The sequence below is a fragment of the Salmo salar genome, chromosome ssa21 (assembly GCF_905237065.1).
Source record: "Salmo salar chromosome ssa21, Ssal_v3.1, whole genome shotgun sequence".
Classification (NCBI taxonomy): Eukaryota; Metazoa; Chordata; class Actinopteri; order Salmoniformes; family Salmonidae; genus Salmo; species Salmo salar.
In genome coordinates this window covers 19,755,030-19,890,133 of record NC_059462.1, presented here as the reverse complement: position 1 = coordinate 19,890,133, position 135,104 = coordinate 19,755,030, and the positions used below count along the sequence as shown (strand labels likewise).

Here is a 135,104-nt window from a genome sequence, read left to right as displayed (position 1 = left end):
TGACATTTCAGTTATTTTCTTTTTTGAAATTTGCACCAAAAAAAAACAGCCTGTTTTTGCTTTGTCATTATGGGATATTGTGTGTAGATTGATCAGAAAAAAAATAAACAATTTCATCAATTTTAGAATAAGGCTGTAATGTAACAAAATGTAGAAAAGTCAAAGGGTCTGAATACTTTCCAAATGCACTGTATATGGGACGACAACTTTATGTGATAACGTTGGGTGTGTATTATAGCCATCAATAATAAGCACAAGTGGTCTTAGCCGCCATATTTTCAAATGGAGACGTTGACCTTGTCGATTTTACTAAATGGAGGGAATTTAAAATAGTGTGAACCATAAAACAGTAATAACTGAATTTGAAAGCAGGGTTTACCATCGCACCTTCTCAATTTGATTAGTACAATACCAATTGTATGTTAGTAGAGCAATACCGACTAGCTGTTGTTTAGGAACCCAGTGCAAATGTCTAGTTGTCCCAGTTTTGGGGATCTTGTTCACTGTACAGTTGTTTTATTTCTTGTTGACTAGCGTTAGCCATAGTCCTAGGTAACCCCGGCCCACACCCATCCTCAAGATGACTGTAACAGATATGCACTATTGTTTGATTCTAAAATGCATCGTATGTTTTTAAAATTTCCGTCAAGTATTTTTCACATTTCTGATAGTCTCCCATGAATGATGTGCTGTACATGTTTGTATAGCAACGTTTGAGTAATGTAGTCAATGACATGCATTTCTGGGGTACTGGGGTCCTCTATTAATGTCACTTTAGATCAGGCAATTTTAGAGCCACCATCATATGAAGTCATTTTTCAGGTTTCCCTCTCAAATTCATATTTTAGTCACGTACCAGTTCAGCTGTCTCACTAATTGTATTGATGTTTAAAATGATTACCTCTTCTTTCAGTTACACTGATAGATTGTGTTCTCTATTCTCATGCAATAGTTAAAGGGAGAATTCACTAAAAATAGAAATTGTATGATTTACCACTTATTGTGTTTCATGTTTTTAGAGTACAGTATTCGATAACAATGCCTACGATGGTGTGGTTAGCTTTTGGTCAGGGGAGGCTATCCAAAGCATACTGACACATACACAATAACCAGGATAAGCCCTGAACAACTGTCGGGTTGATCATTGCAACACCATGGAGTAAAAAAAAAAACGTGAATTTTTATATTTAGTGAAGAACCAAAATGTGAGGATAAAATATACATTTTTATAATCTATTAGATGGATGTATTTTTGTTCAGAACACAAATCATTTTTAGCATGCAAATCTTTGTTCATTTACCTAAGTGGGGATTGTTATTTAATGGCCATTTTGAACACCGTATTATTAAGTCATTTGAATGCTTCAATAGATACCCCCTACGTCATGGAAATATTTTGGCAGTATGATTTATTCAGAAATGTTTACCTAATTCTACCTAATTCTGTACATGACTGTTTCTGTATTCAAAATAGCAATCTCTAAATAAGGTAAAGCAACCACAAGTTGGCTCCAACAGAAACAGATCAGCACCCAGGCTGCCACCAACCAGCTTCACAAAAGGAGGTTATCTGAACCACCTTAGCTCCCTGTGAGTTCCTGTTCCTCTCTAACACCTACCTTTGTTCTTACACTCTGTTGAACTTGTAACGGCTTTGTATTATACAGTAGAATTATACATTTATAACTGTGGGATGAAACTGTGTTTGTTGTCGATAGAAGTTGTTCTTATCACTGTTGTTGTTGGTAAAAACATAATTAGGTTATGCATTGTCATGCACCCAATTGTTTTGTAAACACTAATATATTTACTTTGTTATACAGCACATGAACATTAAACTTTATTTTTTTAGATCTGATGGTGGATTACTTTTCATGCAGCTGTCCTTTTTCCTAGAAAAATTATTGATGTGCTTTATATTGAACTACGTTGAACATAAATCGAGTTCTTTGTGGAGAGCCCAGAGTTCTGTGAAGTTCTTAGCTTGACAAACCAAAACAACTTCTGAGAACTAATTTGAGGTAAAAGTGAGGTAAATATCCTCTCCTCTGTGATAGGGTTGCAGATCCTCTCTCTGAATCGAGATAACAACCTGAGTAGATGAGGTTTGGGCAACTTTTTGTGTCCTCAGCAAATACTGTGCTAGTTTTGCGTTCAGAAAACCCCAACGAGGTGGATGTAAAAGCGTCTACGAGGGTGTACATAGTGAAAAGGCAATTCAGCCTGCACAATTCTCCATCTCTTTCAAGTCCAAAAAACAACCCACATTTGCATACAAGATTTGGAAATTCTGCCGCTGTAGTGCTTCTGAACAGAGTGATACTGATTCTCCAGCATACAGCATATTCCAGCTCAAACTCGCAAACCTTTGACTCTCAACACCATCTTAGTGTCCTTATTCATGCGTAGCCATTTAAACTCGGTTAGCATTTGGATGTTTTTGGAAAAACTTCAGAGAGGAAAGTTTCAAGTCACTGCTATGTGCTATGTTCTAAGAAACAAACAGTTATACACAGCATGTATATAGGTCAGATAGGTCCTATCAGATGCCTGGGTGTGGCTGTGTTACACATAAATATAGAACCCTGATATATTGTATATACAGTGCCTTGCAAAAGTATTCAGACCCCTTGGATTTCGTCAAATTTTATTGTGTTACGAAGTGGTACTAAAATTGATTTAATTGTCATTTTCTTGGTCAACATCTACACAAAATACTCTGTAATGTGAAAGTGGAAGGAACATGAAATGTTATTTTAAGAGAAATAAAAATGGTATAACTAAACTATAGTTGTCGTATAAGTTTTCAGCCCCTTTGTTTAGGCAAGCCTAAATTAATTCAGGAGTATAATTTTCCTTAACAAATCACAGAATAAGTTATATGGACTCCCTCTGTGTGAAATAATACTGGTTGACCAGATTTTTTAATGACTACCCCTTCCTCTGTCCCCCATACATACAACATCTATAAGGTCCCTCAGACAAGTATTGAATTTCAAGCACAGATTCAACTACAAAGACCAGGGAGCTTTTCAAAAGCCTCATAAAGAAGGGCAGTGATTGGTAGATGGGTAACAATAACAAATCAGACATTGAATATCTCTTTAAGCATGGTCAAGTTAATAATTATGCTGTGGATTATGTATTAAACCACCCAAACACATCAAAGATAAAGATGTCCTTCTGAACTGAGCTGCAGGACAGGAATGGAACTGTTCATGGATGTTACCATGAGGCCAAAGGTGATTTAAAAACAGCTACAGAGTTCAATGGCTGTGATGGGAGAAAACTGAGAATGGATCAACAACATTGTAGTGACTCTACAATACAGACCTCCACAATACTGACAGAGTGAAAAGAAGAATACAAATATACAGAATACAAATATTACAAAACATGCATCTTGTATGCAACAAGGCACTAAAATAATACTGGGGGGGGACACACAGCAAAGGAATACACTTTCTGGCCTAAATGTAAAGCCTTATCTTTGGGGCAAATCCAACACATCACTGAGTAACTGCCTCCTTATTTTCAAGCATGGTGGTGGCTGCATCATGGTATGGGTACGCTTAACATCGGCAAATACTGGGGAGTTTTTCAGGAAAAAATAAGTTGAGCTAAGCACAGGCAAAATTCTAGAGGAAAACCTGTTTCAGTCTGCTTTACACCAGAGACTGGGAGAGAAATCCACCTTTCAGCAGGACAATAACCTACAACACATTCCAACTCTACACTGGAGTTGCTTACCAAGAAGACAGTGAATGTTTCTGAGTGGCCAAGTTACAGTTTTGACTTAAATCTGCTTGAAAATCTATGGCAAGACTGGTAAATTGCTGTCTAAGCATGAATCCCAACATCTTGACACAGCTTGAAGAATTTTGAAAGGAATAATGGGCAAATATTGCACAATCCAGGTGTGCAAAGCTCTCATAGACTTATCTAAGACTCACAGCTGTAATCAATACCAAAGGTGTTTCTAACATGTATTGACTCAGAGAGCTGAATATTTATGCAACATACAATATTTTAGTTATTACATATTTATTAATATTTGTTTTATTTTTATGACTTTTTCTTCCACTTTGACGTTACAGAGTATTTTGTGTAGATTTTTTACAAAAAATTACAATTATCAACATTTTAATCCCACTTTGTAACACAATAAAATGCGAAGAAATCCTAGGGGTCTGAATAGGATTGCAAGGCGCTGTAGTGTTACACAGATGTCTAGTAAAGATACATCTGTCTGTTTGTCTTCCTAAAGTCTTATCAGTCTATCACTTTCTATTCAGGGAGTAATGGTGGACTCTATATGTCCAAATTGCATGAAACTTCTATCCTCTGACACATACAGTGGCTTGCGAAAGCATTCACCCCCTTAGCATTTTGTTGCCTTATGACCTGGAATTAAAATGGATTTTTGGGGGGTTTGTATCATTTGGTTAACACAACATATCACTTTGGAGATGCAAAATATGTTTTATTGTAAAACAAACAAGAACTAAGACAAAAACACTGAAAACTTGAACGTGCATAACAATTCACCCCCCAAAGTCAATACTTTGTAGAACCACCTTTTGCAGCAATTACAGCTGCAAGTCTCGAGGGTTGCTTTAGCAGTATGCTTAGGGTCATTGTCCTGCTGGAAGATGAATCTCCGTCCCAGTCTCAAATCTCTGGAAGACTGAAACAGGTTTCCCTCAAGAATTTCCCTGTATTTAGCACTATCATTCCTTCAATTCTGACCAGTTTCCCAGTCCCTGCCGATGGAAAAACATCCCCAAAGCATGATGCTGCCACCACCATGCTTCAATGTGGGGATGGTATTCTCGGGGTGATGAGAGGTGCTGGGTTTGCGCCAGACAGTTTTAGTCTCATCTGATCAGAGTTCCTTCTTCCATATGTTTGGGGAGTCTCCCACATGCCTTTTGGCAAACACCAAATGTGTTGCTTATTTTTTTCTGACCACTCTTCCGTAAAGCCCAGCTCTGTGGAGTGTACGGATTAAAGTGGTCCTATGGACAGACACTCCAATCTCCGCTGTGGAGCTTTGCAGCTCCTTCAGGGTTCTCTTTGGTCTCTTTGTTGCCTCTCTGATTAATGCCCTCCTTGCCTGGTCCGTGAGTTTTGGTGGGCGGCCCTCTCTTGGCAGGTTTGTTGTGGTGCCATATTCTTTTCATTTTTTAATAACGGATTTAATGGTTCTCCGTGGTATGTTGAAATTTTCTGATATTTTTTTAATAACCAACCCTGATCTGTACCTCTCCACAACTTTGTCCCTGTCCTGTTTGGAGAGCTACTTGGTCTTCATAGTGCTGCTTGCTTGGTGGTGCCCCTTGCTTAGTGGTGTTGTAGACTCTGGGGCCTTTCAGAACAGGTGTATATATACTGAGATCATGTGACACTTAGATTGCACACAGGTGGACGTTATTTAACTAATTATGTAACTTCTGAAGGTAATTGGTTGGACCAGATCTTATTTAGGGGCTTCATAGCAAAGGGGGTGAATACATATGCACGCACCACTTTTCCATTTATTATATATATTTTTTTTTTCCAGGCACCAATTTGGACTATTGAAATCCCCCCCAAAATCCATTTCAATTACAGGTTGTAATGCAACAAAATAGGAAAGACACCAAGGGGGTGAATACTTTTGCAAGGCACTGTACATTTGACCAAGTCTTCTTAATGCTTCTTAATGTACAACAGCCTCTGTTATTGATAAGGCTATATGGAACGGCATTCACATAAAAGGGTCACTGGGCAAAAGCTTGAGTCTTTGTTGTCCTTTGACATGTCACATCATATCAACACATTATGAAACTTCAAAATGACTCATCTCTGACGCACTGCCTGTCTCCCTACGCTTCACATGCGCTTGGACTGATAATAGAATAGTCCCCTCCGCCCACTGCAACCCACAGCCATGTGTCTACATACACACACACACAAGCCACTATGGCGTGACTCGGGGACACACCGTCGAGCCTAGCAGGACTGAAAAAAAGCGGGCACGTCGTCATGCTCATTTAGAAGGCGTTAAACTGACATTCGAGAAAGTATGGGCGGTGGTATATTATCCTGTCTTCTTTAGAGGACTTTTTTTAAAACTAATCTGTTACAGATAAACCTGAGCAGTGCAGTTGATAATTGCTCATTAAAAACCTCCACAACCTTTAAATCTTACAAATGTGCAGGCAGGCATCTGCAATGTAGTCAGCCTGAAACACAGCCATTGTGTTTGCCATGTGTTATTTTCCACAAGAGAGCTATTTTTGATCTAAATTTGGAGAATTTTAGTGCATAATTTTCCCCTCTCTTTTCTCACAATAGGCTATGTTGGCAGCTGTGTTTTTATTTTCTGTTGGGGTGTGGTAGCGAGAATGGAGTCAGAATGAAGCTTGTCTGTGCACATTCAAAAGCTCTTTCATTATGGCTGTTGAAATTGATGTGAATGCATTTCAAGTGTCAGAGTTTACAATTTCACAAGCAATGTTATAACTTGGTGTAATAGCCATCTAGTGGAAAGACTGCTGTCATTACACTAATGGATGCACCCTATATGGTTTTGTTTCCCCCCAAATGCTTCCATAAATGTTATTTTCTCTGAAAGAATCTGAGCTCCAGTCTTATGGTCTTGTTCACAATTATGGTGATAACTTGAATTACTATTGAGGACCAATCAGATACAACCCCGGAAACGATTTTCTTTATTCTTTTAGGAAGTTTCAGATAAGGTGATCTAATTCTGACATGTACACATTATTGAGATGTTTTTATTATTTAAAAAGGTATACAAATGTACTATACTAATGCCCCCATTGTCCTGGATTACTATCACTTTGTTTTGTGCTGTCATTCAAATGTGTATTTATCATCAATCATCAATACCGCGTCTGTAATTTGCTGTTGTGGGAAAAGATGAATAGCAAGGTTGAAGTAATGGGTTTGGATGTAATTCAATATATTTGATACTTGAATATTAATCCCCTTGTCCTAAAACGGACATATGTTTTCAAACTCTCTTCTGTACATCGCATGTATTTGTTCATGAGTCACAGCACAGGTTCAGCATGAATGACAAAGCTGACTGACAGAAAATATACAACATAATTAGCAGTATAGAATCAACCACCAGATGGCAGTATAGACTTGTGGACCAAAAATCAATTTTGCCCTCTGAAATGGCTAATAACTTTTATCCAGTTTAAAACAGTTTTTTCATGACCTTTTTTCCAGTTAGAATATTATAATGCCTAACGCTTCTCTTAACTCTTTGCAGAAAGGAAAGACATTGCCGAAAATAGAAAAGCCTAATAAATAATTAACATATTCCCACATGAATTAAGTTCGGGACCAAGGATTTAGGCGACTTTGACGATGTTATTCCAGTTACAAATAAAACTACTGTATGTACACAGGAGAAGTATGTCCACATTGTATCACATAGCATCATAGCATAGCTCAACCATAAAGGACATTGGGGTGAATCCTCAGTTGAAATACATATCCAGTTTAGGATTTCTCACATACTGACTAAGAGAAATAACCTGGATGCCACAGTCCTGGGAATTTGCTTGGGGCGAAACTTTAGTCTAAAAGAAATGTAGTGAATAACAACTGCCATCTGCAGTACCAACATCTGATACATGTGTTTGTGACATACTTGAGTTGGGCCATGATGACTAATGTGTGAGACTCTAGTCAGCATGTGGCATGTGGAACCTCTTATCTCTGGACGAAGGAAGTGATTGATTCGTTCTGATTATGAGGAACTGTGTAGGAAAGATCATCAGTCTGTAAGTCTGGGGTCTGTCACGTCTCAGATGATAAATGACAGACTCCAGGTCTGTTACCGTGTGGATCACCAGGTTAGAATCCAATAAAATGCTGGTTAGATTACAAATGATTTACCTTTAAGGGAGATTGGGGTAAATTGAGCAAAAGGGGTAAGTTGAGCCACCCTTGTTTCTAGGAAACCATACACTAAATGAATAATTTGACCAAATATTTAGGAAGAGGTGATCATTTCATGTAGTCTGTGAAGGAAGAAACCATATGGAAATATGAATTTATTGTGTTAGAGGCTTCATATTGATTTTATCTAAACCAAAGTATATATTTGTAAGATTATTCTATACATCAGTCGGGGTCTTTATAAGCTTCAATATGAGGTCCTAAATTTAGCATGAAAGTGCATCCTTGTAGCTGTGTGGGCTAATATAGTCCCAATGTTTGCCTTGGTGTAAGTTGAGCCAATGGCCATAGGGTAATTTGAGCCAATGGTTGAGCCAATGGAAAGTTAAGCAAATTGAAGTGTTTTTTTCCCAGGCGTAATGCAAGGCAGGTAACAACAGGGTCTGGCCTATGTTAAAAGTGTAAAAAAAAAAGTACAAAGTGTTTGTTAGGTTTTAAGCATGGGTTAAAATATGCTTAAAACTATTAAAAGACAAAAAATCTAGTGTGATTGTGTTGAATTGTGTTTGGAAAATAAAGTTAGATGTGGTTTTAAAAAGGTAGTGGTAATATTTCATTCAGTACAGGCTGTTTAACTGATTCCCCTTCTCACCCATCTGCACACAATACCCCAAAACGACAAAGTGAAAACATGTTTTTAGAATTTTTGGAAAATGTAGTTATAATTAAATACCAAAAGATCAATACTTTGCCCCATACTATTTGCCGAGAGCCCTTTTTTTGGACAAGCTATGTTATCAAAACTGCAATGTTAACATGAATTCTGAATATTTCCAGAGATGCACCACATCCTGAAATATACTGTATGTGCAAATCTTTGTTAGAGAGAATACAATATTTCCCTTGAAGGAGTGATGCTGAATGTAAAGAATGGCTCAACATACCCCACTCTCCCCTAGAGTCGTTATTGGACGACTTTACAATCTCATAGACTTGTTGCTGTAATGGCAGTTTGCATTGTGTTATTTAGATCAAGTGATTTTAGACAGGAGTTGTGCAACCCTTTAACTTTATCATCTTGAGTGTTTTCAGTTTTTCTAGCAGGTTGCCGTACATAGGCCTTAATCTAAATAATACAGACATTACACAGATGGATGCAGTGATATTTTTGTGAAAATTGATTATTCGTTTAAAAATGTGCATTTTCCTTGGTCTGGGATCTTAGACTAGGCTGTAGATACACTGCAACCAACAAGCTCCCACAGACTCCAAAACATTCACTACTCAATGTTCTCACTATTTAATTGTGCAGTTGCTAACAGATAACTAGTGTAGCTGCTTGCCCCTGTGAAACACTGTCACATAACATATCATTGATCTGTTAGAAAGGACTACTTTGTCAGGTTGCCTCTGCCCATGGCCATCTTTGCCAAGTTAAAGGGTACAACAGTAATGTATTCAGTGTGTGTTTGTTTAAAAACTAGGCCAATCTTTGGGCTTGCCTGAGCAAGCTACCCTCGCTACTCTTGATTGTCTTTCTGGTTCTGATCCATACTCATTTGGCCGGCATATTTTGTTCCAGCGAATGTCTAAGTTGTGTATCAGTACCTCGGCATACCTCCTATGTCAGAGTTGATTGCTTGATTTTATTTTGGGAAAAACAATTTGTACAGTTTAAAAACAGTTTCACAAGAAATCCAGAGGATGACACATGAACATGTAAAACCACTTCTTTACAATGTGATCCTCTGTGTAGGACAAAAACAGGACACAACACACAGAAAAATACAGTTGTCCTACTTTTCATTTTGACTAGCCTGGTGAGGACATAGCACCAGAAGGACAGTCGTCCTCTATGAGGACTCTACTATACTAGATAAATGCCTCCTTTATTCTGCGTCTCCTCCAATGTCAGCTAGTGAGGTTGGTAGAGTTGCAGTGACCCAATTATCTTTGGAAGCAGAGTCACAAGGGTCCGCTTAGATGCTCTTTGTTTTCCACTTCTCAAAACAAGGCTGTCTGATTTCGTAGAATCTGGCCGCGCCGAGGCTCTTTCTGCCACAAATCAGGGGCAGCAGATGCGACAGGACTTACCGCTCGGCTCTTCTCTATTTGAATATGTCTGTCTTTCTCTTTATATTTGTCAAAATGTACAGATAGCAACAAATAACAGTAAAGAACAAATACATTGTATTTGTTGTTGGCCTCTATAGGTCTAACAGATACCCAAGCAGCCAAAGAAACAATGATTTCCATCATATTCTCACAGTTTGCAGGCCTACTTTTTCTCTTCACAGCATATTGCTCCTTTTCATCCCTGGGGTTCATAACAAAGGTTTCTTTGCTCTCCCCTTCTGTTCCATGGGCCCTCGAAGAGATAGTTGTAGATATGACTTCCACCTCCCTTCCCTAGCCCCCAACAGTTGAGCTGTTTTCTGAGTGCCCTCTCCCTGGGGCCATAGGGGTGATAAATTACATGAGCTCAGTTCAACACACACATTGGCCACATCCACTGACATTCCTGAGTAGGTCGCCACAGCCGCACGGCCCTCCCCCTCACAACTGTCTGTTTTGATGTTAATGGCAAGGCCGTCTGTTGCGTAGCGATCCGCAATGTAGTGTCCCTCTGTACCCTGTTAAATAAATTACAGAAAACATTCAAATATTCATGCTATTTTATCTTTCTTCTCACATCCCTGACTTATTTTTTACATCTGTATGGCAACTTTGCATGGTGAATCTTTTTTCCTCCGTGTTACTGTGCGTGATGTGTAGTGTCTCGTGATTGAGATGAATCACTCTAGTCATTTGTAAGAATATCAAAATGAACATCAGAGGAATCCTTGTTTGGCTGAGGTTGACTACCCATTGCTGCCTCTCCCGGGTCCTAAACTAAATCGCATTACCCCAGTGAACCAATGTGGTCTGCTGTTCTATGTGTTCCCGTGGCCTGGTGGACCTCTCCTGGTGGTCTGATTGTCCTCTGGTTGATCCTCAACCAATCTCTATGTAAGCTACATGGTCCCTATGAAGGTCCAGTGAGGTCCAGTACAGACCATAATCATGTATCTTACACTCTTGTTCCACGCAAAGCAGACGGAGACAGTTGACAGACGGACTCTAAAGCTTGATGTTCAGTGAAGCATAAAGACATTTAAATGGAAATTGTTTTAACTATTTTGTCATGTAAGAGGTAAATACTGTAGGATTAACTGATGCTTGAGTACAGCAGAGAACAGCTAGTCAAATTCCACAATGCCTGAAGTAGACACACAGCCATGCAGGCAACAGATGTTGTCCTTTGTTTTTATGTCTCATCCTAGTGCAAAATGTAGTTGTACAGGCATTCTTTAAAGGGATAACCAACATGGCAAATTCTTTTGATAGGCGTCTTGTGGTCCGTGGTAAACAATATGGTTCCTATATATCTGGTTTCAGATGGGAATGAAACCTCCAATTCTATAATGTTAAAACAGACGTCAGTGTTCCATGACTATACCTCATGTTGTTGACTTCAAAAACTAGGTCAAAGGTTTTTGCAGTGACATTTCTGTTGGAATGCAAAATGAACCAACTAATAGTTGTATCTCTATATTTCACCATAATTATTCCAACCCTTCTTAATTTTCTATTGAATTATTATTATTATTATTATTTTTATCCAGATAAGCATTCATTGCCCTTATTGAATTTCAGATTACAATTAATTTCATTCTTCATAAAATACTGGATTGAAGTGATGTAGCATACATTGGAATGAGCTACCCAGGGCAGGTCATTTAACCCCAAATTGAAACTTGTTCCAGAGTGAAAAAGCTGGCTGCTATAGTATGCTGTACATGTACTGGGACGATATCATGGTGTAGAACCATTCTAGAGAAGAATGTAAATCATTCCAGTGAAGGTCACCTAAGTCATATGTTGGGATTTCTGCTGGATTCACGACATGACAGTCCAGTTTAGTACTAGTTTTCTCTTTGTTCTCCCTTGGTCAAGCCAGCCTTCTTTCCAGATGATCCAACTCAGGGAAAAACAGCGAGTGAAAAAAATGTGCGTATAGAATTTATTGTTGTGGAAGTATGATATGGCAGCTGAATACGTCAGACTTTGAAGCAATTTTGCACTTACTTCATCATAAACCCTGACTCATTGCAGCACAAAGGGTGTGCAAATGAGAACTAATTGGATCTGTCATATGGTTCATGTTGCAACATCAGCGCCTGTGGGTACAGCCAAGAAATTCACAAAAAGATCGAAAACATTTAAAAAGAATGAAATTGAAATCCATTGCATTAGAGTCAGAGATTAGCACACATATTTTCAGCCTTTGATAATGGAAAGGGAGAGCATCTGTTTGAGTTTACAGTTTTTCTGTAATGTCATGTTATTATCATACCCTTGTCAGAGTCCATAAGCAAATTCATTTTCTTTTTCCTCAATCACTTTTTCACATTTGATGTCCAAACTATTAAGTTATGCACTGTCAAGTCTGACTCCAAGGCAAGTAAAATGTGCATCATTAACACCCCCCCCCCCCCCCCCGGAATACTTTAATTTGTTTATTTTGGAGGAATAATACGGGAGGATACAGTGAAAAGTTTTGAAAATGATTCACTAACCAGGTTTCCATTCAACCTTTTTATGTGAGTAAAGTGCCTTTGGGATAAAAAAAATGTCATGTCAGGCCCGATAGAAACAGAACATTTCGACAAAACACTAGACACTAGACACTAGATGTTCTGTTATAATCTCCACCCGACACAGCCAGAAGAGGACTGGCCAACCCTCATAGCCTGGTTCCTCTCTAGGTTTCTTCCTAGGTTCTGGCCTTTCTAGGGAGTTTTTCCTAGCCACCGTGCTTCTACACCTGCATTGCTTGCTGTTTGGGGTTTTAGGCTGGGTTTCTGTACAGCACTTTGAGATATCATCTGATGTAAAAATGGGCTTTATAAATACATTTGATTTGATTTGATTTGAAGGTGGGATCTCTGTGTTGGTAAAATGTATTTAATGTTAACTTGTATTCATTATATGGTACATGGGAATTTAACTGCAAAAGGTATTTTTATGTGCACTACGTCATCACGCACAGCTTTTTATATTCAACAAGTCAATTTGATGGAAACACATCTCTGTTGGGACAATGCATATATTGTTTTTATGTGGAGTTTTGAATATTCGCATGAAAATCCATCGCCAATTGGATGGAAAACTTGCTATTGACAGACATTGGTAGCAGCATTACGTTTCATAGTTCCTCATAGGAAGGGAGTTAGAATGGTTATTCTATGGTTTTGGTCTCTATTGACGTCTCAACAAATTGTATTATTATTTTGGTCTACTTGTGAATATAAATGGATGTCATTTTTTTAATGATATCTACTGTAGCAACAAAGAGACTTCTGTACAGATGATTTGCATGGATCACCAACTTGGTGAATGAGAAAAGTGTTTAAATGGCAACTTGGTCCTTGGCCCCTTCCTTTCAGAAGGTGTGCTGGCCGGCATACTAAGTAGCCTGGATTCATTTATTGTTCATGGAGACGTTTGACAAATGTCTTATTGATGTTGTCCAGGAGCCGTCGCTCTATTTTTGAATGGGAAATCAATTAGAGGTGGCAGAGTCTGTGTCCTGAAAACCTCTAGATAACTTGGAGCTTTCCGACCTGCCATCTCTCCTTTATATCACCCAAATCCAGAGATTTAGACCTTACACTGTAAACCCCAAGGCATTGTTTTGTGCAAGCGATTAGTATTTTTTGAGGCCGGTTCAATTTTCGATATCGGTTTCGAATATTTTTCATTTGATTACTTCATTATTTCATTCCAAGTCATCATCTCATCTACATTGAGCTGCTGCCTATGCTGTCTGACAAGATCACTGTTTTAATAGTTCTTCAAGGTAAATAAGGCATACTTTTATGACTGCTGAAAACCAATTGTCAATCACTTAGATCATGTATTTTCACGTAGAGATGTAGTACCTCGCGAAGGAACAGCTTTCTATCCCTCTTGATCACGCATTCTTCGTGTCGATCCTCTCTGTGTCAACCGGTTGGAAACTACAACTCCCTAGTACATCGCACAGTTAGGCCTGATTGATTTATCTCTAGAGAAACTACACAATATGTGCCAATTGAGCTCACAGAAAAACCTAGAAGGAAATAGAATTCAAGTAATTGAACCTATGTCCATCAATTAGTTGTTTAATTTCGGTTAATCGCTCAGCACTAGAATTTGTAAAACAAATAATTTTAGTAAGTTGAAGTCAAAGTAATTCAAAAGTAATTATTACTTAAAATGTTTATGTGGTACTGACTACAAAACTAAATGAGAAGTGACAGCAACTACATTTTTGGGATTTATGTTAACAAATCAACTTTTTACCCAGCATGCTCTAATGCGGGTTAGTTTTTTGGATTTTTTTTTTAATATCTGTGTTTTTGTATGTACATTTCTATGTTTATTTAACCTGGCAAGTCAGTTAAGAACAAATTCTTATTTACAATGTCTGCCTTGTTAAGGGGCAGAATTACAGATTTTTACCTTGTCAGCTCGGGGATTCGATCCAGCAACCTTTTGGTTGTTTTGTTAATCTGCCGGCCCCAGCCTCGAACTCAGGCCCTGTGTGTAGTTAGCCGACCTTCTCTGCCCATTCATCACCATTTTATCTGTTGTTATCTTAGCTGATTAGCTGTTGTTGTCTTACCCGTTGTTGTCTTAGCTAGCTCTCCCAATCAACACCTGTAATTGAATTATGCCTCGCTTTATGTCTCTCTCTAATGTCAATATGGATTGTATACTGTTGTTCAGGATAGTTATCATTGTTTTAGTTTACTGCAGAGCCCCTAGTCCCACTCTACATGCCTCAGATACCTTTTTTGTCCCACTTCCCACACATGCGTTGACCTCACCCAGCATAACTAGTGCGTCCAGAGATGCAACCTCTCTTATCGTCACTCAATGCCTAGGTTTACCTGCACTGTACCCGCACCCTACCATACCTCTGTCTGTACATTATGCCCTGAAACTATCCTAACACGCCCAGAAATCTGTTCCTTTTATTCTCTGTCCCCAACACACTAGACGACCAGTTTTGATAGCCTTTAGCTGTACCCTCATCCTAATCCTCCTCTGTTCCTCGGGTGATGTAGAGGTTAACCCAGGCCCTGTGCATCCCAAGACGCTCTCATTTGTTGACTTCTGTAACCGTAAAAGCCTCGGTTTCATGCATGTTAACATCAGAAGCCTCCTCCCTAAGTTTGTTTTACTCACTGCTTTAGCACACTCCGTCAACCCTGATGCCCTTGCCGTGTCTGAATCCTGGCTTAGGAAGGCCACCAAAAATTCGGAGATTTCCATCCCCAACTACAACATTTTCCGTCAAGATAGAACTGCCAAAGGGGGAGGAGTTGCAATCTACTGCAGAGATAGCCTGCAAAGTTTTGTCATACTTTCCAGGTCTATGCCCAAACATTTCGAGCTTCTAATTTTAAAAATTAATCTCTCCAGAAATAAGTATCTCACTGTTGCCGCCTGTTATAGACCCCCTTCAGCTCCCAGCTGTGCCCTGGACACCATATGTGAATTGATTGCCCCCAATATATCTTCAGAGTTCATTCTGTTAGGTGACCTAAACTGGGATATGCTTAACACCCCAGCAGTCCTACAATCTAATCTAGATGCCCTAAATCTCACACAAATAATCAAGGAACCCACCAGGTACAATCCTAAATCCGTAAACATGGGCACCCTCAGATATTATCCTGACCAACTTGCCCTCCAAATACACCTCTGCTGTTTTCAATCAATCAATCAGGATCACAGCATCCGCTATGGGTCCACGGTTAAACGACCACCCCTCATCACTGTCAAACACTCTCTAAAACATTTCTGCAAACAGGCCTTTCTAATCGACCTGGCCTGGGTATCCTGGAAGGATATTGACCTCATCCCGTCAGTCGAGGATGCCTGGTCATTCTTTAAAAGTAATTTCCTCGCCATCTTAAATAAGCATGCCCCTTTCAAAAAATGTAGAACTAAGAACAGATATAGCCCTTGGTTCACTCCAGACCTGACTGCCCTTGACCAGAACAAAAACATCCTGTGGCAGACTGCACTAGCATCGAATAACCAATACACGCAGTCAGTTAGGAAAGCAAAGGCAGGCTTTTTCAAACCGACATTTGCATCCTGTAGCTCTAACACCAAAATATTTTGGGACACTATAAAGTCCATGGAGAATAAGAGCACCTCCTCCCAGCTGCCCACTGCACTGAGGCTAGGAAACACTGTCACCACCGATAAATCCACGATAATCGAGAATTTCAATAAGCATTTCTCTACGGCTGTTCATGCTTTCCTTCAGCCTACCCCAACCACAGCCAACAGCTCCACACCCCCTGCAGCTACTTGTCCAAGCCTCCCCAGCTTTTCCTTCACCCATATCCAGATAGCAGATGTTCTGAAAAAGCTGCAAAAACGGGACCCGTACAAATCAATCTGGACCCTCTCTTTCTAAAATTATGCGCCGCCATTGTTGAAACCCCTATTACCAGTCTGTTCAACTTATCTTTAATATCGTCCGAGATTCCTAAAGATTGGAAAGCTGCCGCGATCATCCCCCTCTTCAAAGGGGGTGACACTCTAGACCCAAACTGTTACAGACCTATATCCATCCTGCCCTTCTAAAGTCTTCGAAAGCCAAGTTAACAAGCAGATACTTCTCAGATAGAGTTCAGTGTGTCAAATCGGAGGGCCTGTTGTCCGGACCTCTGGCAGTCTCTATGGGGGTATCACAGGGTTCATTTCTCGGGCCGACTCTTTTCTCTATATATATCAATGATGTCGCTCTTGCCTTGATCCACCTCTACGCAGACGACATCATTTTGTATACATAGGGCCCTTCTTTGGACACTGTTAACAAACCTCCAAATGAGCTTCAATGCCATACAACACTCCTTCTGTGGCCTCCAAATGCTCTTAAACGCAAAAAAAGACAGTACTGTGCAGCCATCTTCATCGACCTGGCCAAGGCTTTCGACTCTGTCAATCACCTCATTCTTATCGGCAGACTCAATAGCCTTGGTTCCTCAAATGACTGCCTCGCCTGGTTCACCAACTACTTTGCAGACAGAGTTCATTGTGTCAAATCGGAGGGCCTGTTGTCCGGACCTCTGGCAGTCTCTATGGGGTACCACAGTGTTCAATTCTCGGGCCAACTTTTTTCTCTGTATATATCAATGATGTCGCTCTTGCTGCAGGTGATTCCCTGATCCACCTCTACGCAGACGACACCATTCTGTATACATCTGGCCATTCTTTGGACACTGTGTTAACTAACCTCCATATGAGCTTCAATGCCATACAACACTCCTTCCGTGCAACACTCCCTCCAACTGCTCTTAAACGCTAGTAAAACTAAATGCATGCTCTTCAACCGATCGCTGCCCGCACCTGCCCGCCCAACTAGCATCACTACTCTGGACGGTTCTGACTTAGAATATGTGGACAACTACAAATACCTAGGTGTCTGGCTAGACTGTAAACACTCCTTCCAGACTCATATTAAACATCTCCAATCCCAAATTAAATCTAGAATTGGCTTCCTATTTCGCAAAAAAACCTCCTTCACTCACGCCACCAAACTTACCCTCAGAAAACTGACTATCCTACCGGTCCTCGACTTTGGCGATGTCATTTACAAAATAGCTTACAACACTCTACTCAGCAAACTGGATGCAGACTATCACAGTGCCATCCGTTTTGTCACCAAAGCCACATATACCACCCACCACTGCAACCTGTATGCTCTCACCGGCTGGCCCTCGCTACATATTCGTCGCCAGACCCACTGGCTCCAGGTCATCTATAAGTGTATGCTAGATAAAGCTCCGCCTTATCTCAGCTCACTGGTCACCATAACAACACCCACCCGTAGCACGCGGTCCAGCAGATATATTTCTCTGGTCATCCCCAAAGCCAACACCTGCTTTGGCTGCCTTTCCTTCCAGTTTTCTGCTGCCAATGACGGGAACAAATTGCAAAAATCGCTGAAGTTGGAGACTTATATCTCCCTCACTAACTTTAAGCATCAGCTATCTGAGCAGCTTACCGTTCGCTGCAGATGTACACAGCCCATCTGTAAAAAGCCCATCCAACTACCAACCTCATCCCCAAATTGTTTTTAAATGAAAGTCTAACTGTTGGATGTCCTAATTCCAATAGGAATTACACATTGCTTGGCAAGCCAGCATAATGTGACTTGCAGGTAGGGTTGTAAAATTCTGGTAAATTACCCAGGTTTTCCAAAACTCCTGGCGGCTGGAAGATTCCTGGAACCTCCTAACAGGATTTTTTTACTGGAAAGTTATAGAATTTTGCCACCCTAATTGTAGGCCTGATGTGGCCTGTAAACCATGAGTTTCAGTCCACTGTAAGGATAAAGCGTGGCCTCAAAATAAGGACTAAAAGATATGTAGTGTTGTATTGAGTTGAACTCACTTGGTGAAGATCCCAGTCCTGAACAAATTCAACAACCATGTCTCTGTCACTAACTAATACAATCATGGGTGGTAACTGCAGTTCACTTGAAAAGGCATAGCACACTGGGAAATTATATTTGGTGCGTAGCTTTTTGGTGGCGTTCGTCAAAAATGTCAAGCTGATACAACTTAAAACTGGACTCCATACAGGGTCACAGTGACTCTATCGGTTTGAGTAGTGACTACAAAATCACTTTAAGTAACTGTACTCATATATTAAGTGCAACAGGTTTTCTCAAAAGTTTTCAATAATGACAGCACATTAAGGTTTACAGTGATCAAGTGCTCATTTGGCAAATGCCTAGATTCTTGAGATCTGTGCAGTTGTGAAAGGAATGTTTGGCAGAATTGACTCCTTCCTCATTACTCCAGGTTAGGGGAACCACGGCCAACAACAATAGTTCCATTGGGTAAATTGACGATTATGTTTGCTGAAATTTGGAGCATGGTTTTGAACTATTATTTTTGAATTATTCTATGATCTAAATACAGATTTTTGATATGAATAGATTTTTACCAAAGTGTATTTTTTCCATGGTAACATATGCATTTAAAATGGAACATCAGATTTGTAATATAACTTAATAGAAGACCTTCAGCTAAGGGAAGCTAATTGAAAAAGACTCTTCTCATCCCCATAGTGACACTGAAGAGCTAGTCAACTATCCTGCCATGCAAACTGGCTCCCTTAGCTCCCTCTCTCTCTCCTTATTCTCAACAAGCGGCTGATTGTAGTCTTACAAGCCACACAGATTCCCCAATAACACCACCGTCAACAAATGGGTTTTAACAAACAATTCCACAGGAAGTGAAGGTCTAAGCTGCTACTGTTGAGCAAAGGAAATAATTCTGAACAATTAAATGTGTCTGTACCTGTGAAATAGGGCACCCTGCTACCTCTACTCAGTGGTGAACCTCTTATGCAGGCCAAAATTGACATACATAAAAGGAAATATTACCTCAAAGGTCTGGGATTGATTTAAGATAAGTGTTGACTAGCTGTCTATAGACATCACCAGATGAATTTGATGTGTGTGTGTGTGTCCACTGCTTTAACAGTTGTCTATCTGTCTGCTGTCTGTCTGTCAGCTGCTGTTCTACTGTACCAGCAGGCACAGTGCTGGAATGCTCCCCTTCATGACTTAGACACATGTAGTAATGTATACAGACATACAGAATCAGGGTGTTACTCACATACCAGTGTGTTCTAGAAGGTTTGCTCACGATTCATGAACTCTGTAGATATTCTTGTTGATATCGATGGCAAAATATATGACTGAGCCTGATGACAATCCTTTACTCGGAAACAGCAACTACTCCAAAACACAATTCCTTTTTTCATTAAATATAGTAAACAGTAGATTTCCCCTCGCTCTCAGTGATACCAAGAAATTCCCTTTTCTATTGGTTGTCCGTGACCTGTTGGGCGGAAGCCCTGCTTGACCATTAAGCGGCCCATTGAGAGTTGGCCATTTGGCTGACAATGAATAGACTGGGCCTGGAGAGCACTGTGGCCTCCTTGGATACCAGATAGCAATGCACTGGATCGATGGTGAATGGCATTGTGTGTTTCCCCACAGTGGCCCCACTTTATTTTTTATAATTTTTTATTTCACCTTTATTTAACCAGGTAGGCCAGTTGAGAACAAGTTCTCATTTACAACTGCGACCTGGCCAAGTTAAAGCAAAGCAGTGCGACACAGACATCAACACAGAGTTACACATGGAATAAACAAACGTACAGTCAATAACACAATAGAAAAATCTATATACAGTGTGTGCAAATGTAGTAAGACTAGGGAGGTTAGGCAATAAATAGGCCATAGTGGCAAAATAATTAGAATTAGCAATTAAAAACTGGAGGGATAGATGTGCAGAAGATGAGTGTGCAAGTAGAGATACTGGGGTAAAAAGGAGCAAAGAAAGGCATAACAATATGGGGATGAGGTAGTTGGGTGGGCTATTTACAGATGGGCTGTGTACAGGTGCAATGATCGGTAAGCTGTTCTGACACCTGATGCTTATTTAATAAAAAATTAAAATACTTCACCTTTTTTTAACCAGGTAAGCTAGTTGAGAACAAGTTCTCATTTACAACTGCGACCTGGCCAAGATAAAGCAAAGCAGTGCGACACAAACAACAACACAGAGTTACACATGGAATAAACAAGCAACAGTCAATAACACAATAGAAAAAAAGAGTCTATATACAGTGTGTGCAAATGGCGTGAGGGGGTAGGCAATAAATAGGCCATAGTAGCGAAGTAATTACAATTTAGCAGATTAACACTGGAGTGATAAATGAGCAGATGATGTGCAAGTAGAGATACTGGAGTGCAAAAGAGCAGAAAAGCAAATAAAAACAATATGGGGATGAGGTAGGTAGATTGGGTGGGCTATTTACAGATGGACTATGTACAGCTGCAGCAATTGGTTAGCTGCTCAGATAGCTGAGGTTTAACGTTTGTGAGGGAAATATAAGTCTCCAGCTTCAGCGATTTTTGCAATTTGTTCCAGTCACTGGCAGCAAACAACTGGAAGGAAAGGCGGCCATAGGGTGTGTTGGCTTTGTTGATGACCAGAGACATATACCTGCTGGAGCGCGTGCTATGGGTGGGTGTTGTTATGGTGACCAGTGAGCTGAGATAAGGCAGAGTTTTACCTAGCATACACTTATAGATGACCTGGAGCCAGTGGGTCTGGCGACGAATATGTAGCGAGGGCCAGCCGGTGAAAGCATACAGGTCGCAGTGGTGGGTGGTAAATGGGGCTTTGGTAACAAAACGGATGGCACTGTGATAGACTGCATCCAGTTTGGTGAGTAGAGTGTTGGAAGCTATTTTGTAGATGACATCGCCGAAGTCAAGGATCAGTAGGATAGTCAGTTTTACGAGGGTAAGTTTGGCGGCGTGAGTGAAGGAGGATTTGTTGCGAAATAGGAAGCTGATTCTAGATTTAATTTTGGATTGGAGATGTTTAATATGAGTCTGGAAGGAGAGCTTACAGTCTAGCCAGACACCTAGGTATTTGTAGTTGTCCACATATTCTAAGTCAGAACCGTCCAGGGTAGTGATGCTAGTCGGGCGGGCGGGTGTGCGGGCAGCGAACGGTTGGTGAACCAGGCGAGGCAGTCATTTGAGGAACCAAGGCTATTGAGTCTGCCGATAAGAATGAGGTGATTGACAGAGTCGAAAGCCTTGGCCAGGTCGATGAAGATGGCTGCACAGTACTGTCTTTTATCGATGGCGGTTATGATATTGTTTAGTACCTTGAATGTGGCTGAGGTGCACCCGTGACCAGCTCAGAAACCGGATTGCACAGCGGAGAAGGTACGGTGGGATTCTAAATGGTCAGTGATCTGTTTGTTAACTTGGCTTTCGAAGACTTTAGAGAGGCAGGGCCGGATGGATATAGGTCTATACCAGTTTGGGTCTAGAGTGTCACCTCCTTTGAAGAGGGGGATGACCACGGCAGCTTTCCAATCTTTAGGAATCTCGGACGATATGAAAGAGAGGTTGAACAGACTGGTAATAGGGGTTGCAACAATGGCGGCGCATAATTTTAGAAAGAGAGGGTCCAGATTGTCTAGCCCAGCTGATTTGTACGGGTCCAGATTTTGCAGCTCTTTCAGAACATCTGCTATCTGGATTTGGGTGAAGGAGAAGCTGCGGAGGCTCGGGGAAAGTAGCTGCGGGGGGGACGGGCGGGGGGGGACTGTTGGCCGGGGTTGGGGTAGCAAGGAGGAAAGCATGGCCAGACGTAGGGAAATGCTTATTGAAATTTTTGATTAACATGGATTTATCGGTGGTGACCGTGTTACCTAGCCTCAGTGTAGTGGGCAGCTGGGAGGAGGTGCTCTTGTTCTCTATGGACTTTACAGTGTCCCAAAACTTTTTGGAGTTAGAGCTACATGATGCAAATTTCTGTTTGAAAAGCTAGCCTTTGCTTTCCTGACTGACTGAGTATATTGTTTCTTGAATTCCCTGTACAGTTGCATATCGCGGGGACTATTCGATGCTATTGCAGTCCGCCACAGGATGTTTTCGTGCTGATCAAGGGCAGTCAGGTCTGGAGTGAACCAAGGGCTATATCTGTTCTTAGTTCTACATTTTTTGAAAGGGCCATGCTTATTTAAGATGGTGAGGAAATTACTTTTGAAGAATGACCAGGCATCCTCGACTGACGGAATGAGGTCAATATCCTTCCAGGATACCCGAGCCAGGTCGATTAGAAAGGCCTGCTCGCAGAAGTGTTTTAGGGAGCATTTGACAGTGATGAGGGGTGGTCGTTTGACTGCGGACCCATAGCGGATGCAGGCAATGAGGCAGTGATCGCTGTGATCCTGGTTGAAAACAGCAGAGGTGTATTTGGAGGGCAAGTTGGTCAGGATAATATCTATATGGGTGCCCATCTTTACGGATTTAGGGTTGTACCTGGTGGGTTCCTTGATTATTTGTGTGAGATTGAGGGCATCTAGCTAGGATTGTAGGACTGTCGGGGTGTTAAGCATATCCCAGTTTAGGTCACCTAACAGAACGAACTCTGAAGATAGATTGGGGGCAATCAATTCACATATGGTGTCCAGGGCACAGCTGGGAGCTGAGGGGGGTCTATAACAGGCGGCAACAGTGAGAGACATATTTCTGGAGAGATTCATTTTTAAAATTAGAAGCTCGAAATGTTTGGGCATTGACCTGGAAAGTATGACAAAACTTTGCAAGCTATCTCTGCAGTAGATTGCCACTCCTCCCCCTTTGGCAGTTCTATCTTGACGGAAAATGTTGTAGTTGGGGATGGAAATCTCAGAATTTTTGGGGGCCTTCCTAAGCCAGGATTCAGACATGGGAAGGACATCAGGGTTGGCGGAGTGTGCTAAAGCAGTGAATAAAACAAACTTAGGGAGGAGGTTTCTGATGTTAACATGCATGAAACCGAGGCTTTTTCGATTACAGAAGTCAACAAATGAGACTGCCTGGGTTAACCTCCACATCACTAGAGGAACAGGGGAGGAGTAGGATGAGGGTACAGCTAAAGGCTATCAAAACTGGTTGTCTAGTGTGTTGGGGCAGAGAATAAAAGGAGCAGATTTCTGGCCGTGGTAGAATAGATTCAGGGCATAATGTGCAGACAGGGGTATGGTGGGGTGCGGGTACAGTGGAGGTAAGCCCAGGCGCTGAGTGATGATAAAAGAGGTTGCATCTCTGGACGTGCTGGTTATACTGGGTGAGGTCACTGCATGTGTGGGGGGTGGGACAAAGGAGGAATCTGAGGCATGTAGAGTGGGACTAGGAGCTCCACTGTAAACTTAAACATTGATAACTATCCTAAACAACAGTATTCAAGCCATATTGACATTTGAGAGAGACATAAAGCGAGGCATAAAGCAATCACAGGTGTTTATTGGGAGAGCTAGCTAAGACAACAACGGGTAAGACAACAACAGCAAATCAGCTAAGACAACAACAACAGGCAAAACAGCGATGAATAGGCAGAGAGGGTCGGTTAACTACACACAGGGCCTGAGTTCGAGGCTAGGGCCGACAGATAAATAAACAAAATAAACAAAATGGAGAACCGTGATAAATGAACAGTCCAGCAGGCATCAGCTATGTAGCCAAGTGATCATAGGGTCCAGTGAACAGCAATAGATGGAACAGGGAAGCCGCGGGGTAGTCATTACTACGCTAGCACGTGGGAGACACGCCGTTTAAAGTTAGCAGGCTGGGGTAAGTAGAAGCGTCTGCTCCGACGTCTGGCAATGGCCGGTTGAGGGCACAGTGGATGGAATTACGTCTGCGGACCAGTCGTGGTGGTATGGCGGGGCGCCATGTCGACAAAGGGTCCGGGCCAGATGGCAAAAGAGGTATTGTAGTTGTAGTAATTTAATTTGCTAGCCGGGAGATGAGCCTGGCTCACGGCTAACTGGTGCTAGCTCCGGGGCAGGGGCATTAGCCACTATAGGCACTCGGTAGCAGCTAGCTAGCAGCGATGATCCGCTGCAAAGGTCCAGAGCTTACGGCAAGTATCCGGTGGAGTAGTGGATTCTAGCCGTGTCCGGGAGGTATCGGCTGGGTAGCCGGGTGATCACAGAGTAGGCCGGGTGGTGGGCCTGGCTCAGGGATAGCTTCGGGGCTGGGTCACTCGGTGGCAGCTAGCTAGCTGTGATGATCAGGAGTAATGGTCCAGGTTTTACGGCAGGAATCCGGCGTTGTAGTGGAGAAAAACAGTCCGAGGCTGGTAGGTATTATCCAGGTAAAAAAAAACGGTTGGTGCTGTGCAGAAGGTAAAGGTCGCTAGCAGTGGCTAACAATGACTAAATAGCTAGTAGCTAATTAGCTGGTTAGCCTCTGATGGCTAGCTTCCGATGGAGGCTCTGGCTATAAGGTCTAAAAAAAATTGTGGATCCGTGTCACACTGAGTGGGGCGGGTTACCGGAAGGTATATTTAATTTAAAAATAGAAAAGAGATTGAAAATGAATTGAAATATATACAAAAAAGACGAGAAATACAAAAAGTAAACGAGAGGACGACAAACCACGCCTGCACTGCTACGCCATCTTGGGGAGAAAAAAGATTGAAGTTAGTGAGGGAGATATAAGACTCCAGTTTCAGTGAATTTTGCAATTCGTTCCAGTCATTGGCAGCAGAGAACTGGAAGGAAAGGCGGCCAAAGGGGGAGTTGGCTTTGGGGATGACCAGTGAAATATACCTGCTGTAGCGCGTGGTACGGGCTCCAGAAACAGAGGGACTGGAATTTACGCCAGTGGACAGCAGGTTGGATTCACTGACACTGCAAGTCTGGGGCTAACCTAATTTAGCAGGAAAGAAAAGAAAAGCCTGAGCGGAGTTCCCACTTTGTGTTTTCAGCAGAAAAGGAAGCTAGGTTGAAGATAGCCTGTATCCCTGAAAACCGGAACGATCCGGTTGGTGGCAATTCCGCTAAGGGTGGTCTGGGGCTAACCTCTAATCTGTCATTGGTTCCTTGTCCTTGTTGTCTTTCTTGCACAGGACAGCCCAGCTGACCTGACAATTTAACACTTTATCCAAAACATTGGATTACTGGGAGCTTCAGGGGTACATCACAGGATACTGCAGCATTGAGAATAAGCCTTGGCTTACCCTGCAGTGATTAACCTGTCTCACCAGACAAATATAATTTTTGTGGTATAACTTGTTGTGTTATTTCACTGGAATTACACGTTTATTACATTCCCTCAAAACATCTCAGCTAAGGCATTATGTGGATAATTTAACCCAGGTATCGTCTTTACCCAGGCAATGGCACATTTTCATTGATCTAAATTTAGACCAGTGGTCTTTTATCTGGACCACCATAAGAATTTTCTGCATGCTGCATAACAGGGCTGAACAAAGATAAAGTATCTGGGGTTGAATGAGCAACAAACTTTTCACAGTTGTCCTCTGAAGAGGGGCGAGTTGAGGGACCTAAGCACTACGCTGTCCTGTCCTACCCAGACCTACACACTAATCCTCCGGTGGTGACGTCACTCAGCCTGTCTCCAAACGGGACGCGGTGCAGCAACAAATTTGTGGACTAGTTAGGCGTTCGTTGTGCATCTCCGGACGCAACATCACCCGTTAGCTGAACTTTTAACAGACTCCTCAACTTCGGAAACTCTGGGAAACTAAAAATGGGTAGGTTTCAAATTAAATATAAATAAATGTTTTTGTTTGACCTAACGTTTTAGATTGACCACTTTTCCCGTGATTGTTGATTATTTTGGTCCTTCAATGAGATCTCTCCGCGCAAATCACATCTAAAGTGTCATGTTTACAATACTTTCCACCCAATTTATTTTTATCTGACCCGGTTTAGTAGGCTATCGGCATTAGAGTAGTTGACCAACTCGACACAAGACGATTATAGGGAGATAAGTCTGAAAGGATTTCCCTACTACCAGGCGCAACTCGGCATGGGCTGAGAAGTTCCAACTGGTGTTGATAACCCACATCACTATCAGCAGTCTGAGGAAGTACATTCCTCATATTGCTCTTTGGTTTCTCGACCACTAACTAAATGAGTTATTGATCACAAATACATGTTTATAATGCCATCTTGTATGAGTCATTTTCCAGTGTAGATTGGTTTTGATTGAAGAGATCATAATGTTTTGACAAGATCATTTAGTTGATGGATTGGAAATGCATTCTCCAATAGCTTATATAGAGATGTTTCAGATTGTTATTGAATAATTGGTGGTGTAATATCCGTAGAGCTTGTGGAGCTTTAGTTGCAACATGCAATATATTGAGCTGTTACTAACGAGTTTGAGAGTTGTGTGGGCGGACAGTGGATGAGTTGTAGTTTATAAACAAAAAGCTATATTATGCTATATCTTTTGGGTATCAAAACCAACGTAGAGTCCATAGACTATACACCCTCCATCAAGTTTCGCACGGTCTCAGGCAGGCTAGGCAAGTGATGCAGTGCCGTGCCAGTGAGGGGCTGGGAGTTGTACTGGGGTGTAATTCCTGTGTCCTACTTGACTCTCTGACTCAGTCCCAAGTGTTGACCATCTGTGTTTCGACCCAGGGGATGCCTGCCTGGCAATAGGGAGCTAGGCGCCAATGCTATGGATATTCAGGAACTTCTTAAAGGCTCCCAGCGGACTTATGGGCTTTGGGGCTCTAAGAGGCTGTCGGCCAGATGGGACAGACAGTATAGATTGAGAAAGAGCACTCTCATTTACCCCCAAATTGTCTATGAGACTGTTAAGCTATAGTCAGTGTCTTTTATGTTCTTAATATCATATCACACGGTCCTTCATTAATAGGAGCAGAATAATTCTCATTAATGAAGAAATAGATTGTTGATGTTCTCCAAGGCAGGCCTAAATGTTGCTTTTTTATTGGGGGAACTGAGCCTTCCCTCTCACAGGATAGATGGATTCTAAGAAAACAAATGGAATAGCGCTCTCACATAAGCCTGTTTGCAATGGTGCAGCTGAGGCTATCGGGGGACTGGGAGGAGAGAACACTGTCAGTGTGAGAATGTGTATCAGCATTCATTAATTCCCTATGAAGCTCCCACAGTGGCCTCTTTGTGTTCCTAATTTGGCCCTGCTCCTTTGTGTGCGACTTTAGTGGCTGTTGATGCCGAGGGAAGTTCACTGAATTGCAAGTTGCAGAGTAGACGGACTCCCTGTGAAATAACACATTGAGGCCCCTCATCCTGTATCTCTCTCTTTCTTTCTCTCTCTCTTTCTCTCTCTCTCTCTCTCTCTCTCTCTCAGAGGATATTGCCTTGCATTGCAATTGACCATTGTCCACTGCCTCAAGGCTCTGTTCACATTCATATGTCTCTCAGTAGGACATTAAGACAATAGGTCCCCTAGGAGGGATAGGAATGAGAAGTTAGAAGTGTATTCATTTCAACCTACCATTGAGTATAGTAGTGCTGGTGAGCTTCTTATAATGAGGTATTGGCTGGCGCTGTTGTTGAACTTTTCCCTAAGATGTTATCCATAACTCACGAGAAAGACTAATAAGACGTGATCTAGCAGCCTGTAATGACTATATTATCACTGTGGAAAAGTGGCAAACAAGCACGAGGATCTTTCCAGTGGTTCTGATGGTTGACCTGTTTTGCATAATGAAATGAATGTCTTACAGCTGTTTAGGGATATTTTTCGTTCGCCATGCTTCATAGGAATACACAGAGAAGACTCTTCTGTAGATTACATCAGGAATGCAGGCATGGACTGGTGACTACATCCCAAAAAATACAGGATGCCTTGAAGACATGGAGAATAGATGATGCCCATCAGACATTAGCCTGTAGGTTACTGGCAACTGTCTAAATGGATTCCCTGGTGTCTTTCTCTTGGAGGTGGTGTCACAATTAAAACATTCCCCACTGTTTCTCCCATGCCTCTATGGTGTTAAAGAGGCATTATAACAGTGGATATATGGACAATGTGGGAGGATGCTTGGCTCTGACTGGGACCTCCGAAGTCCAAGACTTAATTCAGTGAGGAAGCAGCATGGAGTTAGATGTTCCAGATGTTCTGCCAACGTCTACTCCTCAGCTCTATAGTCATGCGACTCTCACCTGTTTACTCAGCATCGGCCTCTGTTGCTATGCACCTCCTCCATGCCAACAGCCCAGAGTAGAGATTGTGGACTCATGCAACACTGTTATGGGATCTAAACTATCACCCCTTGGGAAATTACCATGATATAATTGAGGAAGGATAACTGTTTTATAGTGCTTGTGAGGATCATGCATGTTTATACAGTACAGCAGCTAAGAACTTAAGTTTTTGTTTGCAATACAGGGGCCTAGGAGTGGCTTCTGGCTGTTTCATTAGTCAAAGTACTTTACAGATGGCATCAATATGTTTCTGCCATTTCTTGATCTACTGACGGTTTTTATAAACTCTGAAAGGAGAGAACGGGCAGATGCGAAAAGGGGAAACTTACAAACCTGTCATTTTCCATTTTATAGAGACAATTTAATTATATGCTCCTTCACATTTAGGGCTGTCTTGTGACTGCAGGAGTTAAGGCTAAGCAAATACAGCGAATTATGGACTTACTTGACTCTGAACAATTCCTCTCTGAGCCAGACCTTGATAGCCAAAAAAATATAAATAGTTTTTCCTGCATGGAAACTCTCGAACCCCAAAAACTGTTTTGATCTGTACTTAACATAATTGTTCTCTGGAAAGAGTGATTCACCACTGGCGTCAAACCTCAAGATTTAAACATTGCACCATTGTTTATGACTGTAATCGGAGAAAGAGAGAAAAAAAAATCACTTGATCGCTAACCCAAATCAATAATGTAATTTTGAAAGATTCATTTGATTAAACATCTCATGGGTGCTGTTGTCTGTCATCCGATTGGCTTATCTCTATTACTCATGGTTTACGGGTAGCATTTAGTGGTGACATAAGTCTTGTGCCAAATGTTGTTAATCTCCCTCAATCCCCAACTCAATGTCTCCATTGACTGTCATTTCAGAACGTCATGGTTGACTACATTGACACACCAACAGAGAAAACAGACATATTGTTTATTTCTGCTTCATGGAAATTATCTATCTCAGATGTTGTCCCTCCTTGGGACTTTTTTTTAACTGCCTGTCTGCCTGGTGTTTGTGCAACCATCTGGGATGTCTGGAAGGTGTCAGGTTGTTTTTGTCACACCAAGCAGGGTTACTGTGATAGGGTTATATACACAGTGCACACGACTGTGCAGTGACCCTGCATCCTGAGAGGGACGAGAGGAAAGGAGAGGAAAGGTTCCACATCATGCCACCGGGCGAGTGTTTTTTGCTCTCAGAATCAGCGGCTTGTCAACCGATGCCTGAGCAATAACAGAGGGTGAGATCATTTTTCCCATGCTCTGAGATGATTCAAGGTTATCTCTGTGTGTGGGAGCACAGCTGGTCCAGGCTCTAGATAATGGATACTGGAACAGGGGACAGCTCATCAATAACTTCACATCCATATTTTTGTGAAGTCTGCAGAGACGCAGTTTGGCCTGTTTTCTGATCAAATACCTGGTATTCTCACATGTGACCGCTATCATTTTACCACCTGGAGTGATGAAGTTAGAAAGGATGAAGTAATAACACATTTACTCAGCCACTGATGCAACCACTTGTTTATGTTTCATCAACCACAATTTCACCCCTCCCCCCCCCTCCACATACTGTATGTTTTTGTTGTTATTATTTAGACAATTTCATTTTCAGCATTCACAATTTTTCATTACTCTTTATTATGGGTTTGCGGGCATCAAATATGCTTAATATCCATGTTAATGGGGTATTTGTTGTAATAATTTAATGATTTCTGGGCTTCTCTCCATTTGGCAGAGGATCTTACCGAGCATCTTTGGCAATTAAGCAGGAGATGAGGCCCACATATCCTCTCTGACAATCTGAGCTGCTCTGATGTGAAACCACTTAGTCCAACCAAATAAACTCTGCTATTTAATCCCTTTCTCTTTCGCTCCCCTCCTCTTTCTTCTCCTGTTCCACCTTCCCACCTCTCCTGCTGTCTCTCCCCCTTCTCTTCTTTTCCTTCTCCCCCTCTTCACTGCTCATTCTCTCCACTCGTCCACACCTCTTATCCTCTCTTCTCTGTCTTCACTGTGGATGGTTGATTGCCCAGCACCAACATTGCGGCTCCGTCCCAGCGCTCATGTTAATTTGTTGAGCTTAATAAGTCCTCCTCCTGTCACAAAGAGGGCCATTGTGTATTGTGATATGAAATGATAGGAATAGAAGTTCCTGAGTGGGAATGCTTGCTCAAGCATGGCCCGTCCCCCTCACTTTTATTAAGGGTCTATTCACTGCTCCACAGTGATGTGTGTGGGGGAGGGTGGGGGTGGGGGGTAGATTCACTCTGCTAACCTCCAGAGTTCACCCTTGTTAGAGAGTTGTCACATTGGTGCTGGAAACAGGATGGAATCTCAATGCCTAAAAATATCCAGGATATGTAAATGAGTACATCCTTCCTCCTCCAGAACACTTGTTCTGTTTGACATGGTCGGTCATAGTAAAGACATTGACTGTGCGATTTTTTGTTGAGCTTGTTTTTTTGTTTTTTTAACTGTGGGTTTTTGTTATTGAACATTACCGCCAGAGTAACAAAAACTTTTTTTTTTACAATAGCCTATTTATTAATAAAAAAATACATGCATTCTGATAGTATGAAGTACCTTATAACATGAACAAACCCATGATGGACAAAGTGTCTTCAGATACTCTGTATGCTGGCAGTGGCCCGAGCCCAGCAGAGGGGATAGGGGATATTTGCAATCTCTGTCTGTGGAAAAACAGTCTGTATCAGTGTTTTTTGTACAGCACAGAATGTGTGGTCCACACAAACATTTCCAGAAGGCCTGGGTGAAAGCCGACAGTGGGCCACAGACCGACACAAAAGCAGGCAGTTAGCCACAGACCGACACAAAAGCAGACAGTGGGCCACAGACCGACACAAAAGCAGACAGTGGGCCACAGACCGACACAAAATCAGACAGTCAGCCACAAACCGACACAAAAGCAGACAGTGGGCCACAGACCGACACAAAAGCAGACATTGGGGTACAGATAGACAAAAGGCAGACAGTGGGCCACAGACCGACACAAAAGCAGACATTGGGGCACAGATAGACAAAAGGCAGACAGTAGCCACAGACAGACATAAAAGCAGACAGTGGACCACAGACCGACACAAAGCAGACCGTGGGCCACAGATGGACACAAAAGTAGACAGTCGGCCACAGATGGACACAAAAGCAGACAGTAGCCATAGACCGACATAAAAGCAGACAGTGGACCACAGACCGACACAAAGCAGACAGTGGGCCACAGACCGACACAAAAGCAGACAGTGGGCCACAGACCGACACAAAAGCAGACAGTGGGCCACAGACCGACACAAAAGCAGACAGTGGGCCACAGACCGACACAAAAGCAGACAGTGGGCCACAGACCGATACAGTACTGATGTGCATTTACATCCTCATTGAACAAGCCACTGTAGTGCATCATGCACTGCTGCATGCTGCCCAAATCAAAGTACACAACACTGGAGAGAGAGAGAGAGAGAGAGAGAGAGAGAGAGAGAGAGAGAGAGAGACACACACACATTTTCCATGACACCAACACACCATTTACTTTCTGATACACTCTCCTCTGTCCAGCCTACGCTTGGGGACTGTATCGATGCGACGGAAATCAATAACCATTTCCAACATGACCCAGAACTATTGCCAAGCTTCGGTTAAACAAATAGCCTACACAGATCATAAAGTATATAGGCTAGGGCAAAACAGTCACTTTGTTTCAGGGTCAGGAATAGTGGCTTGACATAATTGGTATATAGTGATAGACAGCATCATGCCTAGCTACTGATAACAGGGGGCAGAGGTATCTGTAGGTTGTGACACCATTTCCTATCCTAGTAACCCAGAGGCCCCAACCCTGCTGTACTAGATCAGGATCTGGGCCAGTGAATTAGCTAGTAGGTCAGAGGGCCAGATGGGGGTTAGTGATAGTGTAGTCAAAGATGCAATTAACAAGACAGACTACTTCCTTTGGATTTGTTGGATCTTAATTTTGTGGGAGCAATAGTATTTTAATGATACGAGTACGACATCTTACTGTATCTCTGCAGAGAAAGCAAAATAACGAAATAAAATCCAATAGGACCAAAGGAGCCCCAATAATCTTTGACCTTCCATTTTATAATGTGCCTGAAACAGACAACTGGCAGACACTTTGTGGTGATTTTGCTGTCAACAGTGAGAGCTCAAGTGAAATATTGGAGCCATTCAACACACTTCAACATACTGCGGTCAGTATCTCTCATTGTCTTCTGACCTTGTTCAAAACCACCGCCTGAACTTCTCATGTTGTAGCCTTGATCTGTTTTGTTTGTATTTTAGTTCAGTTCAGTCTTTGCTTTTTATGGATACATAAAAAAATGAATAAAGAACTGTTTGACTGTGGATGGCAGTTAGGGTAGCAGCAACAGAGTTAAAGTGAGTCCAAATGATTTGGAGATTCCAGCTAATTCTCTCCAGGGTCATCTGCAGAGAGCCAGAGAGAAAATATCCCCAGAATACATTACGCCGTGGGAGACTGGGAATGTATTGTGGTGGTGGAGGACTGTTATATACCTAGACGTTTTTCCGCTTACTTTATCATGCCACCAACTTTTTGACACCTTTTCTTTATTGCAACAAAACCTGTACTTTTATTACTGCCAACCAACCAAGCCATGATTGTGGTCCCGCCAACCCCACGCCTTTCATCTTACCGTCTTTGGCACACATTGAATTATGAACATTCTATTGTTGTCTGACATCAAACTTGTCCTTGTCGGCCACAGAAATGCTTTTAATGCATTTTCTCTCTCCATTTAAATGTATGTAGTTCTGTCCATGAGCTGTTCTTGTCTATTGTCGCAGAAATGCTTTGTAATTTAGCCTGGGGGAAATGCACACTGCCATTTCATATTTTTTGATGGGTTTTTTGATGGGTAAATATTTAAAGGCAAGTTTGTGGTCATACGCACATCCTTAAAAACATAGGTGCTGGGCTAATAAAGAATACTAGTACAGAACAAGAAGGCCCGCACACTGTTAAAGCTCCCAATTCACCGCTTTTCGATTTGAAACGGATCTTCAGATCTTCGTCAGGTATTTAAAGGCTTCATCTCCAGCAACACCCCAACATCAACATACTGTTGTGAAAATGGCGCGTTGCTATGTTTTGTAGTAAAAAACATAGAGAAAGATAAGCGTTTCCAATGACATCATTAACCAAATTACTAGGCAATGCCTACTCATAATTGTTTAGAATCATACGATGCACACCAATGATGTCATTGGAAACACTTATCTTTCTCTATTTTGTTTTACTACAAAACATAGAAGCGCACCATCGCTCCGCCATTTCCTGGTTGCAAAAATGTGAATAAATCGGCTAATTTCAGTAACACATGTTGTGACAAAACAAGCAAGTATAGTGTAGATAATCATTGTACCATCTAAACTGCTGTGAAATATGTTTTCCATAACCAAAAAATAGCATTTTCAAGTTTGAGGCTGATGTACAAAACTGGAAGTAAAAGATGCAAAAACGAAACAAAGAACGGGAAGCATAGAAATAGCGCACATAGAACAGATCTACCACTTCTTAGACTTGCTTTCACAGAGAAAGACAGATCTATAGCACACATTTCTATGTGAATTTGGTTGGGTTGCCCAAAAAGTTACATATTGCAGTTTAAATACTTAATATGCATACATTTCTAACTTAAACTACAAATCGCTAGTAAGCTATCTGTCATCAGCCAGATAGCTGTTGGGGAATTTGAAAGCAAAGAAGGTGTGCGATTTTGTGATCACATCCAACATGGATCAAAAAAGCTACTTTCTGAAATCATCCTACAGAGTTTCATCCAGGTCAGATTTTTTTATTCTGTACATGATCGAACAGAGCAGATTCTAATGCGGTTCCAAATATTATTTCAATTTTATTCTGTTATATTCCTTTATATTAATTCTTACAATAAAATATAGGCCATATGTGTGTTGATTGTGATCAGGGCAGTGGAATGTAGGCTAAGTGTGTCTCTTGTCTGTTTAAAAAACATAACTATTGATTTAATTTGCATGGTGCAGCAGACCAGTAACATAAACTCAAAATATGCTATTCTATTATTTTGAAAATACATTTGATTAGTCTTATAATGTTTTTTAGGACCTGCATGAACAAATTAATAATGGATTTCTTTGTCTAGCCTGCTCATATAATTACCAGAACGTAGCATGTTTTGAGTAGCCAACTTTTTATTCACCATAACAGGAAAATGCAAGGTCATTAATTACTAATTATTTACAAGTAGGCTATGACAAGCTGCTAACTTACCGTTGTGAATGTGAAGAAATGAAAGCAGTGGAACGTCAGAATTTAAATAGGGGAATAGAAACTACAGCTCTCAGGTTACCATGACAAGGATCACAACAACAGGGTCAAAGTTGAATGTCTCTTGCTCCTTCCCTGCTAAATCAATGACTATATAAAAAGAGAATGTCCAGAAGAAAGAGGTAAAAATAGGGCTGTTTAAAAGAAACATTGACCAATTGTTTTTACAGGCAACATACTGTGAATCCTATGTGAAAGCAAAATTACAGAAGGAGGCTGTAGGACCAGCCTGTTGGCCAGGTGCCCATGGAGAATATTCAACAACTTCACAGATAGCTCTTTGTGCTCGGCTCCTTTAGCGCTGCTGCTAAACAACCGTAAGACAAAGGCATCTGGGGTTCCCCCAGTGCAGCGTTAAGAAGTGTTCACCATATGAAGAGGCATACTGGCCTGCCCTGGGCCATTCACATGCAGCCAAAAGGGTACGCTGTATCGAGCAGACTTTTAAATGCAAACTAAAGTAACCCTCTCATACTTCCTCTGGGCCTCTTCAGGACAACATGAAAAATAATACTTTTGTGAGATCTGGTTTAACACCCAAGTATCTGGTGGTGTTTACCTGTTGCATAGCTGTGGATGGATACTGCTTCTGGCATTCTGATGGAATTTGCTAATTGCCCAATAGAGTGATATCTTATTCATTTGACTCGTTTTATGTGAATAAAGAGAACTCCGTTTAATATTTATCAAGTCCAATCAAGCAAGTTCCAACCCCCAAACACTGTACAAATGTTCAATGTTTACGAAAAGATGTCAAATGAAAAGACACGAGTTCGACCAACGTCCTTATAATCCAATCATAATTGATCACTGCTATTCAAAGACACATTCAAGAGATAAATCAGTTGAACTATTCCAAAAGGTCATCATGTACACACATTGCCTAACTCCTTTTAATTGAATAATATTCTTGGATGTTACAGAATGTACACATGATGATCCCCCCCAGTCAGCTCACTGTGATTCTAATGCATGTGACTATGGAACCAGTGTCTCAGAGCGTTGACCGTGTTAGCCAAATTCTTCCGCTAGGAATGCTTTTCCTGTGGAATGAATGAAGGCTCTGAGTCAAGCTCACATTGTCCACCTGTCATCCTCCTAGGATTATCTTGATAGACATAGAAGACACCTATGCCCAGCAGATGAAAATATCCGGAATAGCTGAGCATTCTGTCTGGATAAAGCGACAGCTGCAGGAAACCCATTAGCTTGTGTATCCAGGGATCACATTTGCCGCTAAGACTGTTTGGGGATTGAAAAATTGGAATAAAGAATGTAGTTTACAGTATCTAGACGCATGACTGAGCCTCATATTCTCTCAACACAAATATGAGAGATGTAGAAAGATATCTGGTGTGTTGGCTGGTAAAGAATTATCAATATTATTGGTAACATTTATATCTTTACCAAACTATACCGGAAGCATTTTTGCTGGTGTCTAGCTAGCATCGCTATGGTTCTTTGGTTTATGGGTGTCACGCCCTGACCATAGAGAGCCTTTTATTCTCTATGTTGGTTAGGTCGGGGTGTGACTAGGGTGGGTAATCTAGGTTATTCTATTTCTATGTTGGCCTGGTATGGTTCCCAATCAGAGGCAGCTGTTTATCGTTGTCTCTGATTGGGGATCATATTTAGGCAGCCATTTCCCCACTGTGTTTTGTGGGATCTTTTTTTGTGAGCACTCCAGAACGTCACGTTTCGATTGTTCGTTTATTGTTTTGTATTTGCTGAGGTTTCACTTATAATAAAGATGTGGAACGCTACGTACGCTGCGCCTTGGTCCAGTTCTTACGACGATCGTGACAATGGGACAGTATTTAAGCTGAGAGGATTTTGTATCCTTCTAGTTCATTTATGAGGAAATGAGAAGTGAAAGCATTGAGAGCAGTGTGAGAGCTGCAAAGCCCTGGACTAAGAGAATGTCAATGGGAATGGAGCTTCAGGGCCTGGGAGAGGAAATCCCAGATGTTCCTGTCTGAAAAACAACTTGACCCCGTAACTGTGTTCAGTGAGCAACACAGACCAAGGGAGACCAGGGGAGAGGAGTTAGCGGTGCTGTATGATATTTAAACTGCTGCTATGTCTCATAATTCATTTTAATGTCGGACATCTGCTCTATAAGAAACTAATGCTGTAACAATAGAGAGGCCACAGCTGAGATGAAAAAATAAGGCAGTGAAGGAGAGAGAACATCTGGAACAGAGGGAGCGACCAGCTTCCTGGTTTACTGTTACCCAAACAGGGTTGGGACCAATTAAAGAGCTTTGTAGAACCGTATTGGGAATAGTGGACCTTATTAACCAGATGTACATGAGAAGTAGGATTCAGTGTTTCCTCTCTCCTCGTGCCATACTCACTGCTTTATGAACAGGGTGAGACGTCAGTGTGTGTGTGTGTGTGTGTGTGTGTGTGTGTGTGTGTGTGTGTGTGTGTGTGTGTGTGTGTGTGTGTGTGTGTGTGTGTGTGTGTGTGTGTGTGTGTGTGTGTGTGTGTGTGTGTGTGTGTGTGTGTGTGTGTGTGTGTGCGTCATCTATTTGACTTGACCAAGTTCAAAGCTGCTGGTTTCATTTAGGCTTAACGAAATCTGTTCAAGTTGCCTGGCTGGCTTTTCAGCTATGGTCAGTTTTTTTCTGAACATAAAAAAATGGGACGAAAATTTGCTATGTTTTTAGATCTGATGTTTGGCTATTGGCACTAGAATTGAGGGACGTCTGTGTTTGTCGTCTGTGGTTCACAATTGGACGGGTGAATCTAATGAGGAATAACATGGCTTCAGAACATATTAAAGTATGCACTGTCAGATGCATGAGCCGAGCAGTTGGAGATTGGAATTCAGCTTGCAGTCTATAGTGTCTATAAAATGATGTCTATTATTTTTCACATGAAGATATACCAAACAGTTGGTTGAAACTGTGTTTTGTCCTTCAGGATGGTTTAATGTACACATTCAGCTACAGCTGAGAGCAGGAGACATTTAGAAGTACAGTACAGAGGCTGATGCTGGCATAAATGGGTCATCCACAGTCTGTGTTTTCACTGCTCCCTCTACTCTACCTCTCCTTAGGCATACCAATTGGCCCGGAAATTATCCAGTGTAAAAACAAAATAAAACGTGGGAATTTTGGGACCCTACTTGCAGTCCTGTATGAACTGGGGCACAATTATGCACTTATAACTAAAGGTACAAAGGATGACCTTACAGGGTACCACTACAGTGATAAGTGAATGGGTGAATGCAACAACCATGCTGTCACTAACAAATACAGTCATAGGTGTTAACTCTACAATTTACTCGAAAGGCAGGGCACTCCGGGAAATATTTGAATAAGGCTTTACTCTAAGCAGTGTGTTCACTTAACACGGAGTATTTTGGTCCACATACTCAACACTTTCAGTGTTGATTTAACACTTTCAGTGTTCATTACTTTAAAAAAATAACACTGGAGAATTTTCTGTGTAGAGTAATGGAATGACCCACTCCCTTACAGGTCAATGTTAATGCCCAATACTATTACTAAAATAGATTAGTTTCCATCTTCATCTTACAACACTTGTGACCCTATATTCACTTAGTCAGAATTGAATAAAGGATAACTGGTCAACACATCTCCTGGTTGGTGCCTGAGGCCAGCAGCTGGGTGGAAATGCCAAGTTCAGGTTGCAGCATGTCTTTGTCCTTCCAGGATCCAGCTCCAGGACGCAGATCATAGCTCACATAGCCGGGTTAGGAGGGTTAGGAGTGCTGCGTGGCAGAACAAAGGCATTAAAGCGAGCTGCCTCATCCATTCCTCTGTTGTCATAGCGCTGCTGATGAATCCTGACACTCCTTTAGATGCCTGGCCTGTGGAGATAGAGCGAGAGAGAGAGAGGGGGGAGCTCTGGCTGGGCTGAATGGAGAAGGAGGTCCCCGTGTTAAAGATGTCTGGGAGCCTCGAGCCCTGGAGTTAGAGTAGGGTAAACTGTTGGGTCAGGGGTGAGAGGTTGGCAGCGTGATGCTGGAGACAATAGGTATGCCGATACGGAGACCGCTGGAAGAGAAAGAGCTCCCAGCAGCTGTGAGAGAAGGAGGGAGGAGGAGGGAGTAGGGGGTGGTCATGGGAAACCCCCAAGATTAGCCTGAGAGTTTTGTCTCTGTGTTTCATTATGTCTCCATTGTGTGTGTGTGTGTGTGTGTGTGTGTGTGTGTGTGTGTGTGTGTGTGTGTGTGTGTGTGTGTGTGTGTGTGTGTGTGTGTGTGTGTGCGTGCTTGAGCGTGTACTCTCGTGCATGTCCCTATCCCCTGTGTGACAAGTAGCAAAATTAAAGACCTGATCATAGATAATGTCATGCACAATCATAGCAGCTGCAGCATGGGAACTTCTGGAAAGTGATTATAGTCTCATTAGAAACTGTTGGGACACAAGTAAAGCACTTTTCTTTGAGATAGTATCTGAACAATAAGCATATTTTTGCCCTTAATCGAATACAGGCTTATATGAAATTTAGAGTATGAGCAACCTCATGCTTTCATACATGCAAGGAATATTACATGCATTATAATTCCTTGGCCACAGGCAATGGCCAAACTGTATGATCCATACTAACCTTCTCATAGATAGCGAGGTAGGCCTACTTATCCATTCAATTCCAGCACTTTTATATTGAATTCTATAGGAGCAGCTGTTGTTACTAATGAATATTCATGTACACTGTTGATTTCTCAAGTCTGAGGTTATTCACATGGCTGGCTAACAATGTCAAGTTTGTGTGCCTCTCGTTGCCTGAAGGACATGTTCAGATGTACTGAGACGTGAGAAAGTAGCATAAAGAGGGCAAGAAAACAGTATTCAAGAGTCAAGTAACACAGTATTCTCATGATGGAGATACAGCAGATGGCTGGTAATATTAGTGTTTACTGCTGAGTAATTACAGCAATGAGTTTTTGAATTATTTATGATACAAGTAGCAGTACCATGAACCTTGTGCTGGGTTAAATTTAAAAGGCTTATGATGATGAACATTGTATTTAGGAGATTAAGTTCACAGAGGTGAGGTTCTGTTCCATGCTGTGTACGGTCCAGCGCCAATGAACAGCACACACTTCAGATCTGAGCGTATTGAGTCTTCTCTGTCTTCTTTGAAATTATAGATCAGCAGAACAAGTGGGTGCAATTTCAGTTCCATTATCGTTTGTCATCACGGAGACTTAGAGCTTTATTAGCAGGGCTGTGATGTGTCAATGTGTCCCTCTCTTCCCCTTGGAGGGAGGGAGGGAGGGAGGGAGGGAGGGAGGGAGGGATAGGCAGGCAGGCAGGCAGGCAGGCAGGCAGGCACAGTGAGGAATGGAGGGGACAGATTGACTCAGATTAGAGGGATTTCATCCACCTGTGCGGCTGCCTGACTAATGCCCATACCAAATGAGTTTTCAGACACACAGAGAGCATACACCTGGAAACAGTTTCTCTAAAAGGGTTGATCTAGCCTGGTGATCAGCCTGTTTGTATTTTAGTCAAAGACAATGATAGAAGACTTGGCTACTGTACAGTATAGTACCAGGCTAGGATAGAGCTGTTATTCTAAAAGCAGAATTGTAGCACCATTTTTTTTTCTGTACTGCTCAATGTCAAATACAGTTTGTTATTGTCACTTGGGAACAAAGAGGGTTGTGCCAATTGCTTTTTAAGAGTTCTGTTCATGACCTGTTCATGACCTTTTCTCTGAGAAGAGCCTCCCTCCCTCTCCGGTTTAAATAACTCTCAGACCTTTCTGGAGAAGATGGAATGGTTGCTGAGCAGAGAAAGGAACCCATGGCTCGCCTGTGGAGTGGAAAATGTCATTCCAAATGCTGCTATTAGTGGTTTCTTTTATTCCAGAATAATTATTGAATGAGCTGTGTTTACCCCTGTGAGCCATAGTGATGTGTTTTGTTTTGATTTACAACCCACATTTTTCTAGTGGCCCATATTTTCTGGGGTAACGAGAGAGTCTTACTGGTTCGTATTCTTTCAAAACTATAAACATACAGTACATATAGGCCAACGGGACATATCTATAAGTAGTATGGTCCGTCCATGTCATCTGGACCTGATCTTGGAGAGCTACATGTATACCTCGCTACTTGCTAATTGACTTGATAAGCGTCGCTTTTACCACAAAGAGCCTTGTCCAGGCCAGAGGCACAAGTCAAGGATCCCTTGTCTTTTCACTTTGAGTAGAGAACAGTCTTCTACACTCCATTGAAGAATGTCAACAGGCCCATTTACTTAGAAAAGGAGCCAAACGAGATGGTTTCATTCTACTTGGAAACAACTGCATTACCAAAGCGCTGTAAACTGCGTCTCATAATTTTTTTTAAATATATATATATATATATATATATATATATATATATATATATATATATATATATATACAGTTGAAGTTTACATACACTTAGGTTGGAGTCATTAAAACTCGTTTTTTCAACTACTCCACAAATTTCTTGTTAACGAACTATAGTTTTGGCAAGTTGGTTAGGACATCTACTTTGTGTATGACACAAGTCATTTTTCCAACAATTGTTTACAGACAGATTATTTCACTTATAATTCACTGTATCACAATTCCGGTGGGTCAGAAGTTTACATACACTAAGTTGACTGTGCCTTTAAACAGCTTGGAAAATTACAGAAAATGATGGCGTTAGAAGCTTCTGATAGGCTAATTGACATAATTTGATTCAATTGGAGGTATACCTGTGGATTTATTTCAAGGCCTACCTTCAAACTCAGTGCCTCTTTGCTTGACATCATGGGAAAATCAAAAGAAATCAGCCAAGACCTCAGAAAAAAAATTGTAGACCTCCACAAGTCTGGTTCAGCCTTGGGAGCAATTTCCAAATGCCTGAAGGTACCACATTCATCTGTACAAACAATAGTACGCAAGTATAAACACCATGGGACCACGCAGCCATCATACCGCTCAGGAAGGAGACGCATTCTGTCTCATAGAGATGAACGTACTTTGGTGTGAAAAGTGCAAATCGATCCCAGAACAACAGCAAAGGACCTTGTGAAAATGCTGGAGGAAACAGGTACAAAAGTATCTATATCCACAGTAAAACGAGTCCTATATCGACATAACCTGAAAGGCCGTTGAGCAAGGAAGAAGCCACTGCTCCAAAACCGCCATAAAAAAGCCAGACTACGGTTTGCAACTGCACATGGGGACAAAGTTTGTACTTTTTGGAGAAATGTCCTTTGGTCTGATGAAACAAAAATAGAACTGTTTGGCCATAATGACCATCGTTATGTTTGGAGGAAAAAGGGGGAGACTTGCAAGCCGAAGAACACCATCCCAACAGTGAAGCACGGGGATGGCAGAATCATGTTGTGGGGGTGCTTTGCTGCAGGAGGGACTGGTGGATATATTGAAGCAACATCTCAAGACATCAGTCAGGAAGTTAAAGCTTGGTAGCAAATGGGTCTTCCTAATGGACAATGACCCCAAGCATACTTCAAAAGTTGTGGCAAAATGACTTAAGGACAACAAAGTCAACGTATTGGAGTGGCCATCACAAAGCCCTGACCTCAATCCTATAGAAAATTGAAAAAGCATGTGTGAGCAAGGAGGCCTACAAGCCTGACTCAGTTACACCAGCTCGGTCAGGAGGAATGGGCCAAAATTCACCCAATTTATTGTGGGAAGCTTTTGGAAGGCTACCCGAAATGTTTGACCCAAGTTAAACAATTTAAAGGCAATGCTACCAAATACTAATTGAGTGTATGTAAACTTCTGACCCACTGGGAATGTGATGAAAGAAATAAAAGCTGAAATAAATCATTTTCTCTACTATTATTCTGACATTTCACATTCTTAAAATAAAGTGGTGATCCTAACTGACCTAAGACATGAAATTCTTACTTGATTAAATGTCAGGAATTGTGATAAACTGAGTTTAAATGTATTTGGCAAAGGTGTATGTAAACTTCCGACTTCAACTGTATATGTACGCAGTTATAACCCAGCCTTGTCCTGGTGGCAGCGTTAAAATGAAGACAACGTCTTGAGGCTTTCATTCTCTTCGCTATCTGCATTCTGCCCAGCCAATGGCTCTTCAAGCCTGATGGCAGTTTCCAAGGTGGAACAGACAGGAAGCACGGGTAATATGAAACATCTGGTGCTGCTCACCACAGCCAATCCCAAAGGCCCGCTGGAGGTGCCAGCTCTGGGAGTGTAAAGTCACATGAGAGGCGAAACATGGCTGCCAGGCATCCCCCAGTGTGGCTTCTCCCCTTCTCTTCTTCCTTCTCCCAGACCTAAAACGACAGCAACGCAAACATGCAATTTGAGAAGCACTGAGTCAGAGGTCCGGGGGATTATTTAGTCAAACACTAGCTAGCAATTACACCAGGCAGAGAATGTCTCCTAGACCAGAGAGAACAACACAATGAGTAGTGTGTCAAACATCAAACTAACTTCAGTAGATATGGGTTTCTAAAGAGAAGCATAGTATCTATGAAGAAGATAGCTAAGGTTAGCTAAGGTGATGAACTTTCAAACACAGCCAACATGTTGACATGGTGTCAACAACGCCTGTCAGGCTACTGGAGTTTTAAAGCACAAAATGCCTAATGTGTTGGTATGCATGAAGAGACTTGTGATGCACCACACAATGACCCTGTGGTTTGTTTGCAAGAGGTTAACAATATATCAAACTGTGGCCCCTGAAGTGTCCCCTCAAGCAGTTGAAGGAGTTTGGACATATTCCATGTGTTTTTGATCAGCATTCAAAGGCTACCACCTTGAGGTGTAAACAACATGGTGTTGTGTGAAGGGAATTTATTTCCCCAGTCCTTTAGTTGTGGATTTGTGTAAGTTTGAACTTTAGAGACCCTCGTTTAAATCTTGTCTGTCCATTTAGCGTCACTTGATTCTAAATTCACTCTGTGAGGTTTTCTTTGCAAATCCTTGTATGCAATACTTTTAGTTTACAAAGTTGACTTGATCAAATCAGTTGTTATAGCTAGCATGTCAGTTTTACTGTAAGCTCAAATATTTTCATAAGTGAAGAGGTAAACAATGTTTTCAAACTATGATTGTATTTCAATTATGTCCATTCAGTTGCGAGTTGTACATTTGTCCTAGCCCGTTGCCTTAATGAGGCTCATTACTGACAGAAAGCCTGTTGTTATATCCTCTTCCCTACATGAATCTCTCTGTAATGAATGAGGACAGTTGTTCTTAAACAGCAGTTTTTCAGCAATAAAAGAGAGGTATTTCCCAGAGGAGGTAGGTTCAAGGGCCTCAGACGGTACATCAGACCATTAGAACAATGACTGGGCAACATTAGCTACACTCCTGGGGTTAATTGGAAGCATACAAGTTGAATAATGCTTTCTTAAAGACCTTAGCAAGGTCTCCTTTACATGGACATTTGGACTGCATTTTGTTATGGGTTTGGTACATACACTGAGTATTTCAAACATTAGGAACACCTTCCTAATATTGAGTGATTTTTTTCCCCCTTTTATCCTCAGAACAGCCTCAATTTGTCGGGGCATAGACTCTGCAAGGAGTCAAAAGCGTTCCACAGGGATGCTGGCCCATGTCGACTACAATATTTCCCACAGTTGTGTCAAGTTTGGTGGATGTCCTTTGGGTGGTGGACCAGTCTTGATACACACGGGAAACATGAGCATGAAAAAAACAGCAGTGTTGTAGTTCTTGACACAAACCCATGCGCCTGGCGCCTACTATCATACCCTGTTCAAAGGCACTTAAAACTTTTGTCTTGCCCATTCACCCGCTGAATGGCACACATCCACAATCCATGTCTCAATTGTCTCAAGGCTTAAAAATCCATCTTTAACCTGTCTCCCCTTCATCTACGTTGACTGTAGTGGGCGGCAGGTAACCTAGTGGTTAGAGCTTTGGACTAGTAACCGAAAGGTTGCAAGATCGAATCCCCGAGCTGACAATGTAAAACTCTGTTGTACTACCCTTGAGCAAGGCAGTTAACCCACTGTTCCAGGCTGTCATTGAAAATAAGAATTTCTTTTTAACTGACTTGCCTAGGTAAATAAATGAATTTAACAAGTGACATCAGTAAGGGATCATAGCTTTCACCTGGTCAGTCTATGCCATGGAAAGAGCGTGTGTTTTTAATGTTTTGTAGACTCAATGTATGTGTGCGCTGCACACTAGGCTAACTATAAGTGGTAGGTTGAGACTTGTTCAGCTAGATAAACTACAGGGCTCAATGTTATATGTGTTGCATTTCAACTGCCTTTGTTCTTGTGGAGCCACTCACATTAAATGGGTCAACAAACAACAGAATGGATATGCATAACAAATCAATGACATAATGGATGGTGCAGCATGCCAACCATGACGTCAGAAATATAGAGCATGTTGACTTAGGAAGTCCTCCCAAAAAGTGACACAGTCTACTGTGGCGTGAAGTTATCTGGGGTTATCGCCAACCGAAGCCTGCTTCATGGTTTCCTGGCATAAAAGTCTACCAAAATGAATATTTCCACGCTGGCCTGCTACACCACATAACTCACAACTCATCAAACTTTATTTTTCCCTGTCCTGTCTGTCATAAACAAGGGACAGGATGTTCACAACTCCCTGCGCCCCGTCCCACCTTCCCTTACCCAGTCTCCAGTCCCAGTAAAAGGAGATAGTATGTTGAGTCTGAGCCTGTTCTGTTGTTAGTGTGTATGAATGAATGGTGTCGAGGCTGAGGCCATAGGCTTAAGGCTTGGGAACTCCTTGGTCCATGAGAACGCCTTCCTCTGTATGGGCCAAGCAGGGCACAGGTCTTCACGGGTGAGTGAGCACTCAGGGAGCATTCAGGGCCAGTCTCACGCCATAATGACTGAGCCACAATGACTGAGCCACAATGACTGAGCCATAATGATTGAGCCACAGTGCAGCTCCCTGCATTCTACTGTGCTTCATCAGCGTTCAGATTGTGCCCTTGACAAGGGGGCTGGTACACACTCTTAACACTGGTACTGAGTACGCAGTGACGTCCTGCTTTGTCAAGTACGGCCGACTGATCTTCTCACAGTCATTCAGGCAGTCAAAGTAGTGTTTGGGGATCTCAATGGCTATCATGTTTCAGCCAGAGATACATATTTGGTAGTGTTGAGATTGTTCTCATGGAAAGCTATCCATGCTTTATGAAGATAAACACACATTAACATTTCAGGCTGATGTTATATTTATATCATATCAACTTGTGCACCGCGATAGTTTGTACCATAATTACTCCAACTGTTCATTTTCTGCCTCTGAAATGTCCTGAAGTCCACAAACATGTTTGTGGTGTTAGAATACAATAAGGATAGAGACATGTGGTTTGAATGTGGAACGTAAAAGGGAGGGAGTTAATGTCTGGAAGCTGGTACTTACAGAAAAGTGCAATATCCTCACAGTCAGGGTTACACAGGCCATTCTTTTGTGTTTTTTTTCTCTTCCAAGATCTGGCCTCTTTTCTCGCTAATGTTTTCTCTGGTGGAAATAGGAATTGATTTGCTGCAGCATACCCTAGGACAATAAACATGAACTTGAGCAAATGATGTTTCCCTGTTCAGATCTTGTCTTGAGTGAAATTGGCAGTTCTTCGGAAAAATAGCATTCTGAAATGTAATTTAGATGCTTTAGAATGCGATCGTTTCAACAGTGGCCAGAGATGTAGCGTTTGTGCATGCAAAAGTAATAAAACAATGACGATCTTTGCTGCATAACATTACATATTTAGGATGATTTATGTTAAAACAACAGTCAACTGCTGATGACCTGATTAAACAAAGCCCTATTTGGCCAGGGGGAGACACACACACAGAGAGAGAGAGAGGGAGAGAGAGAGAGACTGCTTTCACATAGGATTTACGGTGGCTGTGTCCGAATAACCATACTAGTGTACCACATATTAAACTGCATACTATGTACTCATCATCGCATACTATTTAACATGTACCGTTTAGTAAAAAGTATGCTGTATGCCACAGCCGCAACGCAGTATTTGACTTTATTTATTTATTTAACCTTTATTTAACTAGGCAAGTCAGTTAAGAACAAATGTTTATTTACAATGGCGGCCTACACCGGCCAAACCCGGACGACAAGAGAGACAACACAACATAAAGAGAGACCTAAGACAACAACCTAGCAAGGCAGCAACACATGACAACACAGCATGGTAGCAACACAACATGACAACAACATGGTAGAAAAACAACATGGTAGCAGCACAAAACATGGTATTGGGCACAGACAACAGCACAAAGGGCAAGAAGATAGACACAACAATACATCAAGCAAAGCAGCCACAACTGTCAGTAAGAGTGTCCATGATTGAGTCTTTGAATGAAGAGATTGAGATAAAATTGTCCAGTTTGAGTGTTTGTTGCAGCTCGTTCTGGTCGCAAGCTGCAGTGAACTGAAAAGAGGAGCGGCCCAGGGATGTGTGTACTTTGGGGACCTTTAACAGAATGTGACTGGCAGAACGGGTGTTGTATGTGGAGGATGAGGGCTGCAGTAGATATCTCAGATACGGGGGAGTGAGGTCTAAGAGGGTTTTATAAATAAGCATCAACCAGTGGGTCTTGAGACGGGTATAAAGAGATGACCAGTTTACAGAGGAGTATAGAGTGCAGTGATGTGTCCTATAAGGAGCATTGGTGGCAAATCTGATGTCCGAATGGTAAAGAACATCTAGCTGCTCGAGAGCACCCTTACCTGCCGATCTATAAATTATGCCTCCGTAATCTACCATGGGTAGGATGGTCATCTGAATCAGGGTTAGTTTGGCACCTGGGGTGAAAGAGGAGCGATTACGATAGAGGAAACCAAGTCTAGATTTAACTTTAGCCTGCAGCTTTGATATGTGCTGAGAGAAGGACAGTGTACCGTCTAGCCATACTCCCAAGTACTTGTATGAGGTGACTACCTCAAGCTCTAAACCTTTAGAGGTAGTAATCACACCTGTGAGGAGAGGGGCATTCTTCTTAGTAAACCACATGACCTTTGTTTTGGAGGTGTTCAGAACAAGGCTAAGGGTAGAGAAAGTGCTGAAACATATATCAATTAAATTAAGTAGCCTAGTATACACACCAACATTTTTCAAAAGTTCAAATCAAAAGGCTATTGCACAGTCGAGTGCATCGCAAATTCAGAACCGCTGGATAGCAACATAATAAACTAAAGAACTGATCATTGGGAACGAGATCAGAATGACTGCTTAGGCTTGATCCATAAATTACATAATTAAATAGGTAGCTTAGCCTACAAAACTAAAACAATCCACATGTTCAAATAAAATACTATAAAACTATAATTTTTTCGCATACTCAAACGGCCTACTATTTAGGACGTAAGTATGGGTATTTGGACACGGCCGGTATGTTGCCTTTATTTCACACAGACCTATTTTTACCTCATTCTTGTGCCGGGAAGGAGCAAGAGGCATTCAACTTGGACCCTGTGATTGCAACTGTTGTCACGATAACCTGAAAGCTAGCAGCTTGCCATACATAGCCTACTTGTAAATAATTTGTAAATAATGGCCTTGTTTCTTCCTGTTGGCTACTCAAAATGTTGTTGGATAGCCTATGTTATGGTAATTATACGAGCTGGTTAGGCAAATAAATCCATTATTAATTTGTTTATACACTATGCAGGTCTTAAGAAACATTATGACTAATCAAATGTATTTTCAAAAGAACAGAATAGTATATTTTGAGTTTATTATGTTACTGGTCTGCTGCACCATGCAAATGAAATCAATAGTTATTTTTTAAAACAGACAAGAGACACACTTAGCCTACATTCCACTGCCCTGATCACGATCAACACACTTATGGCCTATATTTTATTGTAAGAATTAATATAAAGGAATATAACAGAAGAAAATTGAAATAATATTTATTGAACACATTCTAACTTCAATGTCAAGAACATGTGGAAGCGTGGTCATGTGACAAAAAAAAGTTGTATTTTGAAACAGAGCCCATGTCCTCATTTGTAGGCTGATTTCAGAAAGTTGCTTTTTTGATCCACGTTGGATGTGATCACATCGCACACTGTCTCATCTTTGAAACTCCCCAACAGTTATTTTGGCTGAAGACAGCCTACTGATTTGTAGTTTAAGTTAGAAATGTATGCATATTAACCCATCATGTATTTGCTAAATATAAGGGCCTTTAGATATTTACCTGTCAAAGTAAAAAAAAATTAAAAAAAATTAAATGGCAGTGTGCATTTCCCCAGGCTAAATGCCAAAGCATTTCTGTGACAACTGACGCAAACATTTCAAGGACAGAACTGTACATACATTTAAATGGTGCGAGAGAAAAACATTCTGTGAAGCTTTGTGGTTGACAAGGACAAGTAGAATGTTCATAATTCAATGTGTGCCAAAGACGGTAAGATGAAAGGCGACGTTTATGCTGAGGGGTTGGCAAGACTTTTAAATACATTACCTCAATCATGGCTGGGTCGGTTGGCGGAAAATAAAAGTACAGGCTTTGTTGCTGGCAATTCCTTTCAGATATAAAGAAAAGGTGTCAAACCGTTGGTGGCATGGTAAAGTTGGCGGGAAAAAAACATCTTGGTATGAAAGGTATAAGAGAGAGTGAAGGAGATGAATTCTCATGGGGAGTTCTACTGTATCTCCAAAAGAGAGAACTGAACTCTATCTCTTGGCCAGAGAAAGAAGAGCTGACTGTCGACAGGGAGGGACATGATTGTCATCATCATTCATTTGTTCGCTCTGCAGTTCTCACAATCTATTTAATTGGATAATTACAAGGTTCACCATAATGCCAAGCCTCAAATGAACCACTTATATCAATTAGCATCAAGTCACATCCAAATCACCACAGAGCTAAATCTTTGTCATCCTCACATGTAAAGTGCAAACCTGCATTTCTATCTTATGAGATTTTGCTCATGAAGAATTAGCTTTAGATGTAGTTAGCCATACTCATGTTCTGACAGTTTTTTTCCTTCTTCAAACGATGACGTCAACTCTTTAGGTTTTATAGGGGAGGTAAATGAAAAAGCTTGCAGATCTGTGCAGCCTAGCGTTTGTTGTTGTGAGACCCCTGCTAAGTTCACTTCCCTGACCCCTGAGGCTCCCCTCTCCTCTTCTCTCCCGCTGCTCCCCCTCCTCTCTGTGGTGTGGAATCCGTGAGAAGACCCCACTTTACCAGCACTCCAGCAGCAGGGCTCCACACTCAATGATGACTCTCTCATTAGCATGCCTCAGGACTCTCCCCAGACCCAGACCGATTCAGATAAACAAACACAGCCTCTCACCAAGACTCCTCTCTCTGTCTCTATATGTCCTGGTCATCTCTCTTGTTGTCTCCTTGTCTCTCTATCTCTGTCCCTGTCTGTCTCTGGTCATCTCTCCTGTTGTCTCCTTGTTTCTCTATCTCTGTCCCTGTCTGTCTCTGGCCATCTCTCCTGTTGTCTCCTTGTTTCTCTATCTCTGTCCCTGTCTGTCTCTGGCCATCTCTCTTGTTGTCTCCTTGTCTCTCTATCTCTGTGTCTGGCTGCTGTTTCTCTGTTGTCTCTCTGTTCCTATCTCTAGCTGTCTTTCTGTTTCTATCTCTATCTGTCTTTCTGTTTATATCTCTATCTGTCTTTCTGTTTCTATCTCTATCTGTCTCTCTGTTTTTATCTCTATCTGTCTTTCTGTTTCTATCTCTATCTGTCTTTCTGTTTCTATCTCTATCTGTCTTTCTGTTTCTATCTCTATCTGTCTTTCTGTTTATATCTCTATCTGTCTTTCTGTTTCTATCTCTATCTGTCTCTCTGTTTCTATCTCTATCTGTCTCTCTGTTTCTATCTCTATCTGTCTCTCTGTTTCTATCTCTATCTGTCTCTCTGTTTCTATCTCTATCTGTCTCTCTGTTTCTATCTCTATCTGTTGCTCTGTTTCTATCTCTATCTGTCTCTCTGTTTCTATCTCTATCTGTCTTTCTGTTTCTATCTCTATCTGTCCCTCTGTTTCTATCTCTATCTGTCTTTCTGTTTCTATCTCTATCTGTCTTTCTGTTTCTATCTCTATCTGTCTCTCTGTTTCTATCTCTATCTGTCTCTCTGTTTCTATCTCTATCTGTCTTTCTGTTTCTATCTCTATCTGTCTTTCTGTTTCTATCTCTATCTGTCTTTCTGTTTCTATCTCTATCTGTCTCTCTGTTTCTATCTCTATCTGTCTTTCTGTTTCTATCTCTGTCTGTCTCTCTGTTTCTATCTCTATCTGTCTTTCTGTTTCTATCTCTATCTGTCTCTCTGTTTCTATCTCTATCTGTCTTTCTGTTTCTATCTCTATCTGTCTCTCTGTTTCTATCTCTATCTGTCTTTCTGTTTCTATCTCTATCTGTCTCTCTGTTTCTATCTCTATCTGTCTCTCTGTTTCTATCTCTATCTGTCGCTCTGTTTCTATCTCTGTCTGTCTCTCTGTTTCTATATCTCTGTCTCTGTTTCTATCTCTATCTGTCTCTCTGTTTTTATCTCTATCTGTCTGTTTCCATTGCTATCTGTCTCTGTTTCTACTTCTGTTTCTCTCTGTTTCTATCTCTCTGTATTTCTGTTTTTATCTCTATCTGTCTCTGTTTCTATCTCTAGCTGAGTCTTTTCTTTCCCTCTCTGTTTCTCCCTCTCATAATTTCAGGCATCCTTTCTCAGCCTCTTCTTCACTTCTCTCTCTCTCCTTCTATTTCCTAATGCCTCTACAGTTCCATGTTTTTTTCTTTCTCTTTCGCCCATTTTCTCCCGGGATTTCCTCTTTCACCCGTACAAACACCGGAGATGCTCCTTGTGCTTGTTCGGAGGAGAGGGATCATCCACCTTTTCTTGTGTGCTTTTATGTGGGAGTTAAAAGTTACCAGATGGAGGGGAGACAGCGTTCAGAGGTTGTGAATGTATGCCACGGGAGCAGGGGGCATATGGTGCAAATCAGTGGCCTGCCCCTCTCCCCCAAACTCCCACCCTCCCCCTCCCCCTTTAACTGTGGTCGGATGGGAAAGAGAGGCTGGAGATTGTGTGCTGACATGCATTCTCCCCCATTCTCTCCCAGCAGCACACAAAACAGAGTGGGGCTTTCATCCAGTGGAGCCCCCCAGCAGCCAAGGGAGGGGGTCCCTACTCTCCCACACACATCTACTCCTGTGATGTAACCAGTCCATTCTTACCAGGCAGGCAGGGCGAGCAGCCCCCTAATTGTCATTCATGATGCGCCTCCCTGAGCCCGAGACGCCTCAGAGGAGGGAGTGTCTATGTGGGTTGAGCAGGGGGGGTCGATGTGTGTGTGAGTGAGGTGTATGGTTGATGCGACAAGTAGTTCCATAGCTACACAGACTAAATGACCAAACAGTCAGTGTAAATAAAGCAGACTTCCTGGGAAAGTGGAATCTCAAGAGACGTATGGTGGAGCATTAGGCTAGCTGGCAGCGTTGCTTCTGGACCTCTAAGCTACAACCAAATATCATCCGACAAGACCTCTGCATCTTGGAAAGGAACTGTGATATACTCGGAAGCTGTGCTTCAGTCAGGGCAGCACGAGAGAGAGAGAGAGAGAGAGAGAGCAAGGAGCGAGGGAACGTGCAAGAGAGAGAGAGAGAGAGAGAGAGGGAGGGAGAAAAAAAGAGAGCGCGAGAGTGAGTGGAGGAGAGCAAGCGAGATAGGAGGAGAAAATTCTGCTGAAAGGAAGCATTTTTGGTGGATGGGATAAAAGCAACCATGGAAACTACATCAGAAGAGAACCAAGAGCAGAGCCAGGAGAAAAAAGGTACCAGAATGAACAGTAACAAAAGAGACGTTTAACTCTTCTCACCACCTTGTTTACTGGGGCTTTAGCCGACTTGAGGCTGCTTGGGTTCACTCCACACAATAGCAGGGTAGACTGCTCAGCAGGGGGCTCCATTCACACGCTCGATATCTCATCGCTCCGCTTTAAGCAATTGCAATCGCTCTCCGTTTTCCTTCATTTAGTACAGTCGACGATGTGATGGTTGTGTGTGGCGTTGTATTTCCGTGTGTACGTCTGCTGGACAATCCACAGTAGATGACCCATGCTATATGTAGGATATGAAGAATATGTGAGAGGCTGTTGCAAGTGTATTAGTAAGGCGTTGACTGCTTGGTTTTCTGTGTCGGTGTCTCTGTCTCTCAACGTGTGGTGGATGGTGTATCTTATGTTGCTGTTGTCGTTGGCATTATTGATCCCCTTATGATGGACCTATTTCATGCCTCATCATAAGTGAACATTTATTACTCTACTGCGAGAATTGGATGTTATTGGTGGGTCGATGTTAATTAGGTTGATGAGAGAGAGAGAGAGAGAGAGAGTGTGTGTGAGGGATATGGGGATCAAGACAAAGAGACAAGCACATCATCAGTCCCATACACAGCGCTACAGATTAATCAGTCCTCTGGGGCTGGCTGATCTGTCGACACCACACACACGCACACGCAAACATGCATGCACACAACTTGTAGACATTCTCACACACACACACACACACACACACACACACACACACACACACACACACACACACACACACACACACACACACACACACACACACACACACACACACACACACACACACACACACACAATCACGTCTTCAGGAATCAGTTGCAGGTCAGGGTTATATTGATTTGTCTCCTCTTTCTTCTGGTTCTCCCCCAAGAGAAAAGGCTACCGTTTCATATCAAAGCACACAAATGATGTGTGTTTTTATGTCATTCATGTTAGATGTATCGAACAGTAATCAAATACAACAAAGGTAGATGGGATGTTGATTTATCGGTCATTATAGTCATTATTTGTTGGAATGATTATGTTTTGTTAGTACCGGCTCACATTTTTCTCTGATGAGGTGGACAGTTCTAGCAGGATTGTTGCTTTGTAGCATTGGCTGTTTTCCAGAGTTAAAGCTTTTGACAAGACCAGAGTGGATTTACCAACGCACTCAGTTTGTCACTACCTTTGTTTACAATGCCTTTGGAAAGTATTCAGACCCCTTGCCTTTTTCACATTTTGTTACGTTACAGACTTATTCTAACATTTATAAAAATAAAAATAAATCCTCATCAATACAATACCCCATAATGACAAAGAAAAAACAGTTTTTTAGATGTTTTTGCAAAAACTGAAATATCCCATTTCCATAAGTATTCAGACCCTTTACTCAGTACTTTGTTGAAGCACCTTTGGCAGCGATTACAGCCTCGAGTCTTCTTGGGTATGACGCTACAAGCTTGGCACACCTTTATTAGGTATCTTCTCTGCAGATCCTCACAAGCTTTGTCAGGTTGGATGGGGAGCGTCGCAGCACAGGTATTTTCAGGTCTCTCCAGAGATGTTCGATCCGGTTCAAGTCCAGGCTCTGGCTGGACTACTCAAGGACATTCAGAGACTTGTCCCCAAAGCCACCCCTGCATTGTCTTGGCTGTGTGCTTATGTTCGTTGTCCTGTTGGAAGGTGAACCTTTGCCCCAGTCTGAGGTCCTGAGTTCTCTGGAGCAGGTTTTCATCAAAGATTTCTCTGTACTTTGCTCAGTCTCCCTGTCCCTGCGGCTGAAAAACATCCCTGCAGCATGATGCTGCCACCACCATGCTTCCCAGTAGGGATGGTGCCAAGTTTCCTCCAGATGTGACGCTTGGCATTCAGGCCAAAGAGTTCAATCTTGGTTTCATCAGACCAGAGAATTCTGTTTCTCATGGTCTGAGAGTCCTTTAGGTGCCTTTTGGAAAACACCAAGGGGGCTGTCATGTGCCTTTCACTGAGGAGTGGCTTCCATCTGGCCACTCACCCATAATGGCCTGATTGGTGGAGTGCTGCAGAGATGTTTGTCCTTCTGGAAGATTCTCACATCTCCACAGAGGAACTCTGGAGCTCTGTCAGAGTGATCATCTGTTTCCTGGTCACCTCCCTGACCAAGGCCCTTCTCCCCCGATTGCTCATATTGGCCGGGCAGACAACTCTAGGAAGAGTCTTGGTGGTTCCAAACTTCTTCCATTTAAGAAGGATGGAGGCCACTGCGTTCTTGGGGACCTTCAATGCTGCAAATATTTGTTGGTACTCTTTCCCAGATCTGCCTCGACACAATTCTGTCTCAGAGCTCTACAGACAACTCCTTCAACCTCATGGCTTGGTTTTTACTCTGCCATGCACTGTCAACTGTGGGACCTTATATGGGCAGGTGTGTGCCTTTCCAAATCATGTCCAATCTATTGAATCTACCACAGGTGAACTCCAATCAAGAAACAGGATGCACCTGAGCATAATTTCGAAGTCTCATAGCAAAGGGTCTGAATACTTATATAAATAAGTTATTTCTGTTTTTTTATTTCAAATAAATTAGCAAACATTTCTAAAAACCTGTTTTTGCTTTGTCATTATGTGGTATTGTGTGTAGATTGTTGAGAAATTTGTTTTATTTAATCCATTTTAGAATAAGGCTGTAACGTAACAAAATCTGGAAAAAGGGAAGGGGTCTGAATTCTTTCCGAATGCACTGTATACCTGAAGATGTCATATCACACACACAAACGAACAAACAAACACACACAAATCTCAATCTAACATTATGTCATTATGAATTACAGTCAACAGCAGTCTGAATAGGCAACCCCAGTCATGGGCGAGCGTTAGCCGGCGAAACATTTCTTTGCTCTGCAACACAAGTAAACAATACGATCCTTTGATGTGTGAGCGAAGTTAGACCTCTTCGTCCCTAGAGAATGATCACTGTTGTCTTTCTAACTGCTGATCTACCTCGTGTCTAGGAGTGTGGAAAATCCTTATGCCTCATAAATAGTATTTTGGCCTCGCCTCAGTGAGTGGAGCAACAAGCAACAACACTTAGTCCTCGCAGCAACCAGGGCACATCTGTTAATAATGAAGATAGATGGCAGATTAGGCCGGAGAGCTGTTATTAGCTTCTCAGTGCTGCTCCGTGCTGCCACGCTGACTGGAACTTTGTGTCCCCTTTACGTATTTCGCTAGAGGGCTGTGGTGTGTGTGCTCATATAGAACAGAAGTTCATTTAAGAGTAGAGAAATAGGAGGACGTCCAACATGCTGTGTTTCTGTTTTTATTTTGTCGTTTGTTTTTTCTGTTGGCAGCTTCTACCTGGAGACTTCAGTAGGAAAAAACAACCCAACACATGTCAAATGGCATAACTGTCCTGACTGTAAATCACATCTCTATAGTATTAATAGGGAGCCAGGAAGCTACAAAGCATTTCATATGTACTGAACAAAAATATAAATGCAACATGCAACAATTTCAAATTTCATATAAGGAAATCAGTCAATTTAAATCAATTAATCGGGCCCTAATCTATGGATTTCACATGACTGGGACTACAGATATGCATCTGTTGGTCACAGATACCTTAAAAAAAAAGGTACGGGCGTGGATCAGAAAACCAGTCAGTATCTGGTGTGACCACGATTTGCCTCATGCAGCGCGACACCGTCTCATTTAGAGTTGATCAAGCTGTTGATTGCGGGCTGTGGAATGTTGTCCAACTCCTCTTCAATGGCTGTGCAAAGTTGCTGGATATTAGTGGGAACTGGAACACTCTGTCGTACATGTCGATCAAGAGGATCCCAAACATGCTCAATTGGTGACATGTCTGGGGGGTATGCGGCCTTGGAATAACTGGGACATTTTCAGCTCCTGGGAATGGTTTACAGATCCTTGCGACATAGGGCCGTGCATTGCTGAAACATGTGGCGATGGCACGACAACGGGCCTGAGGATCTCGTGACGGTATCTTTTTGCATTCAAATTGCCATTGATAAAATGCAATTGTGTTCGTTGTCCATAGCTTATGCCTGCCCGTACCATAACCCCACCGCCACCATGGGGCACTCTGTTCATAACGTTGAGATCAGCAAACTGCTCGCCCACACAACGCCATACACATGGTCTGTGGTTGTGAGGCCAGTTTGATGTACTGCCAAATTCTCTATAACAATATTGGAGGCAGCTTATGGTAGAGAAATTAACATTTCATTTTCTGGCAACAGTTCTGGTGGACAGTCATGCAGTCAGCATGCAAATTGCACACTCCCTTAAAACTGCACATTTTAGGGTAGCCTTTTATTGTCCCCATCACAAGGTGCACCTGTGTAATGATCATGCTGTTTAATCAGCTTCTTGATATGCCACACCTGTCAGGTGGATGGATTATCTTGGCAAAGCACAAATTTGTTCACAAAATTTCAGAGAAATAAGCTTTTTGTGCGTGTAGAACATTTCTGGGATCTTTTCAGCTCATAAAACATGGAACCAACACTTTACATGTTGCATTTATATTTTGGTTCAGTGTACAATGGAAGTGTTTTTTGTCATGTAATAGCTACCTGTCTGCAGTTATAGAATCCCCATACAATAATGAGAACAGCTGTTATGATCTGCATTGCTCAGCCTAAAGATTAGAGATTTTTTCTGGTGGGCTTTATTCGGACAGCCTCAGTTCCACGGTTCCCACAGAGGGTCCCAGGCAGCTGTTGGGGATTGAGAGGGTCTGAGTGGGGGCTGTGTGGTGGTGTTGACAGGCTGTGGTGGGTCACGTGACAGCTGGTGTCGAGGGATGGACGGGCATGGGGAAGCAGCCCCAGCTGTGGATGTGGAAGGGAGTGGAGTCCATGGAGGGGTCTGGAGCCAGAAACATGGGGATGAGCTACTGCAGCAGGGTTAGAGGTCAACCCCCTCTCCCACCTTCCATATCACTTTCTCTCTCTTTCGCTCTCTCGCTCTCTTTTACACACAAATGCACATAATTTCTCTCTCCTATTTCTCTATCTATCTCTAATCCTAGTCTCTTTTTCTCGTCTTTGCTCTCTCTCTCTCTCTCTCTCTCTCTCTCTCTCTGGACAGTCTGCTTTCTCCATGTCTCTCCTAATGAGCCATCTGATTGACACAGGGTATGATTCCTGTTTGTCTTGTCAGATGCCCAGATCAACAGGATGCTTCTGGAGTGTGAAGTGGGCTGCCACCCATCTCCTCCACCGCGCTTTGTGGCCAGCGCAATGCATGCTGAGCGGACAGGATGGAGCTCTGTGGTTGGCCTGCCCTGTGCTCCTGTCCAAACTAAGAGGCTGGAAGAGCAGGGCCCTGGACCAGAGCTGCTCTGGATGAGCCTTCTCCATTGAGACTGCAGCTTGGTGAATAGTCTGGGGCTACACACACTGGCTCTTTGTGTCAGGGCTCTTTTGACTGCTGTTCATACGGCAGTCTCTCTCTCTGTCTCTCTGGCTCAATCTCTCTTTGTGTTTCTGACTCAGTCTCTATAGCATGACCAGAGTAATGAGAGACTCAACAGTTTGGCATGGTGTGACTGCAGATGGTCACAGTTGTTCTGTTTTCACTTTTCACATCCCTCCTTGTCTCTCTATTTGTCTGTCTCTCAGAATACTTCTTTCCGTCTCTGTCTCTCGCTCTCTCGCCGACTTAACATCAGCCTCTGTCCCTCTTTCTGCCTCTCTCTCTCTCTCTCTCTCCCTTCTCTCTCTCTCCCTTCCATCTCTCTCTCTCTCCCTCTCTTTCTCTGTCTGTTTCTGCCGCTTTCTCAGTCTCTTTCTCAGTCTCTCTCCCTCTGTCTCTCCCTCCCTCACCCTCTCTGTCTTTTCAATCAGGAGGGAGGAGATGAGTGGAGTGAGAGTTACGGGAGTGGTTTAACCGGGATATCGGTCAGGCTCTATGAGCATGTGAATGTCATCAAAGAGAAGAGGGCCAATTAGATTTTCATTTGGAACAGTTCTCTATTCGGATTATGCCAGGAGGCTCCATCTTGTGTGTGATTACGTGTGTGTGTCACCCAGAGAGAGAGTCAACACATCCCCTTCTCTCTCCCTGAGGAGGACTTTACTACAGAAATCAAGGCCTATAATATCCTGTAATATTTGGTGTACTATAAAGGCCTGGATTTATAGAGAAGAGGTTTATAGAGAATCCTCTGATCTGACTTGTGTGTCAGGTTTAGCCAGCATGAAGGGTTTGTGTGTTGTTTCTGATCTAGTCCCTGGTGCCAGGCGATGGCCAACATGTTCTTACACTGTACATCACTCCTCTCACAACCGTATACCCGTTTACTCTCACCCCTCTACAGAAGCTCTCTGGTGAAAACGTTGTTTCAATATCATCGTTGATAAAGTTGTAATTTGCAAATGGTGAATGGGAGAGCAAATAAGCCTAAGGGCTCCGTTGAATCCATATCGCGGAAATTCTGTGTTGTAGCGCAATTGAAATTTAAAGGCAATGTTCCCGCAGTAGTGGAGGCTTAACTTCCGCTAAACGCTGCCAATGTCAGCTCAATAGGAAATGACCTTGTACATTTTACTGCGCTTTCTGTAACGCTCCAGTAATACAGATTGATTAGAGCCCTGATTGAATAGAGCCCTAGACTGCGATGGCAAAAACAGGGACTGAGTATTGTCTAGTGGCCCTGGAGACCTTAGTTATTGTTCTGACGCTACAGTGTTTCTCACAGTCTGATATTTGGACAAGAATAGCTACAGGGCTAACACTGCTCTTGTCCTATAGTGTACTATCTACACTGACATGGAAAGACTACCACACTATGTATGTGTGTGTGAGAGAGACTGTGCTTACTGCCCATCACTGTGTTAAACCACTTACCCATAGGGGACCTCCTATCTCACATCCATAATCAGTATCGGATATTATTACTCCCCTGCACTGAATGAGTCTCTGCAGAGATGAGAAGAGATAAGAAGAGATTAATACCACATAATGCAAACATGATGCATGATGGTCAATCCAGACAGCCCCTCTCTATGGTCCTTTGTGAAGGACCCATTGAGGATCTGCGTAGGCGATAGATTATGTTCTTTCAATTTCCTCCGACTCATGCACCAAAGAATAAGTCCTTTATAGTGGTTCTATGTAAATAGAGTGGTATTATTGTGGTGGTTAAACGCTAAACCATGTCAGTGGGCCTGTCTTGGTGCCAGTGTTGTTTCAGGGTTAGGGTTAGACGTAACACACAATCCAGCCAACAGCATGGCGAATGTTACTCCAGCTGAGAAAACACCACCTCCGATTTATAGAGTAATTAAACACAGCACCTTAGGAGAGAGGCACAACGCTTCTCCACGGAGAGAGAAGGAGCGTTGTGTGTGTGTGAGGAGTGGTGCTTAACAGCACTCCAAGGTGTAATAGCATCACAGTCAGTGTTGAGGGGACAGAGAGAGGTCGCATGACAGCATACTGTGGTACAGTGGAGTACAGTACAATGGCTTTCCGGTTTAACTAATGTGTTCTGGGAATTGAAAGCAGGCCAGGTCAGGCCATTGTTGTTAAAGGACCTCTTATCAAATGGATGGTAAATTGATTGGATTTGTGGCCTTTAATCACTGATGCCCCCCCCCCCCCTTTCTCGCTCTCTCTGTCTCTCTCTCTCAATTAAATTTCAATTTCAATTCAAGGGGCTTTATTGGCATGGGAAACATATGTTTACATTTTTCCTATTTTGTTGCCATACAACCTGGAATTAAAATAAGATTTTTGGGGGGTTTGTATCATTTCATTTACACAACATGCCTACCACTTTGAAGATGCAAAATATTTTTGATTGTGAAATTAAACAATAAATAAGACAGACAAAAAAAAAACTTGAGTGTGCATAACTATTCACCCCCCAAAGTCAATACTTTAAAGAGCCACCTTCTGCAGAAATTACAGCTGCAAGTCTCTTTGGGTATGTCTCTATAAGCCTGGCACATCTAGCCACTGGGATTTTTGCCCATTCTTCAAGGCAGAACTGCTCCAGCTCCTTCAGGTTGGATGGGTTCCGCTGGTGTACAGCAATATTTAAGTCATACCACAGATTCTCAATTGGATTGAGGTCTGGGCTTTGACTAGGCCATTCCAAGACATTTAAATGTTTCCCCGTAAACCACTCGAGTGTTGCTTTAGCAGTATGCTTAGGGTCATTATCCTGCTGGAAGGTGAATCCCCCTTCCCAGTCTCAAATCTCTGGAAGACTGAAACAGGTATCCCTCAAGAATTTCCCTGTATTTAGCACCATCCATCATTCCTTCAATTCTGACCAGTTTCTCAGCCTCTGCTGATGAAAAACATCCCCATATCATGATCCTGCCACCACCTGTCACGACCGTCGTATGAATAATTGGACCAAGGCGCAGCGTGAGTAGAGTTCCACATTTTAATGATAGTGAAATTTCCAAAACAACAAAGATATAACGATCATGAAATACGTAGCGCACATAGGCACTCATACAAAACAATATCCCCCCTAGCAGGTGGGAAAAAGGACATACTAAGTATTAGAGATAACGATATTCAGCTGCCTCTAATTGGGAACCATACACACACACCAACATAGAAATATAATACCTAGAAACCCCCCTAGTCATGCTCTGACCTAAAACACCATAGAGAACCCCGAGGGCTCTCTATGGTCAGGGCGTGACACCACCATGCTTCACTGTGGGGATGGTGTTCTCATGGTGATGAGAGATGTCGGGTTTGCGCCAGACATAGCGTTTTCCTTGATGGCCAAAAAGCTAAATTTTTGTCTCGTCTGACAAGAGTACCTTCTTCCATATGTGTGGGGAGTCTCCCACATGCCTTTTGGCAAACACCAAACGTGTTTACTTATTTTTATCTTTAAGCAATGGCTTTTTTTCTGGCCACTCTTCCGTAAAGCCCAGCTCTGTGGAGTGTACGGCTTAAAGTGGTCCTATGGACAGATAACCCTGCAAAGCTCCACAGCTGAGATTGGAGTATCTTTGGTCTCTTTGTTTCCTCTCTGATTAATGCCCTCCTTGCCTGGTCCATGAGTTTTGGTGTGTGGCCCTCTCTTGGCAGGTTTGTTGTGGTGCCATGTTCTTTCCATTTTTTAATAATGGATTTAATGGTGCTATGTGGGATGTTGAAAGTTTCAGATATTTTTTTATAACACAACCCTGATCTGTACTTCCCCACAACTTTGTCCCTGACCTGTTTGGAGAGCTCCTTGGTCTTCATGGTGCCACTTGCTTGATGTTGCCCCTTGCTTTGTGGAGTTGCAGAATTTGGGGCCTTTCAGAACAGGTGTATATATACTGAGATTATGTGACAGATCATGTGACACTTATATTGCACACAGGTGGACTTTATTTAACTAATTATGTGACTTCTGAAGGTAATTGGTTTCACCAGATCTTATTTAGGGTCTTCATAGCAAAAAGGGTGAATACATATGCGCGCACCACTTTTAAGTACATTTTTTTTTTTTAATAAGTTATTTTTTCATTTCACTTCACCAATTTGGACTATTTTGTGTATGTCCATTACTTGAAATCCAAATAAAAATCAATTTAAATTACAGATTGTAATGCAACAAAATAGGAAAAACGCCAAGGGGGATGAATACTTTTGGAAGGCACTGTAATAAACAAAAGCGAAATAAACAATATATATTAACAGTAAATATTAAACTCACAAAAGTTCCAAAAGAATAAAAACATTTCAAATAATGTGAAAATAATTAAAGTACAAAAGGGAAAATAAATAAACATAGATCTTATTTACAATTGTTTGTTCTTCACTAGTTGCCCTTTTCTTGTGGCAACAGGTCTCAAATCTTGCTGCTCTCTCTCTCTGGACCTAGTTAGATGTTGTGTTATAAAAAAATATCGGAAACTTTCAACATCCCACATAGCACCATTAAATCCATTATTAAAAAATGGAAAGAGCATGGCATCTCTCTCTCTCGCTCTCTCTCTCGCTCTCTCTCTCTGGACCTAGTTAGATGTTGATATTGCAGCTTGACCTTCTCTCTCACAGTACAGGACAGGCAACAGAGGATGTAGGCCACTGGGGCAAAGCTGATCGATAGAGTGCCTGACTGCTACTTGGCAGCTTAGGGGCAAAGGTGAATGGATGCTATAGGTTCCCCTTGGTTCAGTCATGTGTTGAACATTGTGATGGACTGGATACAAATGTTTCCCTTCATGGTTGGATCTAATAATATCAGGGCATGAGATGTACAGTATATGTAAAGTGGCATATGATATCATGAGTGAGTAGGTGCATGTGGCAAATAAAGTTTGATTTGATTTGATGTGCTCTCTGGTATTAGTCATTTATCCTAATGAGTGATATGATATGGACAGAGGCTCGTCTTTACAGCAAACAGACACTTAATAAAGCCATCATGTCCGCATTTCAACCAAGACGTGCCACTATTGATTGAGCTCCAGTGATTTCATAATGGGTTAGTTGGAACGTTGCTATTGCTTCTGTCACTTAACTGTCTATTTGACACTATAATGATTGTGTTATGCAGCTCAGTCTTTGTCACGCTCCCCATCAGCAGTGATGTTTGTCACTTTAGGAGGGGGATTCACTGGTTGATTGTGTTAATTGGTTGGTTGGTTGGTTGGTTGGTTGGTTTTCATGACACATGACCTCCATGACTTGGAGTGAAAGCCAAATTATTTCCCCCAAGATAGGCCTACCTGACAGTAATGGATGATAGAGGACCATCACTGTGGCTGAGCTCTATATCCTGCTGGTCCTGCCTGCCATCTGTGTCTATGTGGGAAATGTGCTCCGCCTCGCCTCGAGCACGCTCACTGGGTTGTGGTTAATGCGCTGCCATGACAACTGTTATTCACCAACCCTGGGACAAAAATGTTTTTATCCCTCCGTGTGACACAAAAGGCTACGGGATGAACTTTCTGTTAACACACAACTATTGAGTGGCTCTGTTCTGGCTCCAGTATATTTATGTTTCATTTCCTTTGTCACCAGGGAAAGAGGACAAACACAAACACACTTTCAGGATTCCCACCTCATGGAAAGAGGTTTGGATTTCGATAGGCATATTCTGCCCTGTCTCTCTTATCTCAGACTTTTGCATTGGAGTAGTCTCTAGAACATGCACCAAGGGGCTGTTTATGTTCTGCTGAAATCATGGCTGGGCATTTATTGAATGCCATGTCCACTGACAGTTAGAAAGCCTCCGTTCAGGCCATATCCAATGGAGGAAACAGTTGTCTGTAACATCATTTTCCACACTTGAACAAATCAATGTGAATCTCTGAATCTATCTATACAGTTTTATGGAACACACATTAGTAAGGCCTTCACATATGCAGCTCACTCTCCAACCAGGACCAGTCCATGCTATAAATCTACAGCCTGCTGTTTGAAATACAACATCCTTCTAGACAAACATGTGGATTTTATTGGCAACACATTGTGGTCTGTTTACATACTGTCTGTCTGAGGCACTGCTCTGCTGGTGCGTCTGTACCAAATAGGCTACAGTGCCTTCGGAAAGTATTCAGAACCCATCACTTTTTCCACGTCTTGTTATGTTATAGCCTTATTCTAAAATGGATATATAAAAAAAGAAAACTCAGCAATCTACACACAATACCCCATAATGACAAAGCGCAAACAGGCTTTTAGACATTTTAGCAAATGTATTAACAATAAAAACATCAATACCTTATTTATATAAGTATTCAGACCCTTTGCTATGAGACTCGAAATTGAGCTCAGGTGCATCCTGTTTCCATTGATCACCCTTGAGATGTTTCTACAACTTCATTGGAGTCCACCTGAGGTAAATTCTATTGATTGGACATGATTTGGAAAGGCACACAGCTGTCTATATAAGGTCCTACAGTTGACAGTGCATGTCAGAGCAAGAACCAAGCCATGAGTTCGAAGGAATTGTCCGTAGAGCTCCGAGACAGGATTGTGTCGAGGCACAAATCTGGGGAAGAGTCCCAAAAAATGTCTGCAGCGTTGAAGGTCCCCAAGAACACAGTGGCCTCCATCATTCTTAAATGGAAGAAGTTTGGAACCACCAAGACTCTTCCTAGAGCTGTCCGCCTGGCCAAACTGAGCAATCGGGGGAGAAGGGCCTTGGTCAGGGAGGTGACAAAGAACCCGATGGTCACTCTAACGGAACTCTAGAGTCTTCAATGCTGCAGACATTTTTTGGTACCCTTCCCCAGATTTGTGCCTCGACACAATCCTGTTTCAGAGCTCCACGGACAATTCCTTTGACCTCATGGCTTGGTTTTAACTCTGACATGCACTGTCAAATATCTCTGCAGCACTCCACCAATCAGGCCTTTATGGAAGTGGCCAGACGGAAGCCAATCCTCAGTTAAAGGCACATGACAGCCCGCTTGGAGTTTGCCAAAAGGCACCTAAAGACTCTCGTACCATGAGAAACAAGATTCTCTGTTCTGATGAAACCAAGATTGAACTCTTTGGCACGAATGCTAAGCATCACATCTGGAGGAAACTTGGCACCATCCCTACGGTGAAGCATGGTGGTGGCAGTATCATGCTGTGGGGATGTTTTTCAGCGGCAGGACCTGGGAGAATAGTCAGGATCGAGGGAGAGATGAACGGAGCAAAGTACAGAGAGATCCTTGATGAAAACCTGCTCCAGAGCGCTCAGGACCTCAGACTGGGATGAAGGTTCACCTTCCAACAGGACAACGACCCTAAGCACACAGCCAAGACAATGCAGGAGTGGCTTTGGGACAAGCCTCTGAATGTTCTTGAGTGGCCCAGCGAGATCCCGGATTTGAACCGGATCGAACATCTCTGGAGAGACCTGAAAATAGATGTGAAGCGATGCTCCCCATCCAGCCTGACAGAGCTTGAGAGGATCTGCAGAGAAGAATGGGAGAAACTGGCCAAATGCAGGTGTGCCAAGCTTGTAGCGTCATACCCAAGAAGACTTGATCCTGTAATCGCTGCCAAAGGTGCTTCAACAAAGTACTGAGTAAATGTGCTATTTCCGAAAAACGTGTTTTTGCTTTGTCATTATGGGGTAGATTGATGAGGGAAAAAAATGATTTATTGCATTTTATAATAAGGCTGTAACGTAACAAAATTTGGAAAAAGTCAAGGTGTCTGAATACTTTCCAAAGGCACTGTGTACCATAATGCAGTATAGGAGATGGATTCTACAGTACAACTCATCTGGTCACTTAATTCTGCCATTATGAATTGCCATTGATTTCCATTAGGGTTTGGCTGGCTTCCACAGCCCAGTAGTGACCTGTCTGCCTCCCATTAGTGCACTTTAATTCTAGCGATGAATAGTCAGGACAGGCTGCTCTTGCTGGCTGCACAGGCAGACACAGCTAGATGACCCTACTGAGTGGTAACGGTAACGTTTAGTCTCATTCTAGCATGATAATCAATGCATGATCAACCGTCACTCATCATAAATCGTCATCAAAATACCACTCCACTCTCCACTCTATGTCTGATGAGGAGTGTGTGTTGGTAGTGTGTGTTCATTGTTTTGTAGTGTATTGGTAGATAAGGATTCCGTGATGATGAGTAATTTGGAGGAGGTTGAGAAAGTCAGCACATGTTCATATTGAGTTCTGATGAATAATGAATAATTAAATGACCTCTACTGTACTGTCGTTGGTTATGCAACAGCTCATTTGAATGTTTCAGTGAGTTGAACTTGAAACGTCTCCCTAAAGTCATTACTGCAAAGATGGCTATGTATATGATTTAAATACATTGTGCACCAATTCTTCAGCTCTTCTGTGTATTATAGAGTGAAACACAACCTCCTTATATGGAGGTGTGTCACTGTTACACTGCAGCCTACAGTAAAAAGTTCACCAAAGAATTTAAAGAGAATGTAAGACAGAAAACAACTTCACTTTAACTAGTCTGTGATGAATGATGATTTCAATAAATTGACTGATCTCACACCTTCTCTCAATCTGTGTTTCCATGTAGGTTGCTTTGAGTGCTGCATCAAGTGTTTAGGTGGGGTGCCGTATGCGTCACTGGTGGCTACGATCCTGTGTTTCTCTGGCGTGGCCCTGTTCTGTGGCTGTGGCCATGTGGCCCTCACCGGCACCATCAGCATCCTGGAGAACCACTTCTCCAAGATCACCTCTGACCACGCCATGCTGACCGACGTGTGAGTGAACGCACCTCTTTATACTGAGTTGTAGACCATAACCTGACCATGAAACACAATCTAGAAGTAGGGTCTGGCTAACCATAAGTATCCTACTGTATGGTCAGAGTAGAGCAGCAATTAGATACTATTGGATCCCACCTCATCCCAAAACCTATACATCCTGATCCATGCAGTAGCACAGTGACTATATGTCTACAGCGATATCTTGAAACACATTTTTTTTCCACTTACAGTACCAGTCAAAAGTTTGGACACACCTACTCATTGAAGGGTTTTTCTTTGTTTTTACTATTTTCTACATTGTAGAATAATAGTGAAGGCATCAAAACTATGAAATAACACATATGGAATCATGTAGTAACCAAAAAAGTGTTATATTTAAGATTCTTCAAAGTAGCCACCCTCTCTCTGCCTTTGTTTATTTTAACTAGGCAAGTCAGTTAAGAACAAATTCTTATTTTCAATGACGGCCTAGGAACATTGGGTTAACTAACTGCCTTGTTCAGGGGCAGAACAACAGATTTTTACCATGTCAGCTCGGGGTTACTGGTCCAACGCTCTAACCACTAGGCTACCCTGCTGCCTTGAGGACAGCTATGCACACTCATGGCATTCTCTCAACCAGCTTCCTGGAATGCTTTTCAATTAACAGGTGTGCCTTGTGGAATTTCTTTCCTTCTTAATGCATTTGAGTCAATCATTTGTGTTGTGACAAGGTAGGGGTGGTATACAGAAGATAGCCTTATTTGGTAAAAGACCAAGTCCTTATTATGGCAAGAACAGCTCAAATAAGCAAAGAGAAACGACAGTCCCTCATTACTTTAAGACATGAAGGTCAGTCAATCCGGAAAATTTCAAGAACTTTGAAAGTTTCTTCAAGTGCAGTTGCAAAAACCATCAAGCTCTATGATGAAACTGGCTCTCATGAGGACCGCCACAGGAAAGGAAGACTCAGAGTTACCTCTGCTACAGAGGATAAGTTAATTAGAGTTAACTGCACATTAAATTGCAGCCCAAATAAATGCTTCACAGAGTTCAAGTAACAGACACATCTCAACATCAACTGTTCAGAGGAGACTACGTGAATCAGGCCTTCATGGTCAAATTGCTGCAAAGAAACCACTACTAAAGGACACCAAAAGTAGAAGAAGAGCCAAGAAACACAAGCAATGGACATTAGACCGGTGGAAATTTGTCCTTTGGTCTGATGAGTCCAAATTTGAGATTTTTGGTTCCAACCGCCATGTCTTTGTGAGACGCAGAGTAGGTGAATGGATGATCTCCGCATGTGTGGTTCCCACGGTGAATTATGGAGGTGGAGGTGTGATGGTGCTTTGCTGGTGACACTGTCAGTGATTTATTTAGAATTCAAGGCACACTTAACCAGCATGGCTACCACAGCATTCTGCAGGGATACGCCATCCCATCTGGTGTGCGCTTAGTGGGACTATCATTTGTTTTTCAACAGGACAATGACCCAACACACCTCCAGGCTGTGTAAGGGCTATTTGGCTGAGAAGGAGAGTGATGGAGTGCTGGATCAGATGACCTGGTATCCACAATCACCTGACCTAAACCCAATTGAGATGGTTTGGGATGACTTGGACCGCAGAGTGAAGGAAAAGCAGCCAACAAGTGCTCAGCATATGTGGGAACTCCTTCAAGACTGTTGGAAAAGCATTCCAGGTGAACCTGGTTGAGAGAATGCCAAGAGTGTGCAAAGCTGTCATCAAGGCAAAGGATGGCTACTTTGAAGAATCTAAAATCTTAAATATATTTTGATTTGTTAAACACTTTTTTGGTTCCCACATGATACCATATGTGTTATTTCATAGTTTTGATGTCTTCACTATTATTCTATAATGTAGAAAATAGTAAAAATAAAGAAAAACTCTTGAATGAGTAGGTGTGTCCAAACTTTTGACTTGAACATCAACCCCTTTAATCTAAATAAACTGAGTCTCCTAGTGTAAGCATAGATAAGCCCAATCCATAAATTACAAGTACTTTTATATAGTTATGTTCTTTCTTCAATGAGCTCATCACGGCGACTATTTTTAGCTGATTATATCCCCTGTCTGAACCTCATCCTGGAGACAAGGCCTAATATGGAGCTCTTCTTATCTTGATCCATTAGTCTAAGGAGAAAAACAGAGGAGAGAGAAGACAGGACAGAGCATGTGTTTTGTGTTGAGGTTGAAAGGGGAGTCTCTGTGAGTGCACTGTTTAATTGAAGATGTCTAGCAGGCCGATCGGTCTTTTAACTGATTATTTCCCCAGGCATGTATCACCTGTTATCTGTCCAGGCTGTGTTAAGGTTTTGGGACTGTTTCTCCTTTTTTTGGGGAAACTGAGCCAGTCATCCACACTCGAAGACATCTGTTTACAGTTCATCAGCCAAAGATGTTAATGATTTCAAGATTTTCACAGAATGAATGGTATAGGTTGCAGTTTTCCAACCCAAGACTAATGTAAACTAATTCAGCTCTGTGCCTTTGATCACGCACGGGACACTGAGATGGTTTATGTGTGATTTGCTCCTATACAGAATACAGCTGATGCAGTACGTCATCTATGGCATCGCCTCCTTCTTCTTCCTCTATGGGATCATCCTGCTGGCCGAGGGCTTCTACACCACCAGCGCTGTCAAGGAGCTGCACAGCGAGTTCAAGACAACCATTTGCGGGCGCTGTATTAGTGGGATGGTACGTCACTATCAACACCACTGGACTGTGATTGTCATGCGCTGAACTTACACAAAACACAAATAACCAACTCACTGCAGTCTCGACTGGCTATCAAACCCTTTTGTCAACAAGATCAAAAAACATTTTTTTAAAGTATTTCCACCAAACCACATGATGTTTTAATCCTGGGTAGATGCGATCAATCAAACAAGTTGATGAAAACCATAAAGAGAAAATTTTGTTGCAATTGGACACATAAACAGACCCTCAAAGACCTACTCGTCAAATAGGCTGTGAAAATGTTGTTTATGATTCCGTTCTGCCTAATGCTAATAGGATGCTGTGTAATTTTGTCTGTCTGTGTGTGTGTGTGTCTGTCTGTCTGTGTGTCCTCTCAGTTTGTGTTCCTGACCTACATCCTGGGTATTGCCTGGCTGGGAGTGTTTGGTTTCTCCGCCGTGCCCGTCTTCCTCTTCTACAACATGTGGTCCACCTGTGCCGCCATGAGGTCACCAGTCGCCAACTTCACCAACGTGGACTCTATCTGCGTGGACGTTCGTCAGTACGGTAAGAGAATGCCTCAGTCACAGTCAGGGTCATCTTCATTAGGCACCATGTGAAAGAAAACAGACTGAAATTAAGGAGGGACTACCTAAACTTCTCCAATAAGAAACATGTATTTTCTTTTTCTTTTAAACGTTTTTTTTACGGTGTGCTTTACTGAATATGACCCTTATTTCACCATAGTGGCTGAGAGCCAAGATGGTAGTGGGAAAAATAACGAATAGGATAACAAACCACGTGTGGCATCTTTTCTACAGCTCGATTGCCTCCCTGTCTCCTCTCAGGCAGAGTTTTATAGCAGCAATAAGACATCATAATGTTCAGTGTGTTGAGTTTTGCAGCTTTAATACACTCAACTCTCCAATTATGACATTTTAATGGTGATTTGAAGTTACAACCATTCTGTAAATTGTAATGTGATATGTGACTATGGGCCATTAACGATTTTACTCTGATTTGTTTACTGCATGACTATCTGAATTATATGAACACGTTTTATGAAGACATGATGTGAAGAATTTGCTCAGTGTAAATATTAACCTTTAACGACTGTCTGCAGGTATCATCCCCTGGAATGCTACACCAGGCAGGGCTTGTGGGTCCACACTAGGAGACATCTGTAATACTAGTGAGGTAAGGCTTCTCTTCTCTAATTTGGAGTCATTCATTCACATCTGTAATACTAGTGAGGTAAGGCTTCTCTCCTAATTCCTAGTCATTCATTCACATCTGTAATACTAGTGAGGTAAGGCTTCTCTCCTAATTCCTAGTCATTCATTCACATCTGTAATACTAGTGAGGTAAGGCTTCTCTCCTCTAATTCAGAGTCATACATTCACAGGTGACATACTGTCTATTATTTGGTGTCATTACTTTGAGATGCATGCGCTCTCAACTATATTAAGTGTTTGGGGGCCACAGAGGCGCAACAAATTGTATTCACAATGAGTTTAACTGTGATATGGGGTTCTCTCACCTAGCTATCTTAAGATAAATGCACTAACTGTAAAACGTTCTGGATAAGAGCTTCTGCTAAATTACTCAAATGTAAATGTAAGTTACTGTACTGTGGTACTGTGTTCATTCACATAAATCATAGTTTTTTCTTGTATTTTTTAGTTCTACCTGTCCTACCACCTGTACATTGTGGCATGCGCTGGAGCCGGGGCCACCGTCATTGCTCTGGTAAGCTCACCTCTCTCTCTCTCTCGCTCTCTCTCTCTCTCTCATCCTCCCACTCAGTCTATCCTTGCACGGTTTGTATCTGACTGTAGATCATGAATCCAGTGCTCCTCTCCTCATTTCCCATATGGTTTATGTAACCTCTGTAAAGCAGATTACACATAGGCTTTTCCACATCTCCAATCCCATTCGCTGTAAACCATCTCCGTAGATGCCCTTGGCCCCAGTCTTATTATAGGAAAAAGGAAACAGGGTGGAGACTTGCCTTGGCAATGTTTATACAGTATCAAGGAGAATCTCTATAAGGATATAAACATTTGAAGACTAAATCAGAGTGCTTTGAACTAAGGGCACCCCATTTCCAAAGAGTCCCATCTTGAGTGTTTTGAAAACAATGAGTATGATAGTAGAGGAAAATTCTCTGTCTAGGCCATGGAGACCATTTTGTTCTCTGATTGCTTCCAAAGATAGTTTCATACGTTTCTACTTAACTCACATCTGAAAGTGATAAACAGTAATATTTTACTAATACTTATTTTTTACAAGTAAAAATGTGAACGTTGACAGATCAGTTGTTGCCAATATGGCAGCCATGCACATTGCTGGAGTGTTCTCTTACCGCCTGTATTCTGTTCTCTTCCACCAGCTGATCTACATGATGGCTACCACTTATAACTTTGCCGTTTTGAAGTTTAAGAGTCGAGAAGACTGCTGCACTAAGTTTTAACTGGTGTTCAGAGACACAGCACAGCACAGTCTATGACACTACACTGAGTAGAGACCGCAGCCACTTACTACATGAACTAAAATCCAACAGAAAATAGACTAAACGTCTTCCCCATTAGTATTCACCTAAAGCGTAAATAGCAGAGTGTATGCGTCCTTTAGCATTTGATATCCAGGGATAGGCCTGTCGGAAGGTTCAATGGTATCCGAGGAGAGTTGTCTTCAGAATGGGGTGGTGTATAGTTAGCAGGTTTATGCTTTTCTCCAGCTCATGTTAAGATCTTATTAGGACATTAAATCAGTAATAACTCCCTTAAATGAATAGCACTCAGGCTATTGTAGAGTAGGCTTGGAGGAGGAATACAAAACACACTTAATCTGAGGACAATACAGTATTTTGAATGAGTTCTCAGGCTTCAGTCAGTGCTATGACTATCGCTCTTACATTCGGGGTGAAAAAAAAAGATTAGTTTTTTTACAAATGGTGAATTTGTCCGAGGACCAGCCAGCCTTGGCATAGTGCCCTTTCCCCATTCATGTTTTCGGTTTGATCATGTGTACTTTTGTATTTTCTTGGTGTAAGCCACAAAGTGTTACACCGAGAATTGTCAGTATTACAAGCTTCTGTCACAAACTAGCTCCTAAATCGTATAAAGATATAGACACTCTTCATCTGTAAGATGACGTAGACAAGATGAACAGTGTTGTACAGTAGCACTTCAGAAATAACTGCGCATATAACTAGTATTTTGAAGGTTTAGGACAGTACCAGGGGTATATTTAGCCTCAGTTTATGACTTCATACATTTTATAACGGAGGTTTTCCTATTTTAGAGGAGTAATGTGATTTTTTTATGCAATCTGATGCCTTCCTAGCTTCAGCTGATAGTTTTATGTTTTGTTTAATAATTTTTTCTTTGACTCATCCAGAAACTGCCAATCAGTTGTTTATTAAAGAGCCGCTGTTGTTTTTTTTAACACTGAGCCTGCATGCTTACTTGTAGTTTTTTTGTATTACTTAATCTGTTTATGATTACTTATATTCCATATTTCATAAATATTTAATTATTTCCTAAGATTTTTGAAGACTGTAGTTATTATTTTTCTCTTTCTATACAAAATAAACAATCTTTGTGTACAAAATATCCCTATTGGTCTATGTTATTGTCAAATGAAAGACAGACACTAACAAAGAACAGTACCAGTGACAGAACACAGGAAGATAAGGTTGACTCCATCTCACGTCTCAATCTAATTTCCCACTAACCTCTGACCTTCACTAACCACCATCCTCATCAAGCTTGCACGCAAAACCTCAAACCCCACTCCCCTTCATCTCCCCTTTAAAATGTCTCTTCTGTAGTATGGTTTGTTCATAGTGTAATAGTAATGTTAGTTGTGTTGATAATAATGATATAACGTTACTGTGCAGGTTTGTCTGTTGTCAGCTTAACGTTGTGTTATATGTGTGTGTGACGTAGCTCTGACTCCTGTAGCCTGCTTTGCATCTTGACATGCTCACCGGCCATCCACCCTCACCCTTCTCTTCCAGATCCACTTCCTCATGATTCTCTCAGCAAACTGGGCCTACCTAAAGGACGCCAGTCACATGCATGCCTACCAAGACATCAAAATGAAGGAAGAGCAGGAGCTGCACGACATCACGTCTCGCTCAAAGGAATGTCTCAATTCCTACACATAAGGATTACGCCCTCGTCCACCTCTTACACCTCTATCACACACACACACACACACACACACACACACACACACGCACACACACCTCCTGTAACCTGCCCTCACGCAGCGCAGTAATACAGCTCCTAACAAACTAAAGCATCAATGTCGCTTTCTGCAACTAACTAACCAAGACGTGTCGGAAGCTCTTTTGTGTTTTGTATGTGAATATATTTTTGTTTTTCTAATTGTCGAATAAGAAAAATATGCAGTTTTGAAAAATTATTTTGATCTGTTCTTTTTTTGGTTTCTTCCTAATCAGTCTTTGCTGGTGAACCTTGAAACATTGCACTATTCTAACACAAGAACGTAAAGAAATAGTGAAACTTGTTTTAGAGTGTTCTGTTCTGATTCTGGCCTGACTGTTGGCCATTTATGAATAAGGGAGAGCAGGAAGTTCGTGTCAGCGAGAAGAGAATCCGATTTCTTTTTTTTAATCAAAGATGCAGTTTTGATAACACTTCATAGCACAACATGAAACGCCTTACAAAATCAGTTATATTAAAGTAGTGCAATGTGTTGTTTTTAATTGCACACAAGTTTGGTCCTCCTGGCTTTGAATGGAGAGAATATAAGGAAGAGAAATATGAAGGCACAACAACATTCCATTGTAGAACAGAACATGCATTTGTTGGCTTCATTGACAATTTATGTTACCCCTCTGCCCATTGAAACTATGTTAGGTTTAGATTAATTTTCTCTTGATAGTAGTTTTCCTATTTTAGGGCTGACATTTAGTTTAAATAGGTATGCTAATTCTAGTTACATTCGTCACATACATAAATAATGATGCAAAATACTAATTCCCTCAGGTGTACAATAGTGGGCCTACGTAGGTACACTTTATCTACATACATAGGTATTTTACTTAACCACGTGCCCATGTGACTGTAAGCGAAACCGTGGTGGTTTCAGATTTTTAGTTTTAGTACATTTGGAAGGGAGGAATCCCTTAGACTAAAATACATGCAAAGGTTTTTTTCTTCTCTTAGAGTTTAAAAAAAAAAAAAACTCTGGCAAGTGAATGGTGCCAATAACAATTCTACTGTTAGACTGACCAAAATAGTTCATCTTAATACATCACCAAAGTGTGATGCCATGGGTAATAATTAGTATCATTTTTTTTTTTTTTTTAAATGCAGCAATTTAAAATGTCATGGTTAATGTCTTTGTGAGATGAAAAATAAATGTCAAATTTGACAGTAGAGTATGAGGATGGTATACTACCCTGTTGGACAGAGGGGCATGTATATCCAAAGTATTGGTGGGATGAATAAATGCTTCCTATTGTATAGTGTATGATCTCCCACAGTTCATTCCAAATTCCCATGTGACTTGAAATTCCCATTTGCGATTTTTAAATGTTCATCCCTATAACTACAAGATACAGGATGCTTCCATTATACTTGGTTGAGAAACAGACTGTCTGTAACGAAACATTCAATATAACATGATGTGCTTTGTTACCATGGCAGACCTTACAACTTAGACAGTGCAAGTAAAATGTGTGAATGTTATCCCTTCTACATCCAGGCTAACTCAGTCTTAGGATGTGGATCTACAAACAAAATCTGTGCTTGTATGTGTACAATGTCAAGATGTTACAAGTCAGGAATCTTTTGGTGATGTTTCAATCTTGTTTTTTTTATTGAATATACCACTTAAAAAAGAAAAAAAGTTTCAAAACCTCTTGAATTGCATCTCAGCATTGTTTTTGACATGCAATTGTTAAAATACTGACAAGTACTGATGTAATCGTTTTCTTTTAGGTAGAGAAGACACAGGGATATTGATGTTAATTCATTATTGCATGAAGGAGAAAACTGTTTCTGCAGTGATACAGGTGATGTGTAGTCATATGTACTGACAACTATCGTAGGCAGTGTTTGCCTGTTTCCTTTTTTTTTCTAACAAAAGAACCAATTAATCCATTGTATGTCCATTGTATGGCATAGTAGTCCTAGGTGTTTCCAAGTCTGACGTATGTGAATCCTCTATAGTATTTTGTAACCTAATAGTGTACCCCATTTTTTTTCTATGAGTGTTAAGGGCTTCCTTGTGAATTTATTTCAGTTGATACTTAATGCATCACAGTATTATGAATATTAATCATCACTCATCACCATATAATTGAAAATGGCAATCTCACCATGAATGGAATACAGTTCAGCCAAAGTTTAAGCCACTGTAAGTCTTGATTGACAACATCTTGTTTTGTGAACAAAGCGGTCTCAGAAATATTGTAGAACAGATGCAAAAGCGGCCTGCAGGAAGATGACTGATGTGAAGTGAATGACTTTGATCATGCAGTCTCATTATACAGTGTTTCCTGTGTATAAAGTACCAAAAAAATTATAGAAATCAAAATGGCTACTGATCAATCCCCAGGAGGACACCAATCCAACATCCTGTCTGACTGGGATCCCCTCTGACATCTCTCTCTCAACAAGCCTGTTAACTGTTTTTATGAAAATAAAGAAATACAAAATTGAACTCCACTCAATTATGTACTGCATTTATTTTCCATGTCAAATGGGCATAGAACCTAATGTCATGGTACACACACATACAAAAAAGTTGTAAGCAAGTGTCGATAAGTCACTTTGAGGCACTGTGCGATTTATAAATCGAAGGTTTATTTGTGTTAATGAACCCAAGACTGACATTTATACAACTTAAACATCTAAAAACAACAAATTAAAACGTACAGTAGTATTGTACCTTTCACACTCACACTCTGTGCCACCTCACCAGAACTCATCTGCATCTTCATGTGAGAAAGCAACGCTAAAGAGGAATAGAATCATGGTTTATTAACAGTAGTCTATGGATAGGATTGAAAAACACATGTTCTTGATAAATTGGTCTAGGAAACCTCACTGGCAGTCTCTCTGCCATATCTAAAATCTGCCCCGCTCTTCTCCTCTCTCACAAGCACTGCGAAATGTTTAGACTTACCTATCATCTTTCTCATCAGACAAACTCTCGGCCTCGGGGCTCCTGTGTTCTGGCTCCTCTCTCCCAGCAGGGCTCTAAAAAACAACACAAATTCAAACACTCGCCTGCTGCTTCCATTCCACAAGAAAAATGGGTCTTCACACTTCAGAGGACAGAAAAGTGTGTGAGTGTGTGTTGCACCTGTACATGCGGACTCTGTCTTTGCTCCATGATCATCTTCAGGTACTTCTGGAGTGGATCTTTGTCCGAGGACGGGGCTTTCTCCTCCTCAGGCTCTTCTGCCTCCTTCAGTTCTTCCTGTCCTCCTCTCTCCTCCTTCTCTTCATCTCCCCCCTCCTCCTCTCCATACTGCTGCACTTCTTCCAATAGCTAAGAAACGGATAGGTCAATCCATCAATGTTAAGGTCATTATAGAAGGAGGTGAATGTGTCAATGCAACAGCCTAGTACTTAATCCCCACCCTTTCTTTTTCCAATCTCTCCAGTTCTCTCAGCTCCCTCTCCTGGGCTTCCTCCTTTTCCCGCTGCCGTTTTTCTTCTCTCGCTCTCCTCTCTCGCTCCCACCTCAGCTCCTCTTCTTCCTCCTGTCTGGCAGGTTCATCCAACGTTTGTTGAACTTCTACAAATCAAAGTGGATTCACTTGAGTTAAAAGAATGAGCGGAATCGGTGCTCCCTGCACAGTGGTTTTAAAAACGGGACTCCCGTATTGCAGTATAGTGGTAAGCTATCAAACATCAGGTTGGATAAAACATGGGCAGAGTATGGCCATTGCATTGTGGGTGGGGTGACGGATCAGTTAGTCTAAAAGTTGGGTGTGCTCTTCTAGGGAGAGGGGATGTGCTCCCTTACTCACCCCCCTGCAGCTGAGCCTCTGTGAGGTCCCAAGGGGCCCGAGACGGGGGGACAGTCAGGGGCCCGTCAAGGGCCTCCTCCTCAGTGCCCGCCGTGTCCAGGAGCAGCTCTGGAATGTGGCTGGGCTCTGGGGGGGGGGGGGCATAGAGAGAAAGAAAGTCACAATGAGGCCCTTTATGCTCAGGCCAGGAGGACCAACACAGAATACATAATCAGCTGCCCTTCATCCTTACCATTGTGCCAGGCCAGTGAGAGGCCACTCTGGAGGCCAGTCACACATTAAAACGCAGCCATAACTGATTTAGCAGTAGGTGTTGTCGTTACAGTGATTTAGATGACCTGTGTAAATATCTGGAAAGAGTAATTCCTGATGAAGGCCACCTTAAACTGATATGTATTACTAGATGTCTAGCAGTCATTCTAAATGGGATTCCCCAGTAAAAGTATGGGACTGAATGCGACACATGGGGTTAGGAGGGGCATTTGGTATGGGCAGACATATGGCATACTGTATGGCCCGTACCCTCTGTTAGCTGGTACTGATTCAGCACTGAGAATAATAGGTGAAAACCTGCCTGGATTTGCAAACACTCCCAAATCTAATATGGATCAGTCAATCGGCTATATCAGATGCAGAAAACCTTGGATGTATCACTGATAACGAAATAGGTGAATATTTCAATGCCACTGGTCAACAACACAAACCAATATCCCAACACCATTCCTGCAGTGCTGAAGGTGTTTGCCCTGGCCCCTCCCAAGGTATGATTCCAGTATTACAGCACTACAGTGGGGAAACGCACAGGTGCTGTATGTTTAGGAAGCAAAGCATGCTGGGAGCACAGGGGGCTGTGTCATCTCTGCCTGGCGTCCTATAGAGAAGGCTTCTGCCATCTCAGATATCTCCAAGCCACAGCAATTATTAATAGACCGACTACAGCATGGCAAACTGCCGACCACGGATTAAGATGACATTTTAACCATACCGCAGTTCGATGGTTACGGTCAAGAGAGATTATATAGTGGAATGTAATAATACGACTGGACACATCAATCACAATCCAGCTTGGTGTTCTAGTGCTTTGTATTTTTCACGGTAGAATGGAAAGGTTGACTGGTTATGAAGTAAATCCCACTAGTTAAGGGCGACGATGTAGAATAAAATGCACGGAGCAGCACATAGTCGAGTTGAAGTACACTAGAGTCGTCAGTAGTGGAAATCATCGTGGAAACTAAACGCCATGTTGAAGAAAGAGAGACGGAGGAGACATTTTGGTCCAATTTCAAGTACATATTAAAAAAGTACAGAACACACCCCCCCCCCCCCATCACAGTATCCCAGGAATATAAAACAAGACGGACACCAACACAACATAACGAAACTGATCTGGGATTAACAGTACCTGGCAAAGGCTCCGTGAGATCTTCAATGGTTATCTTCTCAGGCTGAGGGGAAGACTCTGACTCGGAACTGGAGAAGATGATTTGCTGTACCTGTGGTGGACTGCAGACGAACAAACAACTGTACAACTGAACTGAATCGATCGTAATATTTTGTTTTAATGCCGACCATGTGGTGAACCCCGGTGCTACCTGCATTGGCCTCGTGCAGTGCTCCTGAGCTGAGGGCTGCGAGGTGGGGAGAGATCGGAGGTAAAGTCCCCTGAGCACGCCACCTCTCCGCGGGGCAGGGGGAGGGGGGAGAGCTGCCTCTGTGGAGACAGCACAGGAAACGCCACAGACGATACCTCAGCCTCTGAGAATGAGAGGGGGAGCAACTGTTAGTTACAAAATGTAGCAAACGACAGAAGACACAGCTTCAGCACTGTCACATGGGGATTCAAAATGTTTGTAGTGGTAGGGCTCAAAGGGGGGAAATATGGAGATGACAAGATGTCGACTAAAACTCAGAATACAATGGTATGGACTGACTCAATGACTCACAAGTTATGAATGGGATATAAAATACTAACTATACACCAAAACAAGCATTGTTTTGAGCAATGACAGTAAATTATTTCCAAAACACATTTACAGTCTTAGCAGTAAAGCGCTTGGGACATTAAATCCATCTGAAGTGAAACAACCCACTAAAACAGATTGCACGCTCCTACCTTCCACAGGCTCTGTGTGAAGCTGCCTCCTGGAGAGGGAGAGGGGTGTGGAAGACAGGCGTCTGGGGGGAGAGGAGCTGCCTTCCTGGGGGCGTCTGTCTCCTGAAAACCGGGCCTCACTGAAGTCCAGAGACTGGAAGTCCCTTCCGCTCCCTGGACCAGGGTACTGATCCTGGGACTGGTCTTCAGCGAAGGTCACTCTGGGTTGGGGAGAGGTGGGGGCTCTGGCACGCTGGGGAGGGGGTTGTCGTTGAGGGGAGAGAGGTCTGTGGGAGACCTGTGGATGCTGGGGTGAGTGGGGGCAAGGATCGGGGGGGACTTGTTGTCTTTGGGGCGAGCGAGGGCGTTGGTGAGAGATATGTTGCCTCTGAGTCGAGTGAGGGCGGGGTGATACCGGTGCTCGTTGGGGTAAGAGGCATCGCGGGGGCAGCATGTGAGACACAGTGGCGTGCACCGCCCTCTGCTGGTAGTTCCTGTAAGCTTCCTCCAGTGTCTCCGCCTCCTTCTCCAGCTCTCTGATCCTGGCCTTGGCCCCGGCCACCAGCTCAGTGTCAGAGTCTGGGGAGCTGCTGCGCCCTCGAGAGGGCATCACACCTGCTTCACACACGTCATCATAACCCGCCACCCAGGCTCTCAGGACACCTCTGTCCACATAGATATCAGGGGGCACTAGTTTATCAGGACTGAGCTCCAGCACTGAGCGGTCCACTAGGGAGGGCTTAGGGTTACGCAGGACCTCGTTCTCTAGAGCTGCCCACCGCAATCACACAGAACACACGGAACCAAGAGATCGAAGGGGGAAAAGAAATGGGGAGAGAAAGAGAAGAAGATGAGGGCAAAGACAAAATACATTTTACATTTACATTTTAGTCATTTAGCAGACAATGCATACATTTCATACATTCTTTTCTCCGTACTGGTCCCCCGTGGGAATCGAACCCACAACCCTGGTGTTGCAAACACCATGCTCTACCAACTGAGCCACACGGGACCACCACAAAATACCAACCACTATAAGGAGATAAGATGGAGAAAGTGATTTGTAGACTGATCTCAGAGAAGTCTAAGGGTGCATGTCAATGTCATGAAGTGGATTCCTCTCCTTGCCTCCATTCCTTCATCTGCACTGATCTGAGAACAGAGATTAAGCGAAAGGAGTGTATCGAAAGCCTACTGTAGGACTTCAACTTTTGAAGATCAGAGCAGGTGAAGGAACAGGAATGAAGAGAGTCAGAAAAGGCCACCATTGAGATGCAGACTACTATACAAGCTAAGCTACACAAGCTAGGCTTCATGCAAAATACAGAGATGTGAAGCAGAGCTAGATAAAGGAACTACAATATGCACACATGATTCAGGGTGACTAGCCATGTCTAAAAAAATAAAATAAGCCACAGGGACCATGCACACTCAGTGTACCTAGTTGTGTTTGTCGGAGCTGCATCTTGATGTCCTCTGCATGGGTGGTCATCCACTGAGTCCTCTCCTCACAATCTATGAGCTGGGCCTTCAACTGGGCACAGCGCTCCACCTGGTATACACAGGCACAGTCAACAAGGGGTTAAAACAGACAGAGAACACCTCCAACAGGTGGACAGAGCCAACAAGGGGTTACAGACAGAGAAGAAGACCCTGCAACAGGTGCAAGATGACATGCAGGCTCCCAATTGGACCGGAACTCAGGCGAAAGGCCTAACCATAAGCACAAAGAACTAAACGTCAAGCCAGATGTACGTTAAAGAGAAGAAGTCTCTCCACATTGTTTCCCACACTATCAGAGAAGCATTGTGTCACTGACCTCATTGTGGAGCTGGGCCTGCAGCACCTGTCTGTGGCTGTCAAACTCCTCCTCTGACAGCCTCCTGGCACTCTCCAGCCTCCTCAGCTCCGTCTGCAGCGCCAGCTGCTCAACCGACGGCCTGCCCAGATCTATGGGGAGACAATCGGCTAGGAGAGTCACAACATCCCGGCAAACCGCTTACACATTAGAGCACTCATTGTACAGTATATCCAATTACCAATCTTTAACTTTTCAATTAAGGACAAGTTGTAACGGGCTTAGGTTGGGTACTTTTCTTAAAATCATTGTGACAATGCCCCAGAAATGTCAAGAGAGGTTTTGTGGCAAAAACATTAACTTCTGATTTTCACCTGACATTATGTGATACGCTCCAGTTAATCTCCTCAGCTGGCTACAGTATATTGGTTTGGCTGAGATGGTGCTGGGAGGTTGACATTATCGAGCACATAGTACTAGCCTAACTCGGTGGTTAATGAAGCCTACTGTTAGTGAGGAAGAGAGCGGCCCATTGGTCCCCCATCCACCCTTCTCCTCTGACAGGAAGAACATTGTGTCCCTCAGAGAGGGATGAAGCATTGGCCCTCTGCCCTCTGTAAAGAGCCCTACGTCCCTCCTCCTCCGCAGTCGCCTGAACCCTCCACCCCCACATCCCCCCTGCTTTCACTTCACAAAGCCGTCTGTAAAGCCACAAACACTGCAGAGAGGGTCCCGCATTGACAGACATCTAGAGCACATCCAAAAAGACTCGGCCACAGTGCCAAGACCAGCTGGGAAGAGTAGACTGAATACTTCCCACTAGAGTCTATACAGACCCCAACCAGTCAAACCAAAAAGCCTTTGAATGCCTCAAACATGACATACTGGGTTGGAAAAGAATTTCATGCATTATTTGTATACTTCTCAAAACATTCCGTTTAGAGCATCTCTAAACTAGGTAACCTCTGAACTAACGACAGTGAAAAAAACAAACATTTCCCCCTTAGAGAAAAGGACTAGTCAAAGAGAGAGAGATGCTAGAGGCTAAAATGGAAGCAAAAAGTGAAGGGAAATTTCACTGGTTCCCCACATGCCCAGACTAAGCCCACCAATGCAAAACTGAAAGAAGGCAGTAGCATATCTCATATGGTAAGGCCACCATTCCTCACCTGCCCGTAGGCGCTGGTTCTCCTCCTGAGCTTCCTCCAGCTGTTTCTTCAGCAGCCTGAGCTGGGCCTGCTGCTCCACCCTCTCTCGCCTCAGGGTGGGGTAGTCATTCATGGTCTCCAGCCTCTCTCTCAGCAGCTCATTCTGCTGCGTTAGCAGAGAGTACTGAGACTGGGACGTGTCCAGCTCCATCTAAATTACAGAGAGTAGCATGCGTACAGTAAGGGCCGAATCAGTATGTGAAAATGTTATGTCTGTGTATCTCATGGTACAGTGCCATGCAAAAGTACTCATCCCCCTTGGAGTTTTTCCTATTTTATCACATTACAACCTGTAATTTAAATGGATTTCTATTTGGATTTCATGTAATGGACATACACAAAATAGTCCAAATTGGTGAAGTGAAATGGAAAGAAATAACTTGTTTAAGCCGTACACTCCACAGAACTGGGCTTTACGGAAGAGTGTCCAGAAAAAAAGCCACTGCTTAAGAGAAAAAAACAAGCAAACACGTTTGGTGTTCGTCAAAAGGCATGTGGGAGACTCCCCAAACATATGGAAGTTACTCTGGTCAGATGAGACTAAAATTGAGCTTTTTGGCAAGGAAAACGCTATGTCTGGCGCAAACCCAACACCTCCATCACCCCGAGAATATCATCTCCACAGTGAAGCATGGTGGTGGCAGCTTCATTATGCCGTGGGGATGTTTTTCCATCGGCAGGGACTGGGAAACTGGTCAGAATTGAAGGAATGATGGATGCCGCTAAATACAGGGAAATTCTTGAGGGAAACCTGTTTCAGTCTCCCAGAGATGTGAGACTGGGACGGAGGTTCACCTTCCAGCAGGACAATGACCCTACGCATACTGATAAAGCAACACTCGAGTGGTTTAAGGGGAAACATTTAAATGTCTTGGAATGGCCTAGTCAAAGCCCAGACCTCAATCCAATTGAGAATCTGTGGTATGACTTAAAGATTGCTGTACACCAGCAGAACCCATCCAACTTGAAGGAGCTAGAGTAGTTTTGCCTTGAAGAATGGTCAAAAATCCCAGTGGCTAGATGTGCCAAGCTTATAGAGACATACTCCAAGAGACTTGCAGCTGTAATTGCTGCAAAAGGTGGCTCTACAAAGTATTGACTTTGGGGGGGTGAATAGTTATGCACGCTCAAGTTTTCAGTTTTTTTTGTCTTATTTCTTGTTTGTTTCACAATAAAAAGTATTTTGCATCTTCAAAGTGGTAGGTATGTTGTGTAAATCAAATTATACAAACCCCCCAAAAATCCATTTTAATTCCTGGTTATAAGGCAACAAAATAGGAAAAATGCCAAGGGGGGTGAATACTTTCACAAGCCACTGTATGTCTCAGTTGTACACATTAACTTACTCAGCTTAAAACTGTATACCATCTGATGACAATCTGTCTAAGGACAATCCTACAAAACAGGGACAGTCTCTGCATTACAGTGTTATTGGTTACCAAGTTTACCTGCAATCGTCTCAACTCAGCACAAGCTCTGCTGTGTTCCTCTAGCTTGGCATCGATTGCAGCCGACTCCTTCTGCATACGAATAGTCTCCACTGAGAGAAAATGATTGTGTGAGAAGACATTTGTATAAAATGATACAAAGCACAACAGTTAATACATTGTTAATAACGACGGCCTACAGGAAAAATACAGACCTTTGTTTCTTTTTTCATTCTCTGTGAGTTTTTCAGTCCTTTTGGTGTACTCTTCATTCAACTCAAGCTGATATCTGATAGCCAGAGAAAAATATCAAATAATCACTAAAATGATTTATACAAGGTAAGCATTGACATAAACAGCATGGAATAATGACTGACAGTAACATAAATGTCATTAGCCTACATGTTATTAATATAAGACAGCAATGTAATAAACTGTGTGGTTCGAGTCCTGAATCCTGATTGGCTGATAGCCATGGTATATTTAAGCATTAAGGCCCGAGGAGGTGTGGTGTATATGGCCAATATACCACGGCTAAGGGCTGTCCTTGGGCACGATGCATTGCGGAGTGCCTTGACACAGCCCTTAGCCGTGATATATTGGCCATATACCACAAACCCCCGAGGTGCCTTATTGCTATTATAAACTGGTTACTAATGTAATTTGAGCAGTAAAAATAAATGTTTCATCATACCCGTGGTATACAGTCTGATATACCACAGTTGTCAGCCAATCAGCGTTCAGGGCTCGAACCACCCAGTTTATAACAGACTGTATACCACGGGTATAACAAAACATGTATTTTTACTGCTCTAATTATGTTGGTAACCAGCTTATAATAGGAATAAGGCACCTCGGGGGGTTGTGGTATATGGCCAATATATCACGGCTAAGGGCTGTGTCCAGGCACTCCGCAATGCATCGTGCCCAAGGACAGCCCTTAGCTGTGGTATATTGGCCATATACACCACACCTCCTCTCGCCTTATTGCTTAAATATAGTGTAATGGTAACATAATCGTATCCTGAAGTGATGCACTGCTTAGCTTACATCAAACTTCTTATACTTAGACTGTAACTATCCCAAAACCATGACATGATAGCACATTATGATACTGGCACTGGGTAGATGCTCTATTCAAGAAGCCATGCATCTGGACTGCTTGTTATACAGCCTCTGTGACCAGTACTCCTGCATGTTACACTAATGCTAACTGACAGCTGGCTATACTAGTTAGATTTACGATCTAAAAATAAGTACTATGTGGTTTGGGGTTTAAGAGGTGATAGATGTGGTGAGAGTCAAACTTATTAGCATTCAAAGCTACTTAGCCCAATTTTCAAGGCAGTACAATACACTGTATGCTATCATTCCTGCAATCCCTTTTATCAACTGAATCAGAAGGTGAACTAATTGTCCCCGATGAACTGGATCCAAGCACACAATACATGAAGAAAATATGCATAGAGGATATGAAAGTGAATGTCAGAGTATACATATTTTTGCTCTACACAAGAGTGCCACCTTCTGGATGCAGATAGAAGAGATGTAATGGAATGATGGCCTCTGTGCTGGGAGGTGAAGGGAAATCAAACAGATAGAGCAAGTAACTATCATCTTTAAAAAAGTACAGAACAGTTCAAGTAGGCTACATTTAGCAAAATGCCACCATAACACCTTGAAAGCTCATTCTTCAGCTTTTGGTCATAGGTGTCCTCCATCGTCTTGACTGCAAGTTCTCTTCTTCTCAGCAGCTCCTCCATGGTCTTGGTCTTGTCTTCCTGTATTTTGCAAGTCCTGCGGTGAATAAGCATTCTGTGAGTAACATGCTAAACCAACCCTGATAATCCCAGTATGACAATGATTCAGCATGAGTATGGCAATATGACTTCATCTTACTTTTCAAAAGCCTCTATCCTTAACCTCAGCTCAGCTTCTCTATTCCGCACGGTTTCTATTTCTTTCAACACAGCTTGTCTTTGCATATAGACGTCTTTTTCCTCAATCTGAAAAACCCAAATGAAATACAAAGTAATTCATAACCACACAACACCCGATTGCAAAAAGTTTAAGAAAATAGAACGACCCAAGTAAAACATGAATTGGCCACTGACTCGATGATTGGAGAACTGAGAATCAACTACCTCTTGTTGTTTCTGTAATCGATCGATGGCATTCTTCTCCCTATTGATCAATGCCCCTGACTTCATCTCATAAGTCCTCTCCATGTCCTGCCTCAGCTGCAAAATCTCTTTGCGAGATTTGTCTTTTTCCTCCATCTTCACTTTGGATATTTCCACATCTTTATAATGTTGCAGCTGAAGAAGCAAAAACCACCATGTTTCTCAATACAAACATTTCCAACACTAGAACATCAGAATGCATAAAGAGGCGTTGAGAAATGGAGTCATACCTTTGCATTCATTTCTGCTTGAACCTGTGCTTCAACTTCTTTTCGATATGCAGCAAGCTTAGATTCATAGGGCACCCACTTGTCTCCTTTGTAGCGGAGAGCTTCATACTCCTCATCAATCATTTTCATCTTGTCAACTGCACACACAAAATAACCCTTATTTTTTTATTAGCAGTATTTTACTATAATACTGTGTCAACTTGAGAGTGCTTCATGCTTACCAAGAGATTCTCTATAAGCTGGCGTAGTGGTGGTCTGAGTATCAGCATCACGTTGTTCTCCATGCAGATGATGGTCTGTTAATTCTATCAAGAGACTCATCAGGAAACCTGGAAGAAACATCAATAAGGGACATGCCAGGATGCTTGAGCTGACAAGAGGGGGCTTGGCATATGAAAGTAAACATCACGCAACATACCCTTATTCTCTTTCTGTGTGCTTGATGCCTGTTGAAAAATATACAAATAACCATCAATCACATCATTAGGTACAAATTATATCATTTTGTATAATTTTACCAAGATGATGTGATTACCAGAGATTTGTAAAGTGGTGACCGCGGGCTGATTTTCATAAGTTGAAGAAGGTCAGTTGAAGTGAAAATCTGGCAGGGTGTAGATGAGAGCATAGTCAACAAAGAGTATAACGTAAAGGAAGAAGCTGAGAGTTCAGCACAAGCAAAGCTGACCACACATTACTGGAGTGGGGTCATTCAGAGCTTCAACATAATAGAATGCATTGTACAGGACCAAACATAAGGTAGTGTGTAGTGATGGGGGGGATAAATCTATAGTTACATATCAGGATCTTATCATTTTGACAATATCGCAATATTATATTTGCGCTAGTTGGCTGTACCTGCACCAAAATGTCATAACTTGTTATTCTTTTTAAATAGGGAGCCAATTTGTTTTCAGCACTTTTATTTCCATGACTGATCAAAACCTTTTTTTCATGGCTCTCTCTTGTCCCTCTGCAGCAGACATATAGTGAGCAGTATGTTTGGAACATCGAATCGCAATAAAATCACAGTATTGAATCACAATACATAAAGAATTGTGAGAATTGCAATACATATTGTATCAGCACCTAAGTATCGTAATAATATCGTATCGTTGATGTCCCTGGAAATTCCCATCCCTAGTATTGTGTTACTGCTCCAAAGCATAAGTGCAAGTGCTCACCTTATCTTTGCCCATGCCACATTCAGGGTAGAACACAGACAGGGTGTACTCGTACCCAGAGTTCCTCAGATGATCTACCACCAGACTGTTAGAAGCGGTGACCAGGACAGACTCTGACTTCATAGGGACTGGCCTGGGAACAGTTTCTCCACTCAAGATGGGGTGCTTCAATTCATGGATCAACTGATTACGAAGCTGCGTCTGGAACAAGGAAATAACGTTTGACAAAGGGGGAAACAATGGTCTTTGGTAGTAAAATACTAAATACTAATGTAAATACTTACTTTAAGTGTGTCAAGCACTCCTCGATTCTTAAAGGTTTGGTAAAGCCTCTTCCTCAGCTCATCTGGGGATAAAGCCTCCTCCTTGGCAACAGACATGTTGACTTCAATTGGGGAACAGAGGATCAATCAACGAATACTTGCTAGCTGTGGAGACAAGTACCAAATTCTCTGTAACGCGACTAACATGTATATAGCTAGTGTTTATGGCACATATTCCAACGTATTCTGGTTTAAATGGCTTGCTTAGTAACCAACGGCGTCCACTCCAAGTGCCCACAGCTTTGAATTCAACGTTATCGTTTTAGTTCCGGTCGCACAGCTATGATGCGTCAATTATGTCTTTGAAATCAGAAATAAAAACAAATACATTAGTCAACTAACATATATATTACTACATATGTATACATCAGATGTAATATAAGATATACAAAGCTACTAAATCACTTTTCATTGCAAATGTATTTTATATTCAACTTTTCATGTCGTTATCAAACAGCGACGTTATTACGGAAAGGAGAGGCTCGTTTTTAACGGCTAAATACACATTTGATTTATCAAATTAAAACCATTGCTTTAGAGGTAAATACACATACCTATGGGATCTTTATGAAAATTAAGACTTTTGTAGTTTGCTTCAATGTGTTTAGCTTGACGATAATCACGTATTTGCAGCACGCTAGCTACATTAACGTTAGCTACAAGCTAATTTAGCTAGCTAGTTAAGGATTTAAGTCCAGTGTCCATATTACTACTATCCAATAATGTGTATATATTTCTGTGCACACAGAAAATTGCAGATTGCTGGAAAGAAACATGTCTGGGAGTTTCTATTTTGTCATGGTTGGGCATCATGATAATCCTGTCTTTGAAATGGAATTCTTGCCTGTTGGTAAAGCTGAGTCAAAGGAATGTATCGTTATGATATACTCAATATAGTATGTATGTGTGTGTGTGTGTGTGTAAAATACATGCATACATACATACATACACGTGTATATGTGTGTTCCTGATAACTGTCTAAAGAGGCAGCTAGCCTATATAACTATGTATTGAGATATTGGTCTACATCCAGTAGATAGAAGAGGATGCTGTAATGCCCACTCAATTACCATTCTGTCTCTTATATGTAAACAGGATGACCACCGGCATCTGAACCAGTTCATTGCGCATGCAGCCCTCGACTTGGTGGATGAAAACATGTGGCTGTCTAACAACATGTACCTGAAAACTGTGGACAAGTTCAACGAGTGGTTCGTCTCTGCCTTTGTCACTGCAGGACATATCCTTTTCTAGGTTTTACCCAATACCTACAGGTACAGTTGAAGTCGGAAGTTTACATACACTTAGGTTGGAGTCATTAAAACTCCTTTTCAACCACTCCACAAATTTCTTGTTAAACAAACTATAGTTTTGGCAAGTTGGTTAGGACATCTACTTTGTTCATGACACAAGTCATTTTCCCAACATTTGTTTACAGACAGTTTATCTCGCTTATAATTCACTGTATCACAATTCCATGGGGTTCATCTGTACAAACAATAGTATGCTAGTATAAACACCATGGGACCACGCAGCCATCATACCGCTCAGGAATGAGAAGCGTTCTGTCTCCTAGAGATGAACATACTTTGGTGCGAAAAGTGCAAATCATTCCCAGAAGAATAGCAAAGGACCTTGTGAAGATGCTGGAGGAAACAGGTACAAAAGTATCTATATCCACAGTAAAACGAGTCCTATATCGACATAACCTGAAAGGCAGCTCAGCAATGAAGAAGCCACTGCTCCAAAACCGTCATAAAAAAGCCAGACTACGGTTTGCAACTGCACATGGGGACAAAGATCGTACTTTTTGTAGAAATGTCCTCTGGCCTGATTAAACAAATATAGAACTGTTTGGCCATAATGACCATTGTTATGTTTGGAGGAAAAAGGAGGAGGCTTGTAAGCCGAAGAACACCATCCGAACCATGAAGCACGGGGGTGGCAGCATCATGTTGTGGCGGTGCTTTGCTGCAGGAGGGACTGGTGCACTTCACAAAATAGATGGCATCATGAGGGATGAAAATTGTGTGGATGTATTGAAGCAACATCTCAAGACATCAGTCAGGAAGTTAAAGCTTGGTTGCAAATGGGTCTTCCAAATGGACAATGACCTCAAGCATACTTCCAAAGTTGTGGCAAAATGGCTTAATGACAACAAAGTCAAGGTATTGGAGTGACCATCACAAAGCCCTGACCTCAATCCTCTAGAAAATGTGTGGGCAGAACTGAAAAAGCGTGTGCGAGCAAGGAGGCCTACAAACCTGACTCAGTTTCACTAGCTCTGTCAGGAGGAATGGGCCAAAATTCACCCAACTTATTGTGGTAAGCTTGTGGAAGGCTACCCAAAACGTTTGACCCAAGTTAAGCAATTTAAAGGCAATGCTACCAAATACTAATTGAGTGTATGTAAACTTCTGACCCACTGGGAATGTGATGAAAGAAATAAAAGCTGAAATAAATAATTTTCTCTACTATTATTTTGACATTTCACATTCGTATAATAAAGTGGTGATCCTAACTGACCTAAGACAGGGACTTTTTACTAGGATTAAATGTCAGGAATTGTGAAAAACTGAGTTCAAATGTATTTGGCTGAGGTGTATGTAAACTTCTGACTTCAAGTAGCCTTGTCTGAGCCAGAACAGTCCATAGTGCAGGAGCATATTTCCTGTTTCTGCAGCTTGAGTCAACAGCTACAATTCAACTCTACTTATGATGCTAGTCACAGGGACATACTCCCAATATTGAGTGCCAGGCAGAGAACCATTGGGTCCTGTTTTTTTGTCTTTGGGATCTGGTAATGAATGGTGTGGCTGTTGAGCAAGTTGAGGAGACTTAATTACTTGGTGTTACCTTAGATTGTAAACTATCATGGTCAAAACATATTGATTCAATGGTTGTAAAGATGGGGAGAGGTCTGAATGTGATAAAGAGATGCTCTGCTTTTTTGACACCACACTCCGCAAAGCAGGTCCTGTATGCTCTAGTTTAATCTTATCTTGGTTATTGTTCAGTCATGTGGTCAAGTGCTGCAAAGAAAGACCTAGGTAAGCTGCAGCTGGCCCAGAACAGAGTGGCATGTTTTGCTCTTCATTGTAATCTGAGGGTGAATATCAATAGTATGCATGCCAGTTCCTCTTGGCTAAGAGTTGAGGAAAAACTGACTGCATCGTTTCTTGTTTTTATAAGAAAAATTAATGTGTTGGAAATTCCAAATAGTTTGCATAGTCAACTTACACACAGCACTGACACACACACTTACCCCATCAGACATGGCACCAGGGGTATTTTCATAGTCCCCAGGTCCAGAACAATTTCAAGCAAACATATAGTATTATAGAGAGCCATTATTGCATGGAACTCCCTTCCATCTCATATAGAGAAAGTGAACAGCAAACCTGGTTTAAAAAAATAAAGCAACACCTCACGTCACAACGCCTATCCCCCGTGTGACCTACTTTTTGTGTGTATGTACTGACATGTATATGTAACTGAGAGATGCACACACATGTTAATGTTTTTAAATGTATGTAAAGTATTTTGTCTGTAATGTATTTTTCGTTATGTGTCGTACCCCAGTAAGACTAGCTGTCACCATTGGCATCGGCTAATGGGGATCCTAATAAAATCAAGACTTGACTGGGGATTGAACCCACAACCTACAAATTTCAGGGCGGACACCAACCACAAATCCACAGAGACCTATATAGCCCTCTGGAAACATTGCAACAAAACATAAATATTATGTCTACAGTGTTGAATTCAACAAATCGTCATTGTTACAAAGGGCCCAGACAAATAATTATTGTGTGTGTTCCATTTTTCCCTTAACCATCTCCATCACATATGAGATTCATCATGCTTCATGATGTACGACAAGAAGATGGAATCAAAAACTTCTTCAATGACGTGTACGATTTATACATTAAGGTGAGTTATCCTTGCTATATACAGGATGTTCATGTATAATTCATATTCTGATGATTTATTCTTGTTCATTATTCTGTGCTCTTTTCCAGTTTGCAATGAATCCTTTCTATGAAACCAATGCTCCAATCCGGTCGACGGCATTTGACAGGAAAGTACAGTTCCTTGGAAAGAAGCACCTCTTGAGCTGATGAACTAACCTCGACAACATGGTCGTGTAGCTTTTTGAATGTCTTCATTGTGTGCAGTTTCCAGTTGAAATATGTTTTAAGACATTCATAATATACAAATAATTTGTCTATGATCACCTGTTGTATGTGTTATAAATTCAGTATGTATTAGTGATACTTCCCAACCACTGTATAAAAGCGATTGTAAGCATGGAACATTATTGCATAATGAATGGATGGTACACTATATATATATATACAAAAGTATGTGGACACCCCTTCAAATTTGTCGATTCGGCAATTTCAGCCACACCCATTGCTGACAGGTGTATAAAATCGAGCACACAGCCATGCAACATCCATGGCTAACATTTGCAGTAGAATGGCCTTACTGAAGAGCTCAGTGACATTCAATGTGGCACCATCATAGGACGCCACCTTTCCAACAAGTCAGTTTGTCAAATTTTTGCCCTGTTAGAGCTGCCCAGGTCAACTGTAAATGCTGTTATTGTGAAGTGGGAAAGTCTAGGAGCAACAATGGCTCAGCCGTGAAGTGGTAGGCCACACATGCTCACTGAAAGGGACCGCCGAGTGCTGAAGCGTGTAAAAATTGTCTCCTAGGTTGCAACACTCACTACCGAGTTCCAAACTGCCTCTGAAAGCAACGTCAGCACAATAACTGTTCGTCGGGAGCTTAATGAAAGGGGTTTTCATGGCTGAGCAGCTGCCCACAAGCCTAAGATCACCATGCGCAATGCCAAGCATCGGCTGGAGTGGTGTAAAGCTCGCCGCCATTGGATTCTGGAGCAGTGGAAACGCGTTCTCTGGAGTGATGAATCACGCTTCGAAATCAGATGGACTAATCCGGGTTTCGCAGATGCCAGGAAAATGCTACCTGCCCAAAATGCATAGTGCCAACTGCAAAGTTTGGTGGATGAGGAATAATGATTTGGGCCAGGTCCCTTAGTTCCAGAGAAGAGAAATCTTAATGCTACAGCATACAATGACATTCTAGACGATTCTGTGCTTCCAACTTTGTGGCAACAGTTTGGGATAGGCCATTTCCTGTTTCATCATGACAATGCCCCTGTGCACAAAGCGAGGTCCATAGAGAAATGGTTTGTTGAGATCAGTGTGGAAGAACTTGACTGGCCTGCACAGAGCCCTGACCTCAACCCCGTCAAATACCTTTGGGATGAATTGGAACACTGACTGCGAGCCAGACCTAATCGCCCAACATCAGTGCCCGACCTCACTAATGCTCTTGTGGCTGCTGTGGAGACTTGCTTCCATTCAATGTTCCAACATATAATGGAAAGCCTTCCCAGAAGAGTGTAGGCTGTTATAGCAGCAAAGGGGGGACCAACTCCATATTAATGACCATGATTTTGGAACAAGATGTTCGACGATCAGGTGTCCACCTACTTTTGGTAATGTAGTGTATGTGTGAGTGCCACCAGAATTTTGTTTCCAAGTTTGATAATAATGACATGGTTTGTATGAGGCTTTTCTCTGAACTTGAATGAGCTTGTTAAACACTAGCCTGTTCAAAAGACGGTAATGTTAAAAATTCACAAAGCTGTCTGCCGCAGGGGGAATTCTCTGCCGCTGCCCAAATGCTCTGTGCAAATGCAACTATGCCCTGCACACAATAGTTTTGGAAACATTTGCAACCTTACTTTCATATAAGCATAAATAATTTTTCAAATACAAAACACTTAACGTACGCAAATCAGGAAAGTTGCACCCGGCTGTATTTTGTGGAACACTCGAAATCTGGAGTGGCATGTTCGTAGCCGGCTGCAACTTTGCTAAACTGCGCAAAGTAAGTGTACCTTTTTGTATTTGAAAGATTATTTCTTGCTTGTATGAAAGTTAAGTTCCAAAGGTTTCCAAAAAGGCGTATTTGCGTTTAAACAGAGCATCTGAATTGTAGTTCACAGCTGTGGTCCGTACCATTGGCTGAGAAGCCAAAAGGGTGGCCGACTGTAAGCTGGTTATACCCCCCCTTTGGGTTCTTGAGAGCTAGTTAAATCGATGTAAATTTGGCTGAGTTTACACAGTTAGCCCAATTCTGATGAGATCTGCTCTGATTGGTCAAAAGACCCATTATTGGCAGAATATCAGAATTAGGCTGCCCGTGTAAACTAAGCCATTCATTCCTGACGTTTGTGAAATGCTCTGACTCACTGTCCAGTTTCTCTGATTAAATACTATCATTAACATAATTTGGGTATTTCCTCTGGTGATCTTGTTCCAAATAATTCACTGGTTTACATGTTTGTGCCATACAAAGTAATGTTGATACACCAATCAATTTCTGCTAAATTGAAATCGCAGGACAATTGATTGAGGGAATGGTCTGCCTGTAATGGGTCCTTTATGAATGCAACAATCACACCAAACATTTCTCAATGACTTCCTGCTGAAGTCTTACTCTGATATCTTCATTTTTCAAAGTGTTTGTTTTCATAATTTGTAGGGGTTTTTTTCATAGTGGGGAAGAAATATAACCATGTTTTCAGGGGAAATGATTCATTCATGGACAGTTTATTCAAATAACATTTTCCATTCAACTTGCATTCCAATCATTCTGGACAACACTGCTGTAGCTAAATAATATGAAAGTGTTCTCAGCACTCTACCTGAATTAGATGAAATATGAATGAGGAATTTGATATATACAATACTGTAAAATCAATAACTGTTGAAATCCAGTCTTAGTATCAAAACTATACTAGCAAGTAAGAAAATGAAATTGATCTCCATAAATGTAATTAAAATGCATGTAAGATTAGAAGTCCATAGAAAAACTGGCAGTGGGTTTTGCTGATAACATGACGATGATGAGACCGCCTATAAAGAGGTCAGTGACCTGGTAGTATGGTGCCAGCACAAAAACCTCTCCTCCAATGTCAGAAAGACAAAGAATCTGATTGTGGACGACAGGAAACGGAGGGCTGAGCACGCCCCCATCCACATCGACGGGGCTGTAGTGGAGCGGGTCGAGAGCTTCATGTTCTTTGGTGTCCACATCACTAATGAATGAACATGGTCCACACACACCGACAGCGCCTCATTCCCCTCAAGAGGCTGAAAAGATTTGGCATGGGCCTTCAGTTCTACAGCTGCACTAACTCTTGACTCATTACATACACTGCTGCTAATGCTTATTATCTATCCTGTTGCCTAGTCACTTTCCCCTACCTGTATGTACATATCTACCTCGTACCCCTGCAAATCGACTCAGTACTGGTACCCCGTGTATATAGCCAAGTTATCGTTACTCAGATTTATTTGGCATTGTTAGGAAGGGCCCGTAAGTAAGCATTTCACTGTTTACAAAGCATGTGACAAATACAATTTGATTTGAGGTACATACAGCATATTACCTTGTTCAATCATATCCACCTAATTATCACCCATCTTAATTACAATTATCCAAGATATTGCATCACTGAAATTCTGGTATGATAAAAAAACCAAAAACATCTTTACAAACTTAGTGGTAGTGAGCATAAAATGTTATGCAGTACATATACATAGGATACCAACTCAACTATTTATTGAACATTCCTCATCTCTTATCCTTCTATGAAGGTGTTAAAACATGGAGTCCATTACATAATGATAACTCATTAATTACAGTATGTTGAGAACAAATATTGCAAGGCCAGCAAGTTGTATAGAATTCTCAGCACCTATAATAAACAGTAAGAAATCATAAACCTTCATTTCTGCTTACATTTCTCCCTCTACAATAAAGTAGTGACAGTAAACCTTGAACTTAATCAAATAAAAATACTGCATAAATTACTCTATCAACATTTGTTGTTATAAATATATTATGTATATTCCTAAACCCATTCAGGTCAGTTGATTAAAGTGACTTGCTTTTAAAGTATCACATTCCGGGTCATATCTCTGGATAAGGTCCTCAATACAATTTCAATGCAATCAAATATATTTTCACTGGTAAGGCAGCACATCTCAACCTTGGTTTCAGTCACAGTGTAAGAAACCCTTTCTACAAAAAAATAAAAAAAAGGACCTTTGAGTGTGTAACATGAATTGGAAATTAAACTTTGTAAATATATTTCTGGCAACCACATTGTTGTAATATGTTTTATAATTCAAATACGGCACAGATTGAAATTATAATGCATTTCTTGGAATCTAACAAATAATACCATTCTTCAGCACCCTCTTCACATCAATGAGTCCAGAGACCAACAAGCCCAGTGGATTATCATCCACAGACACTAGCCAGTGCTTGCACATGCTATTTGAGAGAGCATGAGTGTTGATAAGCCTGTGTGTCTTCCTAGCTCCAGTTCTTTATAGGTTGTAGGCCCTACATTATATCAACAGCAGGAAGCACTGGAGCGGGGCTTTCTGTGGAGGTTAACTGTGTCTGTGGGGATGAGGTGGTCTGCCCTCTCCTCCATGGCTAGCACATTCCGCACCGCCTCCTCAAAGGCTATAGCTACGTTGGTGGAATCCTTGGCACTGGTCTCATAGTAAGGGTGATTGCCGTTATCCCGACACCACTGTTGAGCATCCTCAGCAGACACCTGCCTCTCCGTCACATCCACCTTGTTCCCCAGCACCACGAAGGGGAACTTCTCGGGCTCCTTGACGTCGGCGTAGTAGATAAACTCCTTTTTCCAGTTGGCCAGGTTGTGGAAGCTCTGGTTGTCATCCACGCTGAAGGTGAGCAGGCAGCAGTCGGAGCCGCGGTAGAAGGGAGTCCTGAGGCTGCGGAAACGCTCCTGTCCAGCCGTGTCCCAGATCTGCATGGTGACCAGACGGCTGTCCACTTCCAGGTCCTTGTTGAGGAACTCCACGCCGATGGTGTGGAAGAGGTGCGTGTCAAACTTGTTGGTGACGTAGCGGTTCATAAGGGAGCTCTTCCCCACCCCTCCATCTCCCAGCAGGATGACTTTCAGCAGGGATGACTTGGCGGTCATGGCTCTTAAACGACACGTGGACTCTTCCTCTGGAGAATAGGACCTGGAGGACAGTAATGTGTAGCTAACAACTGTAGCACAATAGCCTTCAAGTTTCTCAAACTTGTTTTTCCACCTAAAAAGTATGTCTAGGAGCTAGACTTACCTTTACTGCTCAATGTAGATATTCTGAAACCTATGGAAAACACTTGCATGTTATCACCATCTTACAACAATTAAACACTAGTGAAATCGCACAAATAGGGAGAAGTGGAATGTGGTTAACCTTCACCAAAGAGACTTGACTTACCCGTGAATTATTGAAGCCTCCCTCGGTCTCAGCTGGCCCGGATCATGTGCTACAGACAATGGCCGGGTTCTTAGTCACGTGTGTCTGTTTCGTGTCGGTCATTATAAGGTGAAGCATAGTCAACATTCAAACAGCTGGAATGAAACATTAGCAAGCAATGTGTTGACTGAACCTTCAAGTATAACTACATAACATAAACATTCAGTACAGTGACTGCACAGCTGTCTGTATTACCAGCCCTTTTACAAAACATACCGATACATAGTTAAACTGACATGTCATAGCTACTGTTTGCTAACAGTAGTTAACAAGTTAAATTGCTAACTAGTTATCTAGCTAATGTTAGTATTGTATAACTAGTTAAATAGCTAGGTAATTATGACACGGAAGAAAAAAAAGTCACGGTGAAATATTGTTTGTAACTAACTTACAATAAAAGAGGGCGCAACGCCCTCACAACAGGCTGAAGTTGGATGACAATCAATATTTAGCTAGCTTTATTACGCTAGTTAGCCTAGCTACTATAGCTATTAAGCATGCTGAAAACGATTTAGCAAACGTTAGCTAGCTAAACCTTCAGACACTTAGTTACCTTACCGTTGGCAAGTTTTGAAAAACACATCCAAGAACTGTGATAGTTAAAAGCTTTTTTTCAAGCTGTCAATTGTTTGGCTTCGATGGGAGTTAGCTAACGTTAACTAGCTGGCTCTCGCTCGCTCAACACTGATGGCTGCGTTGGCGGGCTAGCCTCTGTTTTCACTCATGTGACCCAAGAAGTCTCGAGATTTTTACAGTACTGTCAAATGTTTTCGAGTCTCATCACCCAGTTCACAATAGCAGATTATTTATAATAAAAAGCTATTTTAAACAAACGCGACTATACTGGTGACTGTTTTAGCCATAGAGATTAATAGAGGACTCATCTTTGTATCTGTGTAATTATAGCGTCTGTGACAGTATTGGGGCTATCTCCATGTTAAAGTAGTACATTTACATTTACATTTAAGTCATTTAGCAGACGCTCTTATCCAGAGCGACTTACAAATTGGTGCATTCACCTTATAATATCCAGTGGAACAACCACTTTACAATAGTGCATCTAAATCTTTTAAGGGGGGGGTTAGAAGGATTACTTTATAAAAAAAGTAAAAAAGTAGTACATCTTAAACATCTTAAAGTACATCTTAGTACATACTTAAAGAGGTACATCTTGTACATCTACATCTAGTACATCTTCTTCTTTATGATTGGCTGATCCTTCCTGATGACCCAGTTGGACATGACTCCAACAGAGTCACCAGGTGGGATCAGCCAATAAAGTTTGGAGTCCCACCCTGTTGGCTACATTAAATGGTGGAAGCCCTCAATGCAAGGGGCCAGGGTTCCTGTTTAGAAGCACAGTTTCAGGGGATATAGTTTTGCTTAGGTACTGCAGTTTAACTTAAGCCCGGCCCAGAAATGCAATTTCTATACACTCCCACATAGAGAAATCAGATTAGAATATTCCTAATAAAACACTTTAGTCATCACCCTTTTTCACAATACATCCATTGAATTTTTCAAATAATTGTTGCGAAGGCCGACAATATTAAAATATTTTTTCATCCAATGTTTGCCATGTTTGTAGGTGACGTGATGACATTGTCACTGTTCGCACTGCTCCCTGCGCGCACTGGGTGCTACCCAGATATAGACTGTACATGAATCAGTGTTTGCAAACGTGAGTAGATTACCTTGAAAAGAACGGTCAGACATCTTGAACGCAGTCTCCAGTTCTTATAATACCAATCTCGTTGCCATGCTAAAATTCTCCTTTTGGCCACTAGAGGACTCTATCATTTTCTATGGTTTTAGCCAGTAAATAGCTAGCCAGCTGCAGTACTCAGTCAACACCACTTCTGATTCTTACAGAAACAGAGCCACCAGAGGGCGATAAACACACGGTAGACAGGACTAGACCAGTACCAAAATCAAGCTACTTTTTTCATAACTTTTGACCAGAGGATAGACGAAGTTATAGATATAGCATTAGCCTGGTAAATTGGTTACGATTATTTATGATTTCTAACATTGTAGGCCCATATTTTACACAGTCTGTCAGCTGATTTGATGTCTGTAGTAGGCCTAATATTTTCATGGTGTTGTCTATTAAAGAGTAAAAACTGGCCAATTAAAGATAATTTTTCTTTTGCAATGCCTATGGAACACATTCCACTACATCAGTGGTTCCCAACCAGAGGACCCCTGGGGGTACTTGAGAAGACTCATGAGACAGACCATAGGTCTACTGAATATAGGCCTATTGGTAAAATGCACATAAGGTATTTCAGGGATACTCCAGGCAGAGCAAAATCCAGTTGGTGGTACAATAACCGTAAAAGGTTTGGAATTACTGCCCCTAAGGCTTTTCCACTACTCCCCCACTAATTTGTTTTAAGTGAGCATGTGTTGCTTTCTGTGAGAATGAGTTTGGCAAACAGCATTTCTCTAGCAGTAGTGCTGAGCGATTAAAGTCCCATGATGGTAGTGACTGCCCATTACTGCTTATTAACTATTATTTATTCACATTACTTTACATTAATAAAATATTTCAGTTGTTGTATATATTACATTTGTTTTATTTGACGACTTCATTATTTAATTCCAAGTCATCTCTGTCACTCGGTCACGTCATGGGGCTCCCGAGTGGCGCAGCGCTCTAAGGCACTGCATCTCAGTATTAGAGGCGTCACTACAGACCCTGGTTTGATTCCAGGCAATATCACAACCAGCTATGATTGGGAGTTCCGTAGGGGGCGCACAATTGGCCCAGTGTCGTCTGGGTTAGGATTTGGCCGGGGTAGGCTGTCATTGTCAATAAGAATTTGTTCTTAACTGACTTGCCTAGTTAACGTTCTCAAGGCGCCCTCTACCGGCGGCGTCATTGTGATGCCCTAAAGTGGTGATAGACTCCGTCCAGAATGACTAGGTTTAACTACTGTTTTGTCTAAATTACACTATAGTGCCTGGAAATACAATGACATTGCTAAAGTAGTCAAATATTTAGTTTGAACCAACTTTTCCAGCATTATCATGTTGTCAAATTTACTTTAGACAGCAAAGTTTGTCAAAAATACCTAGCAATCTAATGTTATACTGCATCTAAAGTCAATCTGGCATCATAAAAATAATGACAAAAGGTTTTCCTACTAGTTATTGGCATCCTTTTGAATGCCATTTTATTTCAAAGCCACAGTTTTGTTTAATTTAATTTTTTTAAATATAACCTTTATTTAACTAGGCAAAGCCAGTTAAGAACAAATTCTTATTTACAATGATGGCCAACCCCGGCCAAAACCGGACGACGCTGGGCTAATTGTGTCCACCCTATGTGACTCCCAATCACGGCAGGATGTGAAACACCCTGGATTCAAACCGTAGTGATGCCTCCTGCACCAGATTCAGTGCCTTAGACCACTGCGCCACTCAGGAGCACTGTAATGCACTTTTGATGAAATCTTCATCAGCGCTCATTGACAATGCATTGAGTAGAATACTCAGTTGGGCATCAGTCCAAAACAATAACGTTCAAAACAATACTGAGGAAACACGCAACCCATGAATAGAGCTGCTGCCTGTACTGTCTGACAAAATCACTATTTTAGTAGTTCATAGTTCATAGTAAAGGCATACTTTTATGACTGCTGAATACCAACTATTAATCACTTAATAGTTGGTAGAAATATCTTGTGAAGCAACTGCTTTCTATCCCTCCCCCATGAAGCAACTGCTTTCTATCCCTCTCAATCACACATTCTCTCTTCTCTCTATCTCTGTGTCTGGTGGGCTCAATGGATTATGGTCATTATAGTTAAATACCATGTTTTCTGCGCTTAATTATGTAGAATATTGGCCAGTTGGAAACTACAACTCCCTACCACATCGCACAGTTCTAGTTTAATCTGATTTATATGTAGAGAAACTGTGCATCTTGCTCACAGAATTTTTTTTAAAGAAATGGAATTCAAATAATTGAACCGACATCAATAATTAGTTGTTTAAAAATCTACAAATAACAGAAATGTTGGTTAATCGCTCACTAACATCTAGCAGTTATGACAGATCAAGCTTGGTGTGTGAGAGGTTGTGACCGTTTTAGTATACATGGCCTCATAGACAAGCAGCTGGTGACCACAAGCAAAGACCATTAGAATGAAATATGGACAGAGTCCTTATAAAAACATGTTTTATGTATTACGATATGAAAGCGCAATTTACAGCAGTTTATTCATTGTTACATACACGTAATATGATCTTAAAAACCTAGTAACCTTCAAGTGAAGACTTCTTGATTAATCTAATATTCATATTTTGATTTCACATAACTACAAGTTGCATGTCTTAGTATATCTTATTTCTTTCTATATTGCAGCTACCTGCAGTATTTCACTATCACTTAAAAAATGAAAAAGCAACACAATATTGTTTTTTGTAGACATTTTGTAGACATGACATATTCTCACATAAAAATCTGATATTTAATGTGAAAAAAATTGAATAAAATTAAAAGTACTTGTGAACATTGAAATCCGAACTGTATATATGTGTCGGATCATTTATTTGTGGACATTACTCTTTGTCTTGGTGGCTCAAATTAACGGAAAAGTTCAAAAGCAGAGTCTTGTAAACTTGCAGAAATCCCTCCACATAGCATTGCTCAAACCCTTATGCAACACTTTCCAATGTGGACGGCTGAACAATACTTGTGCACATACAGTACAGCAAAAATACACCCTTAGTTTGGGATTATGAAGATGTGTGTGTGTTCTCTGAAAAGAGCAGACTAAAGGTAGAGACTTCTGCTCTGCCTCTGAGCTGTGTGTCAAACACAGTGGACTGATTCTACAGTGTCACTGAGTTGAGCAGTTTAAAAGATGGCAGCGTCTTCCTCTTGACAGGAGCCTGAGGTCAGCACCACGTTGTCCAGCCCAATCTCTCCCCTAACTCCATTCCCACGCTCAGCTTCAAAGATGATCTGCAGAATGAGAACAAAGATGTTGATGAGATGTTTTGGAAATTGGGACTTGTGTAGTGTATCCTGTTTGCTTCGACAGTGGTCATATTGGCAAGTGTGGTGATTAAATTAACAACCTCTCTAAACATTGTGCTAGTAAATACGGCATTCATAGAACATACAGTGCATTGGTAAAGTATTCAGACCCCTTGACTTTTTCCACATTTTGCTACGTCACAGCCTTATTCTAAAATTGATTGAATCGTTTTTTTCCCTCATCAATCTCACACAATACCCCATAATGACAAAGCAGAAATATACAAACCAAAATATTACATTTGCAGTTGAAGTCAGAAGTTTACATACAGTTAGGTTGAAGTCATTAAAACTCATTTTTCAACCACTCCACAAATTTCTTGTTATCAAACTAGAGTTTTGGAAAGTCGGTTAGGACATCTACATTGTGCGTGACACAAGTAATTTTTCCAACAATTGTTTACAGACAGATTATTTCACTTATAACTCACTGTATCACAATTCCAGTGGGTCAGAAGTTTACATACACTAAGTTGACTGTGCCTTTAAACAGCTTGGAATATTCCAGAAAATGAAGTCATGACTTTAGAAGCTTCTGATAGGCTAATTGACATCCTTTGAGTCAATTGGATGTGTACCTGTGGATGTACTTCAAGGCCTACCTTCAAACTCAGTGCCCCTTTGCTTGACATCATTGGCAAATCAAAAGAAATCAGCCAAGACCTCAGAAAAAAATAGTAGACCTCCACAAGTCTAGTGCATCCTTGGGAGCAATTTACAAACGCCTAAAGGTACCACGTTCATCGCTACAAACAATAGTACGCAAGTATAAACACCATGGGACCACGCAGCCATCATACCGCTCAGGAAGGAGACGCGTTCTGTCTTCCAGAGATGAACGTACTTTGATGCGAAATGTGCAAATCAATCCCAAACCAACAGCAAAAGACCTTGTGAAAATGCTGGAGGAAACAGGTACAAAAGTATCTATATCCACAGTAAAACGAGTCCTATATCGACATAACCTGAAAGGCAGCTCAGCAAGGAAGAAGCCACTGCTCCAAAACCGCCATAAAAAAGCCAGACTACGGTTTGCAACTGCACATGGGGACAATGATCGTCTTTTTGGAGAAATGTCCTCTGGTCTGATGAAAATAAATATATACCCGTTTGGCCATAATGACCATTGTTGTGTTTGGAGGAAAAAGGGGGAGGCTTGCAAGCCAAAGAACACCATCCCAACCGTGAAGCACTGGGGTGGCAGCATCATGTTATGGCGGTGCTTTGCTGCTGGAGGGACTGGTGCACTTCACAAAATAGATGGCATCACGGGGAAGAAAAATTGTGTGGATGTATTGAAGCAACATCTCAAAACATCAGTCAGGAAGTTAATGCTTGCTCGCAAATGGGTCTTCCAAATGGACAATGACCCAAGCATACTTCCAAAGTTGTGGTAAAATGGCTTAATGACAACAAAGTCAAGGTATTGGAGTGGCCATCACAAAGCCCTGACCTCAATCCTCTAGAAAATGTGTGGGCAGAACTGAAAAAGCGTGTGCGAGCAAGGAGGCCTACAAACCTGAATAGTTACACCAGCTCTGTCAGGAGAAACGGGTCAAAATTCACCCAACTTATTGTGTGAAGCTTGTGGAAGGCTACCCGAAATGTTTGACCCAAGTTAAATAATTTAAAGGCAGTGCTACCAAATACTAATTGAGTGTATGTAAACTTCTGACCCACTGGGAATGTGATGAAAGAAATAAAAGCTGAAATAAATCATTCTCTCTACTATTATTCTGACATTTCATATTCTTAAAATAAAGTGATGATCCTAACTGACGTAAGACAGGGACTTTTTACTAGGATTAAATGTCAACAAATGTGAAAAACTGAGTTTAAATGTATTTGGATAAGGTGTATATAAACTTTCGACTTCCACTGTACATAAGTATTCAGACCCTTTACTCAGTACTTTGTTGAAGCACCTTTGGCAGTGATTACAGCCTCAAATCTTCTTGGGTATGAGGCTACAAGCTTGGCACACCTGTATTTAGGGAGTTTCTCCCATTCTTCTCTGCAGATCCTTTCAAGCTCTGTCAGGTTTGATGGGGAGCGTCGCTGCACAGCTATTTTCAGGTCTCTCCAGAGATGTTCAATCGGGTTCAAGTTGTCTTGGCTGTGTACTTAGGGTCGTTGTCCTGTTGGAAGGTGAACCGTCACCCCAGTCGGAGGTCCTGAGCGCTCTGGAGCAGGTTTTCATCAAAGATCTCTCGGTACTTTGCTCCATTCATCTTTCCCTTGATACTGACTAGTCTCCCAGTCCCTGCTGCTAAAAACATCCCCACAGGATGATGCTGCCACCACCATTCTTCACTTCTTCACTGTAGAGATGGTGCTAGGTTTCCTTCCGACGTGACGCTTGCCATTCAGGACAAAGCGTTCAATCTTGGTTTCATCAGACCAGAGAATCTTGTTTCTCGTGGTCTGAGAGTCTTTTAGGTGCCTTTTGGCAAACTCCAAGCGGGCTGTCATGTGTCTTTTACTGAGGAGTGGCTTCCGTCTTGCCACTGTACCATAAAGGCCTGATTGGTGCAGAGATGGTTGTCCTTCTGGAAGGTTCTCCCATCTCCACAGAGGAACTCTGGAGCTCTCTCAGAGTGACCTTCGGGTTCTTGGTCACCTCCCTGACCAAGGACCTTCCCCCCTGATTGCTCAGTTTGGCCGGGGGGGGGGCAAACTGGTGGTTCCCAACTTCTTTTTTTTTTGCTCTGACATGCACTGTCAACTGTGGGTTCTTATATAGACAGGTGTGTGCCTTTCCAAATCATGTCCAATAAATTGAATTTACTACAGGAGGTCTCCAATCAAGAAACATCTCAAGGATAATCAACGGAAACAAGCTGCACCTGAGCTCAATTTCGAGTCTCATAGCAAAGGGTCTGAATCCTTACAGTACCAGTCAAAAGTTTGGACACACCTACTCATTCAAGGGTTTTTCTTTGTTTTTACTATTTTCTACATTGTAGAATAATAGTGAAGACATCAACCCATGAAATAACACATACGGAGTCATGTAGTAACCCCCCCCAAAAATGTATCTTATATTTTAGACTTTTCAAAGTAACCATCCTTTGCCTTGATGACAGCTTTGCATAGTCTTGGCATTCCCTCAACCAACTTAATGAGGAATGCTTTTCCAACAGTCTTGAAGGAGTTCTGCATATGCTGAGCACTTGTTGGCTGCTTTTCCTTCACTCTGTGGTCCAACTCATCTCAATTGGGTTGAGGTTGGGTGATTGTTGAGGCCAGGTCATCTGATGCAGCACTCCATCCCTCTCCTTGGTCAAATAGCCCTTACACAGCCTGGAGGTGTGTTGGGTCATTGTCCTGTTGAAAAACGGATAGTCCCATAAAGTACAAACCAGGTGGAATGGCGTATAGCTGCAGAATGCTGTGGTAGCCATGCTGGTTAAGTGTGCCTTGAATTCTAAATAAATCACAGTGTCACCACTAAAGCACCCCCACACTATCACACCTCCTCCTCCATGCTTCACGGTGGGAAACAAACACACACAGATCATCCGTTCACCTACTCTGCGTCTCACAAAGACACGGCGGTTGGAACCAAAAATCTCAATTTGGATTGTTCAGACCAAAGAACGGTCTAATGTCCATTGCTCATGTTTCTTGGCCCAAGCAAGTCTCTTCTTATTGGTGTCCTTTAGTGGTGGTTTCTTTGCAGCAATTCGACCATGAAGGCCTGATTCACGCAGTCTCCTCTGAACAGTTGATGTTGAGATGTGTCTGTTACTTGAACTCTGTGAAGCATTTATTTGGGCTGCAATCTGAGGTGCCGTTAACTCTAATGAACTTATCCTCTGCAGCAGAGGTAACTCTGAGTCTTCCTTTCCTGTGGCGGTCCTCATGAGAGCCAGTTTCATTATAGAGCTTGATGGTTTTTACGACTGCACTTGAAGAAGATTCTTGAAATTTGCCGGAATGACTGACCTTCATGTCTTAAAGTAACGACGGGCTGTCATTTCTCTTTGCTAATTTGAGCTGTTCTTGCCATAATATGGACTTGGTCTTTTACCAAAAAGGGCTATCTTTTGTATACCACCCCTACCTTGTCACAACACAACTGATTGGCTCAAACGCATTAAGAAGGAAAGAAATTCCACAAATGAACTTTTAACAAGGCACACCTGTTAATTGAAATGCATTCCAGGTGACTGCCTCATGAAGCAGTTTTTATTTATTTATTTAACATTTATTTAACTAGGCAAGTCAGTTAAGAACAAATTCTTATTTTCAAAGATGGCCTATGAATTCTCTGGTTGAGAGAATGCCAAGAGTGTGCAAAGCTGTCATCAAGGCAAAGGGTGGCTACTTTGAAGAATCTAAAATATATATATACAGTGGGGGAAAAAAGTATTTATTCAGCCACCAAGTGTGCAAGTTCTCCCACTTGAAAAAGTTGAGAGAGGCCTGTAATTTTCATCATAGGTACACGTCAGCTATGACAGACAAAATGAGAAAAAGAATCCAGAAAATCACATTGTAGGATTTTTTATGAATTTATTTGCAAATTATGGTGGAAAATAAGTATTTGGTCACCTACAAACAAGCAAGATTTCTGGGTCTCACAGACCTGTAACTTCTTCTTTAAGAGGCTCCTCTGTCCTCCACTCGTTACCTGTATTAATGGCACCTGTTTGAACTTGTTATCAGTATAAAAGACACCTGTCCACAACCTCAAACAGTCACACTCCAAACTCCACTATGGCCAAGACCAAAGAGCTGTCAAAGGACACCAGAAACAAAATTGTAGACCTGCACCAGGCTGGGAAGACTGCATCTGCAATAGGTAAGCAGCTTGGTTTGAAGAAATCAACTGTGGGAGCAATTATTAGGAAATGGAAGACATACAAGACCACTGATAATCTCCCTCGATCTGGGGCTCCACGCAAGATCTCACCCCGAGGGGTCAAAATTATCACAAGAACGGTGAGCAAAAATCCCAGAACCACATGGGGGGACCTAGTGAATGACCTGCAGAGAGCTGGGACCAAAGTAACAAAGCCTACCATCAGTAACACACTACGCCGCCAGGGACTCAAATCCTGCAGTGCCAGACGTGTCCCCCTACTTAAGCCAGTACATGTCCAGGCCCGTCTAAAGTTTGCTAGAGAGCATTTGGATGATCCAGAAGAGGATTGGGAGAATGTAATATGGTCAGATGAAACCAAAATATAACTTTTTGGTAAAAACTCAACTCGTCGTGTTTGGAGGACAAAGAATGCTGAGTTGCATCCAAAGAACACCATACCTACTGTGAAGCATGGGGGTGGAAACATCATGCTTTGTGGCTGTTTTTCTGCAAAGGGACCAGGACGACTGATCCGTGTAAAGGAAAGAATGAGTGGGACCATGTATCGTGAGATTTTGAGTGAAAACCTCCTTCCATCAGCAAGGGCATTGAAGATGAAACATGGCTGGGTCTTTCAGCATGACAATGATCCCAAACACACCGCCCGGGCAACAAAGGAGTGGCTTCGTAAGAAGCATTTCAAGGTCCTGGAGTGGCCTAGCCAGTCTCCAGATCTCAACCCCATAGAAAATCTTTGGAGGGAGTTGAAAGTCAGTGTTGCCCAGCGACAGCCCCAAAACATCACTGCTCTAGAGGAGATCTGCATGGAGGAATGGGCCAAAATACCAGCAACAGTGTGTGAAAACCTTGTGAAGACTTACAGAAAACGTTTGACCTGTGTCATTGCCAACAAAGGGTATATAACAAAGTATTGAGATAGACTTTTGTTATTGACCAAATACTTATTTTCCACCATAATTTGCAAATAAATTCATAAAAAATCCTACAATGTGATTTTCTGGATTTTTTTTCTCATTTTGTCTGTCATCGTTGAAGTGTACCTATGATGAAAATTACAGGCCTCTCATCTTTTTAAGTGGGAGAACTTGCACAATTGGTGGCTGACTAAATACTTATTTTCCCCACTGTATATATATATACATATATATATATATATATATACTTTTTTTGGTTAGTACATGATTCCATGTGTTATTTCATAGTGTTGATGGCTTCTCTATTATTCTACAATCGTTAAAATATTAATAATAAAGAAAAAACATTGAATAAGTAGGTGTGTCCAAACCTTTGACTGGTACTGTATGTAAAAAAGGTATTGCTGTTTAATTTGTTTTTAAATTAGCAAAAATCCTAAAAACCTGTTTTCAATTTGTCATTATGGGGTATTGGGTGTAGATGAAAACTATTAATTCAATCAATTTTAGAATAGCACTGTAATGTAAGAACTTTTGGAAAAAGTGAAGGGGTCTGAATACTTTCTGAATGCACTGTACTATTACCTGCTGACATTTTCAGCATTCTATGTGTCCTTTATCATTCTAGGCGTTTGAATGGAATGGTAACTTACAGATTCTGGGGCCTGGTTCTTCCAAGCCACAGTGAGCAGTTCTGTCTGCCAGTCCTGGTCTTGGCTGCGGCTCTGCTCCCACACAGGGTAGGCATTGTTGTTCAGCAGCACCCGCAGCGAGCCCACCTGGTTTCCAGTGACGCGGTAGTTGAAGGTGAGGCAGAAGCTTCCCTGTTTGGCCCGGTCACTGAGGAGCAGCTTTAGCCTAGCCTGGTCCTTCTTCTCCCCCAGAAGACCACTCATAGCCATGTAATACTCCATACCTGGGGGTTAGGGATCAGGGAGTGGACACAGGCTGATCAGTGATAGTCGTTAACGTGTGACTAACAGCTATTTGGGAATACATAGATTAAGCACAGCAAAGAGCAATTTCTGGAAGATAGATTCAGATGATCATGTGGATAATAAAATATTTACCTTATCGGTCATTGTATAAACCTATATGCATCTACATGGCAAATATAGGAGGTAGAAATACTATTAATGCCCCATTAGCATTATGATATGTACCGTTTTCATGGTAGGACACGCTCCAGTCGACGTTATCGTCCTTGTCCTGCACCCACTCACACGCTCCCTGATCAAAGTTGCAGTCCATGAAGAACTCTGGAAGGCACAGTCAGATGTCAACGATTCACAGTAATGAGAAAGGTATTATTTATTACCCACTGTAACGTCCGTCGTTAAAGGTAGACCAAGGCGCAGCGTGTGTTGGGTTCATCATATTTTATTTAACGGTGAACCAGCAAAAACAAAACAATAAACAACACAACGAACGAAAAGTTTTGCAGGCTACCAACAGCAATACAAAAACAAGATCCCACAACTCAAGGAGGGAAAGGGCTGCCTAAGTATGGTTCCCAATCAGAGACAACGATAGGCAGCTGCCTCTGATTGGAAACCATACCTGGCCAAAACATAGAAAATAAACCATAGAATGCCCACCCCACACCCTGACCTAACAACATAGAGAAATAAACCGTCTCTCTCAGGTCAGGGCGTGACACCCACATTATGTCAACAACTAAACCAAGGATTACCTTCCTGGGCTGGAGTTATTTCAATCTCTTTGACTTCCGTTGGAGGACCAAATACTGACTCAAAGTCCTCTGGAACTGCTTTGGGAGAGAGAGAACTCCGTTATGATATGGTCCATCAAATGTCAAGATAATGTAGTTCACTTCCGCTAAAAGCACAAAAAGACAAGACATAAGACAAGACATATTGAAACAGGATATTAACCACCTTGATTGGTGTGTATGTATAACATTGTCTAAACAGTTATGAATGCTTAATATAGCTCTATCAAAACAAGCCATTTCAGTTACAAGCATTCTTCTGAAGATATGTGGTCCATGAAGATCATCCAGATGATTATGCAGTTGAAAGATTTCCCATCATAAAACAAAAGCCAGTCAGGGAAGTGGAAGCCTGCAAGTGGAAGCCTGCCCTGTTGACATTTAGGATATTATAACTGAAGCATCTTAAAGCTCTCCCAACAAACTTCTCCCTTCACTGAGTTGCTCTAGACAACCAGATGTACAGCGGCTTTGCTAATTGAACCTGCCTAGCCAGAGACGGTTGGTGTTTGAGGGGATTTGAGGAGCTGATGACAGACTCTCTCTGTCAGGGAGTCAGGTCTGTTTGCTCAACAGCTGTTCTGGGGGATGATAATAAAAGGCTTGGATTCTCTGCACCCCCCTTCCTAGTGGATGGGGAGTAGAGGCGCAGGGAGAGCTGTGTGTATCCCAAGGCGCTCACATGGCGGCAGAGTGGAATTCCTCCATGGAGCTGATGAATGTCTCGGGGCCTGTCTCCTCTTGCTATTTGAGTCCTCCTGACGAAGGCTCAGGCTGCTGTCTCACTTGTTTCCTTAAAGAGATCAACATTAGCGGCGAAAGGCAGTCTTGTTACTGTCTCACTGAGAGGCATACCATCACGTGTGATCCTTTGCCCACACTCAAATGGGTTTTCATCTTAAGATGGAGAGCCAATAATAATAATAATAATCCTAGCTATCTAAACCAAATAGCTACAGAGGCAGCTTATGTGCATGTTTATTTTATCCCAAGAGCTATAAGCTCCACTGTCTTTGAGGCCATATGTTGTATCTGCACAAAAGGATCGATTTGGCATGAAAGGCATATTTCATTGCTTTTATGCATCCTGGCCTCATTATACTCATCTCTATGCAACTGTATCTCCTCAGCAGTGGATGGCTCATAATAATGGCTGGAACAGAGCGAATGGAATGGCATAAATACCTGTGTTTGAAACCATTCCACCTATTCCGCTCCAGCAATTACCACCAGCTCGTCCTCCCCAATTCAGATGCCCCCAACCTCCTGTGTTCCTCATGATATTTCTTTCCCACAATTCAAATGAAATGACATTCTCTCAAGGGTTTCTACTTGCTTTTCAACTTTCAGTTTCAGCCCATGGCCAGAGAAGGTTAGAGAAGTTATGTTTGACAGTTTGACTGATGGCCTCAGTGTGTCCACCTCTTTCCCAGGCTTGGCTGTGTGGGATTGTCACACTGGTATTCAGCACAGCTGTTTTTCTGGCCTTAGTCTCCTTTCAATGGTCAATGGCAAATGACAGGGGTGAAACAGAATACTCTTTCAAACAGTAGGACCAGATCTAGTTTATTACATCAACCAACATGCGTAGAGCATGTATTGAACTATACGCAGCATTGAACACACAGCATTTAACCAGTGGTCGAAAAAGTACCAAGTTGTCATACTTGAGTAAAAGTATAGATACCTTTATAGATTGTTTAATACCATTTTCTTGTTTTTTGAATTTATGGATAGTCAGGGGAACACTCAGAGATTATTTACAAAATATTAATTTGTGTTTAGTGAGTCCGCCAGGCCTGAGGCAGTAGGGATGATCACGTGTTCTCTTGATAAGTGTGTGCATTTGACCATTTTCCTGTCCTGCTAAGCATTCAAAATAAATATAAATACCCCAAAAAACGGCTTAAGTAGTACTTTAAGGTATTTCTACTTAAGTACTTTACACTACTGCATTTAACAGTAACTTAGTTAAACTTCATGGTTGAATATATTCACTCTCTTGCTACATCTTATTTAGGATTGGAGGTAACACATAACACTGTAAGAGCTCTTCTAGCGTAAGCTAATGTGTTGTTGTCTTGTCCTCCAACCACATTAGCTATTAATACCTCACAGGATGTGTTGTATTTACAACATGTGAATCTAATATGTAGAAGAGGCCATTCTCTGCTTACCAGGGTTGGGCTCAATTAAACATTTTGGATTTGACTCCGATTCAACTCATGAGTTGAAATTCAAATTTAATTGGACATACCCCACAGGATGTAGAATTAGAGTTTGAATGACAGGAAGTAGAATTTAATTCAGTGCATTTCAAAGAAATTCCACTCAGTCATAGAACATGACCGTTTAATTGAATCTGACAGGTCACACTGCCAGATACCAAAGAATATATCACATTTCTCTGAAAACAATGTTCATATACTCCTTTAACTTTAGTGTTTAGAATAGACCATTTTATTTCCACCAACCATTGCATTTGTTTGGCTTCTTTTAAAGGCATCTTGAGGGTTAAACTAATGCATTCTGGGAAATGTAGTATTTCCCTCATATTTAACAGAATTTAAGTGATTAATTAAATATTGTCACGTCCTGACCAATATAAGTTGTTATTTTCTATGGTAGAGTGGTCAGGGCGTGACAGGGGGTGTTTTGTGTTTGTTCTATGTTTTCTCTTTCTATGTTGTACATCTAGTTTGTCTATTTCTAGGTTGGGGTTTATTGGGTTGACCTTCAATTGGAGGCAGCTGGTCCTCGTTGCCTCTAATTGGAGGTCATATTTAGTAGGGGTGTTTCTGCATGTTGTTTGTGGGTGATTATCTTGTGAGTAGTGTGTAATCCTTTCTGCGTCACGGTTTGTTGTTTTTGTTAGTTAAAGTATTTATGTATTGCTTCACGGTTAAAATAAATATGTGGAACACAAACGCTGCATCTTGGTCCGCTCCTTATCACAGCCATGACAAATATAATTACTTAGAATATTTGCATACAGGTTTTGTTATGTTTTCCTTGAACATTCATTTCAACAGTTTCCCCAAAAATGATATGCACGTACATAACGACATGTTTGATGATTTACAGTATGTAGAATATTTATATTTGTATAGACTACACCTATATATAGAATAGAAGAGGGATTGGAATTTTATTGAATTTCACTGAATTAAATTAGATTTATTTTAATTAAAAATGTACTACTTCAATTCAAATTCAAGAATTGAACTAGAATTTGAGGCATTCTCAATTTAATTTGAGCCCAACCCTGCTGCTTACTGAGAATTAGCTTTTCAATCTAAGCCATAGACCTACACAGTGCCCAGAACATGAAGCAACAGGCTGAATCCTGACACACACTCAGGTCCAGGGCTTAGAACTGACCTTTTATTGTGGAATGGTAATCCTCAAGTTTACACTGCCTGACAGACTGACATCACATTGCAGCTTTGAGATGTCTTAAACAAGGTTAGAGTCAGAAGGGACTCAATCCATACGTTTAGTCCAGCTAACCGTGGATCTTTAAAGGAATCCAAAGCACTCCCCAGTCCTTGCTGTCTCTGAATAAAACTGTCAAGTGACAGTGGATCATCTGACTCCTATAGATAAAAATAAAAGCTCAGATGTTGTTTATACATAGTTTCCAAGACATGTGTGCGTGCATATGTATGTATATCAAGTAGAACTGTGTTTGATAAGCGATATAGGTTTTATTGTATACCTCAAGTTTATGTCAAAGACACCTAATAAATAGTACCCTTCATTTTAACAACGACGATGAGTTTAACTCCCTGGTAGTTGACAAGAGATACATAGGACAGATAGATAAGACTAGACTTCCTTCAAGCAAGGCCAAGAAACCTGAGGCCAGCCGGCCGGAGAAACATAACATCAGGTTTGGAGCGGGGGGCTGTAATTAGGCCAGACCTTAGACTCCATAAATTCCCCCTGTCTTGAGACATCTGTAAAAGGTGTCCAGAGAGGATATACTGTGGGTCGCTGTGAAGGCATGGGGGTAGCTAATAGAAAGAGTAGACAGATAGGCAGCAGGGTCATAGGGTCATTGTAGGCTACACTAACCCTCACAGAACAGAGCATAGAGCAAAAACCCTGTGATCTATCCTAACTTTGACTGGTAGAGATGTGTTTGAGAGCATCCTGTTTAGTGTTCTATGAGGCCATAGAACACGTGTAACCCTAAATATAACTGAGTGAAAAGAAGAGTATACATCACAAAGTTCTTGCCATTCCTATTTAGCTGAAGCAACTGGGGTATAGTATTTCTGAATAACTATGAGTGCTACACACCACCACAGCAGTAATGGTGTGTGAAAATCCATATGATCAGTGTTTGTGTAATCAGATTTGGGACCACCCAGGATGGAAATAAATAGGGGGATTAGTGGGGAGGAGTTAGGGAAAGGAGGCTTACTGAAAACATCTCCTCTTGGATTGAGTTGGTTGTCCACATCTGCCTCCTCTTCCTCCTCTTCCTCTTCTTCCTCCTCCCCTACATTAGTGAAGTCCACCTGGCCCACCTTCTCTGAGCCACCGATGTAGGTCTCGCCATCGTAGTCGAAGGGCTGCATGCGTATCTGAGGGGGGACGGTCACCTGGGGCTCGGGGATGACGTTCTTGATCTGCTCGTTGTCCAGCTTTCCTGGCAGTCTGGGTCTCACTGGGGAGTCTGGGATAGCTGCAGGAAGAAGAACCAGGTCAGACCTCTGGAACTACAATCCCAGGTGGAATCTGATGCAGTTATACCAGAGTTTAGGCATAAATCCTGTGTTTATACAGCCATTATAGTTTATAAAGCCATTATAATTTTTAAAGCCAAAACATGTCAGAGAGTATGTCATGGGAATTTTTCTTAATGACTTACCTTGTTTTTTTATTGATTATTATTATTTATTTTTTATTGGCCCACTTGTTTTTAGATCTTTTAATTAATAATTAATCTATTGATTCTATCTCTTTGCAGCTAAATCTGCAGAGTTGAGATGGTTGTATTCCCCTTACACATAACATTCTGTTGGTGGCAAGAATTTTGTATAATAATTTAAATAGAAAAACTCTTAAGTTTTGAATCAAGCATTGTTTTGTATTTAATTTCATTAACCATATGATATGGAATCGGCACATCGAAATTCTCTTCCCAACTTTTTTGCAACCTCTATGGCGCTGATTTCAACATTTTGGTCCTTAAATGAAACTGGTATATTTTTCTATTCATGACAATTTTTTGGTTTGCCAATTTTTGTCTTGAATAAAGGGCAGACAAACAAGTTCCCCTTCCACTAACCTTCTCCATTTTTGCTGTAATGCTGCAATCAGTTGGTTGTAAGTTTGGATAGAACAAACATTTTCATACATTTTTGTTAGCTGCACATGTGACATAACTCCACCTTTCCTACTCATAATATAATTAACAAAGATCATTTAAAAAAGGCGATATTTTGAAAAAGGTTCAATTTTCAGGAAATTTTTTAAGAAGGGGTGAGCCATTCTTACTAATCTACTGGAGAACCAGTTCAGGTTTATGTATAACTTTTGTCTGACATGCTTTAAGTGAGGTTTAATGCTGTAATATTGAATAATTTTAGCCCCCCAAACTCATATTCATTATATAAATAAGCTTGTTTAAGTATTTTTTTTGCTCGTATAATTTAAAAAACAAATCGTTTGGCGTAGCCATAAGGTAATTGGTAAGCTGGGATATGACTGAAGAATTCATTAGACTTACCTTGTTCAATGAAATATATGTATTTGCTTTTGAGTAAACATGTTGTCATAGACATGAAAGATGAGCACATAGGGTAGGACGACAGACAGGAATATCATACTCGATGCAAGGGAAGCATGACAGCCAGCTTCAGCCATATATACTGTAAGTACTTGCAAAGTCTAAAATGGTTTCATGCTGACTTCTACATGGCAGATCAAGCTGTGTGTGGTGCAGATAGGACGTAGCCAGCCTTGAGCCATGAGAGCGGGAAGGAAGGGGGAGTTCACAAAGCAACAGTGGTAGGTAGGTAGGGGGTGGGGGACGCTGCAGGGCGAGGTGCGAACAGAGGAAGTGGAGAGCCTTGTTGCATTCCATACACATCTCACCATTGAGGAAATTATCATCTGCACTGCCTTTGTCTCCCTGGTCCCACGAGCTTTGATAAAAGGGTTTGACTACAAAAACATAAAGGCATCTTTGTTTACACAAAGCCACGGCGCACCTATCATGTCACCTAGGCTACATCAGCTAGTGCCAACTGCCTGGTTCAGAGAGTGCACTGTGGCCCCTCTGCTACTCACAGACAGAGAGACAGACAGACAGACATGCCTCTCCTTTCCTCTGTCCTTTAGATGGCTGGGTTCAGTAGAACAGCAGATATTTACACAGGTGTAATTTGAATCAGGGGCTCTCCCTGAGTAACATCTGTAGAGTGCAGGGGTTGTCTGAAAACAGGAAACTGGCTTTGGCAGTGCTGATGTTTTAAGAGCACAGTTAAAATATGCTATAGTGAAATAACTGTCTGAGAGACTTTTCTCTCTTGTATCGGATATAAAAGCTGAATATACAGTTGAAGTCAGAAGTTTACATACAGTTAGGTTGAAGTCATTAAAACTCATTTTTCAACCACTCCACAAATTTCTTGTTAACAAACTATAGTTTTGGCAAGTCGGTTAGGACATTTACTTTGTGCATGACAAGTAATTTTTCCAACAATTGTTTACAGACAGATTATTTCACTTAGAATTCACTGTATCACAATTTCAGTGGGTCAGAAGTTTACATACACTAAGTTGAGTGTGCATTTAAACAGCTTGGAAAATTCCAGAAAATGATGTCATGGCTTTAGAAGCTTCTGATAGGCTAATTGACATCATTTGACATCATTTGAGTCAATTGGAGGTGTACCTGTGGATGTATTTCAAGGCCTACCTTCAAACTCAGTGCCGCTTTGCTTGACATCATGGGCAAATCAAAAGAAATCAGCAAAGACCTCAGAAAAAAAATTGTAGACCTCCACAAGTCTGGTTCAGCCTTGGGAGCAATTTCCAAATGCCTGAAAGGTACCACGTTCATCTGTACAAACAATAGTACGCAAGTATAAACACCATGGGACCACGCAGCCGTCATACCGCTCAGGAAGGAGACACGTTCTGTCTCCTAGAGATGAACGTACTTTGGTGCGAAAAGTGCAAATCAATCCCAGAACAACAGCAAAGGACCTTGTGAAGATGCTGGAGGAAACAGGTACAAAAGTATCTATATCCACAGTAAAACTAGTCTTATATTGACATAACCTGAAAGGCCGCTCAGCAAGGGAGAAGCCACTGCTCCTAAACCACCATAAAAAAGCCAGACTACGGTTTGCAACTGCACATGGAGAAATGTCTTCTGGTCTGATGAAACAAAAATAGAACTGTTTGGCCATAATGACCATCATTTTGTTTGAAGGAAAAGGGGGAGGCTTGCAAGACGAAGAACACCATCCCAACCATGAAGCACGGGGGTGGCAGCATCATTTTGTGGGGGTGCTTTGCTGCTGGAGGGACTGGTGCACTTCACAAAATAGATGGCATCACGAGGAAGGAAAATTATGTGGATATATTGAAGCAACATCTCAAAAAATCAGTCAGGAAGTTAAAGCTTGGTTGCAAATGGGTCTTCCAAATGGACAATGACACCAAGCCTACTTCCAAAGTTGTGGTAAAATGGCTTAATGACAACAAAGTCAAGGTATTTGAGTGGCCATCAGAAAGCCCTGACCTCAATCCCATTGAAAATCTGTGGGCAGAACTGAAAAAGCATGTGCAAGCAAGGAGGCCTACAAACCTGACTCAGTTACACCAGCTCTGTCAGGAGGAATGGGCCAAAATTCACCCAATTTATTGTGGGAAGCTTGGGGAATGCTACCCAAAACATTTGACCCAAGTTAAACAATGTAATGGCAATGCTACCAAATACTAATTGAGTGTATGTAAACTTCAGACCTACTGGCAATGTGATGAAATAAATAAAAGCTGAAATAAATAATTCTCTCTACTATTATTCTGACATTTCACATTCTTAAAATAAAATGGTGATCCTAACTGACCTAAGACAGGGAATTTTTACAAGGATTAAATGTCAGGAGTTTTGAAAAACTGAGTTTAAATGTATTTGGCTGAGGTGTATGTAAACTTCCGACTTCAACTGTAGTATATGCAGTATGGAAAAAAACACTGTCCGATTGTTGCACATCAACAACTTTTCTATCAAATGGTTTTTACTCTAAGAATGTTTTGATGATTGATGAATAGTAAATCTGTTCAGGTCTCACCAGAGCATTCGAAGCCACTGCCACGGAAGCCTTGCTTGCACTTGCACTTGTAGGATCCCTGAGTGTTCAGACAGACTGCATGGTGGCTGCACTTATGTGTGTTGGCCGCACACTCGTCATTGTCTGAAAAATACATTTACTGATTTGATATCTCCTCACAGATTATTTTTAAGTAAATTGTTGTATATGTGAAATGATTGTATACCTTACCTACACAGTCATATTTCCCACTAACATACGTCAGATCGTAGCCATTCTGGCACTTGCAGTAGTAGCTACCAAATGTGTTGACACACTGTCTGTTGTATGGGCACAGGTTCAACCCAGTTACACATTCATCAATATCTAAAAGCATAAGGAAGGAAGGGAGGAAGACGGAGAGATTTGAATGAACATGGAATGACCGAGTTCTGTTTTCTACATTGAAGCATAGGGTTAAATATTTGGATCAATGTCAACCATCCCTGGCTGACACTTTAGTTTAGCACCACAATGGGACAATGGCTCCCACTCCACTCAAGTAGTTTTGTGGGAAGAAACACTACCCCATTTTGTCCAACCGGCTGCTACAGATGATTAAGTTCTTATGTGAGAAGCCTTGAGATGGAGCAGGAATGTGAAACCACATAATGGAGGCTTCACAGAGCTTTACAAAGCTCCAACATGTTGACCCCTTCTGTTGTGTTCAGTAGCTGCTAATCTATGAGGTGGAGTGGTCCAGTGAGAACCAGCATGAACTCCTCATGAAGTGATATACTGTAGTGTCAGGATTGGTGGTCTAAGGTGGTGGTACTCACCCACGCAGGTCCTCTCGTCCGGCCCCAGCTGCAGACCTGCAGACGGGCAGAGACAACGGATCTCCCCTTGTACCTCCTCACAGCCATACTGACAGTGGGCCAGGGAGCACGTCCTGGAGTCTATATACACACACACACACACACACACACACACACACACACACACACACACACACACACACACACACACACACACACACACACACACACACACACACACACACACACACACACACACACACACACACACACACACACACACACACGAAAGAGAACTTCTTAAACAGTACTGGTACAGTGTGAAATTAACACAATTTTTGGAGTGAATAGCAGCAGGTAAAGTAGGGGTTACAGTGCCCACTCACTGGTACAGGAACCATCAGGCATTAGGGTGTATCCGTTGAGGCAGTAGCACATGTAGCTGCCATGGGTGTTCATGCAGCGATGCTCACAGGGACGGGGCTTCAGGCCACACTCATTCAGATCTGGACAGAGAGACAGACAGTCGTCCTCAGTTATGTACTTCAGGGATATTTATGGCTATACTATATTAGTTTGTAATCAGAAATAATGCACCTGTGGCTTCACCAGAGACATCAAACTTGAATATTGTCCCATGGACATCATATCTTACGTGGTCCCAGGGGTAACGTATTGAATACATTTTAGGTTTCTCCAGATTAAGTATTCTATATAGACAGAAAATAAATAGCTTGGTATTGAAATATTGAGGCATCTGTAAAGGTGTCAACATGATGATCAAGTGATTTACAGTGCCTTGCGAAAGTATTCACCCCCCTTGGCATTTCCCTATTTTGTTGCCTTACAACCTGGAATTAAAATATATTTTTTTGGGGGGGGGGGGGGGTTGTATCATTTGATTTACACAACATTCCTACCACTTTGAAGACGCAAAATATTTTTTATTGTGAAACAAACAAGAAATAAGACAAAAAAACAGAAAACTTGAGCGTGCATAACTATTCACCCCCCCAAAGTCAATACTTTGTAGAGCCACCTTTTGCAGCAATTACAGATGCAAGTCTCATGGGATATGTCTCTATAAACTTGGCACATCTAGCCAGTGGGATTTTTGACCATTCTTCAAGGCAAAACTACTCCAGCTCCTTCAAGTTGGATGGGTTCCTGCTGGTGTACAGAAATCTTTATTCATACCACATTCTCAAATGGATTGAGGTCTGGGCTTTGACTAGGCCATTCTAAGACATTTCAATGTTTCCCCTCAAACCACTCGAGTGTTGCTTTAGCAGTATGCTTAGGGTCATTGTCCTGCTGGAAGGTGAACCTTCGTCCCAGTCTCAAATCTCTGGAAGACTGAAACAGGTTTCCCTCAAGAATTTCCCTTGAGGGAAACCAAACTTGAATATTCCTTCAATTCGGACCAGTTTCCCAGTCCATGCTCCGTGGGATGTTCAAAGTTTCAGATATTTTTTTATAACCCAACCCTGACCTGTACTTCTCCACAACTTTTTGATTGGTTGTGCCGTTTGCTCAGTGGTGTTGCAGAATCTGGGGCCTTTCAGAACAGGTGTATATATACTGAGATCACGTGACAGATCATGTGACACTTAGATTGCACACAGGTGGACTTTATTTAATTAAGTGACTTCTGAAGGTAATTGGTTGCACCAGATCTTATTTAGGGGCTTCATAGCAAAGGGGGTGAATACATATGCACACACCACTTTTCATTTTTTTTTTTTTTTTTTTTTAAACAAGTTATATTTTTCATTTCACTTCACCAATTTGGACTAGTTTGTGTATGTCCATTACATTACATAAAAAATAAAAATTACAGGTTGTAACGCAACAAAATAGGAAAAATGCCAAGGGGGATGAATACTTTTGCATAGGCACTGTATCAGGGGCTTGTGAAATAGAGAGGGATAACTACAGAGACAGGCTACAAATCTCAGCTGCAAGTTGATCTCCATAAAGAGACCACTTTGGCTCACATTTCTCTGACCTTTGACCCTCATTCCATTGACTCTAGTTACCCCACTGACCTTGATTGCACGTCTTTCCGGTGTATCCTTGGTAACACTTGCATTTGTTGGGGCCAACACACTCTCCATGCTTGCAGCCATGTTCACACTGAGCTGGTAAAGCATTCAAGGAGAGAAATACCACCAGCGGCAATAAGAGGGGTTATGCAGGTTCACTGAGGTTCAAACATGCCAGTTTTACTATCCCAGAGGTAATTTAGTCCACATTTCTTCTGTTGCAGGAAAATACCCAGCCGCAAAGTATAACAAATGTGAAAACCCATTATTGTGGAGAACAATTTGAGTTCTTAAACTTGAGGTTTCTATTCATTGAATATCCATTTACAGTATACAATATTTTCATTCAACAAAACAAAGAAAAAGTTAAATTGATGAGCAGAGCTATACAAATGCATTTCTATTCACCATTCAAACATGCAACATGACAAGGTCAATTACAGTACATTTTGACTAAACGTAACCACAGCTTGTTTTGTTGAGATGCTTACCTTCACATTGTCCTTTGCTGTTCTTTTTCCAGCCATAGCAACACTCTAGTCTCCTGCCATAGCGACACACACCTGGTTGGCCACCGGCGGGGACTTGTCTGCGTTGCCTGTGCACATATAGGACAGGGGAAATAGGTGATACACAGCTCTACCCTGTTAGATCTTTGGATCCATTCCTTGAGGGCCAGTTGAATCATGACCATAACTTGATAATGGATTGCAGAATAAAAACAAATACCCAAATAAACACAACTTGCAGTAAATATGCATCAAATAGAGAAGAGAATTGGATCACTAAATTAGTGTACCCCCCAAAAGACAAACAACCCTAAACAGGTACTCCAAAGCACCCCAAACAACCCCGGGTGCCCCAAAATACACCAAGCAACCTCAAACAACCCCAAAGAGGTACCCACAAGTACCTGAAAGTACCTCCAACTTTTATAGATCTGACCCAGGAAAATGCAGCCAAGTAGTGAAAATATAGGTGGGAATCAGTTAGTTGAGAGAATATAAGCATAAATGCATATATTTATATTATTTACAGTATATATATTATCTTTGACAGATTCCTTGAGGCTCAAATGTTGATCAATAAGGCTTTTTTTCATTTCAAGTGCATTGTCCAATAAAATATAATGCACAGGCTTCATCCAGACAATGCATGCCTTATTTTTAAAAGCTTAGAAGCTGTGCCACACGGGGCCCCCCCAGGGGTGTGTGCTTAGTCCCCTTCTGTACTCCCTGTTCACACACGACTGTGTGACCACGTAGACTCGAGCACCATCATCAGGTTTACTGATGACATGGCAGTGTTTTAGTTACTAAACCTCGAGTCCGAGTTGAGTGCCAAGTCCATTGTGCTCGAGTCCGAATCGAGTCACCAATGGTCGAGTCACGAGATACGAGTTGGGGTACTTTGGGGTACCTGTTTGGGGTGATTAGTACAGTGCCTTGCAAAAGTATCCATTCTCCTTCGCATTTTTCCAATTTTATTGCATCACAACCTTTTAATTTTAATGGATTTTTATTTGGATTTCATGTAATGAACATACTCAAAATAGTCCAAATTGTTGAAGTGAAATGAAAAAAATAACACAAAAAAATGCACAAAAAAATTTACAGAAAAGTGGTGCTATGAAGCCCCTAAATAAGATCTGGTGCAACCAATTACCCTAAGAAGTCACATAATTAGTTAAATAAAGTCCACCAGTGTGCAATCTAAGTGTCACATGATCTCAGTAAATATACACCTGTTCTGAAAGGCCCCAGAGTCTACAACACCACTAAGCAAGGGGCACCACCAAGCAAGCGGCACGATGAAGACCAAGGAGCTCTCCAAACAGGTCAGGGACAAAGTTGTGGAGAAGTACAGATCAGGGTTGGGTTACAAAAAAATATCAGAAACTTGTAACATCCCACGAAGCACCATTAAATCCATTATTAAAAAATTGAAAGAATATGGCACCATAACAAACCTGCCAAGAGAGGGCCGCCCACCAAAACTCACAGACCAGGCAAGGAGGGCATTAATCAGAGGCAACAAAGTGACCAAATATAACCCTGAAAGAGCTGCAAAGCTCCACAGCAGAGATAGGAGTATCTGTCTGTCACGATTGTCGTAAGGAGTGGACCAAAACGCAGCGGGAAAATGAGACCTCGGGCTGATGCGCGTCGCTGGAGACTTCGGGCTGATGTGCGTTGTTGGAGACCTCGGGCTGGTGCGCATCGCTGGAGACCTCGGGCTGGAGGGCGACTCTGGGAGATCCGGACTGGAGGGCGACTCTGGGAGCTCCGGACTGGAGGGCGACACTGGGAGCTCCGGACTGGAGGGCGACTCTGGGAGCTCCGGACTGTGGGCCGTCTCTGCTGGCTCCGGACTGTGGGCCGTCTCTGCTGGCTCCGGACTGTGGGCCGTCTCTGCTGGCTCCGGACTGTGGGCCGTCTCTGCTGGCTCCGGACTGTGGGCCGTCTCTGCTGGCTCCGGACTGTGGGCCGTCTCTGCTGGCTCCGGACTGTGGGCCGTCTCTGCTGGCTCCGGACTGTGGGCCGTCTCTGCTGGCTCCGGACTGTGGGCCATCTCTAGACGGGGCACTGTCGCCGGAAGCTCTGGACGAGGCACTGTTGCCGGAAGCTCTGGACGGGAACTGTCGCCGGAAGCTCTGTATGGGGAACTGTCGCCGGAAGCTCTGGACGGGGAACTGTCACCGGAAGCTCTGGACGGGGAACCGTCGTCGGAAGCTCTAGACGGGGAACTGTCACCGGAAGCTCTGGACGGGAACTGCGCACTGAAGGCCTGATGCGTGGGGCTGGCTTTGGAGGCACCAGACTAGGGACACGCACCACAGGGCTAGTGCGAGGAGCAGGAGCAAGACGAACTGGACTGGGCTGACGCACTGGAGGCCTGGTGCGTGGTGCTGGCTTTGGAGGCGCCAGACTGGAAACACGCACCTCAAGGCTAGTGCGAGGAGCGGGAACTGGATACACTGGGTCATGAGTAGGCACCGGCGGTCTGGAGCGCACCACCTGCACAACCCGTCCTGGCTGGATGGTAACAGTAGGCCTGCACGAGCGGAGTGCTGGCACAGGGCGAACTGGGCTGTGCAGAGGCCTGATGGCTGCCGTGCGTAGAGCAGGCGTAGGGTAGCCTGGACCTAGGAGGCACACTGGTGGCCAGATGTGCTGTGCAGGCATACTCCTACCCGGCTGGATGCCCACTCTAGCACGGCACTTGCAAGGGGCTGGCATCGCTCGCACCGGACTGTGCGTGCGCATGGGCGAGATCGTGCGCACTTCCGCATTCACCGGTGCTCTCATGATCCGTTGCTCCCCATAATAAGCACGGGGAGTTAGCTTAGGTCTATTACCTGACCTAGCCACTCTCCCCGTGTGCCCCCCCCCCCAATTTATTTTTATTGGGGCTGCCTCTCGCACTTACCAATCGGCGCGTATTACGCCTCGTAATGGCGCCTTTCCGCCTTGGCCTTCCGCCTTGGCCTTTCTGCCTTGGCTGCCTCCAGCTCCTCCTTAGGGCGCTGGTACTCCCCAGCCTGGTGCCATGGTCCTGCCCCGTCCAGGATTTCCTCCCATGTCCATGAATCTTTATATTCCTCCTGCTGCTCCTTCCTCCGCTGCTTGGTATGTTTGTGGTGGGTAGTTCTGTCACGATTGTCATAAGGAGTGGACCAAAACGCAGCGGAAAAATGTATACTCATCTTCTTTTTTTATTGAAGAAGGAAAAACTAAATAAACACGTATACAAAACAAACGACTCCAAACAGTCCCGTCAGGTGCAACAAACACTAAACCAGGAAATAACTACCCACAAAGCCCCATAGAACAAACACCCCTATAAATAGGACCCTCAATCAGAGGCAACGAGAAGCAGCTGCCTCCAATTGAAGGTCAACCCAATAAACACCACATAGAAATAGACCAACTAGAAATAACATAGAAATACACTAACATAGAACATAACCCAAACAACCCCGAAACACCCTAAACAAACACCCCCTGCCACGCCCTGACCAAACTACAATAACAAACAGCCCCTTTACTGGTCAGGACGTGACACTGTCCATAGGACCACTTTAAGCCGTACACTCCACAGAGCTGGGCTTTATGGAAGAGTGGCCAGAGAAAAGCGATTGCTTAAAGAAAAAAATAAGCAAACACATTTTGTTGTTCGCCAAAAGCCATGTGGGAGACTCCCCAACATATGGAAGAAGGTAATCTGGTCAGATGAGACTAAAATGTAGCTTTTTTTGCTAAAAAAAGGGGGGGGGAAAGCTATGTTTGGTGCCAACCCAACACCTCTCATCACCTCGAGAACACCATGGTGGCAGTATCATGCTGTGGGGATGTTTTTCCATCGGCAGGGACTAGGAACCTGGTCCGAATTGAAGGAATGATGGTTGGCACTAAATACAGGAAATTCTTGAGGGAAACCTGTTTCAGTCTTCCAGAGATTTGAGACTGGGACGGAGGTTCACCTTCCAGCAGGACAATGAAGCTAAGAATACTGCTAAAGCAACACTCGAGTGGTTTAAGGGGAAACATTTAAACGTCTTGGAATGGCCTAGTCGAAGCCCAGACCTCAATCCAATTGAGAATCTGTGGTATGACTTAAATATTACTGCACGCCAGTGGAACCCATCCAACTTGAAGGAGCTGGAGCAGTTTGCCTTGAAGAATGGGCAAAAATCCCAGTGGCTAGATGTGCCAAGCTTATAGAGACATATAGAGACTTGCAGCTGTAATTGCTGCAAAATGTGCCTCTACAAAGTATTGACTTTGCGGGGATGAATAGTTTTGCACGCTCAAGTTTTCCGTTTTTTTGTCTTATTTCTTGTTTGATTCACAATAAAAAATATTTGCATCTTCAAAGTGATAGGCATGTTGTGTAAATCAAGTGATACAACCCCCCCCCCCTCCCAAAAAAAATATATTTTATATTTTAATTCCAGGTTGTAAGGCAATAAAATAGGGAAATGCCTAAGGGGGTGAATGCTTTCGCAAGCCACTGTAGGACACATCCCTGGCTACTTTTTGGTGACATTTGACTTCAACACGTAGTCTAATATAGGCATCTCAAATGCATCCTTGCAGACACCCTAGTTAATTGTGGCCCTAATAGCACCGTGACAGTGGTTTGGAAAACTAACAGGCCAAATAAAATCCCCCCCCAGCTCCCTCCTATAGGAAGAAAAAGGGGGCTCTCTATGGAGAGCAGACAGCCTGACAGGATGTAGGTTACAGATTGGGAAAAGAGCATGTTACACTCTCTACTTACACTTAATCAGTCACTCCTTAAAGTCCTTACAGAGTTACATAAATAACTCAAGCAGGAACCTATTCCCTCCATTTTCATGACCCTCATCTGATTACACTTGACCGTCATCAAGTCAGCACTTTGGAAATAATATGCATAGTGATTGAATTCCACGTATATTTTTACTGTAAATTAAATTGGGATGGGATGTCAATCTGCTGCTTCCCCTTTCATTGCTTGAAGTGCACCCTCAAGGATCACAAAATAACTTTAGCTTTTGAAACACACATCTGGCTGGGGAAACCTTCTGATCTGAGGAGCCCTCTAACCTCTAGCCCAGTGCCAAACTCAAATGGCCCAGATATTTGGCATTCTGGCGTTCCCCGCATGGCTTCCTAAAAGCAGCCCTGGCTCAAGGGGACTGGAAGAATCTGAGACCTGGTAGAAATCAACCAGAATAGCCTACAGGAGGAGAGGGCTATGGGCCCCTAAGTGTGACAGGTGTCCTTCGGTGATTAACAGTGCTATGAGCAACATTTAGCTGACACAGCCCCCATACCTCACATAGTCCCTGGCCAAGGCGTAGACAGCCTGAGAGTGAGGACATGCATTGCACCAAAATACCACTTTTCCCATTATTACATATTGAAACCAACTGACATGCCTGTGATTGTCATTAGCTAAACTGAGTCACTCTGGATAAAAGTGTCTGCTAAATTACTAAAATGAGCTTGTCACATGTCTCATTAGTTAAAATTAGGATCCGGCTACTAGTAATGGCAGTTCAATAAGAGGCGACTTCGACTTGAGCAATAAGGCACAATGGGGTGTGGTATATGGCCAATATACCATGGCTAAGGGCTGTTCTTATGCACAAACACAACGTGAAGTGCCAGCATACCTCCCTCAGCCATGGTATATTGGCCATATACCACAAACCCCAGAGGTACCTTTTCGCTATTATTAACTAGTTACCAATGTAATTAGAGCAGTACAAATACATGTTTTGTCATACCCATGGTGTACGGTCTGATATACCACGGCTGTCAGCCAATCAGCATTCAGGGCTCGAACCACCCAGTTTATAATACTGTATAAGTAATGGAATATAATGCATTTACAACACTTACAACACACAGCTGTGTCTGCTAGTAGCTGCTAGGAGTGTTAGCTAGGGATGTGACAATTGCTTTTGCAGTGCTGTTCCCTTGACCCTGCAATGGAATGTCCATACTGAATGCTCTACTATCCAGATGAATCATACCAATAAACACTGAGCTTTACACCTGCTGCAGGCATCAGAGTGAACAGATACAATGACAGCAGCATGAACTACATTATACTGTATGAACATTTATATCTCTCTGACAATCGTTTCCTACAGCAGTACATAGGATTGATTGATTGATTGCTCACTTACCTGTTGACGTCTGCACTTCCAGAGGAAACATAGAACAGGAAGAAGAGTGCACCGATCCAACTGAGGGGCTGCATGTTTTTCACTGGGTACAGCTCACGTTCTCTCACTCTCTCTCTATCTCTCTCTGTGTTTCTCACAGAAGCTCTCACTCACTCACTCTGTTTCTTGCTCGCTTGTGCTCTGCTCCTCCCAAGGGCTTGCTATTGCTCCATGCACTAACACAGGGGTCCCAGCCCAGGAACAAGTCCCAATTGAGTCTAATGTTTCCCCACCACACACACTCCCCTCTAGTAAGTAGACTTTTCTCTCTCTCTCTTTTTCTCTCTCACTCTTTTCACTCTCCTGATAGAAGCCTCTGTGATCTGTATCCTCCTCTTCCTTCTCTCTTCTCCCCCTCTCTCTCTCTCTCTCTGCCTCCCCCTTCTGCCACTCTCTCTATCCAACTCTCTCTCCTACTCTCTTTCTTTCTCTCTTTCTTTCTCTCTCTCGGCTGAAATTCCAGAGGTAGGTTTTCATTACAATGAGTGACACTGGGGTGTGAGCATGGTAAGGAGTCTGGAGTGGTAGAGGGGACGGGAAAAGGAGTGGAAGGGGGTCAGCCTTTATGTTGGAGGGTGCACCAGACATCTATACTGGCTAACCCAATCCAGGGACATATGATTGATGATAGTTTTCCTGCAATATTTCACCAGCAGGGACAGATATGTGATCACCTTTGCGACTATACTTGAAGCACATAAGGAAGTGTAGTATTAAATACCAGATGTATGTACAGGAGGTCTGTGAACTTCACCTATATGCTTGCCCTGACCTGGTGTTAAAACAGTGTTTATCTTTTTGCTTCATGATGATAAAATTCCTATTTTGCATGTTCCATCGATCTTGGCTCCTGATGCCATGCCTTTGCTCTGACATTGTCCTGGTTGGTAATTAGCTGGATCTCCTGTGTTAATTGCAGGGCCCAATCGTGACCAGGCCTGTCATTAGGAGCTGCACGGTCCTTTGATGTCCCACTCATGACCAGCACCCATAAAGCCCTACTCTCACACATGCTAATACCAAGTTCAAGCGAAGCTAATCTCAAGTCATGAAAGTCCTTAATGAGTTAGCATACTTTCAAAGTGAACTCTAACATCTGGTCTAGATCTGGCTATTCCCCCAGTATACACAACAGACAATAGTGTTGTGGGAATGTTTGGGTGTCAGCTTTTGCTTTAAATTCAGTGAAACATGGCAATGTGCTATTACCCTTTCCTATTGTATGTCTACGATCCAATTGCTTAAGTTTGCAATGACTTTTGCAACATATTTGGGGTTTAGATTATATACTGTATGTCTGAACTTGTTAATAAGTTGCCTTTGATACTTCTCAGTGCACTTTCAATAATTCAATAAAAACGACACACTCTTAGAAAAAAAAGGTGTTTTCTAGAACCTAAAAGGGTTATTCAGTTGTCCCTCTAGGAGAACCCTTTTGGGTTCCAGGTAGAACCCTTTTCACAGAGGGTTCTACATGGAACCCAAAAGGTTTCTACCTGGGGAACCCTTTTGGAACCCTTTTTTCTTAAACTGCAGTATCACTTTTACATCTGCATCCCCCTCCTGTTCTTCCCCCTCAACTTATGATTTATGGAGAGTGACATTTTATGTTTGAAAGCTTTGTGCGGTATTGCCCATATTATGGAACCACACCTTCAAAAGAGTCAGTCTACCTCCAAGCTTTCAAACAATGATTTTGGAGGCACAACAGAAATTGCTTTCACATGAGGAGAAGAAAGCCTTTTCACAGTCAGGTAGTGTAGTTAAACTGTAAAATACGACCCTGTGATTTATCTGCCATGGCAGGATATACTGTACTGTACCTAACCACAACCAAACCTGAGGGGGGGAGGTCCTTTTAACTGCAAAAATCTGAGAAAGTGAAGGCTGGAAAAGTGGTTAATGTTTCCCGACTCATTCAGGAGAAAGAGGTAACAGTTATAACATAGAATCAGATTACATGTTAAATTGAGCTGATATAATTACACCAATTGGGTGCCTTTTGAGCAGTGTAAATTGGTTACAAAAAAACCCCACATTCTGTAATAAAGAGCACCTGCTCAACTTCATAAAAAACATGTTTTCCCATCTTAAGAGGTTATTAAACACCAAAATTACTATATTAAGTGCCTAGTAGGTGCCAACCAGGGTCGACTGTAACAGTGTTGAGGATTACATCTTAAATCAGCTTGTGACAGGGGCAATGGAAATGTGTTGTGGGCAACAGGGAGGGGCAGTTGAGTGCAAGCTTCACCAACAACAACAAAAATAATTAAAACATTTCTAGCCTGTCTATGGCTAACAGAGTTGATGTGTTATGCCTGACCCGCTCCGTTTTCCACCAGAAAATGCCCAAAAAGAGTAGAACTAGTTCACCTGCTTTTACGGTATGATTTGACTATTAGATGTTCAATATACTTTTGAAAAAAATATTTAAAAAGGAATAGTTTCACCATATTAATACGAGAGTTCAGTTCACGTAACAGTGCAGACCTTAAAATGAGGGAGAGACGTAAATGAATCACTAATCACATGAAATAAATACTAATCTTCTGAAGTGACTTTGTCAAAGCAATAAAAAAAAATTAAAAAATTACAGTTTTACAGTGATGGTGAAAACTTGGAGACATTTTGGGGTTAAGTGGGTTAAAATCTGCCTAGAAGTCACAGAGGACGCACAGAGGGACATTTTAAAGTGCTGAATTTTGGCACTTTAGCAAGTCTTTTTCATATTCAAAAATCTGACTTATTGAATTATCCCGTGGTCTATATTAAAGGGTACTTAATATAACAGGCTTTTAAAATTTAAAGTTGGTGTACAATTTCTACTTAAAAAAATCAAAGGGATGCAAAAGGCACTCATTTTGTGGAAAGACCCAACTATTTGATCGATATTGGGGTAGAAAAGTTAAAGGTCCAATGCAGCCGTTTTTATCTCAAAATCAAATAATGTCTAGTTAACAATTAAGTACCTTACTGTGAATGTTTTCAACTTAAAATTATTTAAAAAAGGCTTCTTAGCAAAGAGAAATTTCACAAGCAAGAATTTTGTGGGGAGGGGAAAACATGGGAAATCATGTGGTTTTGGAACACTTCAAATGTCATGATATTTCACAGGAAGTGAAATTATTCCTGGCGAAAGCCAAACACTGCATTCCACAGTAAGAACCTTATACCAACGGTCAAGCATGGTCAAATCATATCACATTTTATTTGTCACATGCTCTGAACACAACAAGTGTAGACCTTTCACTGAAATGCTTACTTACAAGCCCTTAACCAACAATGCCGTTTTAAGAAAAATAAGTGTTCATGAAAAAATAAGTAAGTAAAAAATTCAAGAGCAGCAGTAAAATAACAATAGTGAGGCTATATGCAGGGGCTACTGGTACAAAGTTAATGTACGGGGGCACCAGTTAGTCAAGGTAATTGAGGTAATGTACCTACATGTACATGTACATGTAGGTAGAGTTAAAGTGACTATGCATAGATAATAAACAGAGAGTAGCAGCAGCGTAAAAGGAGGGGGGCAATGCAAATAGTCTGGGTAGCCATTTGATTAGCTGTTCAGGAGTCTTATGGCTTGGGGTAGAAGCTGTTAAGAAGTCTTTTGGACCTAGACTTGGCGCTCCGGTACTGATTGCCGTGCGGTAGCAGAGAGAATATTTTATGACTAGGGTGGCTGGAGACAATTTTTAGGGCCTTCATCTGACACCGCCTGGTACAGAGGTCCTGGACGACAGGAAGATTGACCCCATTGATGTACTGGGCCGTACGCACAACCTTCTGGGCTGTGCCGTGGCGGAGATCTTTGTGGGCTATACTCGACCTTGTCCCGGGATGGTATGTTGGTGGTTGGAGATATCCCTCCAGTGGTGTGGAGGCTGTGCTTTGGCAAAGTGGGTGGGGTTATATCCTACCTGTTTGGCCCTGTCCAGGGGTTTCATTGGATGGGGCCACAGTGTCTCCTGACCCCTCCTGTCTCAGCCTCCAGTATTTACGCTGCAGTAGTTTATGTGTCGGGGGGCTAGGGTCAGTCTGTCACATCTGGAGTATTTCTCTTGTCTTTTCCGGTGTCCTGTGTGAATTTAAAAATGCTCTCTCTAATTCTCTCTTTCTTTCTCTTTCTTTCTTTCTCTCTCTCGGAGGACCTGAGCCCTAGGACCATGCCTCAGGACTACCTGGCTTGATGACTCCTTGCTGTCCCCAGTTCACCTGGCCGTGCTGCTGCTCCAGTTCCAACTGTTCTGCCTGCAGCTATGGAACCCTGACCTGTTCACCGGACGTGCTACCTGTCCCAGACCTGTTGTCCCAGACCTGCTGGAACCCTGACCTATTCACCGGACGTGCTACCTGTCCCAGACCTGCTGTTTTCAACTCTCTAGAGACAGCAGGAGCGGTAGAGATACTCTCAAAGATCGGCTATGAAAAAGCCAACTGACACTTACTCTTGTGTTACTGACTTGTTGCACCCTCGACAACTACTATGATTATTATTATTTGACAATGCTGGTCATTTATGAACATTTGAACATCTAGGCCATGTGCTGTTATAATCTCCACCCGGCATAGCCAGAAGAGGACTGGCCACCCCTCATAGCCTGGTTCCTCTCTAGGTTTCTTCCTAGGTTTTGGCCTATCTAGGGAGTTTTTCCTAGCCACCGTGCTTCTACACCTGCATTGCTTGCTGTTTGGGGTTTTAGGCTGGGTTTCTGTATAGCACTTTGTGATATCAGCTGATGTAAGAAGGGCTATATAAATACATTTGATTTGATTTGATTTGTAGTGCCTTGTGGTCGGAGGCCAAGCAGTTGCCATACCAGGCAGTGATGCAACCCGTCAGGATGCTCTCAATGGTGCAGCTGCAGAACTTTCTGAGGATCTGAGGACCCATGCCAAATCTTTTCAGTCCCCTGAAGGGGAATAGGCTTTGTCGTGCCCTCTCCACGACTGTCATGGTGTGCTTGGACCATGATAGTTTGTTGGGGATGTGGACACCAAGGACCTTGAAATTTTCAACCTGCTCCACTACAGCTCCATCGATGAGAATGGGGGCGTGCTCTGTCCTCCTTTTCCTGTCAGTCCACAATCATCTCTTTTATCTTGATCACATTGAGGGAGAGGTTGTTGCCTTGGCACCACATGGCCAGGTCTCTGACCTACTCCCTATAGGCTGTCTCGTCGTTGTCGGTGATCAGGTCTACCACTGTTGTGTCAACGGCAAACTTGATGATGGTGTTGGAGCCATGCCTGGCCATGCAGTCATGAGTGAACAGGGAGTACAGTAGTGGACTGAGCATGAACCCCTGAGGGGCCCCCGTGTTGAGGATCAGCGTGTCAGATGTGTTGTTACCTACCCTTACTACCTGGGGGTGGCCCGTCAGGAAGTCCAGGATCCAGTTGCAGAGGGAGGTGTTTAGTCCCAAGGTCCTTAGCTTAGCGATGAGCTTTGAGGGCACTATGGTGTTGAATTCTGAGCTGTGCTTCCCTTTGTAATTTGTGCTTCCCTTTGTAGTCTTTAATAGTTTGCAAGCCCTGACATATCTGACGAGTGTCTGAGCCAGTGTAGTACGATTCAATCTTAGTCCTGTATTGACGCTCTGCCTATTTGATGGTTCGTTGGAGGCAGTGGTGGAAAAAGTACCCAATTGTCATACTTGAGTAAAAGTATAGATACCTTAATGGAAAGTTACTCAAGTAAAAGTAAAAGTCACCCAGTAAAATATTACTTGAGTAAAAGTCTAAAAGTATTTGGTTCTAAATATACAAAAGTATCAAAAGTAAATGTAATTGCTAAAATATACTTAAGTATCAAAAGTAAAAGTATAAATCATTTCAAATTCCTCCTATTAAGCAAAGTAGGAGGCACCATTTTCTTGTTTTTAAAATGTATGGATAGCCAGGGCCCCACTCCAACACTCCAACACAATTTACAAAATATACATGTGTGTTTAGTGAGTTTGACAGATCAGAGGCAAAAGTAATGACCATGTGTTATCTTGATAAGTGCGTGAATTGGACCCTTTTCCTGTCCTGCATTCAAAATAACAAGTAACAAGTACTTTTGGGTGTCAGTAAAAAGTACATTATTTACTTTCGGAATGTAGTGAAGCAAAAGTAAAAGTTGTTAAAAATATAAACAGTAAAGTAAAGTACAGATACCCCAAAAAACTACTTAAGTAGTACTTTAAATTATTTTTACTTAAGAACTTTACACCACTGGCCAGAAGGTAGAGTCCCGCTCCTTGAAAGCGGCAGCGCTAGCCTTAAGCTCAGTTCTGATGTTGCCTGTAATCCATGGCTTCTGGTTGGGGTATGTACATACGGTCACTATGGGGACGATGTCATCGATGCACTTATTGATGAAGCCAGTGACTGATGTGTTGTACTCCTCAATGCCATCGGAAGAATCCTGGAACATATTCCAGTCGGTGCTAACAATACAGTCCTGTAGCTTAGCATCTGCTTCATCTGACCACTTTTTTATTGACCGAGTCACTGGTGCTTCCTGCTTTTGTTTTTGCTTGTAAGCAGGATTCAGGAGGATAGAATTATGATCAGATTTGCCAAACGGAGGGCAAGGGAGAGCTTTGTAGCCGTCACTGTGTATGGAGTAAAGGGGGTCTAGAGTTTTTTTCCCTCTGGTTGCACATTTAACATGCTGGTAGAATTTAAGATTCCCTGCATTAAAGTCCCCGGCCACTAGGAGTGCCACCTCTGGATGAACGTTTTCCTGTTTGCTTATGGCTGTATACAGCTCATTGAGTGTTGTCTTGGTGCCAGTATCAGTTTGTGGTGGTAAATAGACAGCTACAAAGAATATAGATGAAAACTCTCTTGTTAAATAGTGTGGTCTACAACTTATCATGAGATACTCTTCCTCAGGCGAGCAAAACCTAGAGACTTCCTTAGATTTCATGCACCAGCTGTTGTTTACAAATATACATTGACCGCCACCCCTTATCTTACCAGAGGCGGCTGTTCTATCCTGCCGAAAAGGCGTAAAACCCGCCAGCTGTATTTTATTCATGTCGTCGTCCAACCATGACTCAGTGAAACATAAGATATTACAGTTTTTAATTGTATTTAAAAAATATATATATTTCACCTTTATTTAACCAGGTCGGCCAGTTGAGAACAAGTTCTCATTTACAACTGCGATCTGGCCAAGATAAAGGAAACCAGTGCGACAAAAACAACAACACAGAGTTACACATAAACAAACGTACAGTCAATAACACAATAGAAAAATCTATGTACAGTGT

The 135,104-nt window shown here is 42.1% G+C and overlaps 5 protein-coding genes across 13 annotated transcripts; 2 read left to right on the top strand and 3 right to left on the bottom strand.

Annotated features, from left to right (window-relative positions):
• Window positions 1-25,861: 25,861 nt before the first annotated feature.
• Window positions 25,862-76,296, top strand: gpm6bb (glycoprotein M6Bb). Of its 4 annotated transcripts, none has more exons than XM_014164393.2 (7): window positions 25,862-26,123; window positions 66,713-66,899; window positions 69,451-69,607; window positions 69,988-70,156; window positions 70,713-70,786; window positions 71,273-71,338; window positions 73,614-76,296. In XM_014164393.2, the coding sequence occupies exons 1-7, from the start codon at window positions 26,120-26,122 to the stop codon at window positions 73,761-73,763; spliced, it is 807 nt and encodes a 268-aa protein (XP_014019868.1). In that variant the 5' UTR covers window positions 25,862-26,119; the 3' UTR covers window positions 73,764-76,296. The 4 variants fall into 4 exon arrangements, with proteins under 4 accessions (XP_014019868.1, XP_014019870.1, XP_014019869.1 ...); XM_014164395.2 differs by lacking the exon at window positions 73,614-76,296 and adding an exon at window positions 71,982-73,206; XM_014164394.2 differs by lacking the exons at window positions 25,862-26,123; window positions 73,614-76,296 and adding exons at window positions 52,226-52,708; window positions 71,982-73,206.
• Window position 76,297: 1 nt separating this feature from the next.
• On the bottom strand, window positions 76,298-88,323 carry ofd1 (OFD1 centriole and centriolar satellite protein). Its single transcript, XM_014164391.2, has 22 exons — window positions 88,016-88,323; window positions 87,732-87,932; window positions 87,083-87,151; window positions 86,966-86,993; window positions 86,769-86,876; window positions 86,548-86,684; window positions 86,279-86,452; window positions 86,034-86,140; window positions 85,812-85,931; window positions 84,350-84,423; window positions 84,156-84,247; window positions 82,669-82,858; window positions 81,521-81,651; window positions 81,142-81,253; window positions 79,723-80,472; window positions 79,202-79,364; window positions 79,012-79,112; window positions 77,610-77,735; window positions 77,217-77,374; window positions 76,937-77,125; window positions 76,757-76,830; window positions 76,298-76,585 (listed from the first exon to the last, which is right to left on the bottom strand). The coding sequence occupies exons 1-22, from the start codon at window positions 88,109-88,111 to the stop codon at window positions 76,546-76,548; spliced, it is 3,240 nt and encodes a 1,079-aa protein (XP_014019866.1). The 5' UTR covers window positions 88,112-88,323; the 3' UTR covers window positions 76,298-76,545.
• Window positions 88,324-88,505: 182 nt separating this feature from the next.
• trappc2 (trafficking protein particle complex subunit 2) lies at window positions 88,506-92,287 on the top strand. The gene is given in 5 exon segments (NM_001141137.1): window positions 88,506-88,594; window positions 88,803-88,921; window positions 89,150-89,294; window positions 91,902-91,987; window positions 92,077-92,287. Coding segments are annotated over 4 exon segments (423 nt in total). The 5' UTR covers window positions 88,506-88,594; window positions 88,803-88,828; the 3' UTR covers window positions 92,176-92,287.
• A 2,401-nt stretch (window positions 92,288-94,688) lies between these two features.
• LOC106581920 (ras-related protein Rab-9A) lies at window positions 94,689-98,328 on the bottom strand. Of its 3 annotated transcripts, none has more exons than XM_014164386.2 (4): window positions 98,011-98,328; window positions 97,414-97,547; window positions 97,270-97,299; window positions 94,689-97,167 (listed from the first exon to the last, which is right to left on the bottom strand). In XM_014164386.2, exon 4 carries the CDS (start codon window positions 97,122-97,124, stop codon window positions 96,519-96,521), a length of 606 nt encoding a protein of 201 aa, XP_014019861.1. In that variant the 5' UTR covers window positions 97,125-97,167; window positions 97,270-97,299; window positions 97,414-97,547; window positions 98,011-98,328; the 3' UTR covers window positions 94,689-96,518. The 3 variants fall into 3 exon arrangements, with proteins under 3 accessions (XP_014019861.1, XP_014019864.1, XP_014019862.1); XM_014164389.2 differs by having other exon boundaries at window positions 97,414-97,497; XM_014164387.2 differs by lacking the exon at window positions 98,011-98,328 and adding an exon at window positions 97,845-98,002.
• A 3,293-nt stretch (window positions 98,329-101,621) lies between these two features.
• On the bottom strand, window positions 101,622-128,207 carry egfl6 (EGF-like-domain, multiple 6). 4 transcript variants are annotated; one of them, XM_014164383.2, is made up of 13 exons: window positions 127,801-128,206; window positions 121,610-121,716; window positions 121,122-121,214; window positions 119,460-119,579; window positions 119,095-119,214; window positions 118,508-118,642; window positions 118,298-118,420; window positions 116,088-116,156; window positions 114,409-114,672; window positions 109,941-110,018; window positions 109,411-109,506; window positions 108,901-109,163; window positions 101,622-102,427 (listed from the first exon to the last, which is right to left on the bottom strand). In XM_014164383.2, exons 1-13 carry the CDS (start codon window positions 127,872-127,874, stop codon window positions 102,320-102,322), a joined length of 1,650 nt encoding a protein of 549 aa, XP_014019858.1. In that variant the 5' UTR covers window positions 127,875-128,206; the 3' UTR covers window positions 101,622-102,319. The 4 variants fall into 4 exon arrangements, with proteins under 4 accessions (XP_014019858.1, XP_014019859.1, XP_014019860.1 ...); XM_014164384.2 differs by having other exon boundaries at window positions 109,941-110,015; XM_014164385.2 differs by lacking the exon at window positions 116,088-116,156 and having other exon boundaries at window positions 127,801-128,207.
• Window positions 128,208-135,104: the final 6,897 nt, after the last annotated feature.

What these genes read in the sequence shown, in the direction of transcription:
- gpm6bb (XM_014164392.2), top strand. Translation starts at nt 52,660, where the DNA reads ATGGAAACTACATCAGAAGAGAACCAAGAGCAGAGCCAGGAGAAAAAA. An exon ending in CGTGGACGTTCGTCAGTACG is followed by an intron (nt 70,157 to 70,712) that starts GTAAGAGAATGC and finishes GACTGTCTGCAG; the next exon opens with GTATCATCCCCTGGAATGCT. An exon ending in GGGCCACCGTCATTGCTCTG is followed by an intron (nt 71,339 to 73,613) that starts GTAAGCTCACCT and finishes CTTCTCTTCCAG; the next exon opens with ATCCACTTCCTCATGATTCT.
- ofd1 (XM_014164391.2), bottom strand. Translation starts at nt 88,111, where the DNA reads ATGTCTGTTGCCAAGGAGGAGGCTTTATCCCCAGATGAGCTGAGGAAG. An exon ending in AAGCAGAAATGAATGCAAAG is followed by an intron (nt 86,453 to 86,547) that starts GTATGACTCCAT and finishes TTGCTTCTTCAG; the next exon opens with CTGCAACATTATAAAGATGT. An exon ending in GACAGAGTCCGCATGTACAG is followed by an intron (nt 76,831 to 76,936) that starts GTGCAACACACA and finishes GTTGTTTTTTAG; the next exon opens with AGCCCTGCTGGGAGAGAGGA.
- LOC106581920 (XM_014164386.2), bottom strand. Translation starts at nt 97,124, where the DNA reads ATGACCGCCAAGTCATCCCTGCTGAAAGTCATCCTGCTGGGAGATGGA.
- egfl6 (XM_014164383.2), bottom strand. Translation starts at nt 127,874, where the DNA reads ATGCAGCCCCTCAGTTGGATCGGTGCACTCTTCTTCCTGTTCTATGTT. An exon ending in CGGAAAGACGTGCAATCAAG is followed by an intron (nt 119,580 to 121,121) that starts GTCAGTGGGGTA and finishes CTCTCTGTCCAG; the next exon opens with ATCTGAATGAGTGTGGCCTG. An exon ending in AATAACTCCAGCCCAGGAAG is followed by an intron (nt 109,507 to 109,940) that starts GTAATCCTTGGT and finishes TGTGCCTTCCAG; the next exon opens with AGTTCTTCATGGACTGCAAC.